Source organism: Acomys minous (assembly GCF_964271855.1).
Source record: "Acomys minous genome assembly, chromosome: 12".
NCBI classification, from domain to species: domain Eukaryota; kingdom Metazoa; phylum Chordata; class Mammalia; order Rodentia; family Muridae; genus Acomys; species Acomys minous.
In genome coordinates, this window is record NC_140493.1 from 108,665,245 (window position 1) to 108,807,644 (window position 142,400).

The window sequence follows — 142,400 nt, forward strand, 5'->3', positions numbered from 1 at the left end:
GGCTGGCAGACGGTGGCGGGGGTGGGGTGGGGTGGGCAATCCTTTTGTTGCCTTTATGGACAGATCCAATAGAGCAAGGCCCAGAGGAAGTGGGCAGTGGGGAGATACCTCCCTTTGAGACAGTCTCACCCAACCCAGGCTGGACTCAAATTCACTATATAGTCAAGGCTAGATTTGAATTCCTGATCTTTCTCCCTCTACTTCCCAAGTGCCAGGATGCCAGATGTGTGCCATCACACCTAGCTGACAGTGTCCTTTGCCATCTTCTTTTTTTGTTTGTTTGTTTGGTTTTTTTTTTTGAGACAAGGTCTCTCTGTGTTAGCCTTGGCTGTCCTGGAATCACTTTGTAGACCAGGCTGGCCTCGAACTCACAGCGATCCGCCTGCCTCTGCCTCCCAAGTGCTGGGATTACAGGCGTGCGCCACCACGCCTGGCTCCTTTGCCATCTTCTAAATCCAAGTTTCTGGTTGAGGGAAGGCCACCTCCCCAGGTGGTACACTGTCAGTCATACCTACTAGGGAGGTCCTACCCTCAGGGAGGTCAACTAGGTATAAACAAAACCCCTTGAGCTTGGGGGGATACGAGGTGCCTGGTCAGAGGAGACCTCCTCCTCCTCCTCCTCCTCCTCCTCCTCTTCTTCTTCTCCTTCTTCTTCTTCCTCTTCGTCCGTCATTACATTTTATTTATTTCGGGTGCAGGTGTGTGGGCACATCACATGTATGCCATGTTGCATGTGTGAAGGTAAAGAAAACAATTTGAGGGAGTCAGTTCTTTTTCCTACCTTGTGGTTCCTAATGATGGGCCTCAGGTCATCATGCTTGGTGGCAGATGCCTTAACATGCTGAGCCCTCTCCCCGGACCCCACTCAAATGTCTTGACTTTGAAGAGCTTGTAGAGCCGCAGGGCTTTAAGAAGGCATGGATCAGCACTACCCAAGACTAGACTTCTACCACGTGCAGACACGACTCCCACCAGGAAGTGCCCCCAAAGGCTTGGGCACTGAGTACAAAGATGGTCTTTGAAGGCTGTCCCTCCCTGGCTCAGGAGGAAGCCCTGTGCCCTGTAGGTTTTTGTTGTTGTTGACACAGCTAGTGTTATCAGTTGAGAAAATGCACCTATCAGATTGGCTTATAGGCAAGCCTATGAGCATTTTCTTCATTAATAATGCCAGAGGTGCCAGGCCACTGTGGTGGTGCCACTCCTGGGTAGGTAGTCCTGGGTGGTGTAGAAAGCACATTGGGCAAGTCTTGGAGAGCAAACCAGTAAGCAGCCACTCCCTGTGGCCTCTGTTTCAGTTCCTGCCTCCAGGTCCCGGCCTCCAGGTCCCTGCCTCCAGCCCCCCCCCCCCCCCTGCCCGCCTCCAGGTCCCCGCCTCCAGGTCCCTGCTTTCAGGTTCCTGCCCTGATTCTCTTCATAAGACCAACAAAGTGAAAGTGTCAGCTAAATAAAGCTTTTCTTCCCAAAGTCGCTTTCAGTCACAGTGTTTATCATAATAACAGGCACCTAACTAGGGCACCTTTACTCTTTTCCATCTTAACCTGGTTCCATCCAACCACCTGGCACCCCCAGGCCCTTTGCAGCCTGCCCTGTCTCCTGGGAGCCTTTTCTCAGCAGTGGTGTCTCAGACTGCCTGCCTTTCCCGCTTCTTCACCAGCGTTCACCTGTCCTGAGCGCCGTTATCTTATTGCCTTACTCCCTGCCTGTGTGAAAAGGAGTGATAAACTGGTGTTGGCAAGTTGATGAGTTACCTCCGCTAGGTAACACATTTGCATTGAGCAAGGACAGGCTGACCGAGCCTCACTGAAAAAGAGTGACGGATGGCGGAGGGAAATTTGGGCACTCCAGCTGGCTGGCTAAGAAAATGTTTGAGGGCAACGGGGTCTCGGCTGGGCTTCTAAATCATGCCTCTTGTCTGGGTGCCTCCAGCTGCCACAAGCCTGGGTGATAATTTCATTCCTGGCTGTCAAGACCAAAGCCACATCAACTGTAAGGAATGAAGTGACTGACGGGCCGGTAAGATGGTTACAGGGTAAAGATATTTGTCACTAAGCCTGACGACCTGAGTTTGAGCCCCAGAGCAACACACACACACACACACACACACACACACACACACACACACACACACACACACACATACCACACACATGCGGGGAATATGCACAAGGCTCAACAATGCTGAAAGTCAAGCCTGTGGGTTTGGGAGTTTAAAGAGCTTGGTGAGCTGTTTTTTTGGGTCACTAGTTGTATAGTACAAAGCCCGCCGACTCCAGCCCTTTATCATTCACTGATTAAGAGGATCCGAGGCTAGACCCCAGGCACACGGCTGATGGCTCCTGACCGGAATGCCACCGACTCAGCTTATTATAGACCAATGAGAAGTGGGAGGACTCGGGTTGTTTCTGAGGGTGGGTGTCGCTGAGCGAAGCCGCAAGTATAGAAGCTCTGGAGGGGTGGCTCATGCCCCGCAGGAGGGACAAGGGTCCCATCTCCGCGCCCATCTCCCTTGCTCTTTGCAGTTTCCGGAGCAGCCTGGACTGTCCAGGATGCTGGAGTCCCTAGGAAGTTGCATGGCCAAGGGGTGGGGCGCAGGGCCGCAGGGCCACAGGCCCCGAGCTCCCGCGCTGCCTCGCTTCCCCTCCTCCGCGCACAGCCCGGGGAGGGAGCGCGACGGGGCCGCGGCCACCAGGTGGCGCCCACGCGCCAAGGAAGCGCGACGCCGCCGCTCCCGGTCCGCCTCCTCAGAGGGAACAATGCGGCGCCTCGGGTTGTAAAGCCGAGCGGGACCCCGGAGCGCGGACCCCGGAACGCAGGCAGCCGGGCTAGGGAGGGAGGGCGAGGGCAGGCGTGCGCGCAACCGACCCTTCCCCCAAATCATGGGCGCGGCGCGGCGCGCGGCTGCAGAGCGGCGCGGCCGGAAGGTGCGAGGGGCCCGGGCGCCGGCCTGGGGCCGCCTCTAGCCGGCTCCGAGGGCGCGGGCCCCGGGGATGAGGGCGCCCGCCGCGGGAAGCCCGTCTGCGCGCCGCGGCGCCGTCCCGCCCAGCCAGCGAGCCTGAGCAGGCAGACGCGCGGCCGGCGATCTGGGGGCGCGCCGCCTCGCCGTCCCCAAAATGTGAAGCGGGGAGGGCGGAGACGCAGAGACCGCCTGGCCCGGAGCTCTCGCCAAACCCCTGCTCTGCGCGCCCAGGCCGCGCGGTCCCCCAATCGGGGCTGCAGAGCAACCAAGCCACCGCGCCCCGCGCGCCCTCGGCGCTGCGACCCCCGGCTACGGCCCGCTGCGGCTTCGCGGTTCCAAGAGGCGGCCAGAGCCGGGCCCCGGACGGTGCGTCCGGCCTCGCCCGCGGCTTCTCGCCCAGACAAGTTTGAACAATGATCACAGTCAACCCCGATGGGAAGATAATGGTCAGAAGATGCCTGGTCACCCTGAGACCCTTTCGGTAAAGTTCTCTACTGGTTGGCGCGGGGAGGTCAAGACCTCCCCAAGGGGCTTGTGGTGGAGCTGGGATTAGCCGGTCCCTTCGGGGGTGCAAGTTCGAATGGCAAAGGAGGTTCGAGAGGCTGTTCTCGGTGAGGGCCATGGGGATGGGGAAACGGATGGAGATGGGTTTGGGGTATGTATATATGCGCGCGCGCGGGGTGTGTGTGTGTGTGTGTGCGGTACAAGTCTGGACCTTTCTTGAGTTGATCGAGACTAGGGTGATAGCAAGTATGGAGAGATCAAAATGGGGTCAGAAAACACCAAGATCAAGTTCCTGGGCTCCAAAGTGGCCCCAGTCAGCAAGTCCCTTTCCTGCCCCTTGAGGTCTTTTCCACCTCGCGTCGGGCCCATCTGAGCTTCGAAGTTAGTTGGGGTACCTAAAGGCACCCCTGCTGTCCCGCCTGTCACCTTCTAGGTTGGCCCGCCCATATTCTCTGCCTAGTCCACCCCCCCCCCATCCCTGCCTTTGCATCTCATTCATCTTCCTATGGGGCACAAACCTGAGTCTGACAGGTAGGTCCCAAAGATTGGGGCAAGAACCTCCTCTATTGGGGATTCGCTCTCAGCCGCAGATCTCCAATAGGTTAGACAGGCATAGCAGGAAATGCGACGCCTCCCTTTCTTCCCTTACCGTGGACAGTCCTGGCCAGGCAGGGGCGCAATTTATGAGGGACTCACTAGGACTTGTTGGTCCTCAGAAGGGGACCCTACTTCCTTCTCCCAGGCTCCAGCAGAGCTAGACCCTTAGACCAGGCTGGGGAGAGGGTGGTGGGTGTCCTGGGGGCCTGAAGTATTGCCATGTTTGGCAGGTGGGCCCCATAAGATGCAGAGGGGGAGATGGACAACATAGTGAGGGGTGGGACTTGGGACTAGGCTACAGGTGGAGACTAGTCATAAACCTTGAGGCAGGTGCTGGCTTTTCTCTCAGGCCCTGGGCTGATCCTTGGTGCCTCCAGACAACCTCCTGTACCCAGCTGGGTTGGGGGTGGGGAGACATGGCCCACCTGGCTCTTACCATCAGCATGCTGGACTGGTTATGTGGGGCTGAGATGGCTGCCTCGAGGGACAGCAGCAGTCAGGTTGTCTATGTGAATGCCAAGGTCTGTAAAGTCAGAGAGAGCTAAGGGCCTGGCTTTCAGAGTGTTATTTGGAGTGTCTCAGAAATCCCTGACCTAAGGACTCAGGGAAGCTAACAGCATCTCTGGAAAGACTTTGGCTCCTCCAGAGAGATCCTGGACGCCTGCCCTGTCGGGCGACCTGAGAGGGTTCTGGGTGGTCTCAAATCCCAAGTCAGCTTTGTGGACTGCTGGAAGCCTGGCTTCCGATGGGCTCTGGTGTGATGATTTCAGACAACAGTCTCCAGCACCACGGACAGCGCCCTCGCCCCGGAGCTGGATTTCCCTCCGGTGTGGCCAGGAAGGCAGGACTCCCCTGTGCAAGGCGACCTTTCCAGCCCTGCAACTTTTATACCTCCTGGTCTGTCAAGGCTGATGCGGACCCACAGCTACCAGTCTTCTTTGGGTCCCCTCAGATCTTTATATTGGAGGCTATGGGGAACCCTCTGGTTACATCATCCTAACTTTATTTCTGGAAGGAAGGTCTGGGGATGCTCCTGGCAGGGCCTTTATTTTGTAGGTGCCCCTGAGATGTTGCCTGGATGGATGGAACCATTGAATCTACTATAAATGACCACCAGCTGTTTTTTTGGGGAGCATAGGCCCCAGGTGGAGAGAGAAAGAAAGAGAGAGAGAGAGAGAGAGAGAGAGAGAAGGTGGGGGTGGGGTGGGGTAGAGAAATGCTAAGGAAGTGAGTGGATTGGTGCCTCAAAGTCCAGGCTGAAGGTGTAGGCCTTCCTCATGTCAAGCATCCTGTATCTCATCTCCAACCCTAAATACAACCTCATGGCTGAGAGAGGGTGGGGACTGAGAGACTGGGGATAGGCTGGGAGAAGAATAGTAGGTCTCCCACTAGATGTGCTTCGGTGTTCTCTGAACCTCATTCTGGGCTTAAAGGGATTCAATGAGGTCCCTTTGAAGTAAGAAGAGTGTCCTCTGTGCCATCTTCCTACTGCAGCTCACCATGATCCCCCCACAGACCTCTCTCTCTCTCTCTCTCTCTCTCTCTCTCTCTCTCTCTCTCTCTGTGTGTGTGTGTGTGTGTGTGTGTGTGTGTGTGTGTGTGTGACAGAGCTTCTCTGTGTAGTCTTGGCTGTCTAGACTCACTTTGTAGACCAGGCTGCCCTCGAACTCCCGAGATCCACCTGCCTCTGCCTCCTGAGTGCTGGAACTGCAGGTGTGTGCCACCATGCCTGGCTCATTGACTCAATTTCCAACAGCTTTTCTTAACTATATGCTCAGAATTTGTTGTGTTCTTTTCTTTTGCAATTACGCATTTTCTTTAATGGACCAAATTTTAATTAAACACTACTCCACCAGTTTAAAATAATGCAGCTTGAAATGTATAAAGCAAGTCTTGCAGAAAGACACAAACAGACACCAGGATTGGGGACATAATGGAAGTGGGGCAGGTGAAAGCATCTGGCATGACTTTGGGGGGCTCTCCTTATTCTGGCTTTATTTCAGGTGGGGTTCCTCACTCCGACCTGGGGGCAAGGGAGGGTCTCCTTTCAGCCCTGCCAGCTCATCAAGTCCTCTGATGAATTTGGGGCCTTGAAACCTCTGCCTCTGCCCCCCGCCCCTCCAGGCTGTGCTGACAGCTCAGTCTTGTTTGGTGGAAAGCTGGGTCTTGCTGAGCTTGTGGCAGGGACTCTGAGGCTGGGTTCCTGCTGTCACTTTGGGTCACTCCAGTGTCTGCCGCCTCTTAGATAATGACTATGTATTGAAAGAATGCATGATGTCATGCTTTGGCCTGCTCTCCCTCCCTGCATGACTGCGGGCACACTTGTGTGACACTCCACATCCTTACTCCTTCGGTGGTGCAGGTTGACAAGTCAGGGTGTGTGCGACTGATCGAGAAGTGTGTGGAGAGAGCAGGCACAGTGGGGGGTGGGGAGGGAGCAGAGGGGATGTGGCCCTGCCTTGGAGACATTACCACAGAAGAGTGATGGGCGAATGTGACACCCTATGAGGACACAGATGAGTGAGGTCAGGACAGATGGTGGAGGCTGTGTATACAGTGCTGAGGGTGGCCCAGGTGATTGATGGGAGCAGTGGGTCTCACTGTTCCATCCGTATCGGTGTTTTTCACATGCCAGTGTAGACCAGAGTCATCAGGGAGCTGGTTAAAACAGATGGTCTACCCTGTGCCAGGGTCCCATCTAGGAAGGCACCTATAATGTCCCTCCCTTTCTTCCCCCCTCTTTTTACCTCGTGCTGGAGTTTGGACCTAGGGTCTATTGTGTGCTAGGCAAGCACTCTACTGCTGAGCTACATCCCTAGCCAGATCACCCATTCCTAGTGGCTCATGGGAGCTGGCGCTGGTCCATGCGTCTTCCTTTGGGAACTTGCCTCTATCCTGAGGCTGACCTTTGCTCAGACTTCTTCCTATATGCACATTCTTATTGTTTATTTTTTTAAAATATTTTATTTAATTTTAATTTATGTGTGTTGGTGTAAGGGTGTCAGAATCTTGGAGTTACAGTTGTGAGCTGCCATGTGGGTGCTGGGAATTGAACCCGGGTCCTTTGGAAGAACAGGCAGTGCTCTTAACCACTGAGCCATCTCTCCAGCCCCTTATTGTTTATTTTTTATGTGGTCAGTTTTGTTTGTTTCTTAGTTTTTGTTTTTTGTCTTGTCCCATGGAGGTGGGAGCCTCCTGGGCCCTGGAGCTCCACCCTCCACTCTGGTTGGTTCTTCGGTGCAGTGCTTCCGCAAGCCCCCTTCTCTCGCTCACTGGTTCTCTGTTGGCTTGAGAGCTCATTTAAGCCCAAGTTGGCCTGCAACTTGCTATGTAGCTGAGGATGACCTTGAACTCCTGAGCCTCCTGTAACCACCTCACCCAGTCCATTGGCTCAAGCTTAGAACATTTTTTTGCGCCTTTCCTAGCTGGACATGAGGCCCCCGATGGCTCCTGTGCTCTGCTGACCCATCCTCCTGTCTCCCTGCAGGCTGTTTGTCCTCGGCATCGGTTTCTTCACTCTCTGCTTCCTGATGACGTGTTTGGGAGGCCAGTTCTCTGCCCGGCGCCTGGGGGACTCACCCTTCACCATCCGCACAGAAGGTACCTTGAGGGCAAAGAGAGCCAGCAATAAATATGAGGGTTTAAAAGTCAAAGGGGACATGCCTCGGAGCTCAGCCCCTTCAGCAGGTTTTTCTAGGACCCTGGCCTCTCTCTGAACATGTTAATGTGTGAGACAAGGAGGACTCGAGCTTGCTGATGCACGCGCTGCCTGTGCCACCAGGATTCTCAGGCCAAGGAGGAAGAGCTCCTAGGGTCAGAAGGGCTCCTGTGTTGGTTTTTCTTGGCGTGTCTGGGATGGTGTCCTTAAATATGGCGCCTGTTCTCCCTGAGAGTCATGGTCTGTGTCTTTCACCCCAGCAGAGCTGTGGTAGGGGGCAGGCTTGCAACGGGTTCACAGGGTTCTTGTCTGAGCTCTTGGGATGTTGGTGTCAGTTGGTCCTTCTCTGTCCCTGGTCTGCATGGTGCTTGCTAGGTTTGGGATAAAGATGCAGAGTGTGGCATTTGGGGACCAAACAGCCTGGGATCTGCATTTCTAGCTTCTAGCTGTGGACTGTTGCCAAATTCTTTTTTTTTTTTTTTTTGAGACAGGGTTTCACTGTGTAGCATTGGCTGTCCTGGACTCACTTTGTAGACCAGGCTGGCCTCGAACTCACAGCGATCCACCCGCCTCTGCCTCCCGAGTGCTGGGATTAAAGGCGTGCGCCACCACGCCCAGCTTGTTGCCAAATTCTTAAGTTACAGAGAATAGGAGAGGGGAAGGGGCGGGGTGGGGTGGGCAGAGTAAAGACCTTCTCGGATGCTGGACCAAACGGGCCGCTGTGCAGAAACCCCTGGCACAGTGCTGGAAGTAATTAGGAGTCCTCGGCCCTGTCCCTCCTCCTACTCGTGGGGCTGCTGGGAGCAGACAAGCACCTGGGTCCTGCATAGAATGCCACGGGGCCCCTTAGGGTCAGTAGTGGGGAGGAGGAGTGTGGCCTGGAGGGGAGACTGAGGCAAGTGAGGCTTCTGGAGACGTTTGGTGCTGTGAGGAGGTTTCTGCTCATCTAGAGAGTCTCTCTTGGAAATCACCCCCTCTAGCTTGCCTGGCTCCCGGTTCCCAGTGATGGGCACTGTAGGCATCCTGACCGTCGCAGGTTGTCCGCTCAAGTGGGCTCTGAGAGGCACTTACCGTGCCATCTGGTAGCCACCGTCGCGCTCACTCCTTAGTTCCACACACGAGTCTTTAAACCTGCAACAGCTCTCTGAAGCCAGCCCATGCTCATGGTCATCAGCCGTTCCAGCTAAGCGCAACCGACCCCGTCTCTTGCTTCTGGGGACCCCCTCAATGTTTGAGCTTTGGATCCCCTCTGGCAAGTGGGATAGGGCCCTGCCCTCCCTAGGGTGTCATGAGCTTGTGTTAAGATACTTGGAGAAGGGGATCTTGTGAGGTGACAGCCGAGGGAAGTTTCCATGCACAGTGAGTGACATGCTGTGTATGGGGGAGGGGGGCTGCTCCAGGGAAGGGCGACTAGGGGAGCAGCAGGACCCATGAGGTGTATGGATCTCTCTCTATGCAGGAGGTGCTCAAGGGGGTAGAGAAGGGGTGGGGCAGTTGTGAAGGCTCCCTGGGACGGAGATGTGGGGGGCGGGGATAGGTGATTGGGGGCTCAGCACAGAGGAGGATGTGTTAGCTCCCTGGGAATGCCCTTAGAAGATGTTAGCTATATCTGTCAGGGCTTCAAGAACCCAGCCCTCCACAAAGCTCAGGAGTCCAATGGGTGAGGATAACGACATTTCAGGAAAGGGCATTGTGCCTGGACTCTGGTCCCTAAGGGGTTAATGGGCCAAGACAGCACTCCCACCTCACCTCCCTAGCTCTGTCCTGGCAGTGCTTTGGGCAGGGTCTAGCTCAAGCCCTAGATCTTGTGCCATAGAAGGGAGAGAACCCCCCAATTACACACGTAGTTACGCTAGAGGGGTATGTGTGTCTGTGTGTCTGTGTGTGTATGTATGTTGTTTTTGTGTGTCTGTGTGTGTATGTATGTATATGTGTTTGTGTGTGTATGTATGTGTTTTTGTATATGTGTGCATGTGTGTATTTTTGTGCATCTGTGTGTGTATGTGTGTGTGTACTTGCAGGTCCTCAACATTTTGAAACTCAAGTCTCACAGATACAGAGCATGCTCACAGTCCCTGCAACTGGATCCAGGAGCAACAAGCTCAGTTTCTAGAACGCTCACCTTGTCTCCTTTCAGTTTCTACACTCTCTGGGGTGGCTGTGGGAGGCCCCTTCTCTGCGCCAGTTTATACTTCAGGATAAAGTCTTCTAGTTTTAAGTGCTCTAGTAGCATGAGATTTAGACAAAAGTCACCGAATGAGAGTCACTCGGAGGAGGTGGGACTTCCGGCTTGGGTGGGGGAAGAGCCTTTGCACTCCTGTGCAGTAAGGCCCAACCTAGTTCCTCCTCTTCCTCCTCCTGAGGAGGTCCTTGCTTTCTTCTCATGGAGTCAGACCTGAGCAGGTTGCCTCGCAGGTCGGAGCTTCTCTAGGGAGCACGCAGGCTGGAGGTCCTAGCTCAGCTGCTTGTGTCTGCCCTGAGAGGATTCCTTGTGTCCTGGCTCTGTTGGACCACCCAGGATCCAGGCCAGAGACTGACTGGAGGATGTCCCAGGTCCCCTGGATGGCTCTTGGAGACTGGCCATGGATTTGGGGAGAGGGATGACAGGTAGAAGAAGAGCTTTTGGCCTGCTCGGGCCTGCCCTGGTCTCTGCAGTCCAGAGCCCACAGCTCTACTGTCTCAACTGGGCCTGCAGCGCTATCCTATACAGGAACCAAAATGTGCTCATTTTTCCAGCTGTCCAGACACCCAGTCCCAGCATCCTCTGCAAGTGTCAGGGAGGGTTCTATTCTCTGGCAGGTGGGGGCTTGATCAAGGTAACGAGTCAGGATGGAAGCCGGGCGTGGTGGTGCACGCCTTTAATCCCAGTACTCTGGAGGCAGAGGCAGGTGTTATCTCTGTGAGTTTGAGGCCAGCCTGGACTACAAAGGGAGTTCAGGACAGCCAGGGCTACACAGAGAAACCCTGTCTTAGGGGGAAAAAAAAAGAGTAGAGATGGAGACATGAGAACAGGAGAAGCAGAGGTACACAGAAGGATCCAGACTAGCTGGCCTCAGTGGGTAATAAAAACACTCATCTCTGAATGTGGGGTCCATTCATATCTGCGGCATCCCAGACTTCTTTATATGGAAATCTGAGGGGAGCGTGCTAGCTCCCAGACTTACTGGTGGGGCCTCGGTAGTAAGAACATTTCAATTCAGTCACTGCCAAGAAAGAGAAGTGACTCAGGGCAAGATGTGTCAGCTTGCTTTGCTGATCGTCCTGGGGGCCAGTGGTGGCATCTGAGAGTGTGTCACTCGGGGAAGGCCCGCCTCCTGGCTTATGGCCCTTGGTACCTATATTTGGCTTTATCCTTAGGTATCTCTTGAACAAAAACTGTGCTTCTCAGGCAGGGTGGAGCCACCAGCCCTTAGGGCTTTTGCAGAAGGAAGGAGGCACTTCTGAGCCCCGGAATCTTTCTTGCTTTGGGAGCAGGGGGGATGGCTCAGGAGCAGTTTGTACTGTTTCCTCAATCAAAGCCATAATGAAACCTGGGCGGTAGGCACTTGCATATTCCAAGACTTCTGGTTTTGGGGTCACACTTCCTGCTGACCAAAAAAAATTTTCCATAAGAAAGCCTTATTAATTCCTGCTGTGAAAAGCACCCTCCAATGCCCAGATGTCTTCAGAGAGTCTTGTGCGTGGGTGATCTATATTTCCCTGGTCATCTCTTCCTCTGGTTTCTTGCCTCAGCAAAAGAACCATCTTATGTCTCATCTCCTGACTCCTCCATCTTTCTGGCCCTGACTTGATAGGAGGGACACCCCATTATTCATAAGCCCTTTGTCCAAAAGTCTGCGTGTGTGACCAGTCGCATGGGGATGAAGGGGTGGGTGCCAGAGGGCAGGGCCTTCAGACCACTGCCAAGCACAGCAGACAGATTCAATCTCCTTCATTGATGGTAGGAACCTTGTCCCACAACCCCCCCTACCCCCCGTACACACACACCATGGTCATCCCTGTAGCAGGCTCTCCCTGTGTCCCCCCCACACACACCATGGTCATCCCTGGAGCAGGCTCTTCCTGTGTCCCCCCCCCACACCATGGTCATCCCTGTAGCAGGCTCTCCCTGTGTCCCCCCCCCACACCATGGTCATCCCTGTAGCAGGCTCTCCCTGTGTCCCCACACACACATACCATGGTCATCCCTGTAGCAGGCTCTCCCTGTGTCCCCCCCCCCCCACACCATGGTCATCCCTGGAGCAGGCTCTCCCTGTGTCCCCCCACACACACACCATGGTCATCCCTGGAGCAGGCTCTCCCTGTGTCCCCCCCCCCACACACCATGGTCATCCCTGGAGCAGGCTCTCCCTGTGTCCCCCCCCCCACACACCATGGTCATCCCTGGAGCAGGCTCTCCCTGTGTCCCCACACACACATACCATGGTCATCCCTGTAGCAGGCTCTCCCTGTGTGTCCCCCCCCACACACCATGGTCATCCCTGGAGCAGGCTCTCCCTGTGTCCCCCCACACACACACCATGGTCATCCCTGGAGCAGGCTCTCCCTGTGTCCCCCCACACACACACCATGGTCATCCCTGTAGCAGGCTCTCCCTGTGTCCGTCCCCCCCCACACACACCATGGTCATCCCTGGAGCAGGCTCTCCCTGTGTCCCCCCCCCACCATGGTCATCCCTGTAGCAGACTCTCCCTGTGTCCCCACACACACACACCATGGTCATCCCTGGAGCAGGCTCTCCCTGTGTCCCCCCCCAACACACACACCATGGTCATCCCTGTAGCAGGCTCTCCCGTGTCCCCCCAGACACACACCATGGTCATCCCTGGAGCAGGCTCTCCCTGTGTCCCCCCCCAACACACACACCATGGTCATCCCTGTAGCAGACTCTCCCTGTGTCCCCCACACACACACCATGGTCATCCCTGTAGCAGGCTCTCCCTGTGTCCCCCACACACACCATGGTCATCCCTGGAGCAGGCTCTCCCTGTGTCCCCCACACACACCATGGTCATCCCTGTAGCAGGCTCTCCCTGTGTCCCCCCCCCACACCATGGTCATCCCTGTAGCAGGCTCTCCCTGTGTCCCCCCACACACACCATGGTCATCCCTGGAGCAGGCTCTCCCTGTGTCCCCCCCCAACACACACACCATGGTCATCCCTGTAGCAGGCTCTCCCTGTGTCCCCCCCCCACACACACCATGGTCATCCCTGGAGCAGGCTCTCCCTGTGTCCCCCCCCAACACACACACCATGGTCATCCCTGGAGCAGGCTCTCCCTGTGTCCCCCCACACACACACCATGGTCATCCCTGGAGCAGGCTCTCCCTGTGTCCCCCCCCCCCACACACACCATGGTCATCCCTGTAGCAGACTCTCCCTGTGTCCCCCCCCAACACACACACCATGGTCATCCCTGGAGCAGACTCTCCCTGTGTCCCCCCCCAACACACACACCATGGTCATCCCTGTAGCAGGCTCTCCCTGTGTCCCCCCACACACACCATGGTCATCCCTGGAGCAGGCTCTCCCTGTGTCCCCCACACACACCATGGTCATCCCTGTAGCAGACTCTCCCTGTGTCCCCCCCCAACACACACACCATGGTCATCCCTGGAGCAGACTCTCCCTGTGTCCCCCCCCAACACACACACCATGGTCATCCCTGGAGCAGGCTCTCCCTGTGTCCCCCACACACACCATGGTCATCCCTGGAGCAGGCTCTCCCTGTGTCCCCCCCCCACACACCATGGTCATCCCTGTAGCAGGCTCTCCCTGTGTCCCCCCCCCCCCACACACCATGGTCATCCCTGGAGCAGGCTCTCCCTGTGTCCCCCCCCACACACACACCATGGTCATCCCTGTAGCAGGCTCTCCCTGTGTCCCCCCCCGACACACACACCATGGTCATCCCTGGAGCAGGCTCTCCCTGTGTCCCCCCCACACACACACCATGGTCATCCCTGGAGCAGGCTCTCCCTGTGTCCCCCCCCCCACACACCATGGTCATCCCTGGAGCAGGCTCTCCCTGTGTCCCCCACACACACCATGGTCATCCCTGGAGCAGGCTTTCCCTGTGTCCCCCCCCCCCACACACACACCATGGTCATCCCTGTAGCAGGCTCTTCCTGTGTCCCCCACACACACCATGGTCATCCCTGGAGCAGGCTCTCCCTGTGTCCCCCACACACACACCATGGTCATCCCTGTAGCAGGCTCTCCCTGTGTCCCGCCCCCCCCCCCACACACCATGGTCATCCCTGGAGCAGGCTCTTCCCGTGTCCCCCCCACACACACCATGGTCATCCCTGGAGCAGGCTCTCCCTGTGTCCCCCCCACACACACACCATGGTCATCCCTGGAGCAGGCTCTCCCTGTGTCCCCCACACACACCATGGTCATCCCTGGAGCAGGCTCTCCCTGTGTCCCGCCCCCCCCCACACACACCATGGTCATCCCTGGAGCAGGCTCTTCCCGTGTCCCCCACACACACACCATGGTCATCCCTGGAGCAGGCTCTCCCTGTGTCCCCCCCACACACACACCATGGTCATCCCTGGAGCAGGCTCTCCCTGTGTCCCCCCCACACACACCATGGTCATCCCTGGAGCAGGCTCTCCCTGTGTCCCCCCCCCACACACACCATGGTCATCCCTGGAGCAGGCTCTCCCGTGTCCTTTTTAGGCCCTCTCTGCTCTGTCTCTAGACCTCCCTTCTCCAGTCTTTCCAGCTGTGCCAGGTAACTGTCTTCCTGTGTGAATATGCAGAGTCATTTATCTCTCTCTCTCTGCAGTGTACCTGCTGTGCCCAGGCCCGCCCGAGGGCCAGGGGAACAAACAAGATGCTTCTTGAGAGGATCGGATGCCAGCGTGTATGGGACTCATCCCATCCCCCCATTTCTAGTTTCATGGGACCCATCTGTGTTTCTTCCATCTCTAATTCTTTCATTTTCCTCCTCTTCCTCCTCCCTCCCTTTCCTATGACCCTGATTTTACAAGAAGTAGGGAGGAGACAGGAGGATAAAACCACAGAAGTCAATGACTCCAGCTCTGCCCCGTCCCCCCCCCATCGCCCCCCCCCCCCCGCCCGCCCCAGTTTACCTAAGGAGAAACTAAGACCAAGAGAAGGAAGTGGCCTGTTCCCATTGAGTCAGTGGCAGAGCGGGGCCTGGAATCAAGGTTTTGGTTCTTTCTCCAGCCTGCCCCAGGCCCCTGTCACTCTCCTCAGACTCTACTAAGCTGCAGGCTTGGTCTCCTGGTCCCCCATTGGCCCCTGGGCAGTTCTGCAACCTGGAATATGGATGGGGCTCATGGTGGGCCTGAAGGCAATGGCAAGAAAGGGGGCCAGGGGTAAGGAAGCCTGGGGCTGGGTTAGGGGCGGGGCGGGGGCGGGGCGGGGGCGGGGGAAGAGGCTGGGCTAGGAGCGGGGCAGGGAGGGGCAGGGGCTGGTGATTTTTCTGTAGGAAGCAGGGCACCACCGGGGAAGTCAAGGCTTGGACCTGCCCCTGCTGAAGTGCTATCCAGGCTCTGGCCAGCACGTGGCTACGCAGGCCCCAGCTCTAGCGTGAAAGCTGTAGTCTTGATTTGTTCTCTTTCATCCTGATCCTTTGGGGGAAGCGGCTCCCACAGAGGAAGCTATGAACTGTGGTCCACTGTGCGGGCTGTGCAGCACCCATCGGGCTTCCGCAGTACCCTTGGGGTTCTACAGGGCAGTGGCCAGGTCGAAATTTGCGTTGCCCCCTCTCTCGTGAGTTGAGGTGATGGTCCCTGCCTCTTCTTTCTCTTTGGTGCTCCAAGCACTAGCTGGGTGCTGGGTGTTTGGGTTTAGAGTGTGGATTCAGTCAGGGCCGGAGACAGGTTTGAATGAGTGATGTCTGCCCGGGTCTCTGAGACCGGGAGAGGGCTACTGCCTCTGTCTTGTCGGAGCTGCTAACTGGCTGCCTCCCAGACTGCATGTGAGTGGCAGGGCATGGGCACAGTGGTAGGACTGGCAAGGCTGATTTATCTGAGGCCGTCGTGAGATTTCCTGAAGCTGACAAATCTTTTGAGAAACCCATTCGGGGGACTGGGGATGTGACTCAGTGGTAGGGCACTGGCCCAGCATGCCTAAGGCTCTGGGCTGTTTCTTAATGTCACAAGAAAAAGGACAAAGCAAAACAATGCTCACCTTCTCAGATTTGGGGGGTGGGTGTCTTTTGTTGTTTCTCTTACTAAGGGACAGGAGAAGCCATATTCTCCTTCTTTCTCTCCCTCTTTGTCTTCCTTCTCCCTTCTTCCCTCCCTCCTTCCTTTGTCCTTCCCATGCATCTCCACCATCCCATGTGACTCCTGGGACATCTCCATTTCCTTCTTCCTCTTCCTCTACTTCATCTCTGGAAGTTCAGCTGCACCCCCTTTGCAAAAGGATCATCCCACCTGGCCTTGCTAACTGTTTTCATCCTCAGGAGGGGTGAGGAAGGGCATGAGACCCTCGCTGAACTAGAGTAGATAAGAAGAGAAAAAGGGGGGGGCTGTACCTGTGCAGTCCTTGGGCAAAGGCTTTTCTGGGGGTGTCCTATGGGAAAGGAGCACCAACACCCTGTAAGTAACCCCTCACCTGGCGGGCAGTGTCTGAGCCTGGCAGGTTAGTGAGGAAGAGGAGGAGAAAGTCCTGAGTAGCTCTTGTCACACAGGCCCTGTTGCTTCTTCGATGGCTCATCACCATCCATCTGCCTCTCTCCCATCTCCCTCTTCTGCCTCTTGTGCTCAGAGGTTCCTGCTGCCTGCGCAGGATGCTGGGCTGCAGACAGGCCGTGATATTCTTTTCTTGACTTAGGGACATTGAGGCCAAGGCGTGAGGGTTCCAGGCTTCCCTTCTCCTGGGGCCTTCCTGGCACTCACAGACCCTTGACGCTCAGAACACCCAGGAGGTGACACCTAGAGTTCTGTCACACAGTCCACTTATCAGGAGCCAGAGAGATAGCAAAAGTCACGCAGGCTCCTCAGCGGGGAGGGGTCGGGTTAGCCCAACAGACTGATCTCTTCTTACACAGGCAATGCATGGTGGGGGTGGGGGGGTCCTGTCTTGCAGGGTGAATGTGTAGGAGGCTCCTCTGCTGACCCCTCCTGTGAGGTGTGGCTGGCAGTGCGACTGCCCCTGACCACGCCCACACTCTGCCCACAGTGCCCGGTGGCCCCGAGTCCCGTGGTGCCCTCCGCAAGATGAGTGACCTGCTGGAGCTGATGATGAAGCGCATGGACATGCTGGCCAGGCTGGAGAACGGCAGCGAGCCGCACCGCGCGGCCAGTGTCGCACACTTGGCTACAGACAAGTAAGGAGAGGTGGGGTGGGGCACAGAGATAGGGGTGCCTCTCCGTGCTGGGGGTTCAGCAGAGCTTCAAATGCACCTTTGAGCTTTAGCCAAGGTTCCCTTTTTGGTGAACTAGAAAAACTTTAAGACTGAAACAAACAGACAAACAGGGTTGGGGACGTGGCTCAGTGTGTAAAAACTCCTTGCCGTTCAAGCATGAGGACCCGAGTTCGATTCCCAGAACCCATGTAACACCTTGGTACAGCCATGCTGCTGGGGGAGGTAGAAGCAGGAAGATAACTGGGGTTCACTAGCTCCAGTGAGAGACTCTGTCTCCAGGGAGCAAGACAGAGAGTGATAGAGCAGGTTTTGTGGCTCTGCATAGCATACCCCAGTGTGTGTGCTCGCTCACTGCCTCTCTCCACCCAGCCACCCCCCACAATCCCCACCCCGCATAAAAAAGGTGAAAAGCCACATCCAGAGTGCAGGCTCCGCCCTCCCAGACTCAATAACCATTAACATTTTGCTGTGCCTGTAGACTCTTTTGTCCTCATTAAATAAAATACCGCAGGTGAAAACTGGAGGGCCCTTTAACTGCTTTTCCCAGGAGACAAGCAGTTCACACTTAGTGCTAAGCTTCTTCCATTCTGAGTTCTTTTACACACACTTATCATACCCATTATAAATGCATAGTGGGTGTGTGGATGTGTGGATGTGTGGGTGTTGTCTGCCCCAGATGGCCTTGAACCTACGATCTTCCTACTTCAGCCTACTGCGTGCTGGGGTGAGAGTTGATAGTGGGATCCCCTGTGAATGAAGTGGGACACAGTGTGACTCTTTGGACTACTATGGGGTTCCCTGCCATTTGGCTTGCCTGTTCTGGATTGCTGGTCAAGGGTCACCTCCAAACTAACCTGGCTAGATGGACATCACCAGCCACATGAGGAGGGGACATTTAAGTGTACAACGCTGAATATCTGGTGTCCTCACGGAGTCACCTCTAGCACAGTCACACATCAACTGCACAACCACTATACAGGGTGCATTAATCTCTGCAGGGGTGGGGAACTGAGGCACAGGTGCTCAGAAGCAGCCAAAGCTGTACCACTTGGAGGCACGAGGTCTGTCTGGCCTACAGCTCCCCTTCAGAACCACGATGCTCCTGTCAGCGGCTTGCGGCTTACGTTTGTTTTCCTGTTTGTCCAATCCCTGTGGACTGAACATTTTACTTATTTATCATGTGTACGCACAGATGCACGCCATGGCACGTGTGCGAGGTCAGAGGACAACTTGTAAGAGTCAGTTCCCTTCTTCCACTGTGTGGGTCCTGGGGATCCAACTCTGGTTGGATAGTTACATAGTCTCATGTAGCCCAGGCTAGCCTCAGACTTGTTCTATAGTCAAGGATGACCCCGAACTTCTAAGATCCTTCGGTCTCTGCCTCCTGAGTGTCAGAATGACAGACATGCACCTCTACACCTGGTTTATATGGTGCTGGGGACGGAGCCCAGGGCTTAGCTTAGGCTAGGCACATCCTCTACCAGCTGAGACACTCCCTGGCCACTGTGTTCTGGTGCGGAAAATGTTCATACCAACTTTACAGTGCAGGAACCAGGGCTCTGGGGAGGGATCCTGTGCAGTGCCTGCCACAGAACTGACCCCCCCACCCCCACCCCTACCCCTGCAGGAGCTCTGCCTCCTCAGTACTGGTTCCCTACTTAGAGCTGATGCCGTTAAGGATTTAGTATCAAACAGAATTAAAGAGAAAGCTGGATGTTGGAGGTACCAAGAGCCAAGGTAATGAGCTATATGAAGCCCTGTGTGAGGAGACCAGCAATATCTCATGAGGAGCATGTGAGATCGTCTCAGACACTGGCACAGGCTCCAAAGGATGGACGGGTGGGTGACCAGGAGAGACGCTATTCACACAGGTGATGAGGGAGCAGAGACAGCAAGAACAGTAAGTGCAAAGGCCCTGGGGTTGCTGTGTTGAAAGAAAGAGGCTATATAGAGGCTGATATGGCAGAGAGTGGTGAGTGAGGGGAGAGGCCAACAGGGGCAGACAGTTCTAAGAGCCATGAGTAGCTGCTGGGTGCACTTGTTTGCTTATTTATATATTTTGCTTTGATGTTTGCTTGTGTGTATATTGTGTATGCATGTGCAAGGGTGCACACATGTGCTAGTGGGTGCATTTGGAAGACCAAAGGTGTCCCTCTTGGTTGCTTTCTTCTTTATCTATTGAGGTGGGGTCTTTCAATAAGTCAGTCTCCAACTGAACCTGGACCTTTCAAGTCCACTACTCTACCTAGCCAGTTTGCCTCGGGGACCTGTTTCTGCCTCCCCTGTGCTGGCATTATGGGTGGCTGCCACACCTGCCTGGCTTTTACATGCATTCGGGGACTCAGCGCTGGGCCCCCTGGTTGTGCCATAAGTGCTCTCTCCACTGAGCCACCTCCCCAGCCCATAGTTTGGGTGTTTTGTATCAGGGTCTCACGTAGTCGAGGCTAGCCTTAAATTTGATCTGTATCTGAGGATCCCTTGACCTTCTGTCCCTCCTGTCTTCACCTTCTGATCATAGGTATGCACCACCACACCTGACTGGATTTACTTCTTTTTCTTTTTAATTTATTTTTATTTTAAATTTATTTGTGTGTATGTGTACAGGTGCCATGGCAGGTGTGTGGAGGTCGGGGGATGACGTATGGAAGTCAGTTCCTTCCTTCTTTCAGACCCAGGGACCTAACTCAGGCTGTTAGGGCTGAGGCAGCTGCCTTTGCCTGCTGAGCCGTTTCACCAGCCTGGCTGTTCAGATTTAAATTTAATGTGTGTGTGTGTGTGTGTGTGTGTGTGTGTGTGTGTGTGTGTGTGTGTGCGCACTGAGATGGAGGATTGAATGGATTTATTTAAAAATATATCTCTGACTGAGTGTAAAAAATGGATTATTCATTGGCAAGAGCAGAAGCAGAGAGGATGCTGGGAAGGAGAAGGCAAGGGGCCTAAGGTGTCCCTGTCTCCTTGGGCTTCTACAACACAAGACAATTTTCTTTTGCATGTCCTGTCATCACTTTTTGTGTCCCCTCCTCCCCCCAAGGCCCCTGTCCCCCCCTTGTGGCTCCATTCCATCTTCCATCTAGGACCAGGAAAAACAGCAGGCCACAGGTGTGTTTCTTCAGGGGACAGGGCTCCCCCACCCCCACCACCATGGCTCCTGCTCAGTGAGCTGCGTTGGTTGAGGGTCCAGGGACCTGGTTTGCACATTCACTCACTCTGCCTTCCTCCAGGGCTGGCCTGCCTGCCCCTCCCTCCACTCCTTGCCCTTCATCTGCTCCCTAGGAAGGAGGGAGCCCTGCGGGTGGGGGAGCAAGCGCCACCTCCAAGCTCTCGCGAGGGGAAATAGCAGCCATCCATCATGACCAGCGGCGCCCATCAAACTCCACAGGCAGAGCTATAAATTGCAGGGACACTGTGGCTTCGGGACACAGGGAGAGAGGTGGGGGTGCTCATGGGAGTCTATGTGCTCACACACACACCAGCCCCATCCCGCCCCAGCCCCCTGGGGTTAGCCCTGAGCAACCAGCCAGAGCCACAGGGGCCACCTGCAAAGCCCTTCCACCCCTGCTAGCAACTTCATCACATGCCCTTGGGTGTCCACTTCAGAATTATCTGGAACTGTCCTCCCCCTGCCTTTCTGGAAGCTTCTTAGCTGCTTTCCTTTCTGCTGTGGCTGGTGTGTCCTTGGGGAAAGAAAATTTGCTATTTTAGCCTATGAAAACATAATTAGGAAGGCAGCTTTGAGGTGAACACCACCGTATTATGTGCATCGTACAGCCAAATAGCTATGATCTTTGAATTTCCCATCAGGCTTCTTTGCAGTGGCGACAGCTCTGAAGTTGGCGGCTGGCCTTGTTCAAGTACATCTGTCTGTTGACTGCTCCATGGGTCTGCAGAGTCTGGGCTGGGGACTCCAGAGTGGGGGAGGGGGCACAAGAATCGATGAGGGACTGGCTGGGGAATAAACAGATGTGCCCTGTCAGCGGCCAAAAATCCTGTGTCTGGCGTGGCCCATGGGCTGTGTGGTGTGGCACCCGAGCCAGCTGCTCACCTGAGGTGACCCTACTAGGCACATGGAAAGGACAGTTTTAAGGGTTACAGGTGTGTGGCACCATGGCTAGCTCCAAATGCTGGGATCTGAGTGTTAAGTGGGAACTCAGGTTCTGTGGCTATAAATAGAGCCATAGCATAAGTGTGGAGAATTCAGCATAAAGTGAAGAAGATGCAGCAATATTCTTGTTTGGGGGAGATGCAGCTTTTTTTTTTTCTTCCCCAGCTCTGGGTTGGTGGCTATGTACTTCAGGGATGGCAGCCACAGGGAGGTCAGCCTCCTGGGGTCTCTGTGGGAGTGCAAGGTGGGGGTGCTTCCTTTTTAGGATGATACTGATCTTAACTTTACAAGATGTGTCCCATTTTTCTCAAGTCCTGTGCTGGGCGAGGCTCTGGGTCTGACACAAGGGTGGCCGACAGGAAGACATTTTGGTAAACCACCCAAAGCTGGCTGGTCTTTAGGGCAGGAGAGGAGCCAGGCTGTCAGGGAGGGACTATAGGACAGTGGTGATTGTCAGCAACCAGCTGAGAAACAGACCCTCAGTGGGTCAGGGTGAGGAGAGCGCCAGCTCAAGGTAACCTGCAAGGAGCCAAAAAGTCAAGGAAGGTGGGAGTCAGAGGCAGGTGGATCACTGTGAGTTCGAGGCCAGCCTGGTCCACAAAGTGAGTCTAGGACAGCCAAGGCTACACAGAGAAACCCTGTCTCGAAAAACCAAAAAAGAAAAAAGAAAAGAAAAAGTCAAGGAAGGGCCAGGAGAAGGAGCAGGACATGCCTAAGGTCCCGGGGCCAGCGGGCAGCAGGGGAGCCAGCCCTGGGTCCTTCCTACTGAGACTCTAGGCTGTGTGGAGGCGGTGCCTCGGGGCCTCAGGACCGAAATCTGCAGCAGGATGAACCTGACAGTGGCCAACAGTCATCCAGCACATTAACTACACTGACAAAAGTGATGCAAGGAAGGGCAAGCTTGTTGTGGCTCAGTTTGAGGGAACTGTCCAGCATGCAGGAGAAGGCGTGGTCTCAGGAGGGGAAGGCTCCCACGGTCAGGAAGCAGATGCTCAGCTTGCTGTAGACTTCAGCCAGGTGGTACCGCCTACAGTTTGGGTGGGTCTTCCACCTCAGCTAACTCAATCTTTTTCTTTCTTTTTTTTTTTTTTCGAGACAAGGTTTCTCTGTGTGGCCTTGGCTATCCTGGACTGGCTTTGTAGACCAGGCTGGCCTCGACCGGCAGCTAACTCAATCTTAAAATTCTTTCTTACCACAAGCCCACAAGCTTGTCTCCTAGGTGGCTGGAGAGCTGACTGGTTGATGACCTTATTTTCGGCATTGGGGCGGATTGTCCTTTCTCTTCCCACCGAGAAAGGGACGGGTCAACCTCCAGACCCCCTCAACAGGGGATGAAGCTGGGGTGAATGGAGACTAGAGGAGGGCAGGGGGAAAGGTCACGGTAGTGTCCAATGTCCCATGTCGTGTGTGTGATACAGGGAGCCACAGAACACATCTGTTTCCCATAGAGTGTGTTTGTGTGTGTGTGTTGCTGTATAATTCTGCAGGTTCCTAGATATGTAGGCTTCTGTGTTTTAAAAGCACTTTGTTTCATAATACAACGATTCCCAGTGAGCTTGCTGGCCAGCTGCAGGGAAATCAATGCTCCTGTTAATTGAATGTGACCCTAGTAAATCACAGAAGAACGTAGAATTAACCCTCTGTCTCCAGGAGACCCACTGTGCCACCTCGGGGGCAAGGGGACTGGCCTGGAATTGATGATGAGCTTGTGGGGCCCAGCCTTTGGGGGCCTTGCTCCGGACAGGCCTGGAACAGTGGTCTGGAAGGAAGTAGTGACTGCAGATCCCAGAATTCCCTGCTGGGTCCTGTCATGCCTGTGGGTTTGGAGGTTGTAGAGAACAGTATACCCTGGGTTAAGGTTCCCTGGAGCACCTGGGGTAACAGGCCTGTGATGCTGCCTGTTTGTTGGGTTAGCCTAGAGCAGTTACCAGTATGAGCTTTGGCAATCAGGGAGGCCGGTTGTCAGCCTGGGTCAGCTTTCTCTACTTCCTGAATGAAGCCTGGTTGTTTGGTGTGGGGACTGGCAGGCATGTAGAAACTGAGGAAGGGGTAGCGGGCCTTAACCTTGGTATGTCTGGCAGATGCAGAGGGAAGCAGCCAGAGCTGGCCCAGGGCACCCTAGCCTCCCCCAGCCCTTTGTGAACCAGGAAAGTCCCTTTGCTGCTGTAGGCCATTTCCCAGTCCAAGCTATAAAACAAAAGGTCAGCTGGCAGATTTGGGAGTCTATGCCAGGACTTTGGCCCCTCAGCAGCCCCTTGAGATTAAAGTACCTACCGGGGGAGCTCTGTAATAACTTTGGGCATCCTTATCAGTCTTGGGGCATCAGGGACCGTTTCCAGCCAAGGACCATGCGTGAGGTGGCCCTGGGTTCCAGCAGCGTGTTGTGGACTCAGTGGCCTGATAAAAGTGAGGGGTGACACAGTGGCCGCAGGCAAGGTCACCCTCCCAGAACTCTGGTGAACTTGTATCGTCACCGACAGCCCGGCCATGTCCAGGCTACAGATGACGGACGAGAGTTCAAGTAGAGCAATGGCTGCTCAAGGTCACAGAGCTTGCTTTGCCTGCCCAGGAGAGCCAGGGCAGCCGTGTAACTGCCACATTTGTTGAGGGTGGGTGTGAGAAAGGGCCTGTGACTCTAGGCCAGGGTGAGCAGGTGCTGAGAAAGGCACCTGGGCAGTGCAGTCCCACCTGGGGGTATTCAGACGTCTCCAGCCCTCTCCTCTTATTTTTTTTGGGGCGTGGGGGTCCAAGACAAGCTTTCTCTGTGTAGCCTTGGCTGTCCTGGACTTACTTTGTAGACCAGGCTGGCCTCGAACTCACAGCGATCAGCCTGCCTCTGCCTCCCCAGTGCTGGGATTAAAGATATGCACCACCACGCCTGGCTCAGTGCTCTCCTCTTACTGCCAGTGCTGCTCTGCTGGAGCCCACCTGCCCAGCTTGGTCATGGCTCACACTTGGCTCTCTTTCCCTGCAAATACCTCAGGAGGGAAAGGGAAGGGAAGGAAACAAATACACTACGATCAGGATCAAAAGGCTCGGGGTCACTGTTCCAGCTGGAGGAAGTCTTGCTGATGGCCCTGTGGGGACTGCATGATTGTTGCCAAAGAAACTCTTTAGATCAGTTTTGGCTTTTGCCACCTGCACTGGAGATGGTTGTACCTCAGAGGTCTCAGTCTGGTACTGCTGGCCTTCTCTTCAGTCCTGGCCTTACTGAGTGCGGCCCCTGCTGAGCGACGTGTTGCATTCCTGCCTGTGTCAATCTACTTTGTGGCACCTCCTTGTGGCTTGGAGGGATGAGAGGTTCTGTCTGTCTGCCTGTCTGTCTGTTTCTCTCTCTCTCTCTCTCTCTCTCTCTCTCTCTCTCTCTCTCTCTCTTTCTCCCCCCCACCTCTGTGTGTGTGTGTGTGTGTGTGTGTGTGTGTGTGTGTGTGTGTGTGATTTATCCCAGGCCTTCAACTACCTATATAGCTGAGGATGGCTTTGCACTTCTGATCCTCCCGCCATCACCTCCCAAGTGTTAGGGTTACAGGCACGTCCCTGTGCCCAGTTTATGTGATCAAACCCAGGGCTTTGTGCATATGAGGTGAGCCCTCTGCTGATTGCACCTCAGTCCCCTTTTTTCTTTTCTACCTGGGAGTTTCCCAAGCCACAGATCTGGGCTCTGAGGCCTTAGATTTTGCTTCCTGCCATTTGTGGCAGGGCATCTCAGCGTGAGAAGCCTAATCGTATATTATTTGGAAATAGAAAGTGCTGTGCAAATGCTAAGTCCAGTTTAATAATAGTGACGCCAAATGACTTTGTTTTGAATGACTTGAGTGTGTTAAGTCCAACAGACGCCACGACACTATTTAAAGCCCGTGCCGGCAATATGCCTTATGCAAAAATCCACTTACTGTAAGAAAATTGCTGAATCCTCCCAAAAAAAGTTCAGTGTTTTTCTCAGTAGCTGAGCCTTCACTACTTCCTCTTAGGGGCAGGGTGTCTGCTTAGATAGGGAGGAAAAGCATGCCACCAGGGCTGGGGAGGTGGGCACATCGGTAGAGCACTTGCCTAGCATGTACGAGACCAAAGGTTCAATCCTTTATAAATACCCACGCCATATTGAGGTGTCGCCATTCTGTCTCATCCTGAATCCTTGAAGCAACTTTGCTTTGATGCCTGAGTTTAGAGAGGTTATGTATCCCAGGGTCACGGTGCTGCAACGGGAAGCCAGGCTTTAAAAACATCTAGGTCCTCTGGCTCTCAGTCCCACTGTTCCCAAGAATCTAAACCCTAGCTACGCTTGAAGGTCAGCTGATCCCTATGTCCCCCAATGAGAGCCACCATGGTGGTAGGACAGCACTTGAGTTCAGTCAGAGGAACCAGCTGGAAAAAGAACTCCCAGCCGGTGGAGCCTGACTCGGTGAAGGAGTGAGGGCAGCTTTCTTTGTTCAGCAGTTGTGGCTGCTAGATGTGGGTAACTAGATGAAGTGACTACAAGCTACGTGGCAGAAAATCACCGACATTTCATATTTAATCCCTCTTAGTTCTGGGGGCTAATGTCTGAAAACAGGGTGCCTCTGCCCTTCCCCCGAGCCCAGGGCTCTGGGTACATCCTGGCTCAGCAGGTCAGAGCTAGCCATGGCACTTCCTGGCCTTCATCACTTTACTCCCTTCTTGTTCCTTGGCTTTTGCCAGGAGGCACACAGAAACACCTATTTAACCCAGATAGACCCACAGACCAAATGAGTCAGTCCAAGGCCAGCCGGGGTGCTACGTATAGGAGAAACATGGGTGACTCTGGCAGTTACATCATTGAAAAGGCCCATGCCAGCATGGATGACAGCTCCCAAAGACTGTAACCCTGGAGACCCTGCCCCATTCAGCCTTCCTCCTCTCTATACTGTTGCACCCCCAGGCCATGTTTGACTAGCAGGGTCAGGAGCAAGTGAAAGGTAGAGTCTCAGGTGGGGGGGGGTCTGATGACCTCATAGGCTAAGGCTTGGGGAGCCCCAGGACACAAGGCTTGGGGAGCCCCAGGACACAAGGCTTGTGTGTTGGGGCTCCTCTTCCAGCCACTTCAGCCCTGGGTTCGGTCTGTGGCATCACATAAACCTGGCATGGTGGCACATGTCTGTAATCCCAGCATTTGGGTGGGGGAAGCAGTGTGCATCCATCAGAGGTAACGTCCTATCCCTTGCTGGTGTAGAAGGCGGGCCCAATCTGCCTTCGAAACTTTTTCTTCATCACTCTCTGTGCTCCTTATCAGGTGAAGGGAAGAGAGGTAGGTGCTCAGACGTGGCAGTTTGCTACCTAGGGTCATCCAGCCTATGAGAGGCGAGGTTTGCATGCCCTGGTGGATCATGGGTTGGAAAGACCCTTCATACACTTTCCATGTCAGGTATCCATGCAGACCAAGTACTTGAGCCAGAATAAACAGAGCTTAAGTAGCAGCAGCAGCAGTGTGTGTGTGTGTGTGTGTGTGTGTGTGTGTGTTGCGCACATGCATGTGTGTATGTGTATATGTGTGTATGTATATGTGTGTCTATCTGTATATGTACATATGCTTTGTGTGTGTGTGTATATATATAAACTGTGAAGCCAGAAGGTGAGGTAAGAATCAAAGCAAGTGGAATTAAAGTATTGAAAGCCAGCGGCCTCATGGAGAACGCCCCAGGGCTGTGCTTGACAGGAGGATAAGGCCAGAGAGGTGGGATCTATCTCAGTAGCAGCTTGTGCACCGAGATAAATACTACATCTAACAACGAATACGATTCCCAGAGTACTTGCCAGTCATCAACAAGAAAATAAATTCTCCAAAAATCAAAGCAGCCACATACTGACGGAGAAAAATAGAGGGTTTAATGTCTGTGGCCAAAACTCTTTCAAGATCAAGAAGTAGCCCCGGGGATGTGGCTCCGTTGGTAGAATGCCTGCCTCGCCCTGGATTCCATCCCCAGCACCACGTGGAACCCGACATCATAGTGCATGCCTGTAATCCCAGCCTTTGGGAGGGAAATGCAGGAGGATCTGATGTATAAGGGCATCCTCTGCGACACAGTATGTTTGAGGCCAACTGGGCTACAAGAGCCTCTCAGAGGGTAAGAGCACTTGCAGCTCAGTCATGAGGAGCAGAGTTCACATCCCTACTCCCGTGCTGGGAGGCTCACAAATACCTTAACTCTAACACCTCTGGCCTTTGCAGATACCTGCGCGCGCGCGCGCGCGCGCGCGCACACACACACACACACACACACACACACACGAGTGCATACACTCACACAGACTCATAGACACATAAATAAAAGAAATCTTAGTCTGTTTTATTTGAGACATGGTCTCACCCTGTAGTCCTAGCTAACATGGAACTCACAGTGATCTGCCTGCCTCTGCCTTCTGAATGTTTGGATTACAGGCGTGTACCACCGCAACCAGCAAATAAAATAAATCTTAAAATATAAGTAAAGGGGGCTAGGGTTGGCCCAGCAGTTAAGAGCACTTGCTGTTCTTACACTTATGTAAAAAGCTTAATGTCTTGTCACGTGCCTATTATCCCAGCCCTGGGGAGGCAGAGACAAGAGGGCTCTAGACCTTGCTGCCCAGCCATCCAGCCAGTCAGGAAGCTGCAGGTTCAGTAAGCAACACCTTCCTCTAATATAAGATGGAGAGCAATAGAGAAAGACACCAGTCAATCTGTCCCGCCTCCCTCTCCAGCGCATACACACCACACACACACATACACACACACCACACATAGACACATATACCTCACATACACACCACACACATACCACACATATACACACACCACACATAGACACATATACCTCACATACACACCACACACATACCACACAGACACACACACACACACACACACACACACACACGCACGCACGCACGCACGCAAGCACACATTCTCAGGGAATCAGTGCTAGTTCATTGGCAGGTCCCCAGGCTGCTGGTGTGAACTTGTCTTGGTGTGAATAGACTCAGATGAGCTGGCTGGGCCTAGGAAAAGGCCTCTGCCATCTAGGGGTTCCCCGGGCTCATCCCTTCAGGGTCTTGGCAGGAAGACAGAAGCTTCTTGTCTGCTTCAGTCCCAGGTGCAGCCTCTGACATAGTCAGACACAGCAGGCTCCTGCAGAGGTATGCTTTCCTGCTGTGCGCAAGGTGTGAACCGGGATGATAGACACAGCAGGCTCCTGCAGAGGTGTGCTTTCCTGCTGTGGGCAAGGTGTGAACCGGGTGGAGGCAAGCTCAGCTTCACTCCCACCTGGTTTCCGCTGTGGCTTCTGATGACTGGCCTAGGCCGTGGCAAGGCCACATGTGCTATTCGTGGGCTCACCTCTGGCTCTCCCCTCCCCTTTAGGCTCACCCCTGGGGCCAGCCTCATTGAGAGGATCCAGGCCATTGCTCAGAATGTGTCTGACATCGCTGTGAAGGTGGACCAGATCCTGCGCCACAGCCTGATTCTGCATAGCAAGGGTGCGTCATGGCCAAGACACCGCCCTGTGTCCCCAGAGGCCAGTGCCCTGCTGGGTAGGGCAGAGCCTCCTAGAAGTCCCTTTCCTCTGGGAACGCTTGCTTAGTTCTTGGTGGCATCCTTGATGCTCTCCGTAGGGGCACCTGGTCTACCCACCCTGGCCTGCCTGAGGATGCGGAGGACAGAGTGGGTTGCCTTCCAAGAGCAAGGCCACTATTCCTTTTGGTTTGGGGAAAGCTGGAGGCTCCTGCCCATCTGCTATGCTCTGGAAAAGCAAGGATATATTTTGTGGGAAGCCTGGGGTGGCTGCTCTGTCACTGTTTGCAAGAGTTTGCTGCTCTGAGCCCGGAAAAGGGTAGCTGAGACCCCAGGCTGTGGGGTGGGAAAAACCCCAAGTGGAGGGGGCAGGAGAGGGTGGCCACACATCCCTCCACCTTGCCGTGTCCCTTTAGCTGCTTCCAGGCCCCAGTGTCTCAAGCCATCTCTTTCTGCAGTGTCTGAGGGCCGGAGGGACCAGTGTGAAGCACCCAGTGATCCCAAGTTCCCTGACTGCTCGGGGAAAGTGGAGGTGAGGCCTAGGGACCCCTCCCCGAGGTAGGGTGCATGGTGGAGGATAGCAGACAGGTAGAAGGCTCCTCTCAGGGCTCAACCCAGCCAAGTTCAGCCCTGGATTTTTGTCCCAGCTGACCAGGTCCCTAAACCCAGTGCAAGCTGGAGGCGACCAACCTCAGAGAAATGTTTTCTCCACTGGACCTACCGTGATCATAGCCTGAAGCCCTTTGGGGCCAGTCACCTTCAGGGCCTTTGGCGTTTCCTTACAGCTAAATGCATGTTGCCACCTAGAGCCCCGTTCTGACTTCCTGATGAGGAATGGGCTTGAGTCACTCTGTTCCTGGTTCTTCTTGCCCAACACATGCCTGGTTGCACCAAGGGCCTTTCCTGCCCATCTCCAGGGACACTTTTGACTATATAATGTCCCAATGTCCCTGCATGCAGAGAACCAAGCCACAGGACTAAAGACAGCTCTGTCTCCAGCTCTGAACGTGTAAAGGGCGGACTGTGGGGCTATACACCCCTTTCTTAGGGAGCACCTGGGGCCACTAAGGAAAGATCTGCCCTGTCCCTGGCCCCTCATGGAGGATGCCGTATGACCCTGCCTCTAATTAAGGTGACAAAGACAAGGGGGATGAGAGTTGTAGCTGCCAAACCTCCTGGATCTTTGCATTTGTGCTTGGTTTCTTTATGTCCACCAAACCTCAGGTCCAAGACACTCCTCTGTGAGGCAATGGGGGGGGGGGGGCTGGGTGGAAGGTGGCCTGCCTCCTTTTCTGGTCCTTAGTGGCACAGGGCTGATCTTGGATCAGGCTCCCGGGTCCAGTTGTGTGTCTCCACTTTTCCACCACATCCACCACGTCTTTAGTTTAGGGAATGCCTCATAGCTCCAGGCTGGCTGGAGAGATCTTGGGGTTCCTGTGGCTGGGGGAGTCTATGAAGTGGTGTGTGGGTTGCTGGCTGCCTGCCCAGGCCTGACCTTCTCCACAGTGGATGCGTGCCCGCTGGACCTCTGACCCCTGCTATGCCTTCTTTGGGGTGGATGGCACCGAATGCTCCTTCCTCATCTACCTCAGTGAGGTTGAATGGTTCTGCCCCCCGCTGCCCTGGAGGAACCAGACAGCTGGCCGGACGGCACCCAAGTCCCTTCCCAAAGTCCAGGTAGGCCTTGAAAGCTGGATGTCCTCAGGGACAGTGGGAGGGAACCTCAGTTGTCTCAATGCCCCGGCTGCCCCTGCCGCCATGGAATGGGGCTCCAAGCTCTGCCAGCTGAGGGTCTCCAGCTCACCTCCTGTGGAATCCTGTACAGGGACCTTGCTTAGGAGGCAGGCTGGAGCCCTGGAGGTATCTCTTAATGGGTTAGAATAACAGCAATAAAAGCTGTCATGTACTGAGGGCTTTCTGTGTACGGGGTACTGTATCTGCCCTTCTGTGGTTACAGTTAATGGATAAAGACTCACCGGCTCACAGAGTTAAGAGCTTCAAGGCATAAGTGACCATGGTACCACTGAAAGGCAGCCAGCTCATCCCTGGTGATTCAGAGCTGATTAGCTTCCCAGGAGGGCTTGGGACAGGTGGTTAACTGGGGCGGAGTGGAGGCTGAGCAGCAGTAAGAGCAGAACCTTTGCCCTGATAGTGGAGCAGACATCCACCTACAGTAGGTGGCAGCCTCTGTCCTGGGAGAGCAGGGGATGGGATGGTCAGAGACTGAGAGAGCTGGCCTGTGGCCCCAACCCAGGCCATGTTCCGGAGCAACCTGTCCCACCTCCTGGAGCTAATGGGCAGTGGGAAGGAGTCCCTCATTTTCATGAAGAAGAGAACCCGGCGGTTCACCGCCCAGTGGACCAAGGCTGCCAAGTACCTGGCACAGAAGCTGGGGCACATCCGGAGGGACCAGAAGCAGGTATGGCATCCTTTTAGGGAGTGCTTGAACAATGTGCTTACAGCATTGGGTCTCCAGGTGGGTGTGGGGTTCCAGGTGGGTGTGGGGCTCCTGGTAGTGTGGGGCTCCAGGTGGGTGTGGGGTTCCAGGTGGGTGTGGGGCTCCAGGTAGGTGTGGGGCTCCTGGTGGGTGTGGGGCTCCAGGTAGGTGTGGGGCTCCAGGTGTTGTATGGGGTTCCAGGTGGGTGTGGGGCTCCAGGTGGGTATGGGGTTCCAGGTCGGTGTGGGGATCCAGGTGGACATGGATGTGAGGTTCCAAGTAGACACAGTTCTGAGTGGGCATGAGCCTGGAGTTCCAAGTGGGCACAGGGTTCCAAGTGGAACAGGTGGACAGGGAGTTCTGACTGGGCATGGTGCGTGTCCTCAAACCAGTAGCATTAGATTCTTTTTCTTAGATTTGGATACAGGACTTGAGGGTGGCAGGGTCAGGATAGATGGTGGAGCCCCTGGCCCTTTCCCAGGTGCAGGATGACCAGCCCCTGGAATTGGTCATCCTTGGGGCATTTTGATGGTGTCAGGCAGAAAGGTTATAGGTGTCTGGGAATAACAGACTGAGGAAAGTCTATCTGTCTGTCTGTCTGCCCATCCTTCTGTCCACATAATAGAGAACTGCATGCTTGTCACCTCTCTGCTTCTTTCAGAGTCCTTGTCATTTCACAAAGCCCTGTCTTGTCTGTGTGGGCTATTGTCCACTACTTCCATCCACGTAGTGAGCTCCATTAAGTAGTCGCACAACCACCTCTTTCACCTACAGCCTAACGTTCTGTGTCTAAGAGCAGCCAGCCAGGCTTGCCCTGGAGACCCTGTGTGCTGTGGGTGATCCTGGGGGCTGGGGTGGGTGCAGGCCTAAGAGCTGCTACTTCCCACTGACAGGCTCTGTCTGCTCACCAGATCCTTGTCCACATCGGCTTCCTAACTGAGGAGTCTGGGGACGTGTTCAGCCCGAGGGTGCTGAAAGGCGGGCCTCTGGGAGAGATGGTGCAGTGGGCAGACATCCTGGCTGCTCTCTACGTGCTGGGCCACAGCCTGAAGATCACAGTCTCCCTGAAGGAGCTGCAGAGGTGAGTGTCAGAGATCCAGTCACATCCTGGTGGGGTGGGGAGGAGACGAAGGCGAGCCAGGCCACCGGGCTGATGCTCTACCTGCAGGGCCCACAGCCCGGAGGGAGGTGGCCTTCTGTCAGATGCTGGCTTTCCCTGATTCTCTCCTCCACCTGCTCATCTGCTTCCCACCCCCTCTTCCATGCGGACGCCTGTTTGTATTTATAATGTATAGTGGGAGCACCAGTCCACGGACTCCAGACCTCTGCTAGGACTGACACTAGGGTCTGGGTTTGTGCTCACACGCTAATGCATAACGTCTTGAGAGAGGAGCTACCATATGCACATGGGGTTCCCTCCCTCTGCCTTCCCGGTGGGCTGGCATGGTCTTCAGCGTGTCTCTTCTGGAGTTAGACTCCTTGGTGTTCCTATGAGGGGCACTAGGATTGGCAGGAAATGCCGGCTCCCAGTGCCAGGCTTGCTGGCGTCCTTCTAGCACGGTGGAAGATAGATACACCTGACCCTGTGCTTGGCGGTGAAGAGGGTCTAAAAGATTGTTTGTGTGTGAGAATTTGGGGGGGGATATAAGGAGCAAGAGTAAGTGAGTTACCAAGGAATTGGAGAGAGAGAGAGAGAGAGAGAGAGAGAGAGAGAGAGAGAGAGAAAGCACCATATAGGCAGACAGACAAATGAAGGACTGTGTGTGTGTGTGTGTGTGTGTGTGTGTGTCTAAGTTGTTTGTGTGCATCTTTTATTTTCCTTTCCCACCCCCCCCACCCCACCCCCCCAGTTTTTTGAGACAGGGTTTCTCTGTGTAGCCTTGGCTGTCCTGGACTCTGTAGACCAGGCTGGCCTCGAACTCACACAGATCTGCCTGCCTCTGCCTCCCGAGTGCTGAGATTACAGGTGTGCGCCTGGCTCTGAGTGTGCCTTTCCTAATGTCTGGTTGGAGTGATTTATTTATTTTTAACCACTCATCTGTTGGATGCAGACAAATATAAGCTCTTTCTTACTTTATTTTTCGTATTTCTTGTGTGGCATTGGATATATACCACAGTACGCTGAAAATGTACTAATGCAACTATCACACGTGGATGTAAAATGACCCACCATACTGGGGCCACCCACCTTTTAAGACAGAGAATACCAAGGACACGTGCCCAGCTATTCCTCTCTCCAGCCACCTCTGCCTATTCCACAGGAAACCTGTAGCTTGAATTCTGTTTCATGGACCAGTCTCATTGAGTCGGGGGATGAGGAAGAGGGGACCAGGCTGTTTCGTTGAGGGGCCACTAAAATGGGCCAGTGGTTTGGGGTGTTGGTCCTCATGGCCTGAAAGTCACTCTTTGTGGTAATACTCTTGTCTCATGGGCACAGTAAAGGTGAAAAGATGTCTCCAGAGAGAGTGTGACAGGGACAAGACTGGACCTGCTTTGAAGGGGACCGGGGTGGTGCTGCGTACCTATGATACAGGAAGCACCGGATGGAGGCGGCTGCCAGCTGGGAAACGGCCCCTCTGCTTCCAAAAACCAAAGAACCATGGAAGCTTAAAAAAAGAGAGAGAGAGGGGCTGGAAAGATGGCTCAGTGGTTAAAAGCATTATCTGCTCTTCCAAAGGACCTAAGTCAATTCTCAGCTCCTACATGGCAGCTCACAACTGCCTGTAATTCCAGTTCCAAGGGATCTGACACTGATGCATATAAAATAAAGTAAAAAAAAAAAAGCCATTGAGGAACTGTCCCAGAGCACTGGTGCAGAACTCACAGATTTCTCCCCCCCTACCCCCACCCCTACCCCCCAACTCTCCTGGATGTTAGGGAGGTACACAGCAGTCTCTTACTCAGGTATATTGTGTGTTCAGTTGCATGGGCCACTCAGTGCTGAGATGCGCCTGCTCATCAACCACTGGTGCCCTCTGCCTGCCTGCACCGTGCCCACCAGTGCCCTCTGCCTGCCTGCACCGTGCCCACCAGTGCCCTCTGCCTGCCTGCACCGTGCCCACCAGTGTCCTCAGCCTGCCTGCCTGTACCATGTCTACTTTACTCCCTCAAGCAGAGAGCTTAGTGGGTGTACTGATGAGGGTGCTTTGATGACAACCAACTGTTGCAGACAATGAGGTAACCTTTCCCTGGCTAGGAAGTTTCCTATAGAAAAGTCACATGGTTCATAGAGAAAGGAGGCGGACCATGGGCCTGGGTAAAGTGGCATCAGCAGTCTGCTAGGAAGTCAGGCATCCCAGGTTGCACAGGACAAATCCTTGGGGTCAGAGGACGTCCTTGCAGGTTCATCCACACCTCTCCCTGCTCAGTGGACCACACTTAGCAGACATCACTCAGCCTGGTTCTTTTCTGACCCACCAGGATCAGTGCCAGAGAGGTGAGCTGTCCTTCTAGGCCTGGTCCCTGAAGGAATGGGAGAGATTCTTCCATACGCCCATCACAGAACCGTTAGTAGACCTGCCCTGCGGTGAGGAACAGAGAGTTCCCAGGTCTTCGTGGGAGGTGGGGATGTAGTTCATTCGCTCTGTTCCAGCCTGGGCCAGGCTTCTCCTCTCCCAGCTCCCGCCCTGAGTCCTTCCCTCCCTGAGCACTGCCAGCTCCTCTGCCCACCTCAAGAATTCCCGGATGCTGATCCTGAGGCCTGTGTCCATTGCCGTTGCCCGTCATGGACAGAGCAGTGAGCGCAGGGTTCTTGGACATAGGGGGCACTCACTGATAGAAAGTGACACAGTTGAGAAACACCCACCTGAAGCCATTCCCTTGCTACTTACGCTCACTTGTCTGTGCACACACAACCCTCACACGTTAACTTATGTGTATATACAATAACTCCCACATGCATACACAAATTTTTGCATGTAATGCACACTCATACATATGAACTTATATAATGCCTATATATACACATACATGAATTTATGCATATAACACACATGCAGACACAAGAGTCTGTATGTAAATGTCCACATTCATGCACTTGTGTGAACTTGTGCATGTGACACCCACATTTACACACATGAATTTATTATGTGTGTAGCACTCACATGCATAAACACAAATGTTCCTGCACACACAGTGCACACTAGTCACACTCACGTGCATATGTACTGTTGCATGAAGATGTATGCGTACCCACTTGCATGGATATGAATATGCTCACACCTACTCACACATACGTGCACACATGTCCAGATAGCTTCTGCTGTCATATGCACGTATATGTTATGTGATTATGTATGCTTACACGTGCACTTGTATGCTTATGCGTGTTCAACACATACACACACCTTCGAACACCTCACCGGACACTCGGTCTGTCCCCCAGGCTTCACTTCCTCAGAGGATTCTGTGTATACATCAGCCTCACCCCTGCCTCCCTCTGCTTGGCCTCACCCCTGCCTCCCTCTGCTTGGCCTCACCCCTGCCTCCCTCTGCTTGGCCTCACCCCTGCCTCCCTCTGCTTGGCCTCACCCCTGCCTCCCTCTGCTTGGCCTCACCCCTGCCTCCCTCTGCTTGGCCTCACCCCTGCCTCCCTCTGCTTGGCCTCACCCCTGCCTCCCTCTGCTTGGCCTCACCCCTGCCTCCCTCTGCTTGGCCTCATCCCTGCCTCCCTCTGCTTGGCCTCACCCCTGCCTCCCTCTGCTTGGCCTCACCCCTGCCTCCCTCTGCTTGGCCTCATCCCTGCCTCCCTCTGCTTGGCCTCACCCCTGCCTCCCTCTGCTTGGCCTCATCCCTGCCTCCCTCTGCTTGGCCTCACCCTTGCCTCCCTCTGCTTGGCCTCACCCCTGCCTCCCTCTGCTTGGCCTCGTCCCTGCATGTGCGTCAATATCCAAACTTCCCCCACTACAAGGCAGTCCCATCTGAGATACCAGCACTCAGGAGCCTGAAGCAGGAGAATTACCATGAGTTTGAGGCTAGTGTGGGCTACAGATAAAGACCCTGTGAATGGTTAGTTTGAATTCTCAACTTGATACAACCTCGAGGGGTTGTCTTTAAAAGCCCGGCGTGCCTGTGGGAGGTTGTCTTGATTCCTGGGTGTGAGGAGACCCAGGCCATGGCAGTGGCACTATCCCTAGGTGAGGAGTCGTGGGTGAGGTAAGAGCAGGCCGAGTGGTTGCTCATTCACCTCTCGGCTCTAGACTATGTGTGAACAGCTGCCTTGATGTCCCCACAAGGATGGACTGTGACTGGAGCTGCTGGCAGATAGACAGCCCTTTCTCCCCTAGCTGCCTGCTGTCAGGGTATTTATCATAGCAACCGAAATGAGACTCATAAACTACAGAAACACGTCACAGTCACATGAGGGAGGGCCCAGCCTACGGACACAAGTGTTTTGCTTGCTTTGAAATAATTTTTTAAAAATAATTTATTTATTTTTATTGTATGTACATTGGTGTTTTGCCTGCATGTATGTCTGGGTGAGGGTGTCAGATCTTGGAGTTACAGACAGTTGTGAGCTGCCATGTGGGTGCTGGGAATTGAACCCAGGTCCTTTGGAAGAACAGTCAGTGCTTTTAACCGCTAAGCCATCTCTCCAGCCCCTTGAAATAATTTTTTACGTGTATGAGTATTTTGCCTGCATGTATGTCTGTGCATCACATGTGTGCCTGGTGTCGGTGGAGGCCAGAGAGGACGTTGGGTTCCTCTGGAAATTGAGTCGCAGATGGTTGTGAACTGCCGTATGAATGCTGAGAACTGAGCATCAGTTCTCTGCAAGAGCAGCCAGTGTTCTTAACCACTGGGCTATCTCTCCAGCCCTCGTTTTGTCTTCTTTGTAAAGACACTGTCTCCAAATAAGGCTACGCGCCGAGAAGCTGAGGTGTTGGGGGGGGCAGGGTCACATGTAACAGCATGTGAACCTCGTGTGGAGGGGAACAAGACAACCTGTAACAGCGGTCAGCTCTGATGGGCCTGAAAGCATGGGCGGATGGGGTAGGAGGTGTGGTCACTCCTGTTAGCCCTGCAGCAGTAACAGCAGCAGCAGGCGATGGGGAGTTGAAGGCCACTGCATTCTGAAAGCGCCCTTGGCTGTAACCAGGCCCTGTGTGGGGCAGGCACTGGGATAAAGACTCGGCTTGTACACTGCTTGTAGCTCATTCACAGATGTCCCTGCCAGGTGTCTCGGCCACTGACTAACAAGAAGTCTGGATGGATGAGCCAGCTTTTCTGTGTTCCTTGTGTTTTGGCATTTTAATTAACCGGCTCACTGGAGGGATGTCTGGGGCAGCGTGCAGAATCCACATTTGGCTCTGGTGCATCAGGATATTTCCAGATGAGGGAGGTGGTGCGTGAGAACAATGCCCTGTGATGAGTGTGCGCTGAGGTGGTGTCACACACCCACTCCTTGCTCCCTCAGTGTGTGCACAGGGAAAGAGATGGTGAAGCCTGGGCCCCGTCCCCTCATGCATCCTGAGCCATCCTCTTGAAGGCCTGTCTCCACAGTGGATGCTCGAAAGGGAAGCCTCGCCCTTCCTGCCTGAGGAGAATTGGCAGTGCTCATCAATTTTATTTGCATAATTTCAAGCGTTAGCAGTACATGGCATGAGGAAAAACGATGGGGCTCTTCCTCCATCCATGAGTGAAATTGGGTTTAGTAGAAAATTAGTTGACTTAACTGGCAAATGACGGAAGTGCGAGAGGCGGGTGTTTAGACAAGGAAGCCGAGGAGAGAGAACTGGTGGCTGTCAGTGTGCAGCCAGGCAGGGAATCAGACTCGGGCCCAGGGACGTTTGCTCAAGGATGGCCCCTCTCCCCCGCCTCCCTTGGGAATGTCAGAAGCAGGGACCACATCTTTTTCGTCTTATGTGGTTAGCTTTGCCAGTTGTGCCCATCCAACTTCTCTTTAACGTGGCAAATACTCGAGAGTAACACTTTAATCTATGAGGATTTGGTCCAAGGTCCACAGGATCCATTGTGTTTGGCATGAGGCGAGGCAGAGAGGACATCATGGTGGTGCCTGGCCAAGGCTGGGGTGTGAGGTGAGGCAGAGCATCACGGGGGGTGGGAGCATAGAGCCGGGGCTGCTCATGTCAGGGATCCTAGGGAGCAGAAAGCAAGACAGAAAGGGTTTGGGGTGGTGGCTCAGTGCGTAAGGACCAGGGTCGGAGCCCCAGAGCCCCGAGCTGGGACAAGGCTACACAGAGAAACTCTATCTCAAAAAACCAAAAGAAAAACAAACAAACAACAACAACAACAAAACCCCAAACCAAACCAACCAACCAAATAAATAAGTAAATATATCTTTCAAAATAAATAATACATAAAATAAAATAGCAAAAAGTGTGGTACAGAGACAGATGAAAAAGTGTTTACTAAAAACAATGATGCAGGGCTGGGCTTGGTGGCGCACGCCTTTAATCCCAGCACTCGAGAGGCAGAGGCAGACGGATCACTGTGAGTTCGAGGCCAGCCTGGTCTACAAAATGAGTCTAGGACAGCCAAGGCTAACACAGAGAGACTGTCTCAAAAAACCAAACCAAACCAACCAACCAAACAAACAAAAACCACATACACACACAATGATGTGACTGACACTTAAGTGACACCAAGGTTAACCTTTGGCCTCTACAAGCACTTACACACCTGTGCACACATGCTTACACACACAGAGAAACCCTGTCCTGAAAAAAACCAACAACAACAACAAAACCATAAAATAAAATAAAAAAATAAAGTGGGAGGTAATGAAGGACAAAACCTGATATCAACTTCTGGCTTCCATACCTCGAATGTCCACCACACGTGTGTGAAAATGCATGCACATACATAGAATAATGCCAAAGTGAGAGGCCCAAGATATCCTTCAAGGCACACTTGCTTACTTCTTCCAACCAGGCTCTACCTCCTAAACAGTCTACCACCAACCAACATGGCACCGCCAGCGAGAGACCAACCGTTCAGATCACAGTCTGTGAGAGACACTTTCGATTAAGCCGTAGCACCAACTGTGGCGGGTTCTGGGGTTTCAACCTGTGCAGATCTGGCTATGACTGTCTCAGACCGTTTTGGCCCAATGGGGTGTGGCCCAGAAGCTAGAACCGGAGCTGGGCGATTGACAGCAGTTGTGGTGGAGCCTGTGGTGTGCCAGCTTGACACAAGCCTGAATGGAGTCTCAGTGAGGGGTTGTGTAGATTAGGTCAGCCTGTGGACGTGGCTGTGTTAGCTGAGGTAGGAAGACCCACCCACTGTGGGTGGCTCATTCCCTAGGCCAGGGATCTCGCTCTGCATGAGGGTGCACACAGCCAGGTGAGCACCCGCGTGTGTGCGTGGATTCACTGCTCCCTGCTGTTCACTGTAGACATGATGACTAAGTGCTTCAAGCGCCTGCCTCAACTTCCCCACAGTGGCCGACTGCAACCTGGAACTGGGAGGCAAATAAACCCTGTAGGTGCTATTTTTAAACTCTTTTTGTTTGGTGTTCCTTGTATCTCTTTCTCCCTACTCCACCCTTTACCCACTCTAATCCCTTCCAACACCCTAACCCCAGGTAGGAGACAAAAAAGGTTAGTGGGGAGAGGGGACGGAGTTTTCTTCAGCTATTTCCTTCTGTTTGTGGTCCTTGGGATCCTTGGAGCAAGGCCAGTCTTCGGTTCAGGATATCTCCAACTTCTCAAACTGCAAAAACAGCAACTAAGAGTAGCAGGGGAGAGCAGCAACATTCTTCTTTTTCAGAGCCCCACTCCCACCCCCCCATCCCCCACCCCCCCCCCCTTATTCTAAGCTCTATGTCTGGGCACCACTTGTAGCATGTGTGTGTGTGTGTGTGTGTGTGTGTGTGTGTGTGTGTGTGTGTGTATTTTTTTGTTTTTTATTATTATTATTATTATTATTATTATTATTATTATTATTATTATTAGCCTTTTCGAGACAGGGTTTCTCTGTGTAGCCTTGGCTGTCCTGGACTCACTTTGTAGACCAGGCTGGCCTCGAACTCACAGAGATCCGCCTGCCTCTGCTTCCCGAGTGCTGGGATTAAAACACTCTATCCTCCTGCCCGGCTATATTTTTTAAATCTAATTTACTTGGGTTCTAAATGCCTTTACCTTCCTTCCAACCCTTCCTCCCACCCCACTCCCCTTCCATCACCACCACCCCCACCCCGACCCCCAGCCCTAGGTAGGAGAGAAAGAAGTTTAGAAAGGAAAGGGCAGGGGATGTAGACCTTTTTAGACTTAGTTCTAGCTGGTTAGGGTCATTGTGAAATTTGTGAAAATACTGATCTCAGTCGTCAGGATGTCTAGCAACAGTGAACAAGCAGATTTCTTCCTCCTCCATCCGTCTCTCCTTCCTCTTTCTGGGCCCTGGCATTTATATTCCCCCAGGGTCCTCAGAATCCCACTAACTTCAGCTGGCAAAGACCACGCCCCTCTTTGAGCCACATGAGATGATTATCAGCTGTGGACAAACTAGAGCAGTCCCACATCCCACACCTGGGATTAAAACAAAAACATATTTACATTACATAACTGAGTTGTTAAAGAAACCAAAGCTTCCAGTACAAAACCCTTTGTCTCTTAGGTTGCTCTTGTCAGGGTATTTTATCACAGAAATACACGTGAGACTAAGATGGAGGGTGTCCCCAGAATTCACGTGTAGGAGACTTGCTCACCACAGTCACGTGAGTGGCATTTGGAGGTGGAGTCTTAAGGACATGATCAGGGTCAGGTAGGTCTCCTGGGTGGCATTAGTCACTTTGTAAGTAAAAGAAGAGAGACCAGAGTTAGCACACCTGCTCTCTCACTAGACGGCACCCATGTAAAAAAGCCAGGCATGGCCATATTCCTTTAACCCCAGTGCTATGGGGGACAGAGGCAGGAGGACCACTGGGGCTTGTCAGCCACCAGCATCGGCCCAGGTTCAGCGAAAGACTCTGTCTCAAGGGAATAAGGCAGAGCGATAGAGAGGACATCAATGACCTCTCCTGGCCTCCACATGCACACAGGCACAGGTACCTGCATATAAGCAAGTGTGAGTACACACCCACACAGGTACGCGCACACACACACACACACATACACACACACACAGCCAGTAAGAAACAAGATGTGGAGTGTACCCTTCAAACCCACTGCTTGGGGGCTGAGGCAGGAGGATAGATAATTCAGAGCCAGCCCAGGCCATATATCAACATCTTGTCAAAAGACAAGGAAAGAAAACACACCGTCTCATAGTCAAGGTCACTGCTGCTGTGACGAAACACCATGACCGAAGCTACTTATGGAGAAAAGCATTTATTTGGCTTACACTTCCACGTCATGGTCCATCACTCAGGGAAGCCAAAGCCGGAACTCAAAAAGGACAGGACCACCAGCCCAGGGCTAGGTCTACCCTGGGCTGTGCCCTCTCCTGTCAACCACTAATTTTAAAAAGACTCTACAGGCTTGCCTGCAGCCTGATCATATAGAGGTATTTTCTTTCTTTCTTTTATTTTTATTTTTTATTTTTTTAAATTTATTTTTTGAGACAGGGTTTCCTCTGTGTAGCCCTGACTGTGCTGGAACTCGCTCTGTAGACCAGGCTGGCCTCAGACTCAGAGATCCTCCTGCCTCTGCTCTGGAGTACTGGGGATGAAAGGTGTGCACCACCACCACTGCCGCCTCCGTGGAGGCATTTTCTTAGCTGAGGCTCCCTCCTCTCAGATGACTTTAGCTTGTGTCAAATGACATAAAACTGCTCAACACATACACCAAGGAAAAGTCAGAAAGGAGCTGGAAAGATGTACAAAGAATTTGGTGACATGGGTGTCACTGTCAACTGTACAATAAAACATCTTGGTTGAATTGTAAACACAAAGACAATAATAGAAGGAGAAAACAGCTGGGTACCAGTGACAGGGACTGGGCAGCCTCTTCCTGGAGCTTGGCTCTGACAGGGATTGAAGAGGAAATAGGCACTGCCAGGGTGGGACCTGGATGAAGGAGCAGGTGATTAATCAAAAAGCCACAGGCTGGGACCTCAGGTAATAGGAAAGTATTATCTGCGGTTCTGAAGGTTGCAGTCTGAGGTTAGAGCTTGGTGGGGCTTAGGCCCTTAGAGCTGGCCCAGCCCAGGCCTGCTCTGGAAGACTTGGTGTTCCTGGCATATGGGTGACCTACTTCTTGGCTTCCTCATCTTCTTCAGGCAGTGTGTCTCTGTGTGCACCCTCCCTCCTTTATTAGGAACACAGCTATGCTGGATCAGGGCTCTACTCAGCAACCCCATCTCAGCATCGATCCCATCTGCTAAGATCCCTTTTTCCGAATACCATCATAACCATGGGAACAGAGGCTGGGGCTCACAGATCTTCTGGTGAAATGGGCCAGCGCTATCAGAAGGCATGCTGCCTCGCTGTGTCTAAATGCTGCCGTGAAGGAGCCCACGGGAGGGAGACTGTTGAGGACGTAGGGCTGAAGGGTAACCCTAGGATCAGCCCAAAGCAGAGACCCAGCCCTCTGCACTAACAAGAAAGGAAAGAAAGGGAACCTAGTATTGGGGTTGGTGTGTGGTGACAGGCCAAGGTTGGGGACCGGGAACTGAGCATCACCTATGGTGACTTCTGCTTTGTTTTGAGACAAGATGGGAGATTTATAGGAAGTAGGTGGAGGGTTAGGAGATTCGAGGAGGACAGAGAAGACTCTCCCAGCAGCCCTGTCCCCACACTCATAATGTGTTATTCTGGAAAACAAAACAATAAAGTCAGATATGATTGATAAAAGGTCGGAGCCAGGCTGGGTAGTGGAGGGGCGGTGTCCATGAACTCATTTTATTATTTTATATGCTTTTCTGGGTGCTTCGGATATTTCCTAATTCGTAAGTACATGGAACAGGAAGAGGAAGGGTGAACCTGCTTGGACTTACCGATTTTCCTATGCAGTGCCCCGCCCCCAAGAGGGTGTGGCTGTCTCTGATTGACACTGATTCACCTCTCCAGTTCTCCCTCCCGCTCCTCAGTGTTGCCTGTTAATCTCTCCCCCATCCTGAGCCTGTAGGGTCCCTGGCTGGTTTTGTCCCCTCTTCCTGCTTGGGACCCTGGTGGGACACTCTCCTGTGCTCCTGGCCAAGCTTTGGCACCAACAGTAGGATACTGGGCCCTACTAGCCAGACTTACTCAGCCTTTCCCCAGGATGGGGGGAGGCAGACGGGGTCAGGCTGTCCTGGTCCAGCTCTTCTTCCCAGAGCAGGACAGAAGCATCCTTACGATGTCTCCCTCCTCTTCCCCGATGCTCAGAACCTGGGGCTCTCACACAGAGAGGCCCATGCTTTGTGGGCCCTGCCACATGCGGAACAGGGGAGGTTCTGTCAGGGTGGTGGGTAGGGCAAGGGGGATGGTAAACAGGAGAGTGCCGCCCACAGAAAAGGCCAAGGTTGGTTTCCTCCGCCTCTGAGCAGGGACAGGGCTGTCCCGGTGGGGCTGATGGAAGTACTTCCTGTGCGGCAGTAGGAACAGTTTCCCTGGAGCCAGGCTGCACTTCACTCTTCATTGGGGATGCAGAGGCCCTTGAAAACACTCAGCCCGAATCTCCAGTGAGGAGTCTTGTTTTAGGGTTGGAAGCAGAGCCTTGCCATCTTTGTGCCTCCCGAGACCTCCAAATAGACTGACCCTCAGCCAGGTGTTGTGGAGCGGCACAGGCCAGGGAGAGAGAGAGAGCCCTGAAACATAATGCTCACCTGAGAGATTAAAAAGAAAAAAAAAAAATCTCAGTGCCAAACTGAGGGACCAGCCTAGGGGCCAGCCTGGGCATCCAAGAGCTGAAATGGGTCACCCTCGGGGACAATGGCCACTGAGGGCTGCTGAGACAGTCTGTCCTGGTTCTTGGCAACACGATGTGGGTGAGGGAATCTCAGATCATGCCAAGCATTCACCCAGCCGGGTTATATAAACCTGCCGCTTCTAGCTTCTTCCCAGAGCAACAGCAGCTTGGTAGCTTGGTAGCCAGAGGGCTGAGCATGTGGTTTCCTGGGCTCTCCTGGGAGAGCCACAGTCCTATCCTTAGCCTTCGGCTTGCTTACTAGCAGAGAACGCTGGGGAAGTAGGTGTTAGCCTTCGACAACCCGCCTGCCATGTCTGCCCAGCACGGAGAGATGTTGCTTCCTCAGTTCTTTTTGCATCCCTTGGTCCATGGCCACAGCGGCTAAGGGGCAGCCGGATGTCTCTGAACCTGACTCTCTGCTTCGGTCCTCTGAGCCACTCGTCCTGTGGGAACCTGGTAGTTCTCCTTGGCTGCGGTTCAGGACCCTTTAAGGGTATCTGTGCATGCCGGGTGGTGTGGGGTGTCCAAGGACAGCTGCTTCTCCAGGAGGCAGGAACTGAGGGTGAGCTCTCTGGGATGGCATGAAAAGCCCTGTACTGGACAAAGGATGGCAAGCCGTGCTGGCCGGAGACTGTAATTCCCTAGTGGCAGTTTCCCTGCTTCCTGAGCAACTCAATAGATGTCCAGTGAGGCATCTGGATTTCTTCTTTATGCCACCTGACATTCTGGGACAGGGACAATGACCTGAGCTAGTGATGGGTCATGGGAGAGGGAAGGGCAATGCCATTGATGCTAAGGAGATGGACACAGATCCCAGGAGAGACAGAACACTCAAGTCTGCCTGGCCACAAGTTCCCAGCAGTGCTACCCAACTGGGGACACTGAGCATCCCCCAGGTGCCCTTTAGCACTCGAGTCAAAGGTATGTGAGGGCTTTGTAGAGAATCTTTTATTTATTTATGTATTTATTTTGGTTTTTCAAGACAGGGTTTCTCTGTGTAGCCTTGGCTGTCCTGGAGCCACTTTGTGGACCAGGCTGGCCTCGAACTCACAGAGATCCACCTGCCTCTGCCTCCCAAGTGCTGGGATTAAAGGCGTGCGCCAGCATGCCCGGCCCGAGAATTTTTAAAAAAAAATATTTATTTATTTTATTACATACAGTGTTCTGCCGCTATATACACCTGCACATCAGAAGAAGACACCAGATCTCATTACAGATGGTTGTGAGCCGCCATGTGGTTGCTGGGAATTTAACTCAGGACCCCTGAAAGAGCAGACAGTGCTCTTAACTGCTGAGCCATCTGTCTAGCCCCGAGAATCTTTTCTATTAGATCCTTCCTACACACACACACACACACACATACACACACACACACACACACACACACAGAGAGAGAGAGAGAGAGAGAGAGAGAGAGAGAGAGAGAGAGAGAGAGAAAATAAGAATAGTTTCTCCCCAAATGTGAGCAGTGTCTGGAGATTATTTCTAGCCATGGACCAATGGCACTGAGAAAAACAAAGTGGAGGATCTTAGCTTAGGAGAGACAGTGGAGATGCATCTGAGCGACACAGTACAGGAGCGGAGGCGGACAGCAGGAGGACGCAGGGTCTTGCACAAAGCCACCTGGCGGCTCATGTCCACAGACAGTTTTCGTTGCACCAGAACCCAGCATAAGCCTTCCTACTCTGATCTTCTAGCAGAAAGTGAGGGAGCTGATCCTTGCCCTGTGCTGTCTGCAACCAGCTGGGACTCCCAGGCAGGATGGGACCCTAGTGCCTCTGGGAGGCAGAATTCTGGGAACTGGGCATATGGAGGGGGCAGCTGTCTTAATTATTGTAAAAATGCACATCACATGAAATGTGTTGTCTTAACCATTTTACAGGGTACAGTCTGATGGCTGTAAGTACACTCAGCTTAGTATGCAGCTGTCACTCTCTGCCGTTTTTCAGATCTCTTCCTACAGAATTAAGACTGTTCTCACTATACTGTAGGTCTGTTCCTCCTTCCTCTAGAAGCCGTGCGTGTGCGTGCGCGCGCGTGTGTGTATGTGTGTAAGTAAGTGAGGCTCAAACTCTCAACATCAGCCTTGACAACAAGCACCTTCCCCTGGTGAGCCATCTCGCTAGCCTATCTGCATGTTTAGAGTCCACCCAGGCACGTGGTCCAGGGAACTTCTCTCTGGCCACCAGATTTGGCAGTTTTAAGTGCACCCTTCCAGTGGGGCACCTTTTCCTTGGGAAGCTCTTGAGGTTTTATTTTGTGACTCAAAGTCTGCAGAATAAGAGCTGGTGCTGCGATGCAGGAGCGTCAGGAGAGTGTTCTGGCTGGGGCTGTACAACCTCCAGAGCCACCCCTGGCAGGAGACTGGCAGGCTGACTCCCCCGCCCCCCACCCCATCCGCCCCAAATTCAAGCTCCAGCCAGCCACTTAGTGTAAGATCGCCCATAAAACTGCACTTGAATTACAGGTTATAAACCTACGGCCCCCTGAGCAGCTGACCTTTCTGCTCCCTGGTACCCAGGTGCCTTTGGGAGCAACGATGCCCCGCCCGCTGCCTCCCCTTCAGCGAATCAGGTGAAACCCTGGTCCTTCAGTCCCGGCTGCAGCTTCTCAGCCCCTCCTTCCGGGACAAGGCATGAGGGGACCAGCGTGGGTTTTTCTCCCATACTTCTGCGGTGCTTCTCCAGGTGCACACGGGGCCCTGGCGTCCAAGGGTGCAGGAGCTCCCAGTTGCCGGCGCAAGCTTGGCCTTCCCCCTGGCCTAAGCTAACATGTTCTACTGGGCCGCCACACCTGAACCCCGGGTCACCATATCCGTTGCTTCTCTAGTCCTCTGTCCGGGGAGAGTTCTCTGGTGGATGTTATTGGACAAGATCCTGGACTCAGTGGTGAAATTCCAAAGCTGGCCCGCCCTCCAGGAGCCCATAGTTGAGACAACACGACCTGGGTTAGACATTAGGTATGTCTCCTGGTCCAGATAACACGAAATGGGCAGGAAGCCGGAGGTTTGGTCAAAGTTGTCACTTGACCAAAATAATGGGCAGAGAATGGAGGAGCCTTCTGGTTCCAAGGACACTGGACATCCTCTATTTGGAGCTTTAGCTAATTGTGTGTGTGTGCGCGCGCGCGCGCGCGCTTAGAGCCATAATCTGTGCCTTTCCAGAGAAATGAGCATATCTTTACTGATTTACTATTTAGAAATACAGTAGTCAGAGTGCATTAGTTTAAACAGAACAAGGCTGAGGACCCGAGTTCAGATCCCAGCACTGCACAGTTTCAGGTATTAGGGGGCACGTGGTTGGGGAACTGCACAGCAAGGCAGGTTGCTGGACCTGCCCTTCGTGCCATCATGGCTTTGTAGGGACAGACCCACCCCTGCTGCCACCATATCCATCAGTAACCGAAGCCTTGGCATCTTTTCTTGGCCGTCTTCCGGGCAGGTGCCATCTACATCACCAGAAAGGGGCCACTGTGGGTGGTTTGTCCAGAAGACTGCACCTGCCCCTCCCCCACCCCGGCCTGGGGATGTGCTTGCTGAGCGAGCACAAACAGTACAGTGCATTCTGGGCTGGTACTTTTCCACCTGGCTTGAGTTATTTCAGAGAGCCCGAGACACAACCAGGCAATGGATCCGTCATGGTCCTGTGTCTTTTAATGAATCTGTCCTTGTCAGAACCCATCACCTCTCTGAGCCAAGGTTGCTTATGGTGTGGGCTCCCAGGAGGGCCTTGGGGCCTCTTCCAGAACTCGAGCATCCCAGACACAACCAAAGGAGGCTTTGTCCTGCTCCTGCAGGCAGACAGTGGCCTGGCAAAGGCAAAGGGTGGGACCTCCAGCCCACTAAAAGGCCGCTGTGCACCCCTAGGAGCTGAGACAGGAAGGCAAGGGCTCTAAGCATCCTTGGCATCTTTGAACAGGATTCTGTTTGCTCTCAATGTCTAATCTGGTCCCATCAGCTGGACCTGATACCTGCTCTGTCTGCTCATATCCCCTGTCCCACCCCAGGTCAGTCACTCTTCCTGGGACTCACATAATCCAAGGACCACGGGTCTCCTGGGACACAGGGCCTGGCACCTGTAGTATCCCACAAAATGTGTGTTAAATGGGAGGACCTGAGGAGGTGATGCGTGTGCCAAACTGGCAGAACACTGTTGCTGATGATATTTTGGCCCTGGGCTTTCTTCTCTGGCCCAGTATAAGGAGAAGATGTAGGGGGCCATGGGCAGCTGTGGTCCACTCCCCATCTGACACTGGGGCTCAGTGCAGACTCACTGAATGCTAGAATGTGAAGGGGAGAAACCGGGGCTTCCCAGTCAGCTCCTCAGGGGCCTGGGGGGGGGTGGGTTTATGGGCCGAGAGTTGGGTTCTTAGCAATGATGAAATGGGCAGCTGTGGTGGCTGTGCCAACGCTTAGAGCCTTCTTCTCCAGGCAAACCACTGAGCAGATGGTTGTTCTAGAAGAAGCCACAAGGCTACAACCATGTCCTTCCAGCTCCAGTGAGACGAGATGAGTAACACCCAGGTCCCTGCCACACAACAGAGAATTGCCACCCCTTCCTGACCCAGCCATAGCTACTGGGCCACTGGAGGCAGGCCCTGTCACAGCGTTTGTGAAGCGCCAGGCACAGTCAGGCTCCTGGTCCCAGGGGACTCGGTGCTATGGCCAGCTGGAGCAGGGAGGAGGTCCCCGGAGGTTTGCAGGAGCTGGGTTTGCCATGACATTTGGAATCCTTGGCACTGAGTGAGCTCTAAGGGGGAGTGAACTCTAAGGGGACTCCGAGGGCTTTGGCTCACATTCGTGGTCATCTGTGAAAGCCAGACTTGCTCTCTGAGCGAACTCAGCCCTGAGAGAATTACAGAAATCCCCTTCCCTCTGGCAGGTGACCCAGGCCAGGTGCACTGCTTGGCAAAGTAGCCTGGGTAGATTTCGACACCCACCCTTGCCCCTAGGAAGATGCCCTTATGCCATGAAAAGTCCATACAACTTTCTGGTGCCATCCCATTTGATTCACCTCTGACAGTGTGCCCTCATCAACGTGCCCTTGGGCGGTCTCCCTTTGCCTTCTGTCCTTGGCTGTGAGAACTTGTTTAGGCGCGGGGCTGGTTGGGAATGTGGGTTTCTTGGGACTCAGACTCATGGGCTCTTCTCTCAGTAACTTAGGGGTACCGCCAGGCCGGGGGAACTGCCCGCTCACCGTGCCTCTGCCCTTTGACCTCATCTATACGGATTATCACGGCCTGCAGCAGATGAAACAGCACATGGGGCTGTCCTTCAAGAAGTACCGGTGAGAGGCCCAGGGACCACGGGGACCACAGCTCCTTCCCTCCGGCCAGCCTGCCCAGGGTGGAGCACTGCACAGCCCCCTTTCTTCCTGTCTCGGCCTTTGCTTTCCCTCTCCAACCACTTCCACCCCAAAAGATCCCTGAAACCCTGGAGAGCCTTCCATCCCCCTGTAGAATGGGGGAGGGGAGGCTGAAGCCTTAGGATGGGAGGTGACCTTGATGGAGGGTCCGAGGCATCCCAGGGGGGAAGGAGGGTAGGAAACAGCCCCAGCACCATTGGGGTCAAGGTCTCTGCCATGGAGCCTCGAGTGGGGGAGTTGGCCAATGTTCTTTCCTCAGTGGCCCCCCCAGGATCTAGGGCAAATATGCTGCAACCGGCAGCAGCGGGCTCATTTAGCACCGAGCGCACCGCTGTTTATTCCTACGCTCTAACGCCATCAGCACCCAGTGTGATTTCATTAGAGGAAGGTGACGGCTGGCGTTATTGCTTTTATTATTAATGCGGGCTGTCTGCGCACTGCCATCTTGCCCACCCCACCCCCTCTCCCCCTCCCTGGGAATCAGGAGTCCTGCCGACCTCAGCACTCGGTAAGATTCTGGGTCACCTGGAAGAGCGCTAGGCCCCGGCAGCTTTGTGTGGGGGTGTCTAGGCATGTCAGCACTGCTCCTCAGTAGCCAGCCGGGGTAGGGTTTCTGGAGCCATGGCCTCAGAGGTGACCTGGGCCTAGGTTAGCTGATCCTCCAGCAGCTCTGGGCTTTAGACTTAAAAGCTTACGGGGCGGGGCAGTGGAAGAGGAAAGCCAGAAGTCAGAACCCCTTTTGATTCCTGGGAGAGCCTCCCCTCGCAGAGGAGGCTCGGGGAAGTCTCTCAAGCCCAGGTCCCCAGGATCCCACCAGTGAACACTGTCTTCCTAGTAAATCACGACTTACAAATGACTCTGGACAGTGAAGTGATGCCCCGCCCCCTTCAGATACTACCTCCCTTCCTAGCCTTCCTCCAGTGGAGGTGATGATGGCTTGTCTTCAGGATACCAACCAGGGGCCCTGCAGGCATCAAGAGTGACCATGCAGCCGGCTGTGGTGGGGCACGCCTTTAATCCCAGCACTCAGGGAGGTAGAGGCAGGCAGATCACTGTGAGTTTGAGGCCAGCCACGAGTCCAGGACAACCAAGGCCACACAGAGAAACTCTGTCTCAAAACAACAAAACAAAACAAAACAAAAAAGAGTGACCATGCCATTCTGAGGCAGCTGGCCTGCTCTTCCTGTTGGGGGAGCTGGCGGGAGCCTAAAGCACCTGCTGTAGTCACATAGTGAGGCAGTGCCTAGGTGACTTTCTTGTCAAGTACTGTACTTCCCGGCCTAGCCACAACGTCATCGCAGGGCACCCCTAGCCCAGGGACACACGGAAAGGCATGACCTCAGTCCTGGTTTCCCTGGGGGGGGGGGGGTGCAGGTGCAGAATCCGAGTCATCGACACCTTTGGGACGGAGCCAGCATACAACCATGAGGAATATGCCACACTACACGGCTACCGGACCAACTGGGGTTACTGGAACCTCAACCCCAAGCAGTTCATGACCATGTTCCGTAAGTGCTACTGGGAGAGAAGGGGGTCCCCCTGTATATGCAGGGGTGGGGTCTCCTTGTATGTGTAGGTGTGGGTCTCCCCAACATGTGCAGGGGCGGGGTCTTCCTCCATGTATAGGGGTGGGGTCTTCCTCCATGTATAGGGGCGGGGCTCCCTGTATGTGCAGGGGTGGGGCTCCCCACATATGCAGAGCCCAGCATCCTTCTTCCTGAGCCAGTGAGATGAATGGGCGGGGCAAGCACCTGCCTTCCCCTTGGTTAACAATCACAGAGACTGCAGGTGCGTCCACGGCTGGTGATGACTCAAGCCTGGGCGCTCCCAGAAGCACATAAGTCAGAACAGGGGGCCCAGTGGCCTTCCAGAAACGTCCAGACCCAACCAGAGGAACTGGAAGAGGGTGGGGCAAAGAAAATATGGGCCTTTCTACCCAAAGGGGTGGTAACTAAGCAGGTGGGTGAGCTTGAAGGTTCTGGAAACATGGGAGCCTGAAGGAGAGGAACTCCTCGGAAGCAGGGTGTCAGCCAATTGTACTTTGTTTTTTACTTCCGGTGCTGGGGATCACACCTGGGGCCTTGTGCATGTTAGGCAGGCTACATCCACAGCCTCCCCTGCTTTTAAATTTTTGAGATCGGGTCTCAATATGTACCCCAGTCTGACTTTGAACTCATGCTTTAGCCTGTCAAGTGCTAGGATTTCAGTCGCATGTGGTTCTTATTTGAGGGTCTATCTGGTATCACTTAAAATATCTTTTATTACATTTATTTATTTATTTATTTATTTATTTGTGCATATGGGGGGCATGGCAGTGGAGCACACACATGCTGTGGCAAGTGTGTGGCAGTCAGAGTACAACTTGCAGGAATCCATTCTTCCCTTCTGTCCTGTGAGTCCCTGGGATCGAACTCGGGCTATCAGGCTTGGCGGCAGGTACCTCCTCCACCCTGAGCCATCTTACTGGCCCTCAGCTGTCACTCTTAATTGTAGTCCACTGCTGCTGTAAGCGGAGCAGCATTGTAAGCGGAGCAGCATTGTAAGCATCTAATTTGTGGCACTTCAGGGGCTCAAGGCCAGAAAGCCAGATAAGCCGCCTCGTTAGAATTGTGTATAAATTAAGAGCAGAGTGGGTTCTGCAGCACCCAGGGACTTGCAGAGGATATGATCTTTATTCAAGGCATCAAACTCGTGACATTTCTGTCAGCAGCTTAGGTTCGGGCTGTGCTGGGCAGAGATGAGATATCATAGTCAGCGAGTAATGGCTTTATTAGCTCCCAGAAGGGTAGGACAATTCCTGCAGCCCACGGAGTCTAGATGAGGGACCAGAGAGGCATGGCAACCTGCCTGCAGACACACAGCTCTGTGGACACCACTCTTTGCTGGGGGAGCCCATTTGGAAGTCTGTGAGGTCCCAAGGAGGGGGTGTGTGGTTCTGCTATGCTGTGTCACGGGGTATGAAAAGATATAAAGAGGGGCAGGGGCCGTTGGGGAGCATTTGAGTGTTGAGTGATGAGCCACTTAGGAGGCCCAGGTATGGAGACGATGAGAGGCCTGGGGGACCAGGCTGGGCCTTTGAGGGCAGAGTGTACTGGCCGACTGCAGATGGAGTAGGTGGAGGTCAGCGGGGGACAGAAGGTGGGCTAAGAGGCCTCTGTCTGAACCTGAGAAGCACTTTGGGGAGGCAGAGGCAGGCAGATCTCTGAGTTCAAGGCCAGCCTGATCTACAGAGAGAGTTCCAGGACAGCCAAACCAAGATGACCCTACCAAGTAAAGGAGCTTGCCACCAAGCCTGGTGACCTGAGTCAATCCGAGTCCCACACTGTGGAAGAAGAGAATCAAGGCCCACAAACTGACCTCCATCCATGCATCATAGCGCGCATACACACACACACACACACACACACACACACACACACACACCAAGTTAATTAATTAATTAATTAATTAATGCTATAAAACATTTTAAAAGAATCTACATGAGAAAATTAAGATTTGTCCCACGGCAGAGCTTATTGTAAATGGAGTGACAGATGTGGCGTGCTCCCACTAATCTGCCTGAGCCCTAATCAAATGTTTCTTCTTTTTTTCCCCATTGCTTCTACTCTCCCCTCATCTTCTGTTTCAAACATAGTGGGCTTCCTGACCTCATGATTATTCTGGTTTTGTTGTTGTTGTTGTTGTTGTTGTTTTTTAGGGTTTGAGACAGAGTCTTATATAGCCCAGACTGTCTCTCTTTCCCCCTTCTGGCCTAACCTTCACCTGCCTTGAGCTCTTTGCTTAATTGTCCCTGTTATTTTAATTGGTCACCATGCTTTCTTGTCCATTCACACTGACTGATTCAGCTAATTGTATTCTAAATCTGTCCCTTCTGGTGGAGTGCAGGGCAGTCCTGATGTGTCCTCAGCTGCTGAGGAGAAGGGAGGCAGCCAGCCCAGCTGGAGGTGGGTGGGAGGGAGGCATCCAGGCATCCATCCATTCAGAGGGTCTGGCTGCCTTTCTGTGGTGGTGGTGGTGGTGTGCTTCTAAAGTTGAGAGGAGCCTAGGAGACGGTGGAAGTGCTCTGTCCTCACTGCCCACACAGACAAAGCTCTGGGCCTCAGGGCAGGGCTCAGCCTCATCTCCTAAAGCCAAGAGAAGGCACCCTGGGTCTATTCTGCAGCCAGCCTAGGGCCACGAGCGTTCCCAGGCATGGGAGGCATCAGGAGCTAGGCATGTGGCTCGCTTGGCAAGGTGCTTACATAGCGTGCACAAAACCCCGGCTTCAAGGATCACATAAACAGGCCATAGCTGCACACACCTAGAGTTCCAGCAGTTAGGTGGAGGCAGGAGACTCAGAACTTCTGAGCTATCCTCAGGTACCAGGAGGAAGAGGAGGAGTGTCGATGACAGCCTAAGGTGCACCAGATGTGAACCGTCAAGGATGGGTGGGGATGCCACACTGGGTCTGGTTAGCACACCTCTCCCTGGTGAGGGAAACTAAGGTGTGGATCGTAGGCATCCGGGGTAGGAATTGGCGGTGTCCCAGGAGACTGAGCATGCCTTGCTTGCGGCCAGCACTCACCAGGGCTCTGCTCACACAGGAAGGCGGTGGCCTTTGCAGCCAGCACTCACCAGGGCTCTGCTCACACAGGAAGGCGGTGGCCTTTGCAGCCAGCACTCACCAGGGCTCTGCTCACACAGGAAGGCGGTGGCCTCTGGAAACACTTGGTTGCAGGGTTCTAGCAACTCCCAGGATGGCTGCCTGAGCCGGCAGACCCATGGGAGTGGAGCAAGAGAGGAGACGGTGATTAGTTATCAAGATGGGCATGTTTACCCACACCTGACCACAGCCGGACTGTTGCAGTAGGAGGGATTTCCTCATTAACCTAAAAGACACCTTAAAAAAAAAAAGTTAAAATTTAAAAAGCGTTAATTAAATAAGGAGAGAGCCCTTTTGATTATATAATCTGTTAGGCAAATCATGCAGTGAGTAATCTCTTAACAACAATGCAATAATGATGCTTTTCTGAAGATCCAAGTAAATAACAAATGAATTATTAAAAAGATAAAACTCCCTTTGCTCCCAAGAGACAGAAAGGAAGTCAGGCCTTGCTCTGCCTGGGCTGGGTTCTGGAAGAGAATTAGGAGATATTTATCTCAATACTCTGTTGTCCATGGAAGGCCAGTGGACCCCTGAGCGGCTCCTGGGGCAAGGAAAGGGAGTGGGAACCCGGTGGGATTTTCTCTCTCAGAAAAGGAAGGAGCTTAGTCCAGGCAGAGCAAAGGTACAGCAGCTGTAAAGGTTGGAAAGTGTGACACAGAAGGTGCCCTGGCTGCGTGCACTGAGGTGAGCTGGGAACCTAGTGAGAGGGGCGTGGCCTGAGTGAGGGGGCGTGGCCTGAGGGGACCCAAGTCAGAGAGGATTGTTCTAGAGAAAAGAGTTTGCCAAAAGAGGTTTGGAACCAGGGGGTGGCTGTCAATGTGCTAGTGGGTAGAGGGGCTGGGTTAGGTGGACCTCCCTGTGAGGGCCGCTGCTTAGACATGTGATAACCCCTCTTCCCCCTCTGCGATTGGGCTGTAGCTCACACCCCAGACAACTCCTTCATGGGCTTTGTGTCTGAGGAGCTCAATGAGACTGAGAAGCAGCTCATCAAGGATGGCAAGGCCAGTGACATGGCGGTGGTGTACGGCAAGGAGGCGAGTATCTGGAAGGTGAGCCCCGGCAGACCCACTGCCAACCGTGGTGGCCCCAACACAGGCCATGCTGATGAAGCCACTGTGCCTGCCATGCCTACATAAGCGCAGGCCACACCCATTCTGCCACAAGCCACGCCCACTGCACTGCCAGCGCAGGCCACACCCACCGCATCTGGTTCTACCGCAGCTGTGAAGGTCCCAGCCTCACAATTACAAGACTTGTCCCAGCCTTTGCAGCCCACGCCTGAAGGTGCAGGCATGGGTGTGTAGGTCCAGAATGCAGCTCCCACCTACAGCACTGCAGCCTACAAGATGGACTGTACGTATTGCTAAATGGTTCCAGGTGGTCCCTAACAAGATGGCGGCGGTCCCCCTCAGCCCCTGGACTGTTCCCAGTGACCTAGATGGTTGCTTTGTGGAAGACTCTGAGGAAACCCTCCACTCCCACCTCTAGGAACTAACGAATGACGTGAACCTCACCGACAGGCTTAAGCTAGAGTGGAGCTTGGTGGGATAAGAGGCAGAGGTAGGGCTAGCTTAGAAGATTCCACCTTCAGCCGGGCGGTGGTGGCACACACCTTTAATCCCAGCACTCGGGAGACAGAGGCAGGCGGATCGCTGTGAGTTCAAGACCAGCCCGGTCTACAAAGTGAGTCCAGGACAGTCAAAGCTCCACAGAGAGACTCCACCTTCCAGCTTGGGTCCCCTATCCTGGGAAACTTGTGAGGGGGTGACGCCTGCTTCTGGTCACTAACCTGCTCTCTCTCTCTTCCCTGTGCTCCCTGGCGGTGAGGCAGCTCCAGGTACGGAACAGAACCCTTCCTGCGCATGCCTGAGGGTGTGTCCTTGACTCTAGCATTAGCCCCATGGAAGTATAGGGGGGAGGGGAGGGGGACAGCAGGGTCAAATAAACAGGATGACAAGTTCAAGGTTGTCCCAGGGTACATAGGCAGTGTCCTGGGTCAAGGTTTGTGACGTGGCTGTCTTATTTGAAAATTCTTACGCCATATTGGGTAGGATTAGATCAGCTGTCACAGGACTGTGGTGACCCGACAAGATGGGTGTCTGTCACAGTTTAAGGAGGTGGCCAGGCTGAGGCACAACGTCCCTTGGTAACATCCCATGGTCCCTTGGTCTTCACCCTGAGGCTGCCGCAGGCTCAGGATGGCCACAAACATCTGGTTTTCAGAGACACATCCCAGTCAGTTAGGCAGGAGGCGGGGAGGGGTGGGACAGCCCAGATCAACCCTGTTCAGCCAAAGAAACAGCATCTTCCCAATGTCTGCATCAGAAGGCCCTGTCTCCCTGGGGCAGGTGCCAGGGAGACAGCAGATCACCTTGTCTCATGCAGAAGCTAGCATCCCACCAGGTGTCTGGGATTTCTCGAGGATGGGTGTCCATGCACATGTGTGTCCCTGCATGCGTGCATGCGTGCATATGGTGCTGTGTGTGTTGTGCTAAGCAGGCCTATCTTGTCTCCTTTTCCCAGAATTGCTGGAGTGCTATGGCGTTGGGCAAGTTTGATTATAGAGCTTACAAGGAGCAGGGAACAGAGTGCGGGGTGCGGCAGGATGAGGTCAGGCATCTAGCAGGCCCCAGAGAAAGCATGCCTGTACAGCAGGCAACCCAGACAGTCAGTGGCAGGCAGAGGACAAATGGTGACATGAACTCAGCCAGAGTCATCACGGCTCTCTGAGAGCAGAGAGAAATCCCGATGGATGACAGACAGGTGGGGGAGCACAAATGCACAACAGGCACATGTTTATGGAGTGTGTGTGTGTGTGTGTGTGTGTGTGTGTGTGTGTGTGTGTGTGTTTGCACGTGCAGAGGTCAGAGGACAGTTTTCAGGAAACAGGTCTGGCCTTCCATCCTGTGGGTCCCAGGAATTGAACTCAAGTTGCAGGCTTGACTGCAAGCCCCCTTTACCCACTGAGCCATCTTGCAGGCCCAATGTTGACCACCTCCCTTCACCTGACCGCTTCTTTGCCATCGCCTGTGTCTCCAAAGAGAGCAACCTGCATCCTTGCTTTACCAGGGCCCAATGTAAGCAAGCACTTTTACTTTTTCTTGGGTAATAAGAGACCCTAATCCTGCCTTAATTTCACCTTGCTCCTGCCAGCTGTTTTGTACCCACAACACACCCAGTTGTTTTATATAGAGTCGGGAATTCACTGAGGTTTACTGCATGTCTTTCCTTACCTCATCTCAGGTCCTTTGTCTGTGATCTTTCTGGAATTACTGCCCCTGTTTTCATTTTCTTTTTCTTTTTCCGTTTGCTTACTTACTTCGTATGTGCTGAAGAGCACTGCTGGAGGTCAGAGGGCGATTGGCTGGAGTTGTTCTCCTGTCATATGGGTCACTGGACTTGAACTCAGGTCAACTCAAGTTGTCAGGCTTGATGGCAAGTGACATTGCTGGCTGAGCCATCTCACCAGCTCTTCACTTGTGTTGCTGGAGGCCATATTTTGCTGTGCACAGAATCCCAGCTTGGTGTCTTCACCTCGGTGTCATAAAAGCATCTTACCCCCTCCCCACTCCCTTTGGTTCTGCTCATAAACTAGCCGCAAGGCTTAGCGCTGCCCCCAGCAGGCAGTTTGCTTTTTCTCTTTCTCTGCTTTACCTCAGCAGGTTTGACTCTCAACCATCTCACTGTGGTTCTGCTGCCTTTGGCTTTCTTTTTCACCTATATGGAGTTCATAGATCTTTTTGAACCTTGTTCTTTAATCTGTCACAAGTTTTTTAAGAAAATCTTCCCTTGTTACCTCTCTAAATATTGTTTTGGGGCTGGCTATAGTTCTCCCTACTGTGCAAAAAAGGGGCCTGGAGAAATGGCTCAGAGGTTAAAAGCACTGGCTGCTCTTCCAAAGGGCCCTTGTTCAACTCCCAACACCCCTATGGCAGCTCACTGCTGTCTGTAACTCTGGTTCCAGGGAATCTGCTACCCTCACATAGACATGCATACAAGCAAAACACCAATGTTCATAAACACCAATAAAAACCTAGAATAAATGAATATTGCTTTGGCCCCATTGGACTCCATTCACAAATATATTAGAACATTGCTGTTTCCTTCCTTCCCTCTTTAAAAAAAAAATATATATATATATATATATATATTTTTTTGTTGTTGTTTGTTTCTTTTTGTTTGTTGTTGTTTTCTTCCCTCTTATCTTCCATTTTGGCTTTAGTCATTGTTGTTGTTGTTGTTTAGACACAATCTCCCAGTCCCGACTGTCTTGGAGCTCCCTAAGCAAACCAGGCTGGCCTCAAACTCACAGAGATCTGCCTGCCTCTGCCTCCTGAGTGCTGGGACCAAAGGTGTGTGACACCAGGTCTGGTTGTTTCTGCTTTAGCTTTAATGGAAGTTTACACAGAGCAAACATTATTCGTTTTGTTGGGTTTTCTGAAGACAGAGTCTTGCTGTGTCTCCCAAGGGTCCTTGAACTTACCATGTCGCTCAGGCCATCCTTGTTGCACTTCTCCAGAGTGTCGGGATTTTCGCACCATGCCTGGCTAAGCCTTGGTTTTAATAAAAATTGAATCGTGTCCCACTCTTCTGGTATTTTAGCCACAAAGTCCCTGTTTATCCCAAAGCCTCTGCCAGTTCCAAGGTTTTAGTTTCGCCTTGGAGTCTGTGATCTGTTTTGACTTGACTTTGCCATGTAATGGGACGTACAGATTCAAGTTTTCCCAATTCCACGTTGCCTCGCCTGGGTCCCAGGCTCAGATGGCCCCTCCCTCTCTGTGCGTGTGGATGACAAATGCCCTGGGCCATTTGTTGGATAGGCCTTTCTTTCTCCTCAGAAACCTCTTCCCTTCCGAGCACTGAGAACTGTGGGTGGAGGACTCTGTCTAGACTCAGATGTTTCATTCCCCTAATCTGTGTGGCCTTGCTGTTGGAACCATACTGTCCCCACCCTCCTGCCCCATGTAGACCTGGGGTCAGGTGCTCTGTCTGCTGATGCTGTACTTTTCCAAAGCCATTCCATCTATTGTAGGTCCTCAGCATTTCCAAGGGGTTCCAGCCTCACCCTGTTCATTTCTGTAGCAAAGCCTTCTGATTTTTGTTGTTGTTGTTGTTGTTTTTTAGCTTGGTTTTTGTTTTGTTTTAAGTGTGTTCTGGAGAATGAATATGAAAAAAAGCATAGAAATAATTTGAAGTTGCAAGCATGGTGGTGTGTTCCTTTAATCCCAGCACTCGGGAGGCAGAGGCAGGGGGATCACTGTGAATTTGAGGCCAGCCTGGACTACAAAGAGAGTTCCAGGACAGCTAGGGCAATTACACAGGGAGACTCTGTGTCCAAAAACTAAATAGCAGTAGTAGTAGTAGTAGTAGTAGTAGTCATCATCGTTGTCGTCATAGTAACAGTAATAATAATAATAATAATAATAATAATAATAATAATAATAATAATAATAATAATAATAATAATTTGAAGTCAAATCTGATGCCATTTTCTTTCAGAGAGGGTTAGTTTTAAGCCCTGGGTTATAGCTGGATCCTTAACAGTCCCAGGTCACCTTAATCATTTATAGTAGTTGAAACGACGCGGGTCAGCAGTGGCTGCTGTGAGGGCTGCTCTGGTTCACTCCCGTCAGCTAATGTCCTCACCTCCAACCCAGAACTTCCACAACCTTCTTTTTTCCTAGATGAAAGGAAGAATGGATGGATGGACAGGGAATGGACAGACGGATGGGTGGGTGGGTGGGCGGAGACATGGATGGATAAATGGGTGGAGGGATGAATGAGTTGGTGGATGAATTGGTGGGAGGATGGGTGTGGGGTGAGTGGGTGGAAAGGTGGATGGAGGGACAGGTGGATCCGTGTGGGTGGGCGGGTAAAAGGATGGACAGATGGATGGATGGACGGACAGGGTGTGCGTAGACAGATGAATGGCTGGGTTGACAGGTGGGTAGGTGGATGTGTGAGAGAGTTCCAGAGAGATCCGCAGGTCCTCAGAGCATCCAGGTTCACAGATACGGTTAAGCATTGGGTCTCCTTGGGCTTCTATGGGAAATGCTTCTATGGCTATAACCAACCCTAATGCCTCAGGCTTAGTTCAAGCCTCGCAGCCCTCACTGATGAAAAACTTGAGGGCCAGAGAGAAGATGGGACTTTGCCCAAGTCTACACAGCAAGCTGATAATCACCCCAAGACAAGCCCCTATCTTCTGACCGCAGAGCAGGGGTGCCTAACCTACCACCAGCTCTGCCTCCTGAGTGCGAGGGAAGGGCCCGTCATCGCCTCCCTCTCCCCCTGCAGGGCAAGGAGAAGTTCCTGGCCATCCTCAGCAAGTACATGGAGATCCACGGCACAGTGTACTACGAGAGCCAGCGGCCGCCCGAGGTCCCTGCCTTTGTAAAGAACCACGGCCTCCTGCCACAGCCTGAGTTCCAGCAGCTGCTACGCAAGGCCAAGGTGAGCCTCTGGCCACTGTCCCTCCCTGCAGGCCACAGCCATGGGTGACAGACATCTACCAGGCCAGCCATATCTCATGTGCTCTGCTGCCCAGAATCCTGGCAGACTCGAAGATGTCCAGCAGGCTGGCAGGCCCTCCATTGGGAAGGACTGGGGGAGGAGCATGGGGTGTCCAGTTGTCCCTGCTCAGTCCCAGCAGAGTCCTGGGGCTGGCCAGACTATAAGAGCTGCTGGGGCAGTCACATGGTCCGAGGGGATCCTGGATGAGTCTCTATAGGGGCACTTGTAGAAGCCCCCAGAGTTGGATTTCTGCAGCCACAGCTGCTACACTGGAAAGGACCCTGTGGCTGGCCCTGGAGTCCATCTGAGGCCAGAGTCTCCCTCTAGCACCCCGGCCCTCTCTGGTCTTTCCTTAGGTCTCTTAGATGTGTGTGTGTTGGGAGCAGGAAGGATGAGGTTACCCCACATAGTGGCCCCAGAGCCAGAATGACTTATTAAGAACCCTCCCGGCGGCAGCAGTATTGTTAGTTATGGGATGGATGTTACAGCATCTTGAGCAAAGGTCCTTTGGGAGGCTGGGACGTCCAAGGTGGGAACACTTGCTCCTCCCTCCTCTCCTCTCCCCAGAAGCAGAGCCTGATAGAGCAAGGAGCGGCCATTTACAAAACCTAATCAGACCGCTCCTTTTCACAACGGGGAAACTGAGGGCCCGGGAGGGTGATATCTGCTCATGGTCACAGTGCTCTCTCCATACTGTTCCTGCAGCCTATGAATGCTGGGGCTGTCCTTACCTCTGGCTTCTGGAGTCCTGGGCTGAGGTTGGCCCAGCCTCTCTGACCATTGGCTCACTCCTACCCCTCGAAGGTTTTGTTTTTTGTTGTTTTTTTTTTAACATTTATTTGTTTGGTGGGGAGCTGGGGTCATAGAAGGATTTCTGGGAGTTGGTTCTCTCCTTCCATCATGTGGGGTTCTTGGTGTTTTAAATGGCTCCGGGGTCCCAAGAGAATGACCACACAGTCCAAGGTATTTCACGGAAGGCAAAGAGTTCCATTTCTGCAGAAGGGAGCACGGCCAGGCAAGGAGTGCACTGGATTCCAAATGCAAAGGGAGCTAGAGCTCAGCCTCACAGCCTTACACAGTTGGCTAACCCGGAGCAGCTGGTTAGCAAAGAGAGCAGTCCTCAACACAGAAATACAAGAGGGGGGAAAAACAAAACGCTGACTCGGGGAGGGACTGTTCCACATGGCGTCTCTGCTAATTTCTTTGCACATAAAACTTTATTCACCTCATTTAACCCGACTGATCAAAACAAAACAAAACAAAAAAGCCCCTAGTGTATTTTTCTTTTATATTTCCCACGTGGAGGTTGCGCTCAGGTCATCAGGCTTGGTGGCAAGTGCCTCTAGCCACGGAGCCATCTTGCCTGTCCTCTGCTTCCAGCTCTTTTTTTTTTTTTTGACTTCCAGCTCTTCATAGGGTTCGGATTCCCCTATGAGGGCCCAGCACCACTGGAGGCCATCGCCAACGGCTGCATCTTCCTGCAGTCTCGCTTCAGCCCGCCCCACAGCTCCCTCAACCATGAGTTCTTCCGGGGCAAGCCCACCTCTAGGGAGGTGAGCTGAAGGGGCCTGTCCCACATCTGGGAGTCTGAGAAGGGGGTGTGTGCTTAAAGGCCCCAGAAGTGGGGACTGAGCCTTGGGGTACAGAGAGGGAAAGGGCCTGGGTGGGTATCTGAGTCCAGCCCCAGCTGCAGGCTCAAGAAAGCACCTGTTGGTCCCGGGCAGGTGTTCTCTCAGCATCCCTATGCGGAGAACTTTATTGGCAAGCCTCACGTGTGGACCGTCGACTATAACAACTCCGATGAGTTCGAAGCAGCCATCAAGGCCATCATGGATACCCAGGTGAGGCTCTGCCGCCAGCGGGCTGTGGGTCTGCCTGTAGTTGGAAGGAGGAACTTCCTAGAAGCTCTCGTTCAGGCTTGCAGAGACGGCTCAGTCCTTTTCCTGATAAAACACAGCCCTAAATAGGGCCATAGGGACTAGAAAAGGAGGCACAGGTCCCCACGTCCCAACTCTCCTCGGCAGCGAGCAACCTGCACTCTTTTCCCTGGCACCTAGCTGTGCATCAGAAGTCGTGCACTGAGCGCCTGGAGGACCAGGCCCTGTAAGCATGCTTGGTTAGGAGCGGAGCGGGTGTGCTCAGGGTGAGCCCCGCCATAGGCGTGGGTTGATCTGTACCTTTTGAGCCCGCAGTCAGTAACTGTAATTGCATACAGCTGTTCTGAGGACGCTGCCTGGCTACAAGTTGTAGCTCAGCAAGCCTGGCTGGGCTAAGCCTGTGGGTCTGGCATTGATGTCCTACAGCACTGGTCCAGGTACTGCCTATTGGATACCAAGAGCAGAACACTGGGGCTCCTTTAGCGAGCGTGGAGGCCTGGTGTGTGTGCATGTGAGGTGAGGAAGGCTGCACCCAAGCAGCAGATACTGTCTCAGCTCCTAGTCACTAGCACTTCACTCCAAGAAAACTTACTCTTTTTTAAAGTATTTATTTTATTCTCCCCCCCCCCCGTGTGTGTGTGTGTGTGTGTGTGTGTGTGTGTGTGTGTGTGTGTGTGTGTGTGTGCGTGTGCGTGTGCGCACGCGCATGAGTAGGAGTGCTCTCAGAGACCAGGAGGAGGGTATCAGATCCCCTGGACTTACAGGCAGTTGTCAGCCACTGATGTGGGTGCTGCAAACAAGACTCAGGTTCTCTGCAAGAGCATCAGACACTTTAAAGCAAGATTTGGCCAGACATGGTGGCACCCACCTTTAATCCCAGCACTCCTGAGGCAGAAGCAGGTGGATCTCTGTGAGGTCAAGGTCAGCCTGATCTACAAAGTTCCAGGACAGCAGAGGCTACACAGAAAAACCCTGTCTCAAAAAAAACAAAACAAATCAGAAAAAGGAAATTGTTTCTTTTTATTTTATGTGTATTAATGTTTTGCCTGCATGTATGTCTGTGCTTCTGGTGCCCACAAGGGTCCCCTGGAACTGGAGTTACAGACAGTTTTGAACCTCTTGCAAGACCAGCCAGTACTGGTAACCACTGAGCCATCTCTCCAGCTTTCCCAAGAGAACTTATTTTTTTAAAATGTACTGGCCTGAACGTTTCCTGAGGTTTCCATCCATCTTGGTGGGGAGGGTGTGGCAGAGGGGAGCAGATCACGTGATGGACAGGAAGCAGTGGGAATGTCTGAGTGTGGTCACTGACGCTCCCCTTGTCCCCTTTCATTCCGTCTGGGCCAGTCAGGTAGCTCTGTCCCTTATCTTCTTTGGAAACACGCTCAGACACACTCACAGCTGTACTTCCTTGACTTCCAAGCAGATGACCGTGGGAGGGCACAGCACAGGGAGTCACTTCTGCTGGTGCCAAAGGGAGAGAATGTCTTACTATTTACCCTCTGGGTCTAGCTTTTTCTTGTTGTTGTTGTTGTTGTTGTTGTTTTAAGATATTTATTTATTTATTTATTTATTTTATGTATGAGTGTTCTATTTGCTTGCACACCTGCATGCCAGAAGAGGGCATCAGATCCTAGTTTAGATGGTTGTGAGCCACCATGTGGTTGCTGGGAATTGAACTCAGCACCTCTGGAAGCGCAGACATCTCCCCAGCCCTAGTTTTTTTGTTGTTGTTGTTTTGTTTTGTTTTGTTTTGTGTTTTGTTTTGTTTTGTTTTAAAACATGATGATCTGTTCAGTTTTGTTAGTCAAAACAAAACAAAATTAAAGCAAAAGGATGAAGGAGTCCAGTAGGTGTCCATCTCAGGGGAACCCCAAAGCAGCTAGAGGCTGCAGCCCCCAACCCCGTCTTCCCTTCTAGCACAAAGGGCTCAGTTATCAGGAAGACCCACTCCCTTGGGAAGCTAAGGGTTGGAAGTTCCAGGCTACCCTGGGCTACACAGTGAGACTGTTTCAGGAAAACCAAACCAAACCATCAAGTGGGGGTGGGTCAGGGGCATGCGGGTGGGGGGGGGATGGGATTGTTAGGTGGGGGGGCGGGTGGAGCTTACAGCACAGAGCCCCACCCAGCCACTCTTGCAGATTCCTTAGGGCCAACTATGGCCCTGCATTTCAAACAGGCTCTCTGGGTAACTCTGGCTGTTGTTTCAGAAGACAGGTTTAGTGGCAGCTGGGTGGGTCCCAGGGGAATGTGGTGCCCACGAGGGAATAAATAGTTGTTTGTTCTGCAAGTGTGAGGTCTTTCAGCCTTCAGCGAGGGAGGGAGGAGGAGCCAGGAGGCTAGCCAGCGAGACGCCCCACCCTGAAGAAAACACACAGTCCAGATGGGGCCCATTCCCAGAGAGAGTCAGACAGGAGGCGAGGAGCTACCTCTGCGTGACCTCCCACACCACCCATTTTCTGCAGGACTGGGACTCAGACTTGTCACTAACAGACAGATGACAGCACTCCGTAATTTGACCCAGTGGGGTCATCTCTGGCTGCTGTCCCAGGTAGAAGCTTTGAGCAAGCTGGCTGGGCTGGCCTGGGATGCCCTTCACACGGGGGACCTTTGAGATGCCAGTGATTGGGCAGGGGTGGGGGCTATTTGCCATCACTCTGGAGCAGAGCAGCTTCATGTGGAGAGAAATCTCTCTCTCTCCCCCCCAGGCTGGTTGCTTAAAACCCTGATTCCAAACCTTTCCCTCCAACCCCTGAGGGGCATCTAAGACCATTGCTCAGCTGCTCCTTAAGCGCTGCTCAGATAGCAGCTGGCTGCAGATTGTCCCAGAACAGGGTGGGACAGGACTGTGGGAAGCATAAGTCTGAGAAGAGGTGCTGGTGGACGTGAGTGACATGGCAGCTGAGTGTGGCCTCAAGATGAGGAAACCCACCCTTAATGCCTGGAAGTCAGTCCTGGGACAGGTCAGAACAGTACCATATTGCTTCGAGAGTCAAAGAGAGCAGTGGCCGTCGCCTCTTGGGTTTGCTTAGATATTGTTGACACAAGACAGGAAGGACTCTCACCTCAAAGAGATTATCTTAGAACCAAATATGAGTGGTGTTAGCCCAAGAATACAGATTCAAGTGACCCCAAAGACCATGTTCCCAGGCGGTAAGAGTTTTGTGAGGCGTCTTTAGGGGCAGCACAGAAGATGGCGGCTCTTCATACTTCAGATACACTGGTGGCACTGTCAGGTGGGCAAGTCCCTGAAAAGCAGGGCCCATGGCAGGTCTCAGCACTAGCTCATGCTATTCTTAGCTTTTGGGTTGGTGGGAGTCAAGAGTCTGCTTTGAGATGCTCGTTCCAGAGCTTTCACATCACAGTCACAAGGATGTTAGGTCAGACATAGAGGTGGCTTTTAGGGGGACAAAAGATAGCTCAAGGTGATTGGGCCGCATCTACACATTCCAGCTCTTCATAACTCTCCTGATTGGTTAGTCAGCCTGGTGGATCTTGAAGTACTTGTGGCTTCTCTCCCTGCTGGGAACATCACAGTGTCAAGGGTGGACCCTTGGCTAGCTGGTGCAGCAAAGGATTCTGGCCCTAGGAGCAGAGCCTAGCACAGCCCGACTCGGTGTTCTAAGGTCACCCGTCCTGCCAAGGAGGGAGGACGCAGGCTTGGGCAACACTGTCCAATTTTACTGTTAATTGTTGTTTTGCTGGTTTATTTATCAGTTGTGTGTTTATTATGTGTATTGTGTATGTTGTGTGTGTTGTATGTTTTGTTCACATTGTATGTGTTTTATATGTTGTGTTTTTTGTGTATATGTAGTGTGGATTTTATATGTAGGTTGCATGGTATGTGTACTTGTATGTGTGTCCGAACATGTCTGCAGGGTTATGTGGAGATCCAAGGTCAACATCAAGTTTCTTTCCCTTTTTTTTAAATTTTTGCTTTTTGTTTTTCAAGACAGGGTGTCTCTGCGTAGCCTTGGCTGTCCTGGACTCATTTTGTAGACCAGGCTGGCCTCGAACTTAGCTCTCTGCTTGCCTCTGCCTCCGGAGTGCTGGAATCAAAGAGATGTGTCACCACACTCAGCCATTTTTCCTCTGGTAATCACCACCTTTTTTTTTCTTTAACAAAAATTACTTTTTACTTTTTATATTTATTTTGTGTGCAAGACTATTTTACCTGCACACGTGTATGTGTAATGTATACCACATGCCTTGGTACCTACAGACGTCAGAAGAGGGTGCTGGCTCCTGCTGGTGTATTTGTAAAATCTATTTTTACTTTTGGTTCCTTAAATCTCTTTCTCCCTTCTCCACTCCAATCCCTTCCGACACCCCAGCACCAGGTAGGAGAGAAAGAAAGTTAGGGGGGCCATAGTTTTCCTTAGCTGCTTCCTGCTGTTTAGGGTTGGTCATAGGGTTCCTTGGGGCAAGTCCAATCCTCGGTTCAGGATATCTCTGACTTCTGTTCCATCGCAGCAGCAGGTGGAGGAAGTGCCAGCAGCCTTCTTCTTTCTTGGAGTCCCCAGTCTCCCTCTCCCTCTCTCTGCCCCCCTCCCCCATCTGGCTTTTATCCCCACTGACAAAGACACTTCTGCAATATGTCCCTTCCTATCACGCGCCCTCTCAGGAGGCAGTTGTCAGCTGTGGACTAACCGGAGCAGCCCTCATATCCCACACCTGGGATTAAAACAAAAACATGTTTACGTATAACCCAAAACTTCCACAACAGGCTCCCCCAGAACTGTAGTTAGGGATAGCTGGGTGCCTCCATGTGGGTGCTGGGAATCTAACCTGGGTCCTGTGCAAGAGCAGCAAGTGCTCTTGACCACTGAGCTGTCGCTCCAGCCCCCACCAAGGATGGGTAGCTCAGGATGGCCCAGGGGGAGGTGACGCCTCAGACGGGATGAAGTGCTGGGCTTTGCAGAGAGGAGAGGAGTGGGGTAGCAGAGAGAGAGAAACAAAGCCCGAGTGAGGTGGGGCCTGAGGACCAGACTGTGTGGATTCTAAACCAACACCTCAGTGGGTAATCTGGGACCAGGCAGTGTGAGCGAGCAGAGGGGCCAAGTGGCTGCTTGGCTGCTTTTGGGTCTGAGAGGCCAATCTGATCTCTGGTGCTGAGCGTGGGTATGGCCCCAGCAGCCAGGTCCCTCTGCCTATGTCTCCCACAGGTAGACCCTTATCTGCCCTACGAGTATACCTGTGTAGGGATGCTGGAACGGATCCACGCCTATATCCAGCACCAGGTAGGTCACCCTGTGTCCTCCACCCGAGGGACCCTAAAGCTTATCACATCAGAGTTGGGGCCATGCTGGTACAGACAGTGGCTACAGTCACAGATATCAACCCAGACCCTACTTCAGAGACCTAGAAAACAGAAACTAGTTTTTTTTTTTTTTTTTTTTGAGACAGGGTTTCTCTGTGTTAACCTTGGCTGTCCTGGACTCGCTTTGTACACCAGGCTGGCCTCAAATTCACAGCGATCCACCTGCCTCTCCCTCCTGAGTGCTGGGATTAAAGGCGTGCGCCACCACGCCTGACCCGGAAACTAGTCTTTTAGACATCATTTCTGATAACTGAGCTAATAGAACAGACAGTATCTCCCTCCACTCTCCCCGCAAAGGAATCAGTGAATGGGGGGGGGCTGTTCTTGTGTAGGCTCAGCCATGCTGTACAGCCCCAGTGAGCAAGTATCTGACAGGCAGCCATCTTCTCCCCAGCCCCGAACAGAATGCACAGTAAGTAGCTAGCCAGCGAAGCACAGGTCAGGAGACCTCCCTGATCCCCGCGACCTGAGGTGCCACAAGCTGCAGGTGAGCAGTGCTCTGTCAGACCCAGGTAGAACAGGAAGCCAGAAACAGGAAGCCAGAAGATGCAGAGCTATAGTGCTTGAGACCCTGGGGACAGCGGCTGTGGCTGTTAGATTTAGGTAGATGTGTATGTCTTTGGATCTTGCCCAGCCACAGGCATCAGGACCTGGAGACTGGTTCTGAGCTGTCCTTCTACAGATCTGGGGCCCCAGAAAGACCCAGTGGGAGTCATAGCAAGGGGCGCAAGGCCAGAGCCACAAACCTACGGCTCCCCACTCATTCACGTGTCGCCACCAAAGTGGATGTCCTCAAAGCTCACAGAAACAGTACTCGCCTGGAGCTAGGGCCCCCGAGAAGAGCATCGGAGGCCAGCACAAGGCTCTGTCCCCACGCTGAGCAGGGCTCGTGGGTCTCAAGTGGAAGCCCTGAATCTGACCCCAGAAATGAGGTCATGCAGGGTAGACAGCTCCCAAACAAGTGTGAGTTCAAAGCCCACCTCTGCCATTCAGTTGTGAGTCCCTGGCATATGCCCTGGCTTCAGCCTCTACTCTTTCTGCAATATTTAGCATCCATCCATTCAACGGGCAACTTTCTATTATGGGAATAATGCTTGAGGTCACTTGGCATTCAGTAAGTGCCCAGTGGTGGCTCAGATCTCATCATAGATGGATTGTGAGCCACTATGTGGTTGCCAGGAGTTGAACTCGGGACCTCTGGAAGAACAGAGCCATCTCTCCAACCCCACTTCTCTTTTCTTGACAGGACTTCTGTGCAGGTCCAAGCCCGGTCCCACCAGGGGCCCGCACCGCCCAGAGTCCCTTTGTCTTAGCCCCCAATGCCACCCACCTGGAGTGGGCCCAGAACATCAGCTCTGTACCGGGAGCCTGGCCCCCTACCCACTCTCTGCGGGCCTGGCTGGCGGCCCCCGGGAGGGCCTGCACGGACGCCTGCCTGGACCACGGGCTAGTCTGTGAACCTTCCTTCTTCCCCTTCCTCAACAGCCAAGATGCGTTCCTCAAGTGAGTCTGAGCCCCTGCCTGTCTGCCCGGCTTCCCTGTAGATGGGGGCTCAATGCTTTTGAATCAGCCCAGCCTGTGTGGGCATCTCTCCCGCTGGGTTACCAAAACTCCATCCCCACCAGGCCCATCGCTTCTCTGAGCTCTGACAGATGGATTCAAGACTGTGTCCTCTCAGGGAGGGGGTGAGCCATGCCAGGCTGGGGGCAGCTATCACCTTACGGAGAGTGATGATGCTCATGTCACCTTTGCAGGCTGCAGGTGCCCTGTGACAGCACAGAGTGGGAGATGCATCACTTGTACCCGGCCTTTGCCCAACCCGGCCAAGAGTGCTACCTACAGAAAGAGCCGCTGCTCTTCAGCTGTGCCGGTGCCAGCACCAAGTACCAGAGGCTCTGCCCATGCCGTGACTTCCGTAAGGGCCAGGTGGCCTTGTGCCAGAGCTGCCTGTGAGGCCGGAGCCACCCTGCACAGCACCTGCCCACCTGCGGTTGGCAAGCACCAGCACTTTTCTGAGCCCCAGCTATGCTCACTGAGTGTCTCCTGGCTGCAGCTTCCCGCGGCCAAGGCTGGGAAGGGGAGGCTCAGGAGGTAGTAGATCCATCCTAGAGACTCGAGGCCAAGCAGCTGGGCTGACCTACCTGTCCAGTGGGCCCAGGAGCACGTGAATGGCAGCCCCTGGCTTTCTGAGGTCTGGACCAGCTGGAGACATCGTCCTGGCCGTTCTTGGGTCTAGGCTAGGCCTTCCGATCCACAAGGTTAGGAACATGGCTGTGTTCCCAGAGGTGTCAAGGGATGGGGTGTAACAGCCACAGCCACACCTGCTCTGAGGGCCACACCCCCTTATGAGACATCAATTTAGGCAGGGCCAGTAGGGTCCTCTGCAGCTGTTGGGGTGAGCAAAGGGACAGAGAACTCAGGGAGGCTGCGGGTGGGGGAATCTAGCCCCCCTCCTGGTCTGCCCGCTCTGTTCCTCACTCTTGCTTCCTCGGGCCTCTTCTCAGACCCAGTTCTGGCTTGACCTGAGTCTGGTCTGCAGCATCCATCTCTGTCCCCTCCAGGGGCCAGCTCCACCCCAGCCTCTGATAGTGGGCCCCAGAACCCACCACGGCATCCTCTGACACCACTCCCTACTTTCCCGTATCTTATGCCGGCCAGGCTGAGATGAAGTTTCACCCACGGTACACTTGGCTGGTTGTGCTACACAGCTCCACCAGACGTCCCATGGCTCCCACCCATCTAGGTCCCATCTCGCCCCTCCCCTCCTGCTTCCCCAACCTCAGGCCACTTCAGTATACTCAGACTTCAGTACCCATCTCTATGTGGCATGCCCGCCAGTCCAGGGTAACTCTTCCCCCAACCCCCGCCAGGGCCTGCCAAGTCTAGCCAGGCCTCCAGGAACACTGCCATTGCTCGTGTGTGGCCCACCCCCAGCCTCATGAAAGCAGGCCTCCTGGGCCCAGACAGTTGTAGGAAGGGACCGTCCTGCGTGGGACTTGCCGGTGGTCCCTGGCCTGGTTGGCCCCTGTGGCAGCAGAACCCAGGGCAGCAAGAGACCTGTGGGTCCAATGATCTGACTGTCAGAGGAAAGCAATAGAGACACTCTTCTCTCTCTCTCTCTCTCTCTCTCTCTCTCTTTTTTTTTAAAGATTTATTTCTTGAAATAAATATTTTATTGGGATGTGAGATGGTAAAGAAGAAATGTGATTTTTTTTTCTTTTCCCAGAACCCTCAGGGCTCACTCAGCCTAGGGGGGGACTGGCTGGAGTCCCCAGACACTGCTCTCTGTTGATGAGACATGGCAGTAAGGGCTGGAAAATAAAGTGCTGCCTGCACCCAGAAGTCCTCACATCTCTGTGACCACAGGACCCTCTTGGCAGTGTGTCCTGCCATGCCCACCTGCCTCAGCTGGCCTCCCAGCAGAATGTGGAGGTGTGAGGCCAGAGAGCATCAGCCCGCTGTGGAAGGGCTTGAGGTCCCTCCTCAGAGATGGGCTGGTGCTTCTTGGGGTTCGCTGCGTGTAGTACTCTGGGCTGGGGCCATGATGTCCTGTATGCCGGCCACCCTGCTCCTGTGTTCCAGGTGAGCAAACAGGCCCACAAAGTTAAAAAACACCCCAGGTCACACACAGCTTGTGACATCAGGACCATATCAAAGCTGCCATGAGAACCTGGGTCCTTGGTTTTGTGTGTGGCTCAAATACATACAGACAAGCTATAGTCAGGGAGTATATATCCCTCCTTCCAGCCAGGGATTCTCCACAGGGGCAGTTTTATTCCCTGAAGCAGTCCAGGCATGACACGTCCTGAGTTGGGGGGGGATGGCTCGTTACCTGGCAGCCAGTGGGTGCAATCATGGGATGCAGGTCAGGTCAGCTTCCTGCAATTCACGAGACCCCTACACACAAACCCCACCCCCCCACCCCCACACAGAGAACCATCTGACCCACGGCACTTTGCGGTCAAGGTGAACCAGCCGTGCTCTAGCCCAGTGGCTCTCACTTGAGCACGTCTTGGTCACCAGCATCCCAGTTTCCCAGCTCAGCCCAGAGTGGTGACGTGAGTGGAGACGCTTGAGTCTTTGATGGGCTTCCAGGAGCTGGAGCTGCTGCCGCCGCCGCCCCACAGCCTGAGCTTTGAGAATCACTGGTCTAGACCAAGTGAGTCCTGGAGGTGTTTCCAGTATGGTGATGGTTGTCCCACTTACACAGCCCAGGCTATGTAGCAAAGGATGACTTGTAAGTTCTGATTCTCCTGCCTCCAGCCCATGCTGGGATTACAGGTGTGCAACAGCACCCTCAGTTTCTTTCTTTCTCTCTTTCTTTTTTTGGGTGGGGGGTTCGAGACAGGGTTTCTCTGTGTAACCTTGGCTGTCCTGGAGTCCCTTTGTAGACCAGGCTGGCCTCGAACTCACAGCAATCCGCCTGCCTCTGCCTCCTGAGTGCTGGGATTAAAGGCGTGGTTCACCCTCAGTTTCATTCAGTGCCCGGGATCAAAGCCAGGGCTTCACGTGTGCAGAGCCACATGCCCAGCCCAAATAGTCTCCCAGGGGCCCATGGGGTGGTAGTGAGATTTTGTAAGTCATTTTTTAGATGCCCAGAATCTTCACACTGGCCGTGATGGGTACATTACAGCACAGAGATTCACTTCATGTCAGCCCCTCCCAGTCCAGGCCCATGGCCAGCCTCCCTGGAGCCCATATGGGTAGCAACTCAAGTGTCAGCCTGTCCCTGTGCCTGTCCCAGCATTTGACAGCAATGTGGGTGCTCAGGGCTGAGCAGGGCCCTGCCTCCAGTTTGCCTCGGCTCAGGGAAATAATTAATAATAATGAATGAAAAATTGAATTCATTGAGAACCATTTACTACAGAAGGCCTCAGGGCACATGGCAGTCCAGTGTAATTAGAAGTGGCATCTTTTAAGCTTTGGTTTGGAGTGGAAGCCAGCACCGATGCCCAGCAGCCCCTTCAGTTTTGTGGAGGAGCCTGGGGTTGGGGGAGAGGCCTAACCTGGAGGGTCAGGAGGGTCTAGTGAAGAGGCCCAAGGTCAGGATGGGCCTCTGAGATGCCCCAGCTGAGCCCCCAGCAGGCAACCGGAAAGGCTGGAGGCAGGGGCCATCCTCACGAAGGAACAGGCCAAAGCTACTGCTGCGAAACTCAGACCCTCACCTGGGTCCCTGAGGAACAGGGGTAGCAGCCATCCTGTGTGAGAACCCTGTGTTAAACACCCCAAATGGAAAGGCTGCATGCAGATATCTTCTGTGAAGGGCACAGAAGACAGCCTAAGCCCAAAGTTGCTGCAGGCTAAGAGCCATTCTCCAGGGATGAGCTAAGATGGAGAGACAACCACAGAGGTGTCCAGATAGCACCGGTTCAGACCAGCCGCTGACTCCTAAGTCTTTTTGAAAAGACTTGGAAGAAGGAAGGCTGCCTTCGGATGACATGGAGGACCCATGACAGAGGTTAGACCGGGGTCATCTTCACCTCTGAGCAAATCCACCTGTCTCCACATGAGACCAGTCTGACGACTACAAGCCCAGGTTCTGTTTCCCTGTCCACCAACCTCCTCCTGGGCCCAGATAGTTCCCATGACATAAGAGCCCACATCTGGGGACTGGAGAGATGGCTCAGTGGTAAGAGCAGTGCTCTTAAGGAAGACCCAAATTCAGTTCCCAGCACATCCGACTGCTCACAATTGCCTGTAACTCCAGGAGATCTGACTCCCTCTGCTGGCCTCTGCAGGTACTCACACTCATGTGCACATACACACAGACACAAGATACACACACACACAATGTTCTTTGGGGTTTTTTTTTTTGTTGTTGTTGTTGTTGGTTTTTTTTTTTTTGAGACAGGGTTTCTCTGTGTAGCCCTGGCTGTCCTGGACTCACTTTGTAGACCAGGCTGGCCTCAAACTCACAGTAATCTGCCTGCCTCTGCCTCCTGAGTACTGGGATTAAAGGCATGTGCCACCACCGCCCAGCATTTGATTTTTGTTTTTAAAGAATCCTATCTGGCAATGGTGGCACATGCCTTTAATCCCAGAACTCAGGAGGCAGAGACAGGCAGATCTCTGAGTTCAAGGCCAGCCTGGTTACACAGTGAGTTCCAGGACAGCACAGTAAGAATCTGTCTCAAAACAACCCACTTTTTGGGTAAGGCTGGAAGCTAGCAAGTAACCTCTGGTAGAAGGTGGCCAGGAGGGGCAGGAAATAAGAAGAGATCATGTTCTCAAAGCCAGTGCTAACTCTCTGGAGCCCCTGCAATTTCCATCTTATTTTAATAAAAGACATAAACTGAAGCCATGGTGGGGTGTAGTGGCCCTCACCTGTAATCCCAGCACTCAGCAAGTAGAGGGAGGAGCTGCAGGAGTTCAAGGTTATCCTCAGCTGCAGAGCAAGATGGAGGCCAGCCTGGACTACATGAGGACCTGCCTCCAAAAACAAAAGGCCAAAGTCGGTGCAGGCCAGAGGGAATGGATTCAGCGCTAATTCTGGAAACTTCCAAACAGCTGTCTTGGCCTTTGAAGTGAAGTGCTGTTTCTGTCTGCCCATTCATTCATCCATTCATCAATGAAAAAGCAATTTCTGAGCTCCTAGCCCAGCTGGCTCTGTGTGCAAGCTGGAGATGAGCTCCCAGCCCCCCACCCCTGGAGCAGAGCAGAGGCCTCACCCCATCAAGTCTCAGTGCTAAAAAAAAAAAAAAAAATGCATTCAGTAATGATGAAAATAGTAATTTCCTGTTTTAATTATTCAGTAGAAATTAATGAAAATATAAGAGAAACCTCTGAAATGGGGTGATGTCAAAGAAGGGGAGGACAGGAAGGAGCAGAAGCCCAGCCCCTCCTTAGTCCAGTCAGCATGGGGTGTTCCTGACCAGTCTGTATCAGGAGCCATGCTGATGGGGGGGGGGGCAGGGCAGGGCAAAAGAACTCACAACCCACAGGGGACAGACCACCCCACTGAACAATAAAACCACAGTGGGCCTGAGGCTGTGGCTCTGTACCCAGGAGGAGGCTGGGATGGAGGGGAAAGAAAGGCTTCTGAGGTGTTCTAGTTCATCCTGTTGCTAGGACAGATGCTGTGATACTTAGGGGAGAAAGGGTTTATGGGAACTTCCAAGCCACAGCTGGAACAGGCAGGGCTACTCCACCCAGCACAGCCTCTGACCAAGTGGATGCTGGGTGTGAAGATGTTGTGCTCGTTGTAGCTCAGTCGATCAGCACCCAACAGCCCAGCTGGGTCCACTGCTCTCTGCGGAGTCATCTCAGCACGTTTGCAAATTCATCTGATCTCCCCAGCTGACAGCATACCTGTTTCCAGAATTCTCCTTTGAACACTGGGTTCCAACGTCTTGTCTGTTCCCTCACAAATTAACAAGTTACATAAACCCTCTGATGCCTGTTCATTTTCTATTTGATGGAACCATAATATTCCCTTTATAAAAATGACTTGGCTGCTGGGCGGGGGTGGCGCACGCCTTTAATCCCAGCACTCGGGAGGCAGAGGCAGGCGGATCACTGTGAGCTCGAAGCCAGCCTGGTCTACAAAGTGTGTCTACAACAGCCAAAGCTACACAGAGAAACCCTGTCTCAGACAACCTTAAAAACAAAACAAAACAAAACAGCTGGGCATGGTGGTGCATGCCTTTAATCCCAGCACTCGGGAGGCAAAGGCAGGCAGATCGCTGTGAGTTCGAGGCCAGCCTGGTCTACAAAGCAAGTCCAGGACAGCCAAGGCTACACAGAGAAACCCTGTCTCAAAAAACCAAAAAACAAACAAACAAACAAACAAAACAAAACAAAAATCTGGCAATGTCTTCCAGCCCTCAGGGCTCATAAAACCCTTTCATGTTGCAGATCAAGAACACAGAAACACACAGGAGCTGACACCAAATCGCCCAGGCAGGCGTGGCAGGGCTAGATTTGAAGCCTGGGATCTCCAGTGTGCTGGCCTTGCCCTGCTGCTGTAAAGGAGATGTGTGACCTCTGACCTGTCATCTTAGCCTGGGTCCACGCTGTAAACTAGGAATGTTAATGATGGGTGAGACTGGGACAGTCTAGAAAAGAGAAAAGGGTGGAGGCTTGTGGAAAGGAGCTTTGTTAGGACAGAGAGAGACACACGCACACATGACCACAGTCACATGACCTCAGGCAGTCCCAAACATGCCAAGAGGTGGGAGAGATGAGAAGAAATGGCCATCGTGTACGGCGTGATGGAGATCCTGAAGGGAGAGACAGACTTCTTAGCTCCAGAAAATAAAGAGGGTTTTGACTGGATGTTTTTTTTTTTATCAACTTGACACAAGCTAGAGTCATCTGAGAAGAGGAAACCTCAATTGGGAAAATGCCTACATAAGACTGGCCTGGCCGGGCGTGGTGGCGCATGCCTGTAATCCCAGCACTCGGGAGGCGGAGGCAGGCGGATCGCTGTGAGTTTGAGGCCAGCCTGGTCTACAAAGTGACTCCAGGACAGCCAGGGCTACACAGAGGGACCTTGTCTCAAAAAAAAAAAAAAAAAGACTGGCCTGGAGGCAAGCCTGTAGAACATTTATTTACCTGAAGTAGGATTGAGGGGTGGGGAAGGCAGCCCACAGTGGGCAGTGTTACCCCCCCAGGCGGGTGGGCCTGTGTTAGAGAACAGACTGAGCAAGCTGTGGGGGAGTAAGCAAGTAAGCAGTACTCCTCCATGGCCTCTGCATCAGTTCCTGGCTCCAGGTTCCTGCCCTGACTTCTCTCAGTGAAGGACTGTGGCTTGTGAGAATAAATAAGCCCTTTCTTCCCCAAGTTGCTTTGGCCATGGTGGTTATTACAGCAATAGAAAGCAAAGTAAAACACCATGCAGCCTAGCTTGGCCTAGCCTACCAGGGCGGACACTAGGTGGGCCCGGAAGTCTATCCTGTGGCTGCTAAGGGCTGAGGCTGCAAGGCCATTGTCTGACTTCATCTCTCCTCCATCTGCAGGGAGTGGGGAGGGACCTGGCCTGATTTCCGGGAGAGAGAAACTCTGAGCCTAACCGGAGACCCAGCAATGTGTGTCCCGATGCCAGCCTCCCTCTTTCCCTGACTTGTGAAGGCTGTGGTGGTGGGCGCACAGCGGTTCCTGCAGGCCTAATTACGCCACCGGAGTGGAAATCTGCTCGTCACCGATAGGATGCTGCCTCCCCGGGCTTCATCAAGACCCAGTGTGGGGTTGGGGAACTGGGGCTAAGGTGCCCACCCGGCCTCATCTGCTTCCTGGGTATCCATCAGGCTAATTGAAATGTGCCGAGCCGCTGTCAGGCCAACCGCGGTGCCGAGGAGGTGTTAGCCGAGAGATCTGCGGAGCAGCAGTCTCATTTGCAAGGGAAATGACACGAAGGCCTCATTTGCAATCTCTGGGCCAGAGGTTTTGATTAGCTGCGGAGGAAAAGGTCTCTCTTGTTTTATGCATGAGGCTTGGAGCCTAGGGACCCCTTCCAAACGCAGCCCCCTGTGCTGCCTGCGCCTTCTCTCAGGTGGGATGGCTGAGAGGGCTCTAGGTGAGGGTCCCCAGAGGGCTGGATAGTTCATGAAGATCAAGGTCACCCCTTGTGGTGAGAACGGGAAAGCCTTCTTTGTAGTGCAGAGAGTGGAACCCAGGGCCTCCTGAGCCACACTCCTGCCCCGAGAATGTTAATGTTCTTTTTTTGCAAGATTCCTCCCCACCCCCCTGCGCCCCCTTCCTCCTCAGGCATACAAGTGGGGCCCAACCCCCCTTCTGAAGATTGGGAGAAACTGAATAAGCTCATTAAGCTAGGCATCCTTAGCAGGGGCCTTTTCTGGCTCCAGTCCCCTGCCTAGGGCCCCTCCGTCTTTGAACTACTGTGCAAAGCCCCTCCCTGTGGGCACTCTGACCCAAGCACTCAGTCCTCCCTTCTTCAGCAGGTTTCTACCTGGAGAGAGGCCCGGAGTTAGATGCCTTTGTGACTCCTTTCTGTCCCACCTCCATGTTGGTGATGTCAGACTGCAGGTCCTGTCCCTCCCAACCTGGACTCATCTTCCCTCTGGCAGCATTTGCCAGGCAGTCAGCTCTGGATGCGAGCGTGAGGCAGTGTGAAAAGCTCCTGCACCAAGCCTTGCTCCCTACTGGGAGCCCCTCCTGCAGGCCTGGGTGGATCCTGGCTGGGACCCCTCAGCTGGGCCAGGAAGCCCTGGGCCCTGGCTCAGGCCACAGTCAGCTTTATGGTTGCTTTTCCCAGACTTTGGGTGTTGAAAGGGAGCAGTAGCCAGGGCTCAACTGCCCCACACACAGTTCCCAACAACCGTATGACCCCGTGGCCTTGGCAATACTGAGGTCAGGGAACTCTTGAGGGCAGAGGTCATGATGGGAATTGGGTTGCCCTCTAGTCACACCAGGCTGTTGTGTTGGTGGGAACCCTGGAGCTGCTCAGGAAACATCTGCTACAAAAGGCTTTCCCACCTGAAGTTAAAAGTAAGCCCTGACAATCCTCGCCAGCTGGGTGTCTCTGGAAAGTCTCTCCAACTCAGTTTGCACGTCAGAAGAACACAGGTGAGAATGCTGGGGGCTGTGCAGCTTGGCCTTGGCCTCAGCGAACCTTCCGTGCACAGTCATAGAACTGTCTACCCAGCTCAGGTGAGGGCACAGGATGGCACCCCAGAGACACCTCATGCGTAAGGAGGCCCTCCTGTGCCTTCCGTGGCTGGAGACATAGCCCAGTTGCTACACCTTAACCCTAAGCATGGTGCAATCCCCAGAGCTGTAAAGAAGGGGAGGGGCTGGAGAGACTGCTCAATTGGTAAAGTGCTGGCCTTGCAAGGGTAAGAGCCAGCCTTTGATATTCTGAGTCCATATTTAAAAAAAAAAAAAAGATCTCCGGGCAATGGTGGCATATGCCTTTGAACCCAGCACTGGAAAGGTAGAGGCAGGTGGATCTCTGTGAGTTCGAGACCAGCTTGGTCTACAAATCAAGTCCACGAAAACAAAAAAAAAAAAAATATGCACATGGGAGGCACACTCCCAGGGAGCGATGATGGTGCTGGAGAGGTCACTCATCTCTGGGAGGGAGGCCAGGGTGGAGGGTGCTGGGCCACACAAGTGGAGAGTGTGCGGCCCTGGACAGCCCTCCATGGGACTAGAGAGAGCGGTGAGCCAGACCGCAGCACCCCGGCCTCAGGGAGGGAGACCCTGCAGAGCCCACGGGGTTGCCAGGCACAGTGGGGGCTCATGGAAGCACCGTATTTCTCTAGTGAAATTGTGCTTCACTGTTTATGAAGCAACTGTACAAGGAGGGGCACGCCCCTCGAGTCCCCGGCTGTAGCTCTGAACCTTCTTAAAAACCAACAGGAACCACTGTTGGCTCAGGGCTCTGAGCTGATCTGGAAGGCTGTGGAATCTCGAAGGTGGAGGTGGGCAGGTGGGGGCGAGACCCTGGGCTGGTGGGGGCGGGTCCCTGCCAGTTTTTCCTGCCTTTGACCCAAGCTTTGTGCAGATTCTTTTGTTTGTTTGTATGGCTTTTTTTTTGTATTGTTTTTTGTTTTTTTGTTTTTTTTTCGAGACAGGGTTTCTCTGTGTAGCCTTGGCCATCCTGGACTCACTTTGTAGACCAGGCTGGCCTTGAACTCACAGCGATCCACCTGCCTCTGTCTCCTGAGTGCTGGGATTAAAGGCGTGAGCCACCAAATGCCCAGTTTGTGTGCAGATTCTTAACCCATCGAGATGTAAAGGCATTTTCCTGCCTCCACAGAGAAGGCTGTGGTGCAGTGTGCACCTGAACCGTGAGCCCAACAAGTCCCTTCTCCCTTCAAGTGTTCCTGTCAAGTATTTGGTCCCTGAGGGAAAAAAAAAAATTAGAAATTTGAGAAGGCTACAAGGAGGGAAAGTTTTGCTGAAGGAGTGGGTGGGCACACATCCTGGTACCGCAGAGGCGCTGTCAGAAGTTGGTGCAACTTGAAATAAAGTGTTCCGTGGTTGGAGTTAAACAAGACTCCAAAAGGACACAAACAGCCACAGACAGCAATGACAGGAATTTACGGGGACAGAGGAAGAGGTAGAGCAGGGTGAAGGGAAAGGCGAGGGAGCAGCGAACTCTCACAACCCCAGTGTGAAGCCAACAGCTTTCAGCTAAAATTGAAAAAGTAAGACTACAGGGCATTATCTAGAATTTCCAGATAACCACCAGGTAGACAAAAATCAGAAGTGGTTGGAAGGGGAGCCCTCTGGGGGGTGAGTGGGGTGCAGGGGAGAGTAAGCCAGAGATGCTGCCTTCGGTCTAAGTGCTCCATAGAGTTTCATTTGCACCAGGCGTGTTATCCCTGCAAAGGCAGAGTCGTAAAGCAAACAGAGTGAAGACAAACACTGATCACGGATCCTGCCACCCTCTGGCTGCCTCCTCAAAGGAGCCCTGCTGCGCTAATGGCTGCACTTAGGCCTGCTTTTAAGGAAGGGAAAAGCCAGCCGGCTGCCCTGGCAGCCCTGGCTCAGCTAGCCTGGCCTGCAGTGTGAAGATCTCTTGGGAAGGGAGCAAGAACCTTGCAGAATATATAATTGTTAACGCTTGTTTTAAACTATTCTATTTGGGATATTGAAGCATCTGACTCCCTTCCACCAACCCCTTCACCCTGGGTATGAGAAAGGTTAGTGGGGAGAGGGGGTGCAGACCGCTTTACTTCTCCTGGCTGTTTAGGGTCAGTGGGTTCTTTTGGGGCAATATCGATTTCCATTGACAGCAAATGCAGCAAGCAGTGTCCTCCGAGCTGCTGTGTTGAAACGTTTCTCTCCCTGTAGCTCCAAGCCTCCACACTGGTCTATCTCTGGTCTCTCCAAATCACCACATGCCACGTGTCACATGCCACATGCCACATGCCGCCACGGCATGCCACACTTCCTCTCTCCGTGTTCTCCTATCTCTCCCTCAGATTCCTAGACCACGCCCCTCTGTGCCTCAGGAGGTGTGCAGTTACCATCTGGCAAAGACCAAGCCCTATAAGGAGGCAATTATCAGCCATGGACATCCTGAAGCCCAATGAAAATCCTTCACTTGGGATTAAAACAAAAACATTTTTACATAACATAACTGAGTTTAGAAAGACACCAAAACTTCCATTACATATAACCTTTTTTCAAAAATTGGCTCAGCAGTTAAGAGCCTGCACTGCTCTTGCAGGGGACCAGAGTTCCGCTCCTATTGCCCACACATGACAGCTCACAGCTGCCTTTAACTCAAACATCAGGGAATCCAATGCCCTCTTCACACACACTCATAATACACATGTACCCACAATTAAAACTAACAGTTGTATTTTTAAAAAATTAAAGTGATTATTATTTTCAGTGGTGCCAAGGATAGAACCTAGAGCCCTACCCATGCTGCTGTGTTGACTTGACACCTCTGGGCACCTGTGAGGAGTTCTCCTGATGATGCTATTTAAGACACCCACCATGGACCACACTTTCCACAGAGGCCCAGATATAAGGAGACCCTGAGGAAATGCTTTTGCCTGCTTACCATTGAATGCCACCAGACAGTCCACCAACCTGCCACCAGATAGTCCACCAACCTGCCACCAGACAGTCCACCAACCTGTTAATATCAGTGTTGCCGCCATATCCTTTGCTGGCCTTCCAACAGGGATGTCTCTTCACCAGCCAGACATGCATAAGGCAAGCATGGCAAGCATACCTTTAATCCAAGAACTTTCTGTGAACAGCATTAAAGTTAACCCTAGGTCAAGAGGCGGAGCAAGCAACCAGATTGACAGGAAGGGAACATGGGGAAAAAAACATAGAGTGAGAGGAAGTCCAGAAGATGGCTAGAGACTCACAGGAAGTGGAAAGGAGGGACATTGAGCTGAAAGATATTTAAGACCGTGTGGAGAAGGAGAAAGGGCTTTTTCTTTCTGAGTAGGAAGGTCAGCTGGGCGCTTTCTCTGCCCCTCTGAGCTAGCAGGCTTTAATGCAGCATCTGACTCCTGAATCTTTATTGGTAAAAACCAAACCATTGGGATTTTAGTTTATTTAAAACAACAAGGATCTGCCCGGCTCTACATACCCCAACATACCCCTCAGCTCTGGGATGCCTCTATACTCCCACACACCCCTCAGCTCTGGGGTTCTGGGCATATACCACCCTGGACTTACATGTGGGTACTGGTGACTTAAACCCATGCTTGAACAGCGGGCAGTTCAGTGACTCAGCTGTCCCCGATCCCCTTAAGTCTCTTTTAAAGTAAACGCTTAGTCTTGATCCTTCTTTTTATCTTTGTGTTGATTTGTTGAACAAAAACAGGCTTTGTCTGGGAAATACGTCAATTTGGGTTTGAACAGTTTGTTTTGCTTTTTTTTCTTCTGACTGTGCCCTGTGTAGTTTAAGCCAGGACCTTGTTGAATGCATTTGTCAGCAAGAGACTTCTAGGCTCACACAGAAAGAGTGAATTTGATCCCCAAATATGAGGCACTGCGTGGGGACGGAGGGGCCCCAACAGCCTTACTCCACACTCCAGTCTTGCTGCCATTTGGATGTGATTGAACTAAATCTCTCAATAAACACGGACGTTGCTCTCAGAACCTGCAAACATCCTATTCCCCTGTTTTCTTGTGGTTTTCGCCGTGTGAACCATCTGAACACTAAGCTGACGTATTCCTTCTGGTGTCTCTCGAGTGGCAAGTCTTCACTTTTGAGGACCCTCAGGCAGAGGGGTCATCCATCCGCACAGAAGGCGAGGAGAAACTGGTATTCCCAGAGACCGCTTCCACCAAAGACCTGGACTTCAAAAGCCGTTGCTGGCATAGATTCTCCAAGAACAGAAAAAGATGAAAGTGTACTCACTGCCCGACACCAGCTGTCATGACTTTTCCAGCACCCACATCAGGCTACTCCTGACGCCCTCTTCTGGCCTCTGTGGGCACCTGCACTTACATGCGTATACCCACCCTTACATACATAAACATATAACTAAAATATTTTAAATACTACATAGACCCTGTCTCAAAAACAACAACAAAAAATTAAACAATAAACTCTTCAAAAAGATAATAAGAACCAGGTTGCCAAGGTTTGTTCTGGACCCAAGCTAAGGATCCGGCTCCCCCCTGGTCCTCTACCCATGAGTCCATCTTTAAGCAGCTCCAGGATTTGAGCAAACACAGCATCTCCTGGAGCCAGAGCAAATAAACATTAAATCCCACTCTTCCCTTCGTCTAACTGCTCTTGCTTATTGAAACAAATAAAATCTCATGAGCAGAAATAGAAAATTCTGCAAAAAAAAAAATGCCCATTAATGTAATAGTGGAAATCCCCAAGGCTTTATGAAATAGGAGGAGGATGTCTATCTCTTGGAGACTCTGCCTCAGGGTGGCCAGCAAGGAATATGGAAACAGCATCCGCCTCCTACGATGACTTCTAAAAGTGTGGGTGGGATCAGCCTGCACAGAGAGGGGTCCCACAAACCCAGTGGGGAGAGGAGAGTGGTTCCTAAGCTGAAATCCCTTTTCTGCTTAGTGCCCCAGGGTGCTGGCTCTGTGTTTTAAAAAGGAAACTTTAGGTGTGGCAGAAAGTCATTCTCATGCAAAGCAGCTTCTCCCTTTCCTTTCCTGGTGACTCTTTGGTGAATCAGATTTTCACTTTCCCTAAGGTGCAGCCCCCACGCCACCCCCACCCCGCACCCCCCTACCTCCCCCCTATCCCCCTACCTCCCCCCCCACCTCCCCCCTCCACCCCCGAGGCCTGCGGGAGGCACTTCACTGTCCACAGGGTATAAAGCCCCCTTTGCAGAAGCGCTGCGGGTGCTGCACCAGGTCAGGGAGCAGCTGGCTTCTTTACAGAAGTGACCTCACTGGGTTGAGCAGATTCCTCTTTCTCTGTCCCCATCCAATCCCTTCCCTTCTAGCAGAACCAGCTTTCTTCTGGCATCCAAGAGCGGCCCGCTCCACCCAAATCAGACATCTTGTAAAACTCAGGGACCGCCATTAGACTGAGCTAGAGGGATGCCTGGGCGTCTCAGAATAAGGGCCCAAGCCTGCCCACACTTAAGTCACCTGCTGTAAAGCATGTGTCTTCAGGAGGGTCTCCCAGACCACCATCCTTTCTGATCAACCAGCTACATATTTGGGGTTACCTCCTTGTTAGGTCCAAGGTGACCCGGCCCCCAATGGCAGTGCTAGCGACAATGTCCTAAACACAAGGACTCTGACTGGAAAAACAGGATTGTCACTGGGTCATCTGAAATTCAGCATTCTGCAAGTGGTTTGCTTGCTCAGAACCCTTTAATCTATGCCTAGAGGTCAGTGACCTCTGGAGAGTACCAAGCTCTTAGTCGGAAGGCCTGTGTCAGCTCAAAAACCCTCTTCAGGAGGTTTTGAGCTAAAACACGCTTGTTTCCTGACATTTTGCCTCTCTGTCCCCCCAACCTCCGACCCCGTGGTTTGATCCCCCAATAAACCTTTCTTTCCACTCCTGGGTGGTTTCACTGAGCCCTTGCTCACACAAATGTCCAGTCACTTGTCTACAAGGCCTCAGGAAGCCAGCTTCAGTAGGAGAGCAGATCCTCTGGGTGCCACAGCATGTCCTCTTCTGGGTGCCACAGCACGTTCTCTTCCTGTCCCTCCCTTCCCCACCCTAGACGCGTGTGAGGTCCTGATTGCTGTGATGCATCCAAGGCCTCTCAGAGATGGAAGGTGGGATTAAAATGTGGGTTTCTTCAGGGTTGATTCCCCCCTCCCACAACCCCCCTCCCCATCACACCACACTTTCATCACTACACCCTGGACACAAGGGACAGCTCTGTCTCCTTGGCATCCTGGGACACAGAGACCTGAGTATCAGACTTGGCTCGGGAGGAGGAGAACTAAGCTATGACCAGGAAGTTAAGGCCACAGTCCGTCTCAGGGTCGGCAGAGTGGGCAGAGCTGCCTGAGACGACGGGTTATCGTCACCGGCCGGACCCTGGAGTGGCTGGGAAGGGACTCCACTCCTCCGTCCTCCCGCTCCTGACCACACACAGGACCTGCACGGATTAAAGTGGCCCACAAGAGCTGGCCATCCTTTCCACCGCAGATATTGGTGAGACCAACCAGACCCCTTGCCTTCTCTGTTCAAGGCCCTGGGTGATGCCCAGGCTGCTAGCTACAGCTGTGCAGGGGTTTTGCCACACAAAAGCCAAAACACTTAGTGCGTAACCAATTGAGCCCAGGCTCCAGGCTCCCATCAGGAACCGACTCGCAGTGCTGGACTACCCATAGAAGGCGCCCTTTTCCATTCAGCCCCAGGTAGCCTAAGAGCTAAAGGCCACCCTGACAACCCCTATATGAGAAACACGGACACCAGAAAGGTGAAGTAATAAATTCAAGATTATACAGCTGTTCAGCCATAACCACAACTCACTTCAGGCCTTTCCAGCTTGTACCATTGCCTACAGCAAAATTTTCTTTAATAAACACTCAGACAGGTTACACGCTTAAAGAGAGGTGTCTGGCTGCCAGTGGCCTTGTCTGCTTGAGTCTTGGGCAATATAAACCTGACACATGGAAAACTACACTTTGATATTCATGACCGGTGTCTGAATCATTGCTGGTCACTTCTTGGCTGACTGCCATTGGCAGATAATCCACATCTCCGAGCCTCAGTTTCCCCCCAAGTCAGAGACAGGAGTGGTTTGCCCTGAGTTTGTAGACTGTTGCAAAGGTGAGAAGTGGGTGGAGCCTGCACAGCAGGCAGCTGAAGGTCGCTTTCTAAGACTGGGCTCTGCTACCAAGAACATCAGAACAAAGAGACATGAGCCAGAGTCGGGGTGCAGGAGGTGGCTCTGCTGGGGCTCTGCTTGCCTGATCAGAGGACCAGGGTACTCCCAGGCCTGTTGGGCTGGGTTTTGCAAGTCAGAGAACTGTTGTGGCTTTGCATTGTATCCAGGGTGGAGTTTTACAGAGTGCATGTGGACTTGTGGCTCTGACAGCTCTTTTCTGCACTGGTTTCGGGGAGAAGCACCTCAACTCACACCCTGCCTCAGGGACTTTTGTTGTTGTTTTGTTTTTCGAGAGTGTAGCTTTGGCTGACCTGAAATTCACTCTGTAGACCAGGCTGGCATGGAACTCACAGCGATCCGCCTGCCTCTGCCTCGTGAGTGCTGGGATTAAAGGAGCGCACCACTACCGCCTGGCTTCACCGGGAGACTTTTGATTTGTTATTTCATTATTATTAATTTTTTTTCTTTGAAAGTCTCATGTATCCCTGGCCAGACTAGCCTCAAACTGGACAAGGAGCCAAGAATGACCTTGAATTCTTTTTGTTTGTTTGTTTGCTTGTTTTGTTTTTTGAGACAGGGTCTCTCTGTGTAGCCTTGGCTGTCCTAGACTCACTTTGGAGACCAGGCTGTCCTCGAACTCACAGCGATCTGTCTGCCTCTGCCTCCTGAGTGCTGCGATTAAAGACGTGTGCCACCATGTCCGGCTGACCTTGAATTCTTGATCCTCCTGCCTCTACCTTCCAAATGCTGGGATTGCAGGCATGTGTCACCTTATGTTTATGGGATGCTGAGGACAGGACCCAGGGCTTTGTGCACACTAGGCAAACACTCTGCCAACTGAGCGATCGGCTTGAAAGTTCAGCCCTCACAGTGCATGCCCTCAGGAGAGCGTGGGATCCAGATGAATCTTGCAAACTATGTGGAAAGGAGCCTGAGCACAGAGTAGCAGAGGCTTGGGTTCGGGGGTGGGGATGGAAGTGGGGGTGGGGGTCTGAGGTAATAGTCTTATTCTGCATTTGCACTGACCTCCTATGCTCTCTCATCCTCCTTTTAAATGTGAGAGATAATGGTCAGTGTAATCTCTGGCTTCCTGCCTGGGGCATGGGGGGTGGTGAGGGGGGGTAAGGGGGGGTCAATGACATCATCATTGTTCTTGTACAAATTAATAGTGTCGCCCACCCCGGTCACCATGACAACGGTTCTCCCCTCCCCAGTGCTTTTGTGAGCACGGAATGGAATTTATCGGAAAGGCTTCCTAGTGAACTCCAGATAAGCAGAACACAGAGGAAATTACCAGAATCCTCAGCACCTCTGAGAGGGCCTTTGTTTTTAGACCGGTTCAGTCAGTCCCATGAGAGACCCAGAAGCCACCACAGAAAAAGACAGAGCTAATTAAGGAAGGCTGCAGAAGTCGCCCTGGCACAGCAGGTCCCACGCGCAGCCCCTGACACCTTGATCAGCCCAGAGCTTTCCAGAAATGTCAAAAACAATGAGGTTTTCTTTTTCTCCGACTCCCCCACTATCTCCAGCTTCCCACTTTAAGCTGCCTTTCTGCAGCTCCTGACTCTGAGGGCAGCAAACCCAGGCTGCAGGGCACTGCCAAGGGGCTTGTGGAGAGGCCTGCTACAGACAGGGGCATGGAGAACCAGGCGTCCTCAGCCTGGAGCCACTTAAAGGAAGGTGAGTTTGTGTTCCAATCAGCCCTGTTCCTGGAAGAAGAAGAAGAAGAAGAAGAAGAAGAAGAAGAAGAAGAAGAAGAAGAAGAAGAAGAAGAAGAAGAAACAAAAATAAAGTACACTTTTTCCCAATTACATAAGCAACGCAGATTTAGATATTGTGGAAAATTTGGTGTGGCCGTTGTCCTCACAACAGCTACAGCTGACCTGCACAGGACTGGTGGAGGCCGACTCCATGAGGCTCCACCTGCCCCAAGGGACTGCTGGAAGTTAAGGGTTGGCGTGAGGGGTCACTTTCTTCAGTGGTGTAGTATTGAGTTGTTGACCTTTCTCTACTGGGTAACCTCACACCCACTCTCTGGCAAGAAACTCTAAACTCTGGGTCCCACACAAAAGAAGACACAGAAGTATGAGGACGCGCGTTGGGAATAAAGGGTTTTAGTGGGAGAGAGAGAGAGGGGTGAGAAAAAAAGAGGATGAGAAAGGGGAATGGATGATAAAACTCGTTATAAAAACCTATGAAATTGTCAAATAATTTAGAAAAAAAATAAAAAATAAAGTCACAGGCAACGCAATAAAGCCAATTACAATCCTGAACTCCATCCAAATTGCCACTACTTTGGGAGTGCACTAGTCCGTTTCATGCTACTAAAACGAAATGCCTGCTGCGGTCTAAACACACTTGGAGGTTGTAAGTAAACAGCACGGCAGGCAGTAACGGCTGGAGCAGGTGTGGGAGAGGGCGAGTGTCCTGTGGGGACAGGTTTGGGGTGGAGACGCACTGTCTGGAGAAGGTTATTCTCCAGTGCGCACCGTCCCAAGCCAACAGCTCCACCCTTTCTAGGACAAGACCCCAGGACTTCCCCTGAGACTCTGCTTCTCCAAGGCTCCAGGCTACCTCCTCACGCTCCCAACGCCCCCATCCCCACCCCGTCAAATTTTCAACACAGGAAACCCTGAGGCACACACACAGCTCCTCTCCCCTCTGCCCTGCTCCCCTGGCGGCTCCTCTCCCGTCCACAACACAGCACCACTTCGATGAGAGGAGACAGATCATAAACTCCACCTGAAGACAATTCAGGTGTAATTTTACGGCAGTGGGAGGCATAAGCGTTCAGGAGAAACCACTTTTTTTTAACGTGGGTCTTCTCTGGGGTGACAATGTGTCTCCGGATGCCATGACGACCGTGACCCCGCTCCCCCTCCCTCCAGCCCTCCAACTCACCCCCACCATCCCACCCCCACCTCCGGCTCCCAGCCGGCCATGCCAGCCAAAGGGAAACAATAGTGTCCCCGCCCTGATGAGATCACTCATGATCCTCGATGCTCAGCGTTAACAGTAAAGAGTCTAGACGCACTGGGGCCTCTGCGCATGCCCGCGGGGCATTGCCTCCATTCTATTAATGCGCATGGGAAAAGCCATCTCATTGTAGGCGTGGCCTGTTCCCTGGCTGGGATCCCAGACTGTATAAAAGCGAGCTAAGCTGAAGCGTGCGGTTTCTCTCTCCGCTTCCTAATTGCCCGTGTGATGTGACCACCTGTTTCAAGCACGGTGCTGGAAAGTTCCTTGAACTGTGAGCTGAAATAAACTCTTTCTACCTTAGGTGTCTTTTTTTTTTTTAAGATTTATTTATTTTTATGTATACAGATCTCATTATAGATGGTTGTGAGTCAATATGTGGTTGCTGGGAATTGAACTCATGACCTTTGGAAGAGCAGTCAGTACCCTTAACCTCTGAGCCATACCTTAGGTGTCTTTTATCTCTGGAGGGCATGGCATCAGGAGTGTGGGGTGGCTGGTCACATCACGACCTCTGTCAGGAAGCAGAGAAGAGATGGATGCGCCCAGCTCTGTTCTTCCTTTTTTTTTTTTTTTTTTTTTGAGACAGAGTTTCTCTGTGTAGCCTGGGCTGTCCTGGAGTCACTTTGTAGACCAGGCTGGCCTCGAACTCACAGTGATCCACCTGCCTCTGCCTCCCGAGTGCTGGGATTAAAGGCGTGTGCCACCACACCCGGCCTGTTCTTCCTTTTTATTCAGCCCAGGACCCCAGCCCAGGGGAGGGGGCCACCCACACTCAGGCTGTGTTTCCCTCCTCTCCCCATCCCTAGAGACACCTTCACAGGGTTCAGATGTAAGCTTCACTAGCGCCTTAAGCTGATCTTAGTGCAGTTGTCAGTCAAAATCAACCACTGGACCTGACTTGAACGGACAGGGAGGCTCAGCTGCTGCTGCTTCAGACTGCTCCCTAACCCAGGTCTGCACTAGCCCACTAAAAGTACAGAACCCCTAAAGCCAGTGCTTCTAGAGGCCTTGTCTACAAGACTGGGAGGTCACCCCACACTGCTCCTTTCACTTAGAGTCCCCTCTGAGCCCCACTCTCCTGTCCCAACCAACCAACCCCTCCAGCTCGGAGCCTGTGCTTCACAGACACCAGGGGTGCAGGTGTCTCCTGCTTCCAGTGTGCGCCCGCCCTCCCCCCTTCCCCATCCCCCGAGGGTTTGGCTGAGTGCGGGGGAGGGGGGGGCGGGGGCAGGGCAGACAGAACCAGACAACTAGCCTTGTTACTTCACCTTAGCACTTCCCAGGTGGCACTCACTCTATACGGGGTCACTCCTGCATTTGACAAATGACCTGAGGACCATCTTGCACCATGTCCCTGTGGGCAAAGGGAGACACTTGTGACCTCACAGGGTGCGCCCCTCTCTATCATGGAGCCATGATCATGGAGAGGGCATGAAGCCAGGGAGCCTAGGTGCCTGGGCTTCTAGAGACAGGATGTGAGGCTGTGTATTGAGAGTCAGTGTGTGAGAACTGGTGGGGGAGGGGGGGAGGGGGGAGGGGGGAGGGGGAGGGGTTGGCTTTAGGCCAATTGTATTCCATCTTATTTTTGAGGCAGGCTCTCTCACTGGGCCCTGGGGTCGGCCACTAAGTCTGGGTTGCAGCCTCACACCACTGTGCCCGACCTTCCTTGTCTCTCAGAGAGGAAGGACTGAGTGCCGGAGATCCAAACTCTGCTGTAACTTTACCATCTCCCCAGCCCCAGAGTTACAGGCGTGCGCCCGCCACCAACCCGGGCATTCTCAGATGACTTATTTTCCCAACTTGTAGACTCCACCCTCATCGACTCCAAGAGAGTCAGCTACAGTGTGAAGAACTGAAGTGTGAGACATAGGCTGGGCTCCTAGAACAGAGAAAAGGCCGCCTGATACTTTTGACTGTGGGACACAGCCTGGGTTTCATGCACTAGCTCCTCCCAAGCAGAACCCCCTCAGGGGCCAGAATCTGTTCTGGGTTCAATGTCTGGAGCCCTCAAGGATGGGATCCGAGGAACTGCAGCCGCCTGCATTTACATATAGATTTCCCAGGGCGGGAGCTGCCTGCCCTCCCTGATGGGGCGAAACCATTCTTGATTTTTTTCTGATTACCGACACTTTGGTGCTGCTTGCTGGCTTTCTGAGTCGGGGAGGTGGTTGGGAAACTAACAGCAGAAGGTGCTGCATTTAGGGGGATCCCTTCCAAAAGCCAAGCTGCAATCAATCAATACACACACCGACTAGAATGAGAAGAAAGCGGCCTTCCGTTTCCTTCCCGTCTCTGGCTCGGTAGTTAGTAGTTCGTCCTGCGCTCACCCTCCTTGCCTTCATTTCCATCCTATTCCTGCCCTTCTGGCTAATTTTGCATTTCTTGCAGAGGGCGGGCTGGGCTGGCCAGCTTAATGAGCCTCCCCGACTTGCCAGCAGATAAATGGCATGCCATTAGCCGCCTGTTTAACGGCCATATTTCTTCCTCGGGATGAGGGCTCAATATCTCTCACATGAAATACGGCCTGAAAAGCCCCCAGTCCCCAACGTGAAGTACTGAGCAATTACTCAGTGGTGATCCCAGAGCTGTGGCGGCTCGTGGTAGCTGCCTCTTCCGGCTCAGCTCTTTGTATTGGATGGAAACGGGGACCAGGCTGGCTTCCGTTTCCTTAAGACCAATATCTTCTCACTGTTCCCTTTCCGGGACTTTAGCTTTCTGTGGAGCTTATCCCCCAGCATCCTCATCACATCCTTGGTCCTTCCCCTCTTAGAGTCAAAGTAGGTCTTCCGGCTGGTGGCTTCCCTTGGCAGACCACGTGGTCCCCACAGCCGGGAGAGATGAGTGAGTTGTACACGGGGTGTGGCTCTCTGGGGCTGCCTCTCAAACCACACCTCACCCCAGTCTGCCAAGGAAAGTAGGTTATTCTCTACGAGGTCTCCTGAGGTCCCTGAGGACCACTCAGCAGTACCTCTCGCATCGTCCCGCTGGCCTCTCCACCGTGGGTCCTCCTTCACTCTTGACACAGGGTCCCTTGCACGTGTTTATATTCGTGTTTCCAGCACCAGTGAAGAAGGGCCCCCCACCAAGACCGCGACTGAAGGACCTGGCAACTCGATACACTGAGCTCGGATCTTACGGCATGCAAAGCCAGAAGTGGGCACAGCTGAGACGTAGGAAAGCTGACTCGTTACTAGTGGCAGGGGAGGACACCTTCAGGCTGTCCCCTCATAGAGAAAAAGGAAACACGGGGATTTAGCAAGGGATCCCATATACAATCACATGGGAAAGCAGCTTAGGAAGCCGCTTACACCCGAGCATGCTCAGTTAAGATGTATATCACTGAGCATGCTCAGTTCACCAAGGAAAGATGGCAGATACAAGTGCAGTGTCGGGCTGGGGGTCACAGAGGCCATGTTGGAAAGGTTGATAACGCCAGAGAACACTTCTCAACACTCTTTTCTTATAAAGATAGAAGAGGAATTCTTCTAGAATTATTTCGTCGCTCTTTTCAAAATGGTTTCAGTTGCAGAGAAAGGAAAGTTATCTTTTTTGGTTTTGTTTTTGTTTTTCAAGACAGGGTCTCTCTGTCTTGGCTGTCCTGGACTCACTTTGTAGACCAGGCTGGCCTTGAACTCACAGTGATCCACTTGCCTCTGCCTTCTGAGTGCTGGGATTAAAGGCGTGTGCCACCACTGTCCGGCTTTGAAGTTATTTTAAATCAACAGTTTGTTCCACAACAGCCAGTGGAACAGTGTACTCATTACAGAAAATAAACAAATAATTTTTTTTTAAAGAAAAGAAAAGCGTGGAGGGAGTGGAGGAGGAGAAGGAGGAGGAGGAAGAGGAGGAGGAGGGGAAGAGGAGGAGGGAGTGGAGGGGGAGAAGGAGGAAGAGGGGTAAAGGAGGAGGAGGGGAGGAGGAAGAGGGAGAGAAAGAGGGGGAAGGAGGAGGAGGAAGAGGAGGAGGAGGAGGGGAGGAGGAAGAGGGAGAGAAAGAGGGGGAAGGAGGAGGAGGAAGAGGAGGAGGAGGAGGGGAGGAGGAAGAGGGAGAGGAAGAGAGGGAAGGAGGAGGAGGGGAGGAGGACCGAAGCATCAAACCTCAGGCCTATGCCGAAAATAGACCAGGGCACAGTGTGAGTTTCCACCCCTGGAGGGGTTGAGAAGGTGAATCATGAAGGCGAAACACATGAAACTGGTCCAGAGCCATTCACCCTCCTGAGCCTCGGCAGAAGCAGACAGGAAGTTGCTCTGCAGAGGCAGTTTCACAAACGGGAGCAGACTGCACCCTCACAGGGCAGGCAGGGCAAACACTCTTAATATAGACTCCCGACCAGAAATACAACAAAGTCATGCACATCAATAAACCACCATGAAAGAAGAGACAGGAGAAACGATGAAAGGAAAGTCAGGCTCCTAGTGAAACTAACAGACCATCCAAGCCGGGGCTTTACAACACGTGCGTGTGTGTGTGTGTGTGTGTGTGCGCGCGCGCGTGTGTGTGTGTGTGTGTGTGTGTGTGTGTGTGTGTGTGTACATGCGTGTGCGCTCCGGTGCTTGCAGGCTGTCAACCTCTGTTGCCAGCACCTTAGAAGCTGAGTCATCCCGCCAGCCTCCAAGCACGTCTCGAAAGGATACCTAAATGATGCAGCAGTCAAGGAGGGAACGGGAGTCATGAAGAAACAACAGAACGCTTTGAAATGAGAGAAACAACCAACACACACAAACAACAACCTAACAGGTGCTGTGGTGGTGAATTTTAATTGTCAGCTTGACACACTCTACAGTCTCGGTGCTGAATGGTCCAGATCAGGTTGGCTCGTGGGCGTGTCTGTGGGGGGTTGTCTTGATTATGGAAGTGGGAGGGCTTGGTCTAAATGTGGGCAGCGCTGTTTGCTGGGTTTGGGGCCTGGAACAAAGAAAAGAGAAAGCAAGCTGAGCTCAAGCATGTATGCGTTCATTCTCTGCTCCTGAGTGGAGGAGCTTGAAAATCACCTGCCTGAACTTCCTCACTGTAACCCGAAATTGGGAGCCAAATTAATACCTTCCCTGTTTGAGCTGCTTCTCTTTAATCAGAGAAGTTAAACAAAATAAATTAAAACGCTGGCCAACAATAACATGCAAGATGAGAGAAAGAAATTATCAAAAACCAATAAGAATGTATCAGATACAATTTCAAATGTGCCAGTTAAGACCAAATACATCAGTAATTTCAGTCATTGTAAATGTCCTAAGCTTATCTACTGCTTGTCAGTGTCTAGGAAGAAAAAGGTATATGGCCTGGTTTCTGTTGCTGTAATAAACACCACCACCAAAAGTAGGCTGGGGAGGAAAGGGTTTATTTGGCTTACAGGGTATAGTGCATCATTAAAGAACGGGCGAAGGGCTGGGCAAAAACTGAGCAGAAGCTATGATGAAACTACTTGTTGGCTTGCTTCTAGCTTCCTTTCTCATACAGCCCAGGCCCACTGGCCTAGGGATGGTACCACTCACAGTGGGCTTGGCCCCTCCTATATCAATCAGCAACTGAGAAAATGCTCCACAGACAAGTTCATAGTCCAGCCTGATGGCAACACTTCCTCGGTTGAGGTTCCATCTTCTCAAGTGTGTCAAGTTGACGACAGAGTTGAGCCAACAACACAGAAAGGCTATGTAGGCTTCACCTTTTCCAAGCTTACTTTATTTGTGGTTCCTTAAATGCTTATACCTCCCTTCCAACCTACCTGTCCTAGATAGGAGAGAAAGGAGGTTTACGGGAACAGGGGGGCAGTAGACCTTGTTGAATTCAGTTCCTGGGAGCAATTCCCCCGGCGTAGTCGGCAGGATTTCAGCAGGCCAGCGATTCCACCTAAGTTGCTGCTGGAACCTGGAACAGCAGCCGGAACCTGGAGCCCCAAAGCCTTTGCTGGAGCTGTTCTCTCTAGGAGCATCTCGAAGTGGAGCAATGAACAGCCAAACAATACCAAGACCCAAAAACCCCCAGCCACCTGTTTTGGGCATATATATATATATATATATATATATATATATATATATATATATATATATATATATATATATATATCCACTATATCCACTATATCCACTGCAAGGCTGTGTTAGAAATATGTCCCAGGGAAGATACTGCATACAGGGCATCAAGACCCGACAAGGGGGTCTGAGGTACAAGTGGGGCTGGAGAGAAGGTTCGGTGACCTCTAATGTCATGAGCCAAAACCAATATCTTCTCCTCACAGTTGGCCATCTCAGGTGTTTGTTCTGGTGATGGAAGGAAAACTGACTCACACAGCCTGCAGAGGGGGTCTCAATAAACACCGGAGAATTCTCACGGTGAAGGCTCCCTCCTCCAGCCTAAATACTGAAACAAGGAACCCACATACTTGGAAGCCTGAAGGAGTACTTCTAAGTAGTTCGGAAGATGAATCATAATTTTAAAAACATCAAATATTTTGAAATAGATGACAGTGAGAAAAATGCATATCAAACACAGGGTAAAACTCACATAGCAATCTCGCAATTAAGAACGCTCTCTGGTCAGACATAGTGGGCACAACTTTAATCCCAGCAGCACTCAGAAGGCAGGGGCAGACAGATCTCTGTGGCATTGAGTACAGCCTGGTGTACATAGCAAGGTCAAGGCCAGTTGAGGTTACAAAGTGAGACCCTGTCTCAAAAATAACACAAAATGAAAATAAATAAAATGAAGCCCACAGACTAACAAGCAACATTGACAATTAGTAAAGTACTCATCGCTGGATGTGAGGGAAAACCAGAAACGCATCAGTAATAGGAGGAAAGAAATAAATATATTAAGGATCAAGATGAATAAATCAGAAAACAATGAAAAGAAAGGTTGGGGTGGAGAGATGCTGGGGGTTAAAAGCCCTTGCTGCTCTTCCAGAGAACCTAAGGTCAGTTCCAGCACCCATATTGGGCGGTTCACTCCCACCTTTAACTCCAGATCCTGGGGATCCAACACCCTCTTCTGGACCCCACAGGCACCTGCACACACATAAGAGAAATGATCAAAAACTGGGGCTGGATGCCGGGGCGTGGTCCGCACGCCTTTAATCCCAGCACTTGGGAGGCAGAGGCAGGTGGATCACTGTGAGTTCGAGGCCAGCCTGGTCTACAAAGCGAGTCCAGGACAGCCAAGACTACACAGAGAAACCCTGTCTCGAAAAACAAAACAAAACAAAACAAAAAACTAGGGCTGGAGAGATAGCTCAACAGTTAAAGTGTTTACCTGTATCCAGTCCCTAGAACCCAAGTTTAAAAACAGAAAATGACAGCCTGGTGGTGTGTGCTTTTAACCCCAGCTCTAGGGAGGTAGAGATAGCGGTTCCCTTGGGACTGTCTGGTCAGCTGGCCTCATAGGTGAGTTCCAAGCCAGTGAGAGATCCTGCCTCAAAAAAAAATAAGATGAACAGCGCCTAAGGAATGGCAGCCAAGGTTGCCCCCCAGTTCCTATGCACAGGCATACATGTTCACATACATATGCACACACACAAACACACACACAGAAGTTATCAAGGGCATTCCAACAAGGTGTTGAATATTAAGGCTGTTAACTCAGACATCAGTCAATGCACACAATATGGAGAGTCCCAGGCAAGTCTTACCCAACCCTCGGAGCTAAGCACCTCACCAGGTACAAACTGTTCCATCAATGTTTCCTGGGGAGCAGGGGCACTCCTCAAGTCCTTATGTAAGGGGGATCTAATTGCCCAAAGCAGACGAGAACAGTACGGGCCCAGGAGGAGAATTTGAAGACGAAGACTCAGATCCTAAATCAAAACGAACAAACCGAGCCCACCAGGTCTCTATGGAAACACCTCATCACAAATCCACAGACAATTCAGAAATATAAAAACAGTTGACACTAAAATATCTGCTACAGTAATTTCACCACAGTTAAGTGTCAAAGCAAGCCCAGTGTGGGGGTGTATGCACTGGAAAGGCTGAGGTGGGGGATTTCAAGTGCCAGGCTTTTAAAAATTTTTTTTTCTTTTTTCTTTGTGGTTTTTGGTTTTTGGTTTTTTTGAGACAGGGTTTCTCTGTGTAGCCTTGGCTGTCTTGGACTCACTATGTAGGCCAGGCCATCCTTGGACTCACAGAGATCCACGTGCCTCTGCCTCCCCAAATACTGAAATTATGCGTGTGCACTACTGCCCCTGGCCCAGGCCAAATTCTTATGTTGAAATTGTATCCCCACCGCCACCCAGACAGTTTGTCTCAACCAACTGTATGAGTTCTAGAATTGCTTATGAGATGGGCCCCTGGGCACACCTGTTGGGAATTATCTTGATTAGGTTAATTGAGGAAAGGGCGTCACCCACTGTGGGCGGCACCATCCTCTGGGCTTGGATCCTGGACTGTATAAAAAGGGGAAAGTGACCAGTGCATGCACTCTGCCCGATTCCTGACTGCTGACCCAATGTGAGCAGCTGCCTCCAGCTGCTGCTGCCTTTGATTTCCCTGCGTGAGGACTGTACCTCAAACTGCGAACCCAAACAAACCCTTCTGTTCTCTAGTTGATTTCCTGAAAGTTTAAGAATCAGGAAAAGTGATTAAGATACTGCCATATGGGGCTGGAGAGACGGCTCAGAGGTTAATAGCACCGACTGCTTTTCCAGAGGTCCTGAGTTCAATTCCCAGCAACCACATGTTGGCACACAACCATCTATAATATGATCTGATGCCCTCTTCTGGCCTGCAGGTGTGCATGCAGACAGATCATTGTATACATAATAAATAAATAAATAAATAAATCTTAAAAAAAAAAAAAAAGATACTGCCGTATGAGGGTCTAGAGTGGCCGACCGTGGGGAACGGATATGATTGTTAGAATGCCAGTTCAGGTGAATCAAAGACCTTGGTTGGTGGATTCCTTGCCTAACGTGTATGGAGTCCCGGGATGGACCCCCCAGAACCCTGCAAACCAGACATGGTGGTGGCCCATGCCTATAATCTCAACACTGGGAGACAGAAACTAGAGAATCAGAAGTTTAAGGTTATCCTGAGATACATAGTCAAGTTCGAGGTCAGCCTGGGCTACATGAGACCCAGCCTTAAGTACACACGCAAAATAAAAATGAATAAATGAATAAATACATAAGAAAAGGCAATATTTTGCCGGGCAGTATTGGCACACAACTTTAATCCCAGAACTCAGGAGGCAGAGGCAAACAGATCTCTATTAATTCATGGCCAGCCTGGTCTACAAAACGAGTCCAGAACAGCCAAGGCTACAAAGAGAAACCCTGTCTCCAAAAAAAAAAAAAAAAAAAAAAGCAAAAATTTAAAAAGCATTGAAAAACTTTTCAGCAGACACATGAGAATTTATTCACAGTAACATAGATAATTAAGATTCAGAAACCACAAATTATACAGAAATGAGATAAATCCAGTTTAACCATGGAGGGAAAAAAACCCCCCACAAAACTCTTATGTCAAAGAGATAGCATAACAAGGAGACTAGAAAAGTAGCACTAAGGGAGATCCTTCAAACCCACCAAACTGGTCCAGAGACGGCTCAGCAAGTAGAGCACTTGCCACCAAGCCTGACTAGCTAAGTTAGACCTCTGGAGCCCTAATCCCAGCACAGGGGGCTGGGGTGGGGGGAAGAGGGAGTGCAGGGTCGGATGGAGGTGAAGGGGGGTGGACAGAGGCAGGCAAATCTCTTGAGTTTCTAGGACAGCCTGGTCTACAGAGTGAGTTCTAGGACAGCCAGGTAAAACCTATCGTATTGTTTGGTAGCTGTGGGGTGACCGGGTAAGGGATAATACGTCAGTGGATGAATGGGTGGCTGAGAATGGATGGAAGACGGAGGGGTAGGTGGGGAATACATGGTTGGGTGGATGCATAGAGTGGACGGGGAATTGGTTGGGTGGGTGAAGGTAGATGGATGGATGGAAGGATGGGTGATGAGGATGAGTGGATGGATGGACGGACAGACGGACGGATGGACAGGTGGATGACAGAATGAATGGGTACGGCTGGTAAAAAGAAAATCACATATCTTATTTTTGCCTGTCCTGGAGATAGAAAAAGGCTGAGTGTTTTTTTTTTTTTTTTTTACTGTTTAAAAAAACGATGCATTAATATAAAATCCTAAGCCAGGACCCACCTGACCCCAAGCCTGGCACCCAGCCTCAGGCCCAGGAGACAACTGCCATTGAAAAGATGTTTTACCCACAGTTTACAGAGAGGGAGGAGCATGCCCACCACAGTGTGGAGGCAGGGACACACTGGGGAAGCAATGCGGTCAGCAGCCAGGGCTAGAGGAGAAAATGACCCTGAAGTTCCTGACCTCAAGCCAGGGGGAAGGAGGTTTACACCTGTGACGGGAACCACTTCTCTGTGTGCCGGGGCGTCACGGTGACCTGGACATCCCAGTTGTCCGGTTCCTAGCTCCAGGGTGGCCATGGCAGGGTAGATAGTGATGCAGGCTCTGAGTCCAGGGGAGGATGTGGGTCGGGTACAGGCTCTGAGCTGTTCAAGTTAGGGGAGTCAGTGTGTGTGGTGAAAACTTGGGAGGCAGGAGGCCTCAGTAAAGTAAGCCAAGCAGTTATGTGGTCCTCTAAACTCTAAACCAAGCTGTGTCTGGGTCTGGTATCTGTAGTCATACAGTAGATGTTACAGCATCCAGTTTGCAAACCCAGGACACATGGCCGATCCAGTTCCACTGTGGGTGCCCACTCTCCTCCCCTCCTTGTTTTAATTACCCTTTCTTGGTAAACATCTGCTCCTTCTGGAACCCCAGGAGACAGAGATGACATTAAAGTGCCAGAAGCAAGAATTTATTCTTGTATGTACACTACTTTTAGTACCCAAGGCCCATCAGAGCCTCTCTAAGCTCTGGGTTCTTTGCTGTCTCCTGCTTTGTCAGACAGCGGGACAGGCCTGGAGAGGGGACTCATCGTGCACACACGTGGCAAGCGTTCTTACTCTGAGTTACAGCCTCGCTCCACAGAGTAATCTTGAAGCCATGGCTTTAGGCTATTCAAACAGCAGCCCAGATGTTCCATTCTCTACCATACTCCCAGAAACATAGTCCCTGCCCACAGCACATAGCACCCGGACCAGCAGACAGACCTGGTCTCTCCAGCAGCTGCTGTGTGAGGCGCTGCCTCCAGCCAGCAGGTGCCTTCTCCTAATCTTGAATCAGAAAGAGTCCCACCCTGGCTAGATTTCAGTCTCCCCAGGACTGGTACCCAGCCTCCGTTGCTGGGGAAACGCTTGGCTGTGTTTGGGAGCCCTTGGTACAGAGCGGGCACCTTCAGGGATCCCAGCTGTAACTAAACAGAGCGCTAGGCTTTGAGTAGGACATGTCCCCCAAAGACGTGAATGTTGCTCAGCCTCCAGTAGATAGGGCTGTTTGGAAGGTGGTTGACATTTTAGAAGGTTTTAGGAGGTGGGACTGGAGGCATTGAAGATTACACCTGGTCCCTTGAGGCATCTCTGGCTCCTGTCTGCCTTGATGAGGTGTGCCGCTTCTGTCACATGCTCACAGGTCATGTGGTTTCCCTGGGGAAGATGTGAGCAGGGGTCTAGTCACTAACAACAGACAAAAGCCATCATTGCTGCTGAGACTGAGAATCCCCAGCCTTGGACCAGCCTGCTTAAGTGATGGCCACTGGGACCAAGAAATCAGGCAGGCTGTCCTTGGGCCAGGGTACTGCTGGGTGGTTAGACCGAGGGGAGGCTCTGCCTGTGGAAGCTGAGCCATCCGTAAGCTGGGAAGCTCATTGGTGCTTTGACCCCTTGGAAGGGGGAACTGGGGTTTCTTTGAACCCCAAGACAGGCTACTTCTTTGAGCTGGAATCAAACCAGCAAGCTAAGGATGGTCCACAGATGGACACATTCCTCTGAGAGGAGACAGGAACGAGGGGGTTCGAAGCCTACCCTGCTCCCCAGGAGCCATTACAGAGCATTTCAAGAGCTCCAGGAAGGCATTGACTCACATCCAGGCTCACTTCACACTGCTTGCTTCCAAGGTTGCACAGTGGCCTTTCTTATCCACCGGCACCCGTTTCCTCCAGTCCCACCCCTTCTCCTGCCCCATGCTTCCCCCTGGGGATAAGTCTTACCTACCCTGTAGCCTGTAGTCCCTAGTGTTAGGTGTAGGAAGAGGTGCCCTCTAGTGGACTGCCCAGAGGCTTCAGGCTAGCTGCTCAAGTGTTGGTCTCTGGTGAACTGCTCAGCTGACTGACTGGAGGCTGTCAGAGCTCAGATGCCCCCCCCCCCCCCCCCCCCGCTTGTGGGTGCAGATGAACCCAGGGTTCCTACCTGGGAGCCTTCGTGTACCCAGAAAGCACGTTCTGTTTCCCACAGGAACTGCAGTCTGGCCACTGGTTGGTTAAGGTAGGCCAGTCCCTGCCTGGGGCTCCACTCACCCATGTCAGGATACATTCTCCTCTGGGATGAACATTCTGGAAAATGTAGCTAGAGCTCAGAAAAAAAGAAGTGGGCCAAAGCTGAGCTTCAGCTAAGCAAACTCTGATACTGCTGTAAAAAGACTTTAAAAATTGAAATCTGGGGTGAGCGGTGGTGGTGCATGCCTTTAATCCCAGCAATTGGGAGGCAGAAGCAGGCTTATCTCTGTGAGTTCAAGACCAGCCTGGTCTAAAAAGAGAGTTCAAGACAGCCAAGGCTAACACAGAGAGACTCTGTCTCAAAAAAACCAAAAAAGAAAAGAAAAGAAATCTAAGCTGAGAATGTAGCTCAGCTGACAGGGTGCTCCCGCACACTCAAAGGCCCACAGCATAAACCAGGTGGGCTGGTGCACACTACAATTTCAGTGCTCAGGACGTAAAGGCAGGAGGATCACAGCTGAAGGTCATGCTTAGCTACCTAGGGAGTTTGAGGCCAGCCTGCACTACATGACACTCTCTCTCTCTCTCTCTCTCTCTCTCTCTCTCTCTCTCTCTCTCTCACACACACACACACACACACACACACACAAACACAATATAAATATGCAGACAACGAGGAAACATGGGGATTTTTTTTTAGATAAAATAATATATGTTATATATTTATTTCCATGCCAGGCATTTGCAACTAACAGTGTCACTTATTTTTAAAGTATGTAAATGTGCATCATTCTAAATTACAGGAGCCTAAAGTATGGTAAAGAGTCAGAGCAATCAATGCTAATTAGGTTCTTATCTTGGTTAATGAAAAGAAATATTGAATTTATGGGAGAAGTCTGGAGGTGAGCCCTGCATGCCCACAGAAACCTCTGTGACTTGCCTGTGGGTGGCTCCTTAGTTGACTCCTGTTTCCGTCTCCACAGCCTCACCTCCAGCACCCTCTGGGACTGGTTCCCAGTACTTGGACCCTGTGATATTCAGAGGAGACGTGCCTCCGTGCCAGAGACTAAGGCTCACCCTGTTCTACTCCCCCACAGGCCCTGTGCTCTGGGCTGTGAGCCCGGCCTGCTGGACTCAGTCTTTAGAGCAAACACCCTCCATTTGGGGGGCAAGTTCCTCTCTAGGCACTATGCCAGAGCTGCTGGGAGGTGGAGCAGGGACAAGGGACAAGCCACAACACAACAGTCTCAAAGACTAGGTGCTGTGACACACCAGAAAGGTGTGTTCCTACTCTGGAGAAGCTGACCTCTGTCCTCGTGGGGCTAAAGGGCCCTTGGGAGCTCAAAGGGACCACAAGTTCTGCCCTTAACCTATTCACCTCCCAGGGTCTTGTGTCCCAATCTCATCCCCTCGGATCTTGATTTCACCACACTGGGGGGTCTAGCATGTTATGTTGATGGACGCCAGTCTTATGCAAACAATTACAGTGTCGAATACCAACTGGCCGCGGCTCACGCTCTCTTGTATTAACAAGGTCTTCTACCGCCAATGCCCAAGCTGGCTGCTCCAGGGTAACTCTCCTAGGCAGTGACAACCTTCACAACAGTCCCCCGGAGCACTGGTTCACACAGGGCTCCTTGTGTCCACCCCCTGCCACGGCAGCCCAGACAGGCACTGGAGGCCAGGCCCTGGCAGGGGCTGAGCCCATCTGTCTGTCTGAGGATGGCACTTTCAGACTGCCACTTGACAGGACATTCAGATGCCTTTAGGAGGCCTGGGGAGGGGGGGGGTGACACAGAGTGGGGTACCTCAGGCCAGACTGTGGCTCTGCCCTTGGGCCCGCTGGAAGGCCTGGGTCACTCACCCTGCATGAAGCTTCAGATGCCTCTTCAGTAGGAAGAGGCTGGAGTGACACTTCTTGACAGATAAAACAAATATATATGTATGTGTCCCTGTGGAAAGCCTCTGGGCAGGAGCCATGGCCACTTGTTGCCTGTGTGCTCCCGTTACTGAAGTCACTACCAGGGCCTCAGCAGGCCTGCAGGGCCCGTGGCGGTGACCACAGCATAAGGAGTGAGGAAAGCAGAAAGAGTGAATGAATGGGGTCATGTTAATAAGCGATGAGGGGTTGAATAATGAATGACTCCGAGGGTCATCTAGATACAGCTTTTGTGGGGCCAGGAACTGCTCTAAGAAATTTAACATTTATTTATTTATTATACACACATACACACACACACACACACACACACACGTATGTGTGTATATGTATATATATTTTTTGTTTGTTTTGTTTTGTTGTTTTTGTTTTTTGTTTTTTATGGGGTTTGTTGTTGTTGTTGTTGTTGTTGTTGTTTTGGTTTTTCGAGACAGGGTTTCTCTGTGTAGCCCTGGCTGTCCTGGACTCATATTGTAGACCAGGCTGGCCTCAAACTCACAGCGATCCACCTGCCTCTGCCTCCCGAGTGCTGGGACTAAAGGCGTGCGCCACCACCGCCCGGCCTTATTACATATATTTTAAAGATTTGTTTCATTGTTTTTAATGTATGTCTGTATGCCCTGTCCATGCAGCGCTCATGGAGGTCAGAAGAGGGCAGTGTGTCCCCTGGAGCTCCAGTTACAGGTCATCTGAGCCACCTGACCTGAGCTCGGGGCACTAAACTCCCGTCTTCCAGGGGAGCAGAAAGTGCTCTTAACTGATAAGCCACCTCTACAGCCCCCCTCTTTCACATATTTTTGAGACAGAGTCTTACATAGCTGAGAGTGGCCTTGAACTCCTTATGAGGCCAAGAATGACTACATCTCTGGTCCCCTTGCCTCTGCCTCATACAGATGTGCACTGGTAGTCTCACACAGCTGTGCACCACCATCCTGGGTATGGAGCTCAGAGCTCTGAGCACCCAAAGGCAAGCACTCTGCCAAATGAACTCTGCTTCACGCTCTAAATTCATCATATTGATTCGGCAAATGCTTACAGTCACCTTGTGAAGTGAACTCTGTATGATGCCCACTTTGCAGATGGGAAAACTGAGGCTCAGGCTGGTTTTTTTTTTCACCCAAGATTCCACAGTCAGAAGCCAGGATCTAACCTAAGCTGTCCGCTCAAGGCCATTAACTAGCCATTCTACAACCCCTGGGCAGTCAGACCAAACCTTCCCCTTCACAGACCAAAGGTGGAAGTGGGGACTGAGGTAACAGGCAGGGCGAGGGCCAGAGGGACCACCCGTTAGGACTGGAGCCGCTCACAGCCCTCTCACCTAGAAGCAAGGTATAAAATGAAGATGTCATATTCCTGGCATCTGGAGTCCCCAACAGTTCACAGGGGATGGAGAAGAATGAAGCCAGCCGGCCAAGCTTGGGGACATTAATCTGCTTTCCATGGAGTCCTAGCATCCTCAGCAGTCGACACCTGGAGAGAGGATGGCACCCTCCTGTGGGCTCTCCAGGTGATCTCCCAAGCGGGGAACCAGGGACGGCAGGTGGTCTCCATAATCCGCTCTAAATTAAATTAATTGGGGTCGAGCTCTGTGTTCCTGAGGCAAAAGATTGAATTTCAGACCTGTTGGCTGGTTTGAAAAGGCACACAGCCGCCAGTTGACAAGGCGGGGTCTACCGAGTCAAATATCTTGCCGCTTCTAGAATGAATAGAAGGAGACAATTTGCAAGTCGATTTCCCATCAGGTGTGAATGCAACCTTTGGAGATGGGCCGGAAGTCAACGGCTTGGCTTACTCTATACCAGCCCAAGCCCTAACAAGTCAGCTGTCTTCCCCTGGACAGTCTTCCCTGCCTGCTAGTCACCTCCCCCTCCCCAACCCCACCCCCACCCCCACCCCCACCCCCACCCCCAGCCACACCTCAGGACCCAGACCTGACGTCACTTCCCTCTACCCTGTGCAACCGCCTCTCCTCTGAACCCATAGAATTCACTACAGCAGCTGTCTACTGCCTCATAGGAGGAGGAGTTGCAGCCCCCTTCCCTGAGCACTTTCCGTGCCCGTCCCCCGGGGCACCTGGCATTGTTTTATCCCTCACACTAGCCCTGTGCAGATAACAAATAAGACTTTCAGGATTCAGGCTAGGCTGGGATGCCTGCTGCTCAAGCTCAAGGGCCTGAGTTCCGGGTCCTCCAAAGAGAAAGTGTGTGCCTGTAACCCCGCCCCTGAGGGAGGGGCAGGAAAGGGAGCATCCAGGGCCTTGCTGGCCAGCCAGGCTACCTGAAGTGGAAAGTTCTGGGTTCAACAAGAGGCTCTATCTCAAAAAGGAGGATGGATAAACAGTTGAGGAAGGTACCTGACGTCAACCTCTGGCCTCCCTAGGCACACATACCTAAGCTTGCACACGTGTGTACCCACAGGAGCACATCCATACCCCCTACATACACACACACACACACACACACACACACACACACACACACACAGAGTTATGTACCTTGGTGCTCAACTATAAACCAGCCAGACCCAGGGGTAGCGTCAATGTCATGCAAGGCTTTTGCATTAGCTGTGCTGGGATATCAAAACCCCATGGCTGTGCTGGTGATAACTCAGTTTTACTGTGTTTACAATGGAAGGAGACGGAAGACGGCAGGGAGAGGCTGGTAAAGAAGCTACTCCCCGCCCTGCCCCCTCAGCCCATCACATTCATGCACTTCCTAAACTCTATCCCAAAAGCGCCTCCGTGTGGATGCTGCTTTTGATCCATCAGATTAGGCAAAGGTGAAAGGACATTGTCAAGGCTGCAGGACCCACTTCTGGCACACTGGTCCAGGGTGTCACAGGAGCAGCCCAGCCATCAGACAGTGCCTATGCAGGGACACTATCTTAATCAAGGGGTTCTGCAGCCTGCTGTGGTACAAAATGTAAATGATAAAATATTGGGAAGAACATACTGGGGTTGGAGAGATGGCCCAGTGGTTAAGATCACCAGCTGATCTTACAGAGGACCTGGATTCAGCTCCTAGCACCCACAAAGCAGCTCACAACCTTCTGTAATTCCAGTTCCAGGGATGCAATGCCCTCCTCTGGCCTCTGTGGGTACTGCACACACATGGTGCACACGAACTCACACAGACACACAGACATAAACATAATACATAAAAATTAAAAAAAAATCAGGCATGGTGCTACACACTTTCAATCCCAGCACTTGGGAAGCAGAAGTAGGCATATTTCTGTGAGTCTGAGACCAGCCTGGTCTACATAGCAAGTTCCAAGCCAGTCATAGCTACAAAATGAGATTCTGTCTCAAAAATTAAAAAAAATTAAAAAAAAAACCTATAAACATGCAGAGGACTGGTTAAATAAATGGCAGCTGTTCATACAGTGGAATACTAGAAGACTCTTTAGGGATGTGCAGGGAGAAAAAAATCAGTAGGAAAATGTGTTTGTAAACTTCATTTGGGTATATTCAGGCAAGAAAGCACACAAACACAGAGAGAGAGAGAGAGAGAGAGAGAGAGAGAGAGGGAGAGGGAGAGGAGAGGAAGGGGGGAGCGGGGAGGGAGGGAGGCACATGCGCACACACAGAGCTTCCTAGAAAATCACGGGGAGTTAGTGAGGGTTCTAGGAATCCACAGCGAGCCTCCATCTGGCATCCTCGCCCTGGGTGCGCCTCTTGTAGTGAGACTGATGGGGTTAAAGCGGGCCCTAGCGCTGGGCAGGTAGAGCATGTCTGTAATCCCAGCACTTGGGAGGCAGAGGCAGACAGATCTCTGTGAGTTCTAGGCCAGTCTGGTCCACAGAGTAAGTTCAGGACACCCAGGGCTACACAGAGAAACCTTGTCTTGAAAAATAAAATAAAATAAAATAATAAAATAAAGCAGCCCTAGCAGATGAGTGCAGGCCAGGTCATAAAAGATATGGTGTGGGGAGGGGTGGAGAGATGGCTCAGTGGTTAAGAGCACCGCCTGCTCTTCCAAAGGACCCAGGTTCAATTCCCAGCACCCACATGGGCAGCTCACAACTGTCTGTAACTCCAAGATCTGACACCCTCACACCAACACATATAAATTTAAAAATTAAGTAAAAAATGTTTTTTATAAAAAAGATATGGTGTGTTCCTGTGTATTCTCGCTCTCTCTCTCTCTCCCTCTCTCTCTCTCTCTTTCTATCTCTGTCTCTGATTTTCAAGTTGTTGAAGGCACTCAGCTGCCATGGAAAGCCTGCATGGTAGAGACCAGAGGCCACCTGTCAGCCGCCCATAGAGGAAAGTGCCATGTTCAGACTCTATTGTCTTATCACTAGAGTTCCTAGGCCCCTGAGCCCTGAGGCCCAAGTGACTTGAGGATGTGTCATGCCACTGAAGGATGTTTTCACTATGGCAGACCCCGAGTTCCCCCAAACCAGCCTGGTCTGGTCATGTTGGCAGCCATACAGACCAGGGTGCCTTGCACCTGTGCCTGTGTGGATCTGTGTTGACAACCCGGGGCCCAGGGCCCAAAGAACAGGTAGGCTGCTGCTTGCCACCCACAATGGCCTTGGCCTCCCCAGCAGCCCTCACAAGGCAGCCTCAGCTGCGGCCCGAAGGAAGTGTGGGTGACTCACAAGGCAGAGTGGGCCTTCTGGGAGAGCGATGTGCGCTTGCCTGCCCTCGTTGCTGGTTTTAGAGGCTGACACAAGAACATTGCTAGGTGACCGTATTTTCAAAGCTCAAATTGAGACAGATGGTCTGCCCGAGGATGTTTTCCCGATTCAGCCATTTACTTATATAAAAACCTCAACAAGGAGTGTGTGCCAGTTTCTGCTGGACCGTCCATTAACAAACCCTCTTTAAGAAGCGGAGCGAGCCGGGCGTGGTGGCACATGCCTTTAATCCCAGCACTCGGGAGGCAGAGGCAGGCAGATCGCTGTGAGTTCAAGGCCAGCCTGGTCTACAAAGCGAGTCCAGGACAGCCAAGGCAAACACAGAGAGGCCCTGTCTTGAAACCCCCTCCCCCCCTAGAAAAAGAAGCAGCTGGAAATGTGGCTTAATTGGTAGAGCGCTTGCGTAGCACGCTTGAGGCCCTGGGATCAGTCCCCAGCGCCACAGAAACCGGATGCTGTAGAGTCCGCCTATAACCCCAGCACTAGCGAGAGAGAGGATGAGAGGTCTCAGGACACGCACAGCAAGTCTGAACCCAACCTGCGCAACACGAGGCAGTGTCTGGGGAGGAGGTACGACGAGGACCTTCGCCTCTACCACCTAGGGACACTACCACCAGAAGGGAGGCTTAGGGTGACAAGAGAGGTGGGCACAGATCCTAAAGGGAACCTCACGGAGGCCTCAGAGGAGTGCTGTCCCCCACCAGAGCTACTGCAGGACATCACTGCAAGCCTGACTCAGGCCTAGTCAAGAATCGAATGGCTTTGGCTAGTGAAGGAAATATCTGAATAGTGGGGAAATAATCCGAAACTCAGCCGCCGGCTCCTCTCATTGCCCTTTGAAAGAGGAGGAGATGGGGCTCACCCTAGAGTTCAAAAGGGCTCCCCCACCACCACCACGAGGCCCTACTGTGACTGCCACAGGGCCTCCTGTCCCTGCTGTGTGGTGCTGTGCGGGGGCAGTGGTAGCAGCCTTTCCCTTTCCACACAGGGTCGGTTGGACGTGGCCAGTGTCCTGTGTCATTAGCACAAGGCCACAGGTTTTCAACATGTCCTTGTTCCTGCTGCCACAGACCTGCTCCTGCCTCCTTATACGACTTTGTTTATTTTGTGTGTCTGGCTGTTTGCCTGCATATGTCTACAGTGTGTGTGTGTGAAATGCCGATGTTTGTAGCCGCTCGGCGGTCTCTCCGGCCCTGCATTCTACAGTCACAGTTCCCTCCTGAGGAGGGTCAGGTACCGCCATGTTAACCCTGACTTTTACAAACAGGCACAGAGCGGAGACAAAGACCTGACCAAACCCACCCAGGTCCTGAGCAGTGGCAGCCAGAGGCCCACAGTGCCAGCACTGGCCTGTGTACAGTCACCTCCCTGCTTTGCACTGAGGCCTTCTGCAAATGTCTGCTTCCTCTGTCTCTGCCTTTGCCTGGGGTGGAACCACCCACTTCTCAGTCCACTTTCTGCTGGTCTCCTTTCTCTCCGTGGTGCGTGAGTACGTGCGTGCCTGTGTGAAGGCTGGAGATCAACGTCAGCTGTCTTCCTGTGTGACTCCTCGCCTTACCTCTGAGGCTGTCCATGTAGCCTGTGTTTATGAGTATGGTCTGTGGGCTAAAGGGCTGTAAGTGAGATGGACTCTAAGCCATCTCACAGGGGGCACCACAACAGTGCAGTAGGGAGACAGAGAGAGGCAGAGAGGATCATGGGATGTGCAGGCGTAAGGGAGAGGAGGCAGTGTCTTTCCCTGAGCCTGGAACTCAACCCCAGGGATCCTCCTGTCTCCACCCTCAGTGCTAGAATTACAAACTTCACCTGGCCTTTTCTGTGTGTGCTGGAGATGGAACTGGACACTTTACAGAGTGAGCCATGCCTCCCGCCGGCCTGTCCTTTCCTCTCACTGACCACCCCTACCGTGTCTTATCACAGAAAGCCATGGGGTTTCTTTTTTAGGTGATAGGCACCTGTTGGGGCACCTGCAGGTCGGCCCTTCTCAGGCTCCCCTCTCTACCTGGTTCCTGCTACGCTGCCGTGATGTCATCTAGCTGCCGTGATGTCATCTATGAAGACAGAAGGCTTCATGTCTCACTAACAGCCTACCCTTAGCCCACAGACCACATTCACAAACACATGGACAGAGAGTTCCTGCAGGAGACAATCCTCATAGGCTTAATCTCCTTTTGCGTAAGATAAAGAGCTCAGCAGCACCTAGCCCAAGGTCACACAGCAAGAAAAAACAGCCTGGGGACAGTATGAGGCTTCTTTTCCCAAGAGAGGCTGCCCCACACTCTGCAGAGGCAAAATGACTAGAAATGGCCTGACTTCTCTGGCCTCCCCCTGTTTCTGTGTGACATCTGGACTTCCTCTTCGTTTGACTTGCTTTGGCCAAAAGGGTGTGGTTTTAAAAAAAAACAGGGGGGTGGGGTGGGGGAGGGCTGGAGAATTGTCTCAAAGGTTAAGAGCACTGTCTGCTCTTCCAAAGGTCCTGAGTTCAATTCCCAGCAACCACATGGTGGCTCACAACCATCTATAATGAGATCTAGTGCCCTCTTCTGGCCTGCAGGTGTACATGCGAGAATAATAAGTAAATAAATCTTAAAAAATAAAAATAAAAATAAAAGCGGGGGCGGGGGGGGAGGGCAGAAGTAGGCCAGCTTAAGCCTCAATATCTACTTTCTCTTTGGCTGCTGCTCCCCCCACTGACAATGTGCCCAGGCTGGGCACGGAGAGAAGGAGGGGAGTGAAGCCCAGCTTCATGCATGCATGTAAGAGCCCAACTAAGCCTTGCCATGCTAGAGCCCCTCCCTGTGGACAAAAAGCAGAAGTGCATTACTTAGGGACGCTGGAGGCTTCCTGGCTAGGTGGCATTTCAATGGCAGTAGCTGTCTGATGCACCCGGACAAAGGCCTGCTTCCATCCAGGAAGCTGGCAGTTTAACTTCAGTGGGTACCAGGGACGTCTGTGGCAAGCCAGAGCTGTGGGGAGACCCTGGTTCTCCTCCGAGGCAGCTGGGATGCTGGAAGGAATCGCTTTGCTCCGGCTTGTCCAGTGTCTCTCGTAGACGTGACTTCCCACACACCAGGCCACACGGAAGGCGTCACAGAGTGGACTGTGTGGGGCCTTTGTTTCTGCTTTCCCAAGTATGGACCCATTGAAAGCCTGCCTTTCTCCTTTAGTTGAAGTCTTAGAAGCAGCTGTAGACACAAGAGCAGGGCTCTTGTAGGGTGACATCCAGAGCAGGAAGAGATCAGATCCTCGTGGCATTGGAGGGTACCATCCCCTGCTTTGGGGCTTCAGGGTCCATGTGGGAGCCTGGCATTTCTGCGGTTCAGGAATGCTCTAAGCATAGGTGTGTGTGTGTGTGTGTGTGTGTGTGTGTGTGTGTATGTGTGTGTGTGTGTGTGTGTATGTGTGAGCCTCTTAGCATCCTGACACTCTGCAGTGGGTGCAGGGGCTCAGACCAGAATCCGAAGCCACAGGGCTAGAAATGGAGCATCGAAACTTGAACTTCTGCGCCTCGTCCAGCTGCAGCCCATGGTCCAGATGTGCCTTTGCAGGTGTGCGTCCCACTCATCTACATACTGAACTCCCAGGTGCTACAGCCGCCTCCCCCCCCCCCATGTACAGCAGCAGACACTCAGGAGGCACACTTCACTCCAACACCGGGACAGATGGAGCCCCGCTGCCACGCAGGGTTCCCAGTAGCAAGCTCCCTCAGGCAGCCAGCTGCCAGCAGAAAAATAGCCATCTCATTTGCATGGAGTTGCTTGGAGAAAGAAGCAAGAACTCAACTTTAGACAAAGGGAAATTTTCAAATTAAAAAAAAAAAAAAGAAAGAAAGAAAGAAAAAGAAAGGCAGTGAGCAGCCAGGCCCCGTGGAACAGCTCTCCAGCCCAGCAATTTAGCACGCTTAGTTGGAGACGCAGCCCCAGTCAATACAATAGCGGCACATTATCAGTATGGCCACAAACCATTATTCATTATCTCTGGGGCTTGCCGCACCATTGAGCCTTCTCCTGCACTCAGCTGTATTTTAATCAGTCACATTAAAGGGGAGGGGGGGAAATGTCCCCCAGAGAAAATTGTGGCGTCACTCCGTGTGTCAGCCAGCTAGCAGATCGGAATAGGGATGTTCCAAGGTGCCTTGATGTCACGTGACATTGTTCAAGGTAATCTGCAGAAAAATTAAACATTCAGTGAAACGGAGTGAGGGCCTGGCTTGGTTTCAGCCGCTACTGAGATGGCCTTGGGGATATGGATTCCAAAAGGAAAAAGTTGCAAGGATTTCTGGTGGCACAGACTCCCACAAAGGAGACAGAACACAAGTGAGAGCCACAGACCATAGGCTCTGCTTAATGACAGAGTCTACTCGGGTTGTAAGGGTCTTGGGGGGCGGGGCGGTAAGGGAGGAAAAGGGAACAGAACCTTTCTCACCTTACACATTTCCTAAGCTCTTTCCATGGTGACCTTGACCTTGAGGGAAAGAAGAGCAGGTACCCCTGGCCTGGGAAGATGGCTTTGTGGGTGAAGAGCGTCCTACACAAGCATTAGGAGTTTGTACCCCCCAGCGTCCGTGTCAGAAGCCAAGCGTGATGGCACGAGTCTGTCATCCCAGCACTGGGGAGGCCAGTTAGTCCAGCTTCAGTTTCAGTGAGAGACTGTCTCAAGAAATAAGATGGGGGCTGGAGAGATGGCTCAGCAGTTAAGAGCACTGACTGCTCTTTCAGAGAACCAGGGCTCGATCCCCAGCACCCACGTGGCAGCTCACAACGGTCTATAGCTCCAAGATCTGACACGCACAGATATACATGCAGGCAAAACACCAATGCACATAAAATTAAAATAAAATTAAAAAAAAAAAGAAATAAGATGGAGCCATTGAGGAAGGCACATGTACCCTCACTCACCCACCCACATTCCCTCCAAAAAAGGATGGATGGTTGTTTGCTGGATGTGGTCGCACACATGTCTGCAGTCTCTAGACTCAGGAGGCTGAGGCAGACGGCTAGCCTCAGCTACATAGTGAGAGCCTATCTTAAATAACCCAACGCCAATAAAATAATAATAATAATAATACATTGTTGTATTGAGTCATGCAGTTCTGGGGTGTTTGTTATGCAGCATTATTGGGGTGCCAGCTGTGATTAGATACTGCCCTGTTTTCTATTTGACTTCTTGCTTTTGGGATGACCTTCTACACCCATCTTGGCTTAAAACTAGGCCTCCACAGGGCCCTCCTCTCCAACCTCCAGAAAGACATTATTTCTGATCCTGCATTCAGAGAGAAAGCGTTGTGGCAGGTGCAAGGCAGGCAAGGGGCTGTGGGTTGTCCACATGCCAGGGCCACGGGCACTTTATCCTCCCCTCCACCCACTCCTTGAGGGCCATCACTGAGACCTCCAAGGGTCACTGGCTATTTGCACCAAGCTGGAAACCTGGGATGCAGTCCCCTTCCCAGTTACACCATTTCCCACCACAGCCTTGTCTCGTTAGCTGGTAAGTAAGACGGAACTACATGCCAGTCCACGCTCTGGAATTTAAACAGCTGCTACCATCCCCTGCAAACACTGTGTTTTGTAAGTAGCCAGCCTGTATTTTAATTTCAGTGTCTCTGTTCTTTCCAGCTTTTATCACGCACCAGAGATTTCTGTGCAAACACAACTACATCTCTGACGCATCTTTGACAGGCTCGACAATCCCTCTGCTTCCTCCCCTGGTGCTGATGGAGACCTTCCTCATCCCTGCCTCCTCAGGAGTCTATAAATAGAGATCACACACACACACACACACACACACATACACACACACACACACACACACACACACACACACACACACATACACACACACACACACACACACACACACACGGGAAGTTTCAATGCTGCAGAACCGCTCAGCTTAGGGGAGCTGTGGGTGTATTTCCCCCACACTTTGGGTTCACTTGCCCCCATGGCAGCTGGCAGTTGCCAGCTTCTGGCAGTCACCTCCTACCACCCGCAGGGACCATGGAGGGCTGCAAGGCCAGAGGCAGGTCCCACCTGCGCAAACTATGTAGCAACTTCCCCTTCCGTCAATGCGACTCCTTAGACTATTCTTTTTTTTTTTTTAATTTTATTTATTTATTGTATATGAGTACTTTATCTGCAGAAGAGGGCATCAGATCACATTACAGATGGTTGTGAGCCACCATGTGGTGGCTGGGAATTGAACTCAGGACCTTTGGAAGAGCAGGCAGCACTCTTAACCACTGAGCCATCTCTCCAGCCCCTCCTTAGACTATTCTAACTAGAATACAGACCATCTCTTGGGAGTTGGGGTGTGAACGGCTAAACCATCCTTCGGCATGTGTCGGCTGCGCATGCTCTGTGAAGTCTACTCTACCTATGGGAAGCTTGGCTTTGGGCCTGTGGCAACAGGGTGGGAAGGGGCTGAGTGAGCCCTGCGACTGAGCACAGCCTCTTGCAGATCTGCCTGCCTCAGTGAGCAGGATGCCCACTGCAGGATTAAAAACAAACAAACAAACAAAACAACAACAAAAAAACCCTCTCTCTGGCCCAGACATACTACTTGAGAAATAAAGGCTAACTGTTGTGTGAGCCTTTGTTGAGTTTGGAGTTGCCTGTTAAGTAATGACCACAGGGCGCTAGTTAGATTTTTGTCAAGTTAACACAAGTAAGTTCATCTGGAAAGAGGTAATTTTGATTGAGACAAATGCCCCTATCAGATGGGCCTATAGGTGAGTCTGTGGGGCATTTTCTTGATTAACAGTGCCCTCGCCCATGATGGTGGTCCTGAGTGGTGTAAGAAAACAGGCTGAGCGAGCCATGGAGCGCAAGCCAGTAAGCAGCACTCCTCCATGGCTTCTACGTCAGTTCCCGCCTTGAGTTCCACACCCCCCTGCCCCCCCATCCCCACCCCATGATGGACTGTGAACTGTAAGATGAAATAAACCCTCTCCCCCCCAAGCTGCTTTTGGCCACAGTCCTTATCACAGCAATAGAAACAAACCTTGAACAGCTGGCCACTTCAAGGGGGCTTCCTCATCCTCCAGAATTGTTCTTTGGATACAAAACTAGCAGAAATCGGCACTGCTGGCCCTCCTTAAAGATGACCATGAACTCAGAGTAGCCTTTTAGAAGTGAGAAATTGCTTCCCTACTTTTCCCAGGATCCCCAACAAAGAAGCACCCTCATGCCCTATCAGTATGAGAATAAGAAGGCCGGGCACGCAGCTCGGTAGGTAGACTGCTTGTTTACTGAGCACAGGGCCTTGGGTTCCATCCCTAGGGCCACATAAACCAGGCATGGCCGTGCATACTTGTAATCTCCACTGTAGAGCGGAGGCAGGAGGATCAAGATTTCAAGGTCATTGCCAATTATCATACTAAATTCTAGGTCTGTCAAGGATACATAAGACCCCAAATCCTAGTTAGTTTTTATCTGACCCAAACTAGACTCACCTGGAAAGAGGCAGGGTCCATTGAACAAGTCAGATTGGCCTGCGGCCATGTCTGTGAGAGATCGTCTGACTGGTGATTGATATAGGTGGGTCCAGCCTACCATGGGCAGCAACACCTCTAGGCAGGTGGTCCTGGGCTGTGTTAGGAAGTTCAGTGTGAGTCTGTGAGCAAGCCAGTAAGCGGAGTTCCTGCCTGGCCTCTGCTTCTGGTCCTACCCTGATCTCCCTCAGTGATGGACTGTGGCCGGAGGTGCAACCTGAAATAAACCTTTTCCTCCCTTCAGTTGCTTTTGGCCATCGGGTTTACCACAGCAACAGAAAGCAAACTAGAACATGCTGCCTCAATAGTGAGGCTAGCCCAGAACACCCTGCCTCAATAGCGAGGCTAGCCCAGGACACCCTGTCTCAATACAGTGAGGCTAGCCCAGAACACCCTGTCTCAATACAGTGAGGCTAGCCCAGAACACCCTGCCTCAATAGAGTGAGGCTAGCCCAGAACACCCTGCCTCAATAGAGTGAGGCTAGCCCAGAACACCCTGTCTCAATACAGTGAGGCTAGCCCAGAACACCCTGCCTCAATAGAGTGAGGCTAGTCCAGAACACCCTGTCCCAATAGAGTGAGGCTAGCCCAGAACACCCTGTCTCAATACAGTGAGGCTAACCCAGAACACCCTGCCTCAATAGAGTGAGGCTAGCCCAGAATACCCTGTCCCAATAGAGTGAGGCTAGCCCAGAACACCCTTCCTCAATAGAGTGAGGCTACCCCAGAACACCCTGTCCCAATAGAGTGAGGCTAGCCCAGAACACCCTGTCTCAATAGAGTGAGGCTAGCCCAGAACACCCTTCCTCAATAGAGTGAGGCTACCCCAGAACACCCTGTCTCAATAGAGTGAGGCTAGCCCAGTTGCTGAAGTTGACTGGTCAATGACAGGCTCAGGGCCACGGCTCTGTCCTCAACACCCTGAGTCAGCCACCTGTTAGCAAATGAGATCCTCCAGCACCCTCGGGGACAGTGACATAGAGACCCACCCTCAGAAGTCTGGACCTCAGAGTTGCTGTCCAGATGTGGGGTTGCTGAGTCAAGACTGGTTTAGAAAGAAGCACTAAAAGCCTGCATATCTGGAACTCCCCAAGGGTATATGGATATGTGTGTGTGTGTGTGTGTGTGTGTGTGTGTGTGTGTGTGTGTGTATGTATATATATATGTGTGTGTATATATATCTTCATATCTCCAGTGAGCTGAATCCTCAAATCACCCGGATAATCAATATTCAACTACTGTGCTCCAGAACAAGGTGTTGACTTCCTGCCAGCCATCACTAGGCAACCAGAGCCGTATGCGCTATCCTCACCAAGACAGCAGGGCAGTCCCATGAGATAGGTTCTGAGGAATGGTGGCATGTAAAGCCAGGGACCCACTGGACACAGGAGGCTGTGGTTCCTCAGCCTCCAGTGTGCTTTACCCAATACTCTGACTTGGAGCAAACTGCTTGATTAAAAATCTTTTTTAATTATAGACAGTTTCCAATTGATACACGCAGAGATACTATGACAGCTTCCCATGGACTCACCATCTCTCCTAAGTGTGGACTCTTAATGACTGGGTTTCGCTCTACACCCTGTGAGCTACCCTCCCCCAGGTCATATGCACAGTGGTGAGCTGTCACAGTCAACTTGACTGGACGGAGGATGGCTGAGATTAGTAAAGTGCATCTGTGAGGGTGTTGTAGGAGACAATTTGGATAGCGAGGGAAGCTATACAGAGAAACCCTGTCTCAAAAAAAAGTTGTTTGTTTGTTTTTTCTTTGAGAAAGGGAAGGGGGCTGCAAGAGAAAGGAGGTGAGAAGGAGGACTTGGAGGAGAGGAGGGAGGGAAAGCTGCGAGAGGGATGTAAAGTAAATACGTTAATTAAGAAAAAGAGAGAGCTAATGCCAGCACTTGGGAAGCAGAGGCAGGTGGGTCTCTGTGAGTTCAAGGACATTCTTGTGGTTTACAAAGAGAGCTCCAAGACAGCCAGGGCTATTACACAGAGAACCCCTGTCTCAGAAAACCAATCATCATCATCATCATCATTATCAGAAAAGAAAGAGAGACAATTTAACTGAAGGAGAGACCCAACCTGGATGTGGGTGACTGTAGCTGGCATTTCTACTACTTTGTAGTAGACCAGATTCTTCTTTCTCCCACCCTTTCAACCTCCAATAGAAAAAAGGAGAGGAAAGAAAAGAGATCTCTGAATGAGGTCAGAGGTCGGAAAGGGGGTGACATTATCACTAGGCTAATTCCTGTTGATTAAGGGCGCTGAGTTCCTTGGGACAAGTTTGATCTTTACCCTCAGAATGTCTGGTTTCTTCTTGTTGCTGTTTCTTCTTTGTTCGTGACTACTTAACAAACAGGGACCAACAGCCCACCCTGCCTCTTGGGACCATAGCATTTATATACTCTCTAAAAAGTCCAGCCAGGTGTGGTGGCGCATGTTTGTAATCCCTGCACTCAGGAGGCAGAGGCAGGTGAATCTCTGTGAGCTCGAGGCCAGCCTGGTCGACAAAGTACGTCCTGAATGGCCAGAGCTACACAGAGAAACCCTGTCTTGAAAAGAAAAGTCCCCAGAATTCCAAACTTCACACACTTGCAGAAACTATCTGCAGCTGGCAAAACCACGCCTCTGCTAGAGCACAAGGCAAATTATAGTCAGCTGCTGCAAAGCAGCCCCATAGCCCCTCACCTGGGATTGAAATGAGACCATAGTCTTACAGTTTTGTGGGGGGTATTTATTTATTTATTTAGTTTTATTTTAGGAGACAGGGTTTCTCTGTGTAGTCTTAGCTGTCCTAGAAGCTTTGTAGACCAGGCTGGCCTCGAACTCACAGGTGATCCGCCTGCCTCTGCCTCCCAAGTGCTGGGATTACAGGCATGCACCATGGCACCCAGCTCCGTTTTGTGTTTTTTAAAGAAACCAAAATTCCAAAATTCTCACTACAGGTGAGATTAAAGGCAGAGACCACCACACCTGGACCTAGGTTTTTCTTTACCTGATATTTGTTCTAAACCAGGCTGGCCTTGAACTCAGATCTGTTTGCCTCTGTTTCCTGGATTAAAGGCATGTTTGTATCCCAGCCGGATCACACAGACCTAGAAGATCTTGGATGTGATCTCTTGCCAGAGCAGCCATGTTCTGAATTAACATTTCTTCTACAACCACTGTTTTTGTCACCAAAACACAGGCTTTATTTTTTTTAAAATAAAGATTTGTTTTATTATTCTTATTAATATATGTGTGCATGCAGTGCGTGTGCAGGTACCCAAGGAGACCAGAAGAGGGTATTAGACCCAAAGGGCTGGAGTTACATAAGCTGTTGTGAATTACATAGGCTGTTGTGAATCCTTCTCACATCTGAGATGTCAGGGCCTCTCGAAGAGCAGCACGTGGTCTTAACCACTGAGCCATCTCTCTAGCCCTCCAAACCACTGCTGCTGCTTCTGCTGCTTCTGCTGCTGCTGCTGTCGTCGTCGTCACATCATCATGTCGTCATCCTCCTCCTCCTCCTCCTGACAGAGTCTCATGGAGCCTGGGCTGGACTTGAATTCACTCTGTAGGCAGGGACGCCCTTGAACTTCTGGCTCCTGGATGACACATGACAGGCGAATGCCAACACACCCAGATCAAACCACTGCTTTTTGAATGACCAAGCTCTCATCTCCCCATCCTAGAACTGATCAGAACGTTGAGACCATTGTCCCTGAATCACTAGGGACACTCTGATGACAAAGAAAGTCAAAGTCAACACTTCTCCTGGAGTCCCCCATTGCTGCAGTCAGAGACAGGGGAGAGAGCGCCACAGCCCTATAACCCGCTCATCCTCGGGAGATCACTCTGGGACAAAATGCGCAAACATTAGTAAACTACTTCAAAGCTTCTCTCTCTCTCTTTTTTTAATTAACTGAAGTAATTTTGTCATAATCCCCACAGCTCGAGTCTTCAAATGGTAGTCGGTTAAGGAGAGAGCCCTCCCCCCCCCCCTTCTGTGGGAGTCTGTCTAGTCCTGGGGCTTGAGCCAGAGATGGCTGCCCCACAAGGGGGCTCTAATAAAACCCACAGAACTCTGACTGCACTTCATCCCCGGCAGATGGTACCAGTGACAAGAGCATTTAATTAGCCCCCGCATTAGCTGATTTAATGGGCCTCGGCTAGCCGAGTACCTGTGATATGTGGATCTACAGAGGCATAAACTTCTGAAGGGCTATAAAAAAGCTTTTTGAGAATGATGGTTTGGAGTGCTCTGGGTTCCCCGGCTGCCGTAAAAGGCAAAGGCCAAACTCCCCCCGTTCCTCGGCACGGCATGCGCTTCCCCGGCACGGCATGCGCACGCTGCACTCAGAGCTTCCACGGGCAATTAATTTCACAGTGTCCAATTCCACAGGGGGCCAGGGACTGTGAACACAGCTTCCTGGTTCCTCTGAGGCAGTGGGTCAGTGCCTGCGTATAAACCTCTCCCATTAGCACGTTTCAGCCTCACAAACCCTGCCAAGCAGAACAGTTACTAGTAACCCATTTGACAGGTTTGAGAACTGCACTGCTGGTGAGCAAACCACTGCAGCGTCCACCTGCCCCACCTGCCCCAAGTTGGAATCCCCGGTTCGGAACCCAGCTGGTCAGGTACTTGTCCCGGAGGGACCAAACGCAGGACTGTCACCATCCAGGAGCTGAGATGGCCCCGCCGTGCCTGCCCCTCATGCCACCCACCCAAGAAAAGCAAATCTGATAGTGCAGGAGGGGGCCAGCCTGGGAGGTCAAGAAAGAAAATCAAACTCAACTGCTCAGCCTTAAGCTCGGTTCTTTAGAGTCCAGGGGGTGACAGCCTCCGCACACCTGGATAGCGAGCAAGCGTATCCAGGCGGAGTCCCTCAGTCTCTGTCTTCCACAATGAAGCATCCACTGCCATTCATGGGGAGTGGGGGGTGTCTGTCTCCCTCTTGCTTAGTCATCACGTAGCCAGCTGGCCTCTCTGCTTGGTGGAGCACTGCATTCCCTGAGTGTCTTTCCCAGCCTTTCCCCAGACCACTTCCTCCCACTTTGCCCATGGACCGGGTTACATCTAAGGCTGGCCTCTGTCGCACCACTGTCCTGAGTTTCTGAGGTCTTGTGTATCCGCCTCTGCAGGAGTGGTGACAGGAAATGGCTTAGAGAGAAATGTCAACGCCAGCCATGGAGCCAGAGCCGGTAGCTGAGAAGGGCATCGGCTTACTTGACTCCTCCGGGCAAAGCTCCAAGGATCCCATGGTGCCTGGCCACTCTCAGCCTGGCGTCCAGGAGCCTGGAGGCACACAGCCACGGGCCCCCTAGCTGCTGTCACCTTGGGCCATCAGCATTGCTTGTAACCTGTCTTAGTCAGGGTCACTGTTGCTGTCATGAAACACTACAATTTCTGGAAGAAAGGGTTTACTTGGCTTCCACATCACTGTTCATCATCCAAGGAAGTCAGGACAGGAACTCAAGCAGGGCAGGAACCTGGAGGCAGGAGCTGATGCAGAGGCCATGGAGGGGTGTTGCTCACTGGCTTGCTCCCCATGGCCTGCTCAACCTGCCTTTTTAAAAAAATGCTTATTTATTTATTATTTATATAGATTGCTGCCTTCAGACCAGAAGAGGACACCAGATCTCATTATAGATGGTTGTGAGCCACCATGTGGTTGCTAGGAATTGAACTCAGGACCTCTGGAAGAGCAGCCAGTGCTCTTAACTGCTGAGCCAGCATGGAAGACTTCTTTTTTAAAAAGATGTATATATATACATACATACACACACACAGACCCACGTGATGAACAGAGAGACGTGACTCCTACAGGCTGTGCTGTAGCCAACACACATGAGCAGAGCTGTAGCCTGCACACACATACATACATACATCAGCATAAGCAAAGACTTCTTAAATAGCAAATCAAAACACACACAAAAGGCAAGGTGGGTGAGCCCTGCCTCCTGCAGAAGGAGGGAGTTGGCTTGTCTGAGTAATCCATGCTCTGCTGGGAAGACTGAGTCTGCAGCACAGGGCTAAGCAGGAACAGCTCGGGCCCCTTGATGAGGAGACGCCTCAATTTCTACCCACAAGAGCAGAGGCGGAGTGGGCCCGTAGCCTGTCTGTGGGAGGCTCCTGTCTGTACCAGCATCCACGCGGCCCTCTCTGTGAGCATCATCCCAGCCTTTCCCCAGTAACAGATCTGCTTCCTCCTGGGACAGAATGGGTGCCCTGGGGCTTGCTTTATTTTAAGTGTCAGTTTTGCTCTTCCCACCACCAGGGAACGGTCGGTTTCCAAGGTGCTGAGGCTGGCAAAGAGTGGGGAGAGAGGTGTCCATCTGTGGCTGTTCCTCCCCTGCTGGGACAGCTCCCCAGAGCCAAGAGCAAAAATCCAAACTCATCGGTATGGCGTTCTAGTGCTCCCCCAACCCTGCCCCCCCTCCCCCCATAGCTCCTGTCCCCACCACCATCTTCAGCTAATTAATGCCAATTTTATTCTAGAGGTTTCTCAAATCCCAGGCTGGGGTGTCTTCCATTCCTGCAGACACTCACTGCCGGAAACACACGTCCTGGTCCTGCAGGAAGTGGGCAGCTCGCTGGGTGAGTGCCGCCATGGCATTTCTGGGCTCTGAAAACCTGATAAAACGGTGATTTGACCCAAGTGTGGTGGCTCATGCTTGTAAACCCCAGCACTTGGGAAGCTGAGACAGGAGGATTGCTTCAAGTTAGAAGAAGTTAGCTTGAAATACATAGCGAGTTCCAGACAAGCCTAGGCTACAGAGTGAGACCCTGTCTCAAAGCAAAACAAAACAAAACACAAAAGTCCAAGCAACGGCCCCACAGTAATGTGGCCAGCGCCCTGCTCACTGGTTGTGTGAGAACCAAAGGAACAAGAAAGGATAGATCTAGCATCCAGAAAGGAATTGGATGAAAGCGAAGAATGTGGACAGCCCCCTCAGCTCTCTCTATCCTCTCTCCCTTCCCCCTCTCCTCCTTCCCTACACACACACACACACATACACACACACACACACACACACATACACACACACACACACATACACATACACACACACATACACACACACACACACACATACACACACACATACACACACACACACACATACACACACACACACACACACATACACACACACACACACACACACACACACACACACATACACACACACACACACACACACACACACACACTGCCACCACCATCATGCACATGGTCCATACTGAGCACAGCAGGCCAGTGGCCAGGCTTGCTGAAGCCTCAAGGGGATCTCCAGCTCTTACTGCTGTGTGGCCGTGGCTGCAGGACAGGTTGGAGCAAGCGGAGGGCTGCCTGGGGACTGGCCATCCAGGGATACAAGCAGGCGTCTGACGCTCTGCAGAGCTGAAAGGGGGAGGGGAGAGCCTGAACCTAGTGAGGATCTTCTTGTCCTGTGGTGGACAGGAGAAGGCTCAGGGAGGAACGGAGAGCCAACAGGAGTGCACACGCTGAAATCACCCACCCTGGCCACACAGTGCTCAGGGCCTGATCATCTCTTAGCTGTGCCAGCTTATGGACTTTGGGGGTGCAGAACAGAGTGGTGTGCATGAGAAATGGCAGTGGAGGAGCATCTAGGGCTAGAGACCCAGGTTCAGAAGGAATAAAGGAGACAGAGCTGTAGGTATCTTGTGTGTGTGTGTGTGTGTGTGTGTGTGTGTGTGTGTGTGTGTTTCACATGTGTGGACACACTATGCACATATATATGGGAGTGTTATGGAATGTTAGGAACCATCTGGCATCCCAGTGCCACCTTATTCACTGAAGCAGGCTCTCTCAATCAAATCCAGAGCTCACTGATATGGCTCCACTTGCTGGCCATCTTGCTCTGAGAACTGCCTACCTGTCACCTTCTGAGGCTGGAATTTGTTGCCACACTGGCCTAGTATTTATGTGTGATCTGGGGGTCCAAACTCCAAATGCTGAACCCCAACTCTGGTCCTTATGCTTGCATGACAAATACTTTAGCCAGTAGGCTCTTTCCCAAGCCTGGTTTTTGTTGTTGGTGGTGTCTTTTATAAGTGTTATGACTGCAATCAGCCATTTTAATCAGAGCATGCACCAGTTGGGCCCCATTGGGCCCATGGTCCTGCTCTGAGTCCGTGCGACTGTTGACTCCACTGCGTCCTCTCAGAAGCTCGCTATGGAAAATGCACAAAATCTGAAATTGCAGAGAAGGAGAGAGCAACCCTTCGGTCTAGCACACACTTCTGCCCAGCTTCCCAATGTAGCTATGGATGCTTCACAAGCCAGACAGACACCGTGCTGCAGCTGTGGATGCTCCACAAGTCAGATAGACATGGTGCTGCAGCTATGGATGTTCCACAAGCCAGGCAGACACCATGCTGCAGCTATGGATGCTCCACAAGCCAGACAGACACGGTGCTGCAGCTATGGATGTTCCACAAGCCAGGCAGACATGGTGCTGCAGCTATGGATGTTCCACAAGCCAGACAGACATGGTGCTGCAGCTATGGATGCTCCACAAGCCAGACAGACATGGTGCTGCAGCTATGGATGCTCCACAAGCCAGACAGACATGGTGCTGCAGCTATGGATGTTCCACAAGCCAGGCAGACACCGTGCTGCACCTATGGATGCTCCACAAGCCAGACAGACACAGTGCTGCAGCTATGGATGCTCACAAGCCAGACAGACACGGTGCTGCACCACATGCAGAAACCCTGCCCCTTCTGCTTCCTACAACCTCACTTGGGTCACATGGCTCCAAAGATAATTTTCACTTTTTAAAAAAATGTGTATGTGCATGTGAGTACAGGTGCTCAGAGTCCAGAGCTCCCACATTCCAGTAACAAGCTGTTGTGAGCCACCAAAATGGATGCTGGGACTCAAACATGGGTCCTCTGGAGCCTTATTAACTGCTAAGCCAGCTCTCAGCATCCTCGACGAGTTTCTTAATGGTTCCATTGCATTTACCTTCTGGTTGTGTTCTTATCTGACCATTGTGAGGAGCACCCGCTTTTTTTGGGGGGAGGGTGTGCTTGAGACAGGGCTTCTTTGTGTAGCCTTGGCTGTCCTGGACTCCCTTTGTAGGCCAGGCTGGCCTTGAACTCATGGACATCCACCTGCCTCTGCCTCCCTAGTGCTGGGATTACAGGGGTGCACCACTGAGCCTGGCTGGGAGAACCTGCTTTTAATCCAGTCTGTGTGATGGAAACTGTGAGGCTTATTTTCATGGCCCCCTTTGCCCACTGTATATTAAAGAGGGGCATAAGACCTGTTTTCCCAAGACCCCATCTCTGCTATCTCACAAGGGCGTGTTCACACGCTCCTGTGGACCCTGAGTGCTCCCAGGCTGAAACTTGCCCAGTGAGAACACAAACTTCCTGGGAGTCAGTCAGGAAGAAAGAATAACAGATACAAAGGGCGGGGACTACAGCCCAGTCAGTAAGGGGCACACAGCACAGGCGTAAAATCCCAGAGCCTGGAAAACTGAGTCAGGAAAACCAACATTGGAGGCTAGCCTGAGAGCTGTCTCAGGAAAACAAAATGAACCCCTTTCGGAAAGATATTTAATTTTCTGTTTCATGAGTTTTCCTTCAATGAAAAGCCTCTTGTGCCAGGCTTTCAGACCAATTATCCCTTTTTGCTCCAATTTCCTGTTTCCCTGCTCATTCTGAGACCCAGGCACCCGAGGCTCTGACTGTGATTTAGATGGACCGTCATGGTCCCCACCTGCCTGCCAGGCAGCCCTCCCTCCTCGCTTTGCTTTGTGCCTGGACCTATATTTGTCTGGAAAATGACTCCAGTCACCACGTGACGTGGAATGGCTTTCGCTGAGGGCTTTGGACCTTATTTTTATTTTTAGATAACGTCCCAGACGGCCTCAGCGAGGTTTGGAGCACTGCCAAGCTCTTTGGAGATCCTACCGCCAGGGATGAAAGCCGAGTGGGCGCTGTCGACGGCCCCTGTGATCTTAATGCAATAACGCGAGGTCTTGTTTGTCTTCTTAAGCCACAGACAGGCAAGAGAGGAAACCTCTTTTTGTTCTCAAAGACAAGGAAGTCATTTCCCCACCTCCTTCACCCCACTCCATGGGTCCCCCTCCCCCCCCATCTCTTTGTACGGATCCCCTCAAATCAGCCAAGAATTCAGGGGCCACCACCTACCAGAAGAAAAGTCTTAAAACCCCACAGCCTCATCATGGCCCTGGGTTTGATTATCCCTATTATTCCTATTATTGGCTGTCAAAGGGTCCTGTCACGCACACGTCACTGTCCTTGAAGCTTGAACCTAAGGACAAAGGTCAGAGTTTGCTTTTACACACACATACACACATACACACGAGAGAGAGAGAGAGAGAGAGAGAGAGACAGACAGACAGACAGACAGACAGACAGACAGAAACAGAGAGAGAAAGAGAGACAGAGACAGAGACAGAGACAGAGAACAGCTCTGTTTGCTGGGGTGACGTCGCAGGCAGAACTAAGGGTTCCGTCAGGCCAGGCACTGCATGTAACACCATCCAAGCTTGGACCTTGCGGCTTGGCGCTTGCTTACCAGCTGGTTGGCTTAGGTGCAAACTCCACTCGGTTTTTCGGTAAGGGCTTTAAGGTCTCACGAACAGAGGAGGAAGGGCAACATGCTCACTATTATCCGCTTGTCCCCAATGTCCCCTGCTTCCTCTGCCTCCTCAAGGTGTTTGGCCGAGGTCCTTTGGAGCATCTAACCCAGACCCAGGAGCATCCAAAGGGAGGGGAGCATCAGGAACTGCTCATTGCTGAGAATGGGGTGCTGACCACCCAGTGGTACCCTCACCAACAGAGAGAGTATTGCTTGAGATGGCAACAGAAATATAAATCCTTGCATGCCAGAACCACTAAACCAGAAACCCAGGAATGCATTTCAGCAAACTGGGGTTTCGGTAATTTGCTTTTTTAAAAAGGAGATTTGATTTGACTCCGGGTTTCGGTCTATAGCCGTTGATTTTGTATTTCTGGATGCATGTGAGGCAGGTCATCACAGCCTAGGGGAGCATGTGGTACATTCCCCATGTTTAGAATATATATTTATATATAATATATTTCTATAAAATGTGTTTATTTTGTGTGTGTGTATGTATGGGCAAATATGTGAGTGCAGTACCCTCAGTGGCCACAAGAGGGTGCCAGAACCACAAGGTGGGGTCTGGGAACTGAACTACCGACCTCCACTAGAGGTGCCCGTGCTCTTAACCTGAGTTATCTCTCCAGCCGCCGTCTGTATTTTATTTACTAGACTACTCACTGTGGCTGGACCACTGTTCAACATAACTAGACCTAATATAAATTCTTTGTGTGACACAGAAGAGAGATTTTCCAAATAAAATTTCCTAAGATCCAGGTTAGGGAGATGACTCTATAGATAAGAGTGCTTGATGTAAAAAAAAGCAAGAGGACATGCGTTCAGATCTCCAGCACCTATGGCCACTTGTGCCTGTCTCCCCAGGGTTGGAAGGCAGAGACAGGAGGATCCCAGAAGCTCGAGGACCAGCCAGCCTAGGGGAAATGGCAAGCTTCAGGGGCCATGAGAGACCCTGTCTTAAAAAAAAAAAAAAAGGCAGAGGGTAATTGAAAAAGACACGATATCTTCTGGCCTCTATGTGGCCGTGCACATGTGTGGGAGCAACTGCAATTATGCACACATGCACACACACACAAGGGACATATGCACCGCCCATGTTAAAACAAATCTTAAGATCTTTTTAAAAATCACATTTTACATTAAAAATTTTAACAAAGTAAGCCTGATGGGATATTAGCCCCAGTCTCCTACCATGCCACTGCCATGTGGCCAGTCCTTCTCCTGTGCTGTGTAGGGAGCAGTGACGGGGTGGGGGGAAACCAATACAAATGTATACAATACTTGATTTTTTTTCCTGACTATTTTTGAACTGAGATTGGTCGAGTCTGCAGACGTGGGACTCGAGACACAGGAACACTGACTGTTCAGCACTTTCCTGAACTCTGTGAATTATTCTAGGGAATTATGCAGCCTGGGGGGTCCTGGGAGCCCCTAAATCTGTAGTCTGCTTGTTGGGTGTGAGGGTTGTTTTGAGGACCCCCTGAGATGGCATGTGGACGTGAGCAGTCTTGGAGTGGGGTGACGCCTTCACCCCAAGCAGTTCGCCGAACTCCAGCAAGCGTGACCTCTGCCTCCTTGTGGTGAGTGAAGGAGGCCAGGCCGAGGCCAGGGGTGCAGAGGCGCTCCCACCTCTGCGCAATGTCTGCAGTGACTTTTGTAAAGGGGTGCACAGGCCAGCATTGGGGTTCATCGTGGAGACTGTTTGTCTCCTGGGCAGGACATGATGTCCCTAATCCTGGGTCAGATCAGGGATCTGGCACATGCGCAGACCTTGTTGGTATTTGATGGGTGCGTAAATATCAGAATTAATGAGTTGATGTGGGTCACACCTTATGCTTAGTTGCACCTAAGAATCCACTGGGGAGCCTGGTGTGGTGGGTGGTGGCACACGCCTTTAATCCCAGCACTCGGGAGGCAGAGGCAGGAGGATCGCTGTGAGTTCGAGGACAGCCTGGTCTACAAAGTGAGTCTAGGACAGGCAAGGCTAACACAGAGACACCCTGTCTCGAAAAACAAAACAAAATAAAGGAATCATCTGGAAGCTTTGAAGTAGCCCAGTGCTAGCTCACTGGAAGTGCTTGACTCTGGATCTGAGGGTAAGGTGGGCTCAGGCCTCTGCACTTTAAAAAGAATTTATTATTTTTTAATTATATTTCTTGTGTGTGTGTGTGTGTGTTTTGCCTGCATGTATGTATGTGTACCATGTGTGTGCCTGGTGCTCATGAAGGTCAGAAGAGGGCATCAGGACTCATGAAGCTACAGATGGTTTTGAGTTTCCACATGTGCTGGGAGCCAGGCTCAGGTCCTCTGCAAGAGCAGCTGAGACTCCTAACCACTGAGCCGTCCCTCCCTCTGGTCCCTGTGTGAGGTGGGGGTGGTATGCACCCTCAGGTGCAGTGCACTAAGAGTCCAGAAGAGGGGGCTGGAGAGATGGCTCAAAGGTTAAGAACGCTCACTGCTCTTCCAGAGGTCCTGAGTTCAATTCCCAGCAACCACATGGTGGCTCACAACCATCTATAATGTAACCTGATGCCCTCTTCTGGCCTGCAGGTACATGCAGGCAGAGCACTGTATATATAATAATAAACAATTAAACCTTAAAAAAAGAAAAGAGTCCAGAAGAGGCCACTAGATCTGATCTTCTGGGCGTGGAGTTCCAGGCAGTTTGGCCAGCCTGATGCGGGTGGTGGGAACTGAACCTGGGTCTTTTGCAAGAACAGTACAGGCACTTGAGCACCATGTGGCCCGTGCCCTGCATTTTTAAAAGCTTCCCGGGTGACCCTAAAATTCAGTTACCCAGGAGCCGTAGACCTAGAATTTGACTGGATCCAGGCAGTGGGCATCAGGCTCCGTGCAACCAGAAAAAGTATCGAAATGCAGCGACGCCATCTGTCAGAGAGTGAGAGCCTGCAGCGTGGCTGAACCCAGGGCCAGGGCCACACTGCCCTGAGCCCACACCTCCTGAGGGCCTGGGCCTGTGAGATCTCAGGGGAAAGAATTTGCAATAATCTCATTCGTGAGCCACCAAGGTGGTTCAACTGGTAAAGGCGAGTTCCGCCAAGCCGGACAGCCTGAATTGGATGGTGGGAACCGCAGAATGGGAGGAGGGAACTGATTTCCACTAATGGCCCTCTGATCTTTACATGAATGCCCACACGCCCACACACGTCTGCACATGCACACACATATACACACATACCCGTGCATGTACGCACACGCACGCACACATATCCCCACATGCACACAAATGCTCACACACATGCACACACATACCTGCGCATGTACACATATGCTTATACACATGTACACATATACCCAAACATGCACACATGTGCTCACACACACCCACACATGCACACACCCACACACACATACCCGCACATGCACACGAAATACATAGATAAAATGGGGAAAAAATTAACGGATCTAACTTTTCAGGCTGGGTGCAGTGGTGCACATATTTTATCTCAGCACTCAGGGAGGCAGAAACAGGCAGATCTCTGTGAGTTCAAGGCCAGCCAGAGCTATATTGTAAGAAACTGTCCCCCCCACAAGTCCCCCTCCCCCCCCCCAAAAAAAGAACCCCACAAACAAATCACATTTTTCTGACCTGCCTGTCCAGTGGCTTGGCTACAGTCAGCCCCACCCACTTCCCAGAATACCTCCCTCTGGCCTAAGGTCAAGCCAGGCCCTGCTCTGAATGCCTGTTCTAGCCCTCAGGACTAATGGTGGGAATGGGCCCTGCAACTCCGGTCCATCCCACCTGAAGCACCATGGAGCCAGACCTCCTGTATCCTCATGCCCCGGATTCCAGGGCGCAGGGAAGAAGAGGAAACAGAGCGGGGAGGGGGGAGGAGGAGGAGGAAGCGGAGGAGGAAGAAGCGGAGGAAGAGGAGAAAATAAGGACAGAACCCCCTGTCTGGGGGCGGGTCTGAGCTTTGCCCAGGTGGGAGTGGGGACAGACCTGGCTGGATTCTTTCTTCTGCTTCCTCTTTTTATTTTTCTCCTCTTCCTCCTCAGTGGCCCAGGAACTTCCTGCACCTTCGTGACCTTCCATAGCTGTAGGTCAACAGAAATGGAGCGATGTCTGTCCAGCGCTTTGAAGCCTGCCTGGATGTGCCTCTTTCTTTTCTTTTTTGACAGGGTCCCGCGTAGCCCAGGCTGGCCTTAGCTTGAAGATAACTGAGTTTCTGTTCCTCCTCCCTCCGACTCCCCAGTGCTGAGATTCCAGATGTTTGCCTCACACCATCCGTGCAGCACTGGGGACACAACCCAGGGTTGTGCACTAGGCAGCCGTTCGGTGAGAGACGCTATGGAGCCAGATGTGGTGGCGCCTGCCTGTGTTCGCAGCACTCAGAGGCAGAGAGGCAGGAGGATCTCTGCGAGTTTGAAGCCAGCCCGGTCTACAGAGTGAGTTGGTTCCAGGACAGTCAGGGCTACAAAGTGAGACCATGACCACAGCCTCTAGGATGATGTGGAAAGCAGATAAACATTGTTGCCTGTACTGGCTGGTTTATGCCAACCCGACACTCACTGGAGTTATCTAAAAGGAGGGAGCCTCAACTGAGAAAAGGCCTCCATAAGATTCAGCTGTAAGACTTTTCCTCAATTAGTGATTGAGGGGGAGGGCCCCGCCCACTGTGGGTGGAGCCATCCCTGGGCTGTTGGTCCTGGGTTCTATAAGAAGTTAGGCTTGGCAAGCCATGGGGAGCAAGCCAGTAAGCAGCACCCCTCCATGGCCACTGCATCAGCTCCCGCCTCCAGGTTCCTGCCCTGCTGGAGTTCCTGTCCTGACTTCCTTCGATGATGAGCAGTGATGAGTGATGTAGAAGTGTAAGCCAAGTAAACCCTTTCCTCCCCAGCTTGCTTTTGGTCACGGTGTTTCATCATGACATAGAAACCCTATCTAAGCCCGATAGTGGTGGCACATGCCTTTAATCCTGGCCCTTGGGAGGCAGAGGCAGAGGCAGAGGCAGGCAGATCTCTGAGTTCGAGGACAGCCTGGCGTACATAGTGAGTTCTGGGACAGCCAGGACTACACAGAGAGACCCTGTCTCAGAAAAAGAAAAAGAAAAGAAAAAAAGCCTAAGACAACCTCTGACCTTTGCATACGTATACGCACACACAGATTGAACAACCTGCACATACACACATAACATACACATATAACAGCATGCAAACACAGAACCTCCCTGACGCTGAGTCCTCATCCTTGACCCTGGGGCACAGAGGGGTGAACTCTGGGGGCTGGGACACTAGGATAAGAAGTCTGGAGACCACGTGGTTTTGTCTGGGACACAGGGTGGAGAGAGCCTGTGCCTGTGTTAATCCACCTAGCTGCTGTGATAAGGTGGCATGGCCCGTGCAACTGAAGAGGACAAGGATGTGTCTGTCACAGGCCGGAAGTCCGGGCTGTCCCACTTCTCCAATCCATGGTTTTTACAAGGTCAAAAATCAAAGCGTTAGGTAGACTGGCCTTTTATCGAGAAGTTCTGGAAGCAATTCATCTCTGATGTCATCAGGTTATTACCAGATTCAGTTCTTGAATTCAGAGAAGCTGAGGTCTCTCTTTGAGCTGGCTGTGAGCTGGGGAGCCCGCCCCTGAGTGCTGCCCTTGTTCCTTGCAGAACCACCCTGTGGGCAGTGACAAGTGAGGCTCTTGTTTGTATATTTATTTTAGAGTAAGGTGATGACAGAAGGTGATAAGATATAAGGAGAAACCAGGGAACAGATAGTATGGTGTAGAGGAGTTTATTAAATGAGCGTGGGGGAGAAGGAGCGGGGAGAGGGGTACCCCAGAGACAGAGAAGAAGAGGGAGGGAGAGATAAAGTGAGAGGGTAGAGGCCAGGCGTGGTGGCGCACACCTTTAATCCCAGCACTCACTCGGGAGGCAGAGGCAGGTGGATTGCTGTGAGTTCGAGGCCAGCCTGGTCTACAAAGTGAGTCCAGGACAGCCAAGGGTACACAGGGAAACCCTGTCTCAAAAAGAAAAAAGTAGAACAAGTAGAGGGAGGGACGGAGGGAGGGAGAGAGGGAGGGGGAGGGGGAGAGAGAGGGAGGGAGAGGGAGAGAGAGGGAGGGAGAGGGGGAGGGATGGGAAGACAGGGAGGGGGAGGGGGAGAGGGGGAGGGGAAGGGGGAGAGAGAGGGAGAAGGAGAGAAGGAGAGAGAGAGAGGGAGGGAGGGAGGGAGGGAGAGAGAGAGAGAGAGATGAAAGTTTGTCCTTTTATAAGGCCCTGGGCAGGGTCACACACCCCCCCACCCCCACCCCCCACCCCCGTGGCGGGTAAGTGATGACATCACACGTAGGGCGACTGAAGCAGAATGCTAACACAACAAAATCTCTTCTTCCCTCTTTGGATTTCACTGCAGAAACGTTCTCTGCTTAGAAAGTGATTTGTTTATTTACTTTTGTTCATATTTGAGCATTCGTCAGCACATATGTATCTGTACCGTGTCCATGCAGAACCTGCAAAGGCCAAAAGGAGTCATTGGATCCCCTGGAGCTGCCTTGTGGGTGCTGGGAACTGAACCTGGGTCCTCTGCAAGAACAGCAATTGCTCTTACCCACTGCCCCATCTCTCCAGCCCCCAAAGTTCTCCACTTTTAGGAATGACTCATGTGATTAGATTTATTATTTATTTATTGCTTTTTAGAGACAGGGTTTCTCTGTGTGGCCTTGGCTGTCCTAGACTCACTTTGTAAACCAGGCTAGCCTTGAACTCACAGAGATTTGCCTGCCTCTGCCTCCCTAAGTGCTGGGATTAAAGGCGCCCCTTGCCCTGCTGACTCTCCCTATTTTAAGGTCTCTAACCTCAATTACATCTCATATGCAAAATTCAAGAGTCCCCAAAAGGCTGACGCCCCCCCACCCCACCCTTCCACTCCCCACCCCCCACCCCCGCTCCCGCCAGCTTCTTTGTTTTCTTTTGGTTTTGTTTTCTTTTGCTTTCCCTTTGAGACCGTATCTCACTGGTTCCCATGAGCTAACTTTGAGCGTAGGATCTCTCTGTTTTGGCCCCTCAAGCACTAGGATGGTAGCTATAACATGTACCCCCGTACCTAGCTGTCACCCTCAGGTGTGTTTGTTTTTATACGTATGAATGTTTGCATACGCGTGTGTGCATTGCATGTCTGAGTCCCTCAGAGCCAGGTGTGGATGTTGGCGCAACAGTCAGGGGAAGAGGCCCAGAGGTGTTTCCAGATGGTAACCAAGGCATCTCTACTTTCCCACTGAGTGGAGTCACATGTGTATGACCTAACACCCAACACATATTGGGTGACACACAAGAAGTGATGCCAACGGGGAAGTTCATACAAGATGTGGTGTCTAAGCCGGGCGTGGTGGCGCATGCCTTTAATCCCAGCACTCGGGAGGCAGAGGCAGGCGGATCGCTGTGAGTTTGAGGCCAGCCTGGTCTACAAAGTGAGTTCAGGATAGCCAAGGCTACACAGAGAAACCCTGTCTCGAAAAACAAAAAACAAACAAACAGACAAACAAAGACAAAAATATTATATGTTTTCGTTTTAATCCCAGGCGTGGGGACATGGGGACATTTTTGTAGCAGCTGATTATGATTTGCCTCAGGCCCTACAGAGGCGTGGTTTTGCCAGCTGCTAATAGTTTCTGTGAATATGTAGCATTTGGAATTCTGGGAATGTTTCAGAGGGGGATATAAATGCTAGAGCCTGTGAGGCACAGCGAGCTGTTGGTTGTGGTTTGTTAAATAGTCATGCACAAAGAAGAGGCAAGAAGAAGGAATTAGCTGTCCTGCCGGTGAAGATCAGACTTGCTGCAGGGAGCTCGATGCCCCCAATCCACAGGAAGTGGTATAACGATGCCATCGCCCCCTTTCCCCTCTATCCCTTTTTCTCTCCTTAGCTAGTGTTAGGAGGCCAAAAGGCTGGGAGAAAGAAGGACCCACAAAGTAGCCAACGCCGGCTACAAGCAGTGGTAAAATGTCTGGTCACAGTTCTCGAGGTCCCAGGAGCCACACAACTGCAGCAGCCCTCCCTAGGCTGATGAGTCCCAACTGCAGACCCTGTCGCTAACTCAATGCAAGTCCCCTGACTGGAGTAGGGACATCTATAGGAGCAGATATGTTGTCAGTCACACTGAAAACTGGTCTTCCCGTGGCTTACAGGGCAGTGAGAGAGGGTCTTCCGGGGGCGCACGGGACAGCGCTTTCTGAAGTTACCAGCTGCTGTAGTGAGGTGCTGGGGGCTGGTGACACCAGTCCTCTCCAGGAACAGTGGAGTCTCCTCCCTGCTGGGCCATCTGCCCAGCGCCTCATGGTCTCTTGTTGTCACACTTAGGTGTTGTACATTTCCTAAGCATCTTTCTAATCCTCAGTGGGCTCAGTAAAGGCAGCTCCTGACTCTGGGCTAACTCATAACACCCCCACACCCCATTTCAGTCTCTGAATCTGTTTCTTCTCCCTCTTGCTTCCGGCTTCAGGGGTTTGCTGTGATTCCTAAACTGCAGAGGGAGCGCAGGAGTGCCTGCCCCCTCACATGCCTTTGAGAACCCTGTGATCGAGTTAAGTAACTAAAGAGCCTTCTCTAACCGTCCCCTTTGGCTTTCTCTATCGGCCCTCACACGATGGTGTTGATTTTTATCTCAGGGAAACCAAGGCTTGTCACTCAATAACAATTGGAAGATTCTCCCAAAGTAACGAAATCTATGTTAACAAGCATGGAAGCTTCCTCCTGAGTTAGGGATAACGACCAGGCTGACTGACTGACTGCACCCCCCACCCCAGGGACAGAGAAAGTTGCTCCCAGAAGAGACACAAACAAGGAAAAAGGAGAAAACAGCAAAGGACACACAGGCTTCCACACGAACCCACAGGCACAGCTCTCCCGCCCCAAGAGGTCCTAGGTGACCTGCGGCTGGGTCCCTCCTCCTGACCCCCACTCCCTGACGAGTACCTGTAGCTAGGTAACCACTCCCTGCTTTCCCTTCCCCGTGAATGCTGCTTGATCCAAACTGGTGAGCTGTAATGGTGAGCTTTAATTGCCAACTTGACACCATCAGGTTGCCCTGTGGGCATGGGGGTGGGTGGTGGTGGTGTCTTAATTAAGTTAATTTATGGAGGAGACCCAGCTCACTGTGAGCAGCGCCATTCCCTAGGCAACAGATTCCAAACTGTATATAAGTGAGTAAATCAGACTGAGCTCAGGCAAGCGAGCATATGTGCATTTATCTCTCTCTGCTCTTAACTGTGGCTGTGATGTGATCAGCTGTTTGACCTTCCTGCCTCCCTGACTTCCACACATAGATTGTCACCTGAGACCACAAGCTGATATAACCTCTTTTTCCTCTAAGTTTATTGTCCAGGTATTTTATCACAGCAACAGAAATGAAACTAGATCATAGATGAACCCTTGTCCCTTCAAGATTTGTTTTGTTTTGGTTTGTTTTTGTTGTTCGAGACAGGGTTTCTCTGTGTAGCCTTGGCTGCCCTGGACTCACTTTGTAGACCAGGCTGGCCTCGAACTCACACCGATCCACCTGTCTCTGCCTCGCAAGTGCTGGGATTAAAGGTGTGTGCCACCACCGCCCTGCTGAGATTTTATTCTTTTGTGCATGCCAGGACTTGAACCCAGCCAGGGCTGTGCATACTCTCAGATGCCTATGAAGGTTTCAGATCCCCAGTCAGGTTCCTGGCCATCCTGACCGCATAGACTCTGTGGTCCCCTCTGCCTAGGGCCCTGGGACTGTGCTAATGAGGGCATCCTATTCTTCCTTCCCTGAGGGTGACACACCACCTGGACTCCCATGCTTTGCTGGTCTTCCTGGTGGCACCCACCGCCTCTTGAGGCTCAGACTTCTTCAGCCTCAGTCTTGACTGCCATCTAGTGGCCCCGAGGCTCCTTGCAGGGAGCAGGGTTTAAAGCAGGAAGATTCCTGGGACAAAGGCACCTCTGCGAGGATTCAAGGCACCAGAGTGGGTGTGCAAGCCTAGGAGCTGAGCAACCGGCCCAGGCTGGGGCCTCTGGACAGGGCGCCAGGGACGCTGTCTCCCCCATAGATCCTGCCCTAACCCTCTCTGTGATCATGCCCACAGTGTCAAGTCTGGCGAACAACATAATCCAGTTCCCAAGGAGAAGAAAGGGATTTGGGAGCCAGGGAGCTAATCAGACAGTTTATGCAGCTGCCCATCCAGAAAGAATTAAGCTGGGACCAGGGGAAATGGCTCGGTCCACAGAGTGCTCGATGCACAAACACGGGGACCGGAGTTTGATCCCAGCGCGCGCACGCACGCACGCACGCACAAAGCCCGTCTTTCTGACAGCGCTTGAAACCCCAGCCCTTGGCTGTCTTGGAGATCTCAGAGACGTGAACGCAAAGGCCTGGCTTGTGGTCGTTCCCCGAGTTCCTCTCCTGGTGCTCGCTGTGTTAACAGAAGGTAGGAGCAGAGCAGCGGAAAGGAACAGAGTGTATTGTCTCATAGTTCTGGGGACCAGAAGTCCAAATTCAAGGTGCCAGCAGGGTGGCACCATCTGGAGGCTGCGACGCGGGAAGGCTGAGCTTCTAGTCATGGGTCTCCTTATAGATGCGTTGGTCCCATCTCTGTCTATCACATCATGCACGTCCCCATGTGTCGGTGGATGCCGGTGACATCCGATTGGAGCCCGCCCACTTCAACGTAACCTCCTATCCAGGCTAGTTTTATGTCAACTTGACAACAACTAGATTCATCTGAAAAGGGGAGCCTCAACTGAGAAAAGGCCTCTCTGAGATCTAGCTGCAGAGTATTTTCTTAATTAGTGATTGACAGGAGAGGGTCCGGCCTATTGTGGGTGGGGCCATGCCTGGGCTGTTGGTCCTGGCTTCTATAAGAAAGCAGGCTGAGCAAGCCCTGTGAACAAGCCAGTGAGCAGCGACCCTCCGTGGCCTCTGCATCAATCAGCTCCTGCCTCGAGGTTCCTGCCCTGCTTGAGTTCCTGTCCTGACTTCCTTCACTATTAAAAGTGATATGGAAATGTATGCCAAATAAACTCTCACCTGGTTGCTTTTTTTCTCATGGTGTTTCTTGTTTTGTTTTGGTTTTTTTCGAGACAGGGTTTCTCTGTCTTGGCTGTCCTGGACTTGCATTATAGACCAAGCTGGCCTCGAACTCACAGGGATCCACCTGCCTTTGCCTCCCAAGTGCTGGGGTTAAAAGTGTGTGCTGATCCCCTCCCCCCCCAGCATCATGGCGTTTCATTGCAGCAATAGAAACTCTGCCTGCGACCCTCCCCCTAGCTTGACTCTATCTGCAAAGAGCTTCCCCAAGTATGGTCCCACTCTCAGGAACCAGGGCTAGAACCGGACATGTTTTGTTTCTTAAGGTTCTTTGCATTTATTTAGTGGTGTGTGTCTGTGTGGTGTGTGTGTTTGTGTGTGTGTGGCAGACAACTTGCAGGGGTTGGAACTCTCCTTCCGCTGTGTGGAACCATCTCACCTTTTGAAAAAGGTTCTACCCCACCTCCCCCAGGCCCAAAGCGACCGCTCTCATCTCTTGGGACCCTGTGTGGAACCATCTCACCTTTTGAAAAAGTTCTACCCCACCCCACCCCAGGCCCAAAGCGACCGCTCTCGTCCCTTGGGACCCTACAGTCTCCTGTGATGTTCTCCAGCCCAGCTCTGACCTGAGCCCCACTGTGGATTCCCTGTCACTCATCCTTGGTCACAGCCAAGCAAATCCACTTTGGGACTTGCACACAGGGTTGGTTTGCTCCTACCTGGAAAGATGATGAAGTCCCTGATCTATTCAGGACACTTCCCAGGCCCAGTCTCCTGACATGCCTCAGGCACATGACAATAACCGGCCACCAGGTGTGGGGACATGGCAGGTGTCAAGTATACAGGTATACCTGAGCGTATCATCTGGGTAGAACGTCCTCACTGGCAGAGGCTGCCTCAGAAGATTGCTCCATGACCAGCTCCCAAGGGACCAGTGTCTGGATCACTGCTCTGAGTATAAAAGAATGTTCTAGAAGCCCAAGCTTTCTAATCCATGCATTCAGTGAGTCAAGAAAGCCCTCCCCAGGTGGTAACTCCGGATGGTTAGGGATGTGCTGACCAGAGTTATTTGTGGTATCCAGTGCAGTCGGCTGGACAGCACTTGAGCAGGGCTCTCCTCACCTCACGGGGCTGCAGCTGCCATGGCCCCCAGCAGTGAGTCAGGTGGTTGAAGAGACACTAGGAGATGTGGGGTGCTCTTACACCCCTGAGCACAACACTGTCCATTTCTAGATCAGCTGTGCTTGCTTGAAAGTCCATCAGCACGGGCCTGGAGGCTGCTAACATCTCCTCACAGGAGCGGGGTGGGCCTGGAGGCTGCTAACATCTCCTCACAGGAGGGGGGTGGCCTGGAGTCTGCTAACATCCCTTCACAGGAGCGGGGTGGGCTGGAGTCTGCTAACATCTCCTCACAGAAGGGTGGCCTGGAGGCTGCTGAGATTCCCTCACGGAATGGGGGTCATTGGACCTTCACTTCAGGCGCCAGCCACTGCTCTCAGCCATTTGTATGTAATTCTAACCTAACCGGCATGAAGGAGGGCCTCTCTCAGGAGGCGTTAGGGAATATAGGCCATGGAAGGTTACCTGAAGGAGGCTCCATCGTCCATACTGGGTGAAGACTTTCCCGTGTGGCTATTTTGGGGTCACCATGCTCCTGTCAGTAACGCCTCACCCAAGCTCTGTAAGCTCAGTAAACTCACTGGCTCCTGAAGGGACTCTGGTGGACCTTAGAGGCGGGGTGTGTGTGTGTGTGTGTGTGTGTCTTTGCTTACAACTCCCCAAGGAAAGAATCCTCACAGGAAATGTGAGGGCTGAGCTCAGCTATGGTGAGGAAACTGAGGCAGCCTCCTGCTCTCTCTGGCTGACCACCTTTTCCACGGACTGTTTTCATGTTGTCATAGCTAAGTCTCACAATTGAGTTTAAACAATAGATGTTGATTTTTCTCAGGATTCTGGAGGCTGGAAGTCCAAAGTTGGGGGGCTGGGCAGGGCTGGTTCCTTTTGAGGGTGGTGAACAAGCCGAGGCCTCTCTCCTTGGCTTGCAGGTGGCTGTCATGTTGTGTCATTTTCTCTGTGTGTCCGCATCCACACTTCCCTCTCTTTTGTGCATGTGTGCAGTTCTGTGTGTGGCTCTCTCACTAGTCTTAAACTCTCTGAGTGGGCGAGGCTGCCTGGACAGCCAGCCTGGGGGGTCCATTTGTCTCTGTCTCCCTCCCACCAGGATTAGAAGTGTGTGCAGCTGCCATCTTTTTTTTTTTTTTTTTAATAGCAGCCATCTTTTTCACATGGGTTCAGGGGACTGAAGTCAGGCTAGCATTTCCTGACCGAGCCAGCTCCTTAGACCCATCACATCTGTGCTTTCAGAGAACACCAGTGCTTGGACGACGCCTGCCGTAAGACTTCGTCACTTGGTCACTTCTATCACGGCTCCATTTCCAGGGCTGGAGAGATGGAGGAAGGAGAGGACATGAGGTCAGTTCTAGTGCTCACGTTGGGCAGCAGCTCATAAGCCCCTGTAACTCCAGCTCCAGGGGTGCCTCGGGCATCTACACCCACGAGCACACACATAATTAAAAATGAAACACATCTTATATTTTTAAGCCCCTATTTCTAAATGAGGTCACAATTCAGGTGTGCTGGCAGTTAGGAGGACTTCAACCTATGCGTGTCTGTTGGGAAAGGAAAGAGTTGGCCTATACTGTTAGCGATGTCTTTTCCCTAAAGCTAGGAACGTGCTGTTGTTGGAGCTGCCTGGTCGAGCACCATGCATGCTGTCAGGGCCACGCTGCCTCCCTCTGCCACTGCACACGACTTCCTGGAGTTGCGGATCTTCGAGAACGCTGCAGTCAAGTGAAACACACGGCACCCTAGAAGCCAAGTGGCTTGGAAAATGCAGTTAGGCTTAAACAAAAGACGGCAATTGGACAAGCCAGCAAGACACGCACTAATTGGCAGCCGCACCGTTTCCTCCCACCAGATGCCTCTCGGAATCGGAAAACAACCGTTCCTACGTGTGAAAGCCATGAAATTAAACACTTTAAAGAACGGGCTCATGGTCCCCGAGACCATGTTTCCGAGACAGCCTTTGTTCCGTGTTCCCGGCTTTCTCATCAGCGGAAAACACCGTCTCAGATTGACAGGGGCAAGAGAAGATAAGAGCCAGACACAGCCCTGAACACGTCGCCAGCAATTTTCTCTTCTATCTTATCACAACCTCCAAGACACGTTATTTTCATCTGAAGCGTGGTTCCAATTTGGGGAAGAAAAGGGTCTTTCATCTCTTCCATCCCATGTCTTTTTTTTTTTTTTTCCTCCCTCTCCCAGTCTTGCAGGATGAACATTCCTTCCCTCCCTGGCCTTTGGAATCCCAGACGCATGCCAATGGCTGGCCCTGTTGCCGACTGATAATCTCCTTCCAGTCTGAAGCATGGCTTCAGCACAGGGTACAAACTGGTGGTGTGCGGGACCATGCCAGCTTGATGGGGAGCAGGTGGGGGAAGGAAGGAGCTAAAAGTGCTGAGGTGGGAAACAGTGATGGGCCCCAAGAGCAGGAAACCTCAACAGCTCCCCCTGAACCCTGCTCTGCGCAGTTACTGCTGACCACGTCAGTGCTAAGGCTCGCCCGTGCAGAGACCAATGCCTTTGTCAGAGCTGTGATTAAGATGTCTGTTCAGAGCCGGGCATGGTGGTGCACACCTTTAATCCCAGCACTTAGGAGGCAGAGGCAGGTGGATCACTGTGAGTTCAAGGCCAGCCTGGTCTACAAAATGAGTCCAGGACAGCCAAGGCTACACAGAGAAACCCTGTCTCGAAAAACAAAAACAAAAACAAACAAACAAACAAAAAGTCCGTTCAGTGTGAAGACTGATGGTCCTAAGGCTAAACTGTTCTGCCCTTCCTGGACAACCTCTCACAGGCAAGCTGATGGGTGACAATTGCAACTAGCCTCAGGGACAGTCTAAGCCACTAAAACGTCAGGGTTGCTCAGGCTATTTGGGCAAGTATGAGAAAAGATCTCTCTCTTCCCACCCCCTCTCTTTCTTTCTTTAAAGATTTATTTATTTATTATGTATACAGTGTTCTGCCTGCATGTACACCTGACAGCCAGAAGAGGGCGCCAGATCTCATTATAGATGGTTGTGAGCCACCCTATGGTTGCTGGGAATTGAACTCAGGACCTTTGGAAGAGCAGCCAGTGCTCCTTAACCTCTGAGCCATGTCTCCAGCCTGAGAAAAGCTCTTTCTTTGTGTAACACAGCAAACACCTTTAGAAACAGTGACTTGTGACCTGCTCTTCTCCTGTGTTCTTTCACGTGTCACTTAATGCTAATTATTGGAGCTGTTAAAGGCTGAAGAGGTTGCTCAGTGGTTAGAGCATCTACTGCTCTTACAGGACCCTGGTCCAGTTCCCAGCACCCCCATGGTGGGTCACAACCATCTACAACTCCAGTCCCAGGGGATCTGATGCCCTCTTCTGACCTCTGCAGGCACTAAGCACACATGTGGCGCACGAACATACACGCAGACAAAACATTCATAATACACATACAACAAAAACAAACCTTTAAACAAACATGTACAACTTTCCCCAGGGGCTAGAGAGAGATGGCTCAGTCAGTAACATACATTCAGAGCAAGTGTGAGGCTGGGAATTCAGTCCCCAGAACCCAGGTAAAAAGCCAAGCCTGGAGTGCGTGCTTGTAATTCCAGCACTGGGGAGGCCGAGATGGCCCGGGGCCCTGGGGCTCACAGTACCTGACCATTGAGCCACCCTGCCTCAAAGGAAGTGGATGGTGTTTCTGAGGAGGATGGCATCCCAGGCTGTCCTCTGTCCTCTGCATGTACATATACACAAGTATACACAGGTACACACATGTGTACACACACACACCTACCTCTTCCCTACCCTCTTGGAGCCCGGGTCTGACAGAAGATAAGAGCTGCACGAAGTGTTTCTCCTGACTCCTGCTGACTGCCATGTTTGGTTGTGCCTCCACAGGTTTGTGTGTTGGAACTTGTAGTAAGCGGTAGAGCCTGCTGAGAGGTCCTTGGGCTATTGGGATGTAGTCATAAGAGGGATTGTGGAGCCCTGGTGTCCCTCTGGCTTCGTACTTGGCGATGTGATCTCTCCCTATCACACTCCCCTCTGCCCCATGAGAACCTTACCACAGCCAAGCTGACCCCAGAACTACATTGTTTAATCTCTGGAACAGTGGGTTAAGTACACTTCTTTTCTTTTTCTTTCTTGTTTTTGTTGTTGTTGTTGTTGTTTGTTTGTTTTTTTTTTTTAAGACAGGGTTTCTCTGTGTAGCCTTGGCTGTCCTTGACTCACTTTGTAGACCAGGCTGGCCTCGAACTCAGAGCCTCTGCCTCTCAAGTGCTGGGATTAAAGGCATGCACCACCACGCCTGGCTAAGTTTCTTTTCTTTACAAAGTTACTCACCTCTGGTATGTTGCTATAGTAACAATAGCAGCAGCAGCAGCAGCAACAACAACACCAAAAACAAAAAGCCCAACTACTTACAGTGGCCCATCAGCAAGGTGTCCCACTGGGACAGTGTTCGAGCCCAGCAGACTCTGGTGCCCCATGGCACTGCACCCCTCCCCTATACTGCTGTGGCCATCACGCACACAGCCCGTATGGTATATAATCATCCAGACAGCACCTTCATGGGTCTGTGCTGGAGCCAGCACACAGGCTGTAGCAATGACAGTGTGGACATGTGAGTCCAGGAGGACTTGGCAGTAGTCACTTGCGAAGGATACTGATGTGGCTCCTGGTAGCATCCTCTCCCGCTGCACCCTCAGGTAGAGCACCCTGGGCCAGGTGGAGTGACCTCTAGGGACCCGAGTCTTGACTCAGGGGCTCCCTTCACCCCAGCTCCATCTCATTCTTCCTCAGAGGCCTTTCCAGAAGCCAGAGGAAATGACGCATACCAGGAGTGCCGGCTCTGTCGCCCTTCTCCTGCCAACCATGACAAACTTCAAGTGCAGACCTAGTCAGAAAAACAAGCGGCCGGCAGCGCGTTGTCACACACTGTAGCCCCCGGAGCTGCAGCGTCACAGACCGCTGAGTCT

The 142,400-nt window shown here is 52.2% G+C and overlaps 1 protein-coding gene across 1 annotated transcript; it reads left to right on the top strand.

Moving 5' to 3' along the window:
• The first annotated feature begins 2,766 nt into the window (after nucleotides 1–2,766).
• Nucleotides 2,767–70,806, top strand: MGAT5B (alpha-1,6-mannosylglycoprotein 6-beta-N-acetylglucosaminyltransferase B). Its single transcript, XM_084749583.1, has 17 exons — nucleotides 2,767–3,437; nucleotides 7,545–7,657; nucleotides 16,879–17,026; nucleotides 28,519–28,634; nucleotides 29,127–29,200; nucleotides 30,175–30,345; nucleotides 30,923–31,087; nucleotides 32,017–32,186; nucleotides 49,047–49,178; nucleotides 50,631–50,764; nucleotides 54,820–54,950; nucleotides 60,199–60,354; nucleotides 61,821–61,967; nucleotides 62,139–62,255; nucleotides 67,457–67,531; nucleotides 68,858–69,114; nucleotides 69,366–70,806. The coding sequence occupies exons 1-17, from the start codon at nucleotides 3,370–3,372 to the stop codon at nucleotides 69,562–69,564; spliced, it is 2,373 nt and encodes a 790-aa protein (XP_084605709.1). The 5' UTR covers nucleotides 2,767–3,369; the 3' UTR covers nucleotides 69,565–70,806.
• Nucleotides 70,807–142,400: the final 71,594 nt, after the last annotated feature.

Excerpts from the sequence above, each read along its gene's own strand:
- MGAT5B (XM_084749583.1), top strand. The coding sequence starts at position 3,370 with ATGATCACAGTCAACCCCGATGGGAAGATAATGGTCAGAAGATGCCTG. Across the intron at positions 7,658-16,878 it reads CTTCACCATCCGCACAGAAG|TGCCCGGTGGCCCCGAGTCC; the intron begins GTACCTTGAGGG and ends CTCTGCCCACAG. Across the intron at positions 28,635-29,126 it reads CCTGATTCTGCATAGCAAGG|TGTCTGAGGGCCGGAGGGAC; the intron begins GTGCGTCATGGC and ends CTCTTTCTGCAG.